The sequence below is a fragment of the Eurosta solidaginis genome, chromosome 2 (genome assembly GCF_040869045.1).
Source record: "Eurosta solidaginis isolate ZX-2024a chromosome 2, ASM4086904v1, whole genome shotgun sequence".
NCBI classification, from domain to species: domain Eukaryota; kingdom Metazoa; phylum Arthropoda; class Insecta; order Diptera; family Tephritidae; genus Eurosta; species Eurosta solidaginis.
Window position 1 is genome coordinate 197,614,246 of NC_090320.1, and position 144,179 is coordinate 197,758,424.

At 38.5% G+C, this 144,179-nt stretch overlaps 1 protein-coding gene across 2 annotated transcripts; it reads right to left on the reverse strand.

Annotated features, from left to right (window-relative positions):
• Positions 1 to 29,524: 29,524 nt before the first annotated feature.
• Positions 29,525 to 99,989, reverse strand: GABA-B-R3 (gamma-aminobutyric acid type B receptor subunit 3). 2 transcript variants are annotated; one of them, XM_067769815.1, is made up of 11 exons: positions 99,368 to 99,989; positions 89,139 to 89,282; positions 79,646 to 79,921; positions 55,520 to 55,780; positions 49,375 to 49,731; positions 48,652 to 48,953; positions 48,259 to 48,397; positions 37,614 to 37,889; positions 32,165 to 32,483; positions 31,274 to 31,509; positions 29,525 to 31,108 (listed from the first exon to the last, which is right to left on the reverse strand). In XM_067769815.1, the coding sequence occupies exons 1-11, from the start codon at positions 99,809 to 99,811 to the stop codon at positions 29,978 to 29,980; spliced, it is 3,885 nt and encodes a 1,294-aa protein (XP_067625916.1). In that variant the 5' UTR covers positions 99,812 to 99,989; the 3' UTR covers positions 29,525 to 29,977. The 2 variants fall into 2 exon arrangements, with proteins under 2 accessions (XP_067625916.1, XP_067625917.1); XM_067769816.1 differs by lacking the exon at positions 49,375 to 49,731.
• Positions 99,990 to 144,179: the final 44,190 nt, after the last annotated feature.

Sequence of the window (144,179 nt, forward strand, 5' to 3'; positions counted from 1 at the left end):
GCAGAAATACACCCGAAGCGCTTGCCAAACACTGCCGAGGGGCGACCCCGCTTAGAAAAATTTTATTCTAATTGAAAAACATTATTTGTAAAATTTTGATGTTGCTTTGTCCGGGATGTGAACCCAGGGCGTACGGTGTGGTAGGCGGAGCACGCTACCATCACACCACGGTGGCCGCTAATATGTAATATGTATGTATTACGTGTTCTAAATATGAGCCAAATCCGCCCACAAATACGATTTTATTGAATATCCCGATCCTTGCGCCACCTATCGGAGTTTTCTTGTTATTGTTGCATTGTCATTGTTGCATATATTCCAAGTTTCAAGCTTGTAGCTTATCGGGAAGTTACTTAAATTTCAATTACAAAATTCGTGCCAGCCAGCCAACCAGTCAAGCTAAATAAAACCGTTTAAAAAATACCAATAATCTGATTTCCGGCCTCCACCGGTTTGGTTCCGTGTGGACTGCGATATTGTATTTCTACGTTTAATTCATCTGAATTGAAGTTACAGACAGTCGCACCAAAGACTTACCCACCCTGTGCGGGCGCAGAGCTGAAATGTTTACTCTATCATTTGGAAGAAAAAGTCTTTATCCGCTTCTTTATCGCACTAACCCTGGAAAGACTTTGTCTATTTATAGACGAACGTTAACGATGTCCCCTCGCGACCAAGGTTCTTGTTCCCACATCAACTGTGCTTTCCCGTCACTATTGTAGATGTCCCCAGGTCAGGTTGACTTCATTCTTTTCGCTGTCCGCCGAGTTTCCCTTAGGGTGGTTTAAGCATTCGCAAGGGTACTTACCAACCAATCGCTAAATGCTTTTCTAAGGTCGCCAGCTAATAAGATTGGCATGACCAGGGGTTTTATTCTCTGGTTTCATTTGGAGTGGTAGTAATGCGGCTAGTCTCAAGTGCACAACCCTGGCTATACGAGTGCGTAGTAAAACACAATTCAAGAAAGCGATCACTTGTTTCAAGAAAGGTATCGGCAAAGTTCAGTAGTCTTTAAGCTGCTATCGCCAAAGTAGTCTAAGATTTCACTTTGTAAAATGATTCCACATTGGTTAGATAATAGCAAAGAAACTGAGACTGCTTAATGAGCGATACAACTACACCCAATCAACCAATGTATTAGCTAAAAAATTGACCTTTTTTGGACAAAGAGAAAAGAATCGCGCTTAGAGCTACGACACTGTTGATAAAGACTTTTTCCTTGCATTTACCGCAATGATTGAAGATAGCTTAATGATCACCAGAATTTGGTTCATGAAATTTAAATTTATTAAATTTGTGTTTATGTAGATAAAATAAGAACCAACATTTTTAGAGCACGTTAAAGCTCAGTCTTACATATTTAAATCACACTTGCTTGGAAATTTGGTAAGTCTGAAATCTTTTTGCTCTGCGGCAATTATGTAAATACTTTAATGAATTTGATTTCGGCGACCATGACAAATTCTCACTTATGAGGAAAACAAATTAGATTACGCCACAATAAATTTTAAAACTGTATGTGTGTGGGTTGTATGAAAGGATTCAATTTGCAAATTTTATTTAACCGAAATTTTCGTGGAGGTGTCTAAAGCACTTAAGACTATTCAAACTTTTTGTAGAATTTAAATCTATTAAAAATTATTTTCAAAGGTTTTAAAATATTATTTAAATATGTACAATGTTCATTAGAGCGTATGGTGATGCATGAAGCGAACAAAGGTGTCAGCGGATCTGGAGGCATGCGCTCGTCCGACCATATATTGTATATGGTTTGGTGCATGCTCTTTACCAGCTCTTCACCTTAGCGATCAGAGGGTAGTTCGTGGTCATCTCACCCGACTCCTTTTCATTCTTTACCAGGGATATAGCCATTCTCACTTCGTCATAGTGAAGTGGCAAAATGTGTCATCAGCAATTGGAATAACGGTTTCGTCCTCTCTCTTGCTATCTAGCAATGAGGAGAAGTGCTCTCATAACAACTTTTTAAAGCAAACTCAGTACGTCAGTTACCACGTCACCAATATCATTCTTGCCTTGAATCTTCTCGTCATAGGAATTGTTTCCTCAAATTTTCTGGCATTATTCTCATCAGGCCACACTTTCCTTTCACTAACGCCGTTCTGGTTTTAATTTTCATTTCATTTTCATCATTAATTTAATTTCATTGAAAACACCGGATTAGATAGCAAAGGGAGTGATTTGCAGCCTACGCGGTTAAGCATAACGACTTAGCGTTAAATATTTTAAGCCGTCTTAATATCTATTGAGATCACAATCCGTGTGTCTTAAAATTTAAATTTCACACTTTTTTGTATCGAAACTTAGAGTAATATTAAATACGTGAACACGTCTGTAAGTACGTACATTGTTCATACATTCTCGTACTTACCAATAGATAAATTTAGAAATTGCCTTAAAGTAATCACTTGAGCACGACAACAAAAGGCCATATGAAAGTGCTTAGCATTTGCCCAGCCTCCTTGTGATATTCGCTAGTAAGAAATGTAATAAAAATCTGCTTTATCTTTGTATATATCAAATGCCTTTGTCCAAGACATTGTCAAGGGAAATGCTTAATTAAGAATAACTTTTCTGCTGACTTTTAAACTATTTAATGAGCGTGCACATTAAGGTGGCCGTTAATTTATATGAAACATTTTCGACTCGTATCAAAAACTTTGACTTTTTTACTACAATACCGATATCGGAGAGCCTACAGTTTTCAGGATAGGAGGATCTTCATCCTCTTAAGAAGCTCACCGTTCACGGTGAACATTTATTGCGTAGATATTAAACCTTTCATTGGTCTAAACCAGGGCTGAGAAACGGTTCAAAGCGAACCGGTTCATAAACTAAACTACCCGCTGTTCGGGTCCTTTGAGCCAAATCACGAACCAAACCGAACTTATTTTGAAATTCAAAACTCAAAAAAACTCCCAAAAAATGGTTCGGTTCGGTTCAAAATAAAAATTCTAAATAATTCAAAATTAAATTAATTCTCCATTTTCCCTTAAAACTTTTTAAATTTTAACGCTCTTATAAATTCAGGTTTAATACTTTGTTAATCTTAGTTTTTCATTCGGATTAGCTGATGTTATTCCAAAATAAAATTTGAATGCCCGTTTTTTTGTGTAAGTAAAGTAAAATTCTCAAAATCTAAGTTTCTGCGATTTTTTGTGAATTTTGCATTCAAAAAAGTTCTGTGGAGAGAAATTTTTTCTAATATTAATTTGTGAAATTATATGTACATTTTCATCTAAGGCAATGTTGAATTGGCCGGTCCCTGAGAACCTGACATAGATTGAATGTGTGTAATGTGTTACTAGAAGTTTGTTTGACGACCACATTGAAAGGCTTTAGAAACTAGAAGCATTCTAGGACCTACAATACTTGCCGCTTCTAGATCTAATAGTCTGACTAGCTATCACTTATGACGCCTAATTTAAGAGCGTTTGACGCCAGAAAGCAATATCCAGTCAGCATACGCATCATGGGGATGCTACAGCCCTCCATTTTTAGTGTTGTAACTTTTTTGGTCAAAGATGCCAAACTGGCCTCGGGGCTTTGAGTCTCGCTGTATTTCTTAGCACTATGATCTTTGCCACCAGGTCTGCAGGAGGGTTGTGAAATTTTCCTACAATTTAACATGCAGCCGATGCATCTTGCCAAGGCTAGAGGTATTTCAATATTAAGACCATCCATGATAGCCCTCTAAGAGACATTTTTAAAACCCAGTAATGCCATCTTTTATCTGAAAAGAAATTAAATGCCAAGGTTCCTTACTAACAGCGGTCATCTGATTGGAACAGTTGTCATTAGCTGTCACCTTGGTAGTTCACCACTTACAGCCCTATTCTGTGCATTTGACAAATTCACCATCTTGCTTATTGGTCAAGTTTGACAATTTATCAAGTAATTGCTATTCTATGTAAAAAATAAAAAGCTTTTTCGCTGACAAATTGTCAATAAGTCAAACGCTCTTGATAATTTAATTCATACGGATAAATTTAAATAAGAATTCTGTTATTGTGCGATCGAGAGAAAATGGAAGAACATTTATTACTTTAGCTCTTATTGTGGGAGGATCCTCCTGGGGTTTTTGGGGGTAATTTCCGGATGGTGTTTGAGACTCCCCGGGGTCCTCTGGTGGTAATTTAGGGTCGTTCTAGGATCTTTTTGTGGACTCTCTGGGGGGGGGGGGGGGGCATTTCGGTATGGTTTTGGAGACTCCATCGGGTCCCTCCGGGGCCATTGGGGGGACATTCTTGGATGGTTTTGAGGACTCCCTCTGGTTAATTTGGGGGACATTCTGGGATGGTTTTGGGGACTCCCTCGCGGTCATTTGGGGGTCATTCTGGGATGGTTTTGGGTACTCCCTCGGGGTCATTTTGGGGAGATTCTAAGATGGTTTTGGGGACTCCCTCGGGTCCTCCCGGGGTCATTTGGGGGACATTCTGGAATGTTTTTGGGGACTCTCTCGGGGTAATTTGGGGAACATTCCAGAATGGTTTTGGGGACTCCATCGCGTCCTCCCGTGGTCATTTGGGGGACATTACGGGATGGTTTTGGGGACTCCCTCGGGATCATTTTGGGGACATTCTGGGTTAGTTTTGGGGACTCCATCGGGTCGTCCCGGCGTCATTTATTGCTCGTTCCGGGATGTTTTTGGGGACGCCCTCGGGGTCATTAGGGGGCATTCCGGGATGGTTTTGGAGACTACATCGCGTCCACCCGGTGTCATTTGGGGGACATTCTGGGATGGTTTTGGGGATTCCCTCAGGGTAATTTGGGCGACATTCCGGGAACTCCATTGGGTCATCCCGGCGTCATATAGCGGTCATCCCAACCATCCCCCACTGACCCCAATATGACCCCGAGGGAGTCCCCAAAACCATCCCAGAATGTCCCCCAAATGACCCCGAGTAAGGCCCCCAAAAATGCCCGAGTTACCCCCAAATGACCCCGAGAGAGTCCCCAAAAAGATCCCGGAACGACCCCTAAATGACCCCGGGAGGACCCGATGGAGTATATGTATATGTATGTATATGTTTATTAAGTCTATGATCGAAAAGAATCTTACAGACTAGATACAAATGAATAGAAAGATATAAAAACTATATAGTCAAACTTATATATATGTAATTACCGTGTAAATAATAAAAAAGAAAAAAGAGATGAATAAATAATAAAAATAAATTACAGCCACAAATCCAGAGAAGACTTGAACGTACTTCTCGACAAAGAGAAATCAAGAAGGAAACTCCCTGAGAGTCTATTAAATACGGTAAGTGCGCGGAAAATCGGGTCAAACATGCAATAGTTAGCTCTACCGACACGCAAGTAAAAGGGCAAGAAAGTACGAAGACACCTATTAGGTACATTAAAATTAACTTTAGCTAGAAGAGCTGAACAATCCAAAGAGCCAGTGATGAGATCATAAACAAACATTAGTAGATGCGCAGTTCTCCGGATTTCAAGAGACTGGAGATTGATAATTATGCATCGCGAGTAATAGGATGGGGTTGGATCGTCAAAGTTAATAGAAATTAAGCAAAATCTAATGAATTTTCTTTGAATCCTCTCTATTCTGGCAGAGTGGCCACTATAGATAGGATTCCAGACAACTGAGGCGTATTCTAATTTTGAGCGAACTAAAGAGATAAAAAGTGCCTTTCTGGTATAGGGATCCTTAAAGTATTTTGCATATCTGCGAAGGAAGGCAAGGTTTCTGTAAGCCTTCGGAAGGACATAACAGATATGACTAACGAAGGAGAAAGAGGTGTCGAAGACAACACCTAGGTCAATAACTTCTTTGACAGAAGCCAGTGGAACACCTGAAATACCGTAGGGCGTAGTATGCAAGGTAGACGACTTGGAAAAAGACATTTGAAAGCATTTTTTGACATTTAAGTAGAGACTATTGGCATTACACCAAGCAACAAGATTATTTAGATCATTTTGTAGCAGCACTGCATCTGACGGGCCATTAATTCTACGAAAAATCTTAAGATCGTCTGCATATAAAAGGAAATCAGACGAATTAAAGCAGGAACCAATGTCGTTAATAAAGAGCACAAATAAAAGAGGACCAAGAAGAAGAGTCCCCAAAACCATCCAGGAATGACCCCCAAATGACCCCGAGGCCGTCTCCAAAGCCATGCCGAAATGACCCCGAAAAAACTCCGCGGATTATTTTTTCCTATTCCCATTTCGAGGTTAGCAGAATAAAATGAGACATACCTCTCCAATTGCTCATGCGTAGCACGTTCCACTTTTGATTTCCTTGAAAAAACCATGATTTTAAAATGTTTGTCACAAAAATAATTAGCAATATTTAATTCTTACGTTTATTCCATCTCGCGATTGTTGCACTAAACAGCTGATTTCTGTTTACTTTATTTAGGTCACCACAGTATGGTGAAAAGCACAGGTCGTAGAGCTTTTTAGAGTTGTCAAGTTATGCACAGTATAGAAATATTTGTCAACTTGATAAAAATCTTGAGGGCAATTTGTCAAGTGCACAGAATAAGGCTGTTGGTATAAAAGGTTTGACTCACTTGAGCCGAAGCGGCTAGGTGGTTCAGGTATACCCAGGGACCGGTTCAGGAACCGCTTCAAGTTTCAATAAAGTTGTTCGAACCACTCAGTCGAACCGCTTCGATTTCTAAGGCAGTTTGCAACCCTGGCCTGTACATTTTCAAAATATGTTGTACTAAATGGGAAACCTGATAGGATACTCGAAGAAGCAAGAAAGCGACGCCAATATGTAAGAAAAAGTAGGAGATAGTGCACCTCATTCTAATCTTGAATTGGAGAAGGAATGGAAAGCCTTCTAAAACCCTGAATAATAAGCGGATATCACCGTGGCTATAATACCGTTTTTGTCGTTGCTGAGACTATATCGTTACACCAGGTGTTGGCATTAAATAATATTTTGGCTCTTTTCGGGAATATTTTATATTAGCATATTACTTGCATATTTATATTATATACCAATATAAAATGGCATACATATGTAGGTAATTTTTCTTACTTTAGTGATAGTGATGTTTTTGGCACACATTTTTTTCTTCTCTCTTAAAATTTTGTGATAGTGAATATCTACAGTAATAGTGAAGACTTCTAGTGAAAGTTTCAGTGTAATATGCCCCACCTTGCGATACACCTTCCCATGAAGGAAGGAAAAAAAAATACTTTGCCTGCGCAGAAGGAGGTGTAGTTGTTATGCAGTTGGATCAGGGTACTAATATCCGAGTCCAATTCAAAGTAGGAGCGGCTAACAACCGCTTGTGGTGTTGCTCAACGCCATGCTACCCAGATGGATAAGTTTTGTGAGGAAATTGAATTTAGACATAACGTCATTTAGGAAGCTTCTTTTCATGCTGTCGCCAAGTCGGCTTTAAAATCTGATGGCCCATACACAATCGAATTTTGCGTCGTTTTGGCGCTGGCGATCCTTTGAAATAACGCACGTTGAAAGTTTCCCTGCCACAATGAATGCAAAAGAAAACGTTACATTTTGATTATTGTCATAATGAAAAATGAAAACAGCAAATTTAAAAATGCTTAAACAAACATATTATTGGTTGCTAGTAGGTTTACTAGGTCAATAATTCAGTCTTTGCCGCAATGCTATTTTTGAATGCTGAATCCGCGGTAGTTAATTCTCTTTCTTGTATTTTCTTTCTTCTGGGCTGGGAAGAGAATACGCTTCTTATCCTAAAATTTTCGGGGTTAGAAAGCAATCCAATAGTGCAGCGGCTTACTCTTTAATGAAGAACATTAAATTAAATTAGACTCTTGCTTTTGCTAAATTTATTGTAAGTTAATGAGAGGGAGATAATATATATTACTATCTATTCTATTATGCGTACTTTGTCCGAAGGGCTAGCCTTAACTTTTTCAGATTCGGTTCATGATAACGCTATTTGAATCTGCTTAAATTGTCTGATAAGCGGACAGTTCTTATATGCAAATTTTATGACATTAAGGCAGTGGATTAAGTAAGAAAGCAATATTAAAACGCACGAATGAAGACATTGAAGGAGACCCGCAAAATGAGAAAACTAAAATTCAGCTAAGCATGGAAGGCTCTTTAAATTTTATATGTGAATTCTTTTGTATATATGTATGCCTTTCCTTTGGATTAAGGAACGCTGGTGTCAATGAACTTGGCCTATACTTGACGAATGCGTACATAAATGAGACGAAGTGCAAGAATACATAATTTGTTTAAAAAAAAAGCTTTGTTCGTTATATGCTCCAATTAACAAGCACAATACGCTTAAATCAGAACAGAAACTGGAAAAGAAGACTAAGCTCGGAAGAAAGAGAATTTTATATACCCAGTAGTTGGTGCTTGACATCGGGTCTATTAATTACCGTGTCTAATCCAGAAATAAGTAAATCATACAGACTGCCAAATTACAGCAGAGTCTCTAAGGAGGAATCTATAGCCTTGAAGAAAGCAGCAGATATTCTGAATAAACCGTCCTTAAGCTGCAGTCGCGTTAATATATATATTGACAGACAGGTGCCGATTAAGGCAATAATATCACAGCACTTCTTCAAGAAGTGTCCTGGAGTTCGACGAAGCACAGAAAAAACTTCGCTCAGGCCGTACGATACATCTGTACTGGGCTCCCGGTCATGAAGGGATAGAAGGTAACGAAAAGACAGATGATTTCGCAAAGAAGGTTGCAGCACTCGCTGAATCGACGGTAGACGTCCCAATCCGTTTGAGTGAAATCAAAAGGAGACAAGAGTTGCATGTGATCGTTCAAGCAGGAAAGGCGTGGACAGAAGCGCGGGGCTGCAAAAGTTCTAAGAATATGTGCAAATCCTAGACTCACAAAGTGGATCTTTTCTCTGAAGAGAGAACGCTCACGATGGGCATACTAACTGGACACTGCGTTCTTGCGTCACATGCTTATAAGTTAGGTCTCGTCAGTAACAGTAGATATAGGAAGTGCGAGCTTCCGGAAGAAATGATTGAGCACACTCTGTAGCCGTGTCCTGCGCTCGCCAGGTCAAGGATTCAGCTATTTGGGGCGGTAGCGTCGCCAGATCTCGAGGCAATAATTAAGCCTTGAAAACTTCTAGTAGTGGCCAAGAGGACGGGGTTATCCTATAACATAAGTCCTGACACCTGATTCGGGTTCTTCGTTTGGTTGTCAAACAAATTCTGGTAACACTATGGACAAATTCAGTCTATGTGAGGTTTTTATTGACCGGCCAGTTCAATCTTACCTAGCAACCACTTGAGTGATGCAACTACATACATATTTGAACAAATACATGCTTCTTACGCAAAACGCCTTTTGCAGCCAATCGAGTTCGCATTCAGTTAAGTGTATGCCATACGAAATTTAATGAGCTATGATGATTCTGCAAATTTTCGTATTGTAAAAAAGAAAAAAATTATCTATAATGCGGTCAGATAATTAGCTCTTAATGTGTCTGAATTTATTAAAATACTTCTTTGTTAATCTTTGTTTATTCATTTGCTTTGCGCTGCATTTAAGTTGAAAGATGACCCATTGCAATTGTGTGAGCAAAGTAAATGAAAAGAACGTACGATGATTGGACATGGAAAGTTAAAGATTGGTTAATGGTAATTGACCACTGTATCAGGTTAAATAATATTATTAAAATTAAAGAAATCGCACGATAAGGGCCACTTCATCTGAAATCTCGTTTATTTTCGAGCGGCTCGTAAAAAGCTCCTTCCCAACTCTGACTCAGCTAATGGTGTGGCTCAGCGTCACTTTGTACAGCCATATACGTTTGGCGGGGCAACCAAATTCGCGGCATAAAGGCAGCTCCTTTTCGTGCTGTCGAAGGCTTTCAAATCGACGAAGAGATGATTTGTTTTAATTCTCTTTTTGTGGGTTATTTCCAAGATTTGAGGTATGTATATGATTTCAAGATTGTCGGAACATTACCTTTTCGAAATTGTTTAAGAATGATCTTAAATAATACAGTAAGTCAAGCTGAGGAAGTCCAGCAGTGGTTAAGAAAATCCCATAACAGCGTCATAAATAATTCTGAAAATCTCTGGCAATCAATGGTCTCCTGTCGAGAACTTTTCTGAATGCAATCCCGAAATTAGCCATTCAATGTCGCTGAAACAAAAGATAATGGGAGCAGGTTGCTGACCACTGAAGGTGCCCTTCTCCGAGACATATTTAGTTTCTTGTCACTCAAATATGTATTCTTAAAGACTGTCTGAGTTCTTGCTATTTAATAGGTGCGTTTATATTTAGTCTTATGTGTTATAAAATGGGCAATCCAAAGTTGCGTTTAAAGACCTTACACGCCCCTGCAAAAATTGTTGGATTACGTGCTCCATTTTGTTCATGTTTGAGTACTCTAACAATACTCCGTTGCAATGCGTTTGCGGACCATCATCAGCCGATCATTGCTCGTTTTTTAACGACCGTGATCACGACACGATGACGATCGAACAGAGTTCCCAAAAGTAAAATATTGCATACAAATAACTGATAATAAAATTTTACTATGGCAACTCTGATAAAATGCGCACTGGTTTTATGTATACATACTATAGTATAGAGAAATATTAGTTTCTTTATTCACGCAAATGCTAAATAACATAAGAATATTCGTAGTAAAAAATATAAAAGTTGTATTGCCCCTCTTCATTTACTTTCATTTTAAATTAAATTCACTCCGATAATTCTTTCCGACAAAATTCCTCTTTAGTACTTTGGCATATGATCCTCTGTGGGTGCTCCATGGAGTTCCACAGTGAAAGTACTTTGGAAAGTACTCTCACGTATGTACTCTATGGAATACTCACCAACAAAGCGAGAGTGGTATCACCTACTCTTCTCCTAGGACATCGCAATGTTAATTGGATCACATTTTTTGTATGAATACAGATTAGTTTTGGAACACTCCTATACTCCCAAAGGAGTATTCCTTACATTATTTATGGAGTACTCGCGTTTTTTGAAGGGGCGTGGTCTTAGTACCAAGAAAAACGAAAGAAAAATGGGACACCTTTTTTTTTATTAGTTTCAATAAAATTTTTTTGAGAGGTCGGGGACCAAAACTCCACCGATAGTCAGTAATTACACCTTGGTTCATTGCCAGCGTATTTTTTTATCGTTCAAATCATCGGTCCCATTGAAGACTAACACCTTTCAGTTGTTCGCGTTCAAAACTAGCACCAATGTAATTTTTTGGAAAAGTAATCATGGGGTGATGCTGTAGACCGCAAAGTATACGTGGCAGTTGTAACAGGCAGATTTTGCTGATTAAATATCAAATTTATTAGATCTGGTATCACACTCTCACACTTTTAGCTTACGGACGAGAGAATAATGCATGTTGCTGATATAGTATATATGCAGATATCAAATTTTGTTGATAGTATAACCACTATCACACTTTCCTAATTTTGATTCCTTTCTATATCTATTTGATTCGCCTCTCGCTCTCACTCTATCTCCTGCCTTTGAAAAACAAATTTTTGCTGAGTGTTGAAGTTAAACAAAATTGCTTTAGTTCAATACTTTAACATTTTATACAGATACATATGTTTGTTACAATTTACATAAATTCCAAATATAGGGTCGCGGGGACTTAAACTTTTTAAATTCATGATGCTGTTTTTATTGTTCAACTTGCAGTTCTTCAAGCCGTCATTCATTTCTTCTACTTATACGCTATCAATACAAATGTATAAAGGTTAAGTATATGTTCATTAGGGTGGTACTTAAAAATAAAATAAATAAATACAAGCCGCAATAACCTCCGAAATGATTTTAGGCCGAGCTTCTCCTCCAATTTGCGTCCTGCTGCTTTTTAATTTTCCCTACAAATTGTCGAGCAGGGACCTAAATATTTTACGGCGAGTCCGAACGGCATCTGCAAAGCAGGTGAGTTTTCGCTGGGAAACTTTCCATGGCACAAATACACTCGGAGTATTTGCCAAATCACTACTGAATGGCGTTACCGCTTAGAAAACCTTCTCTTCTAATTTAAAAAACGTGTTTCCTAATATTCAATGCTGTTTTGCCAGGGGATCGCAACCGGCAACTTTTGTGTGGTAGGCGGAGTACGCTACCACCACACCACGGAGGCCGGGTGATACTTAAAAATAAAATAAATGATTTTTCCCAGCCCACCCTTTTACACGTTAATGGGTCAATAATATCCCTTTTGGAGACGGTTAAGGAGTGTCGCACAGAGGTAAAAGTTAAGATTGCTATATGGAAACCCAAAAAATGAGAATGGTATTTTTATACTCAGTTGAGCAGAGCTCACAGAGTATATTAACTTGGATTGGATAACGGTTGGTTGTACAGGTATAAAGGAATCGAGATAGATATAGACTTCCATATATCAAAACCATCAGGATCGAAAAAAAATTTTATTGAGCCATGTCCGTCCGTCCGTCCGTCTGTCCGTTAACACGATAACTTGAGCAAATTTGAAGGTATCTTGATGAAATTTTGTATGTAGGTTCCTGATCACTCATCTCAGATCGCTATTTAAAATGAACGATATCGGACCATAACCACGCCCACTTTTTCGATATCGAAAATTTCGAAAAACCTAAAAAGTGCGATAATTCATTACCAAAGACGGATAAAGCGATGAAGCTTGGCAGTAAAATTTTGGACAATGGGCGTGGTACCGCCCACTATTAAAAGAATGTAATTTAAAAGTTTTGCAAGCTATAATTTGGCAGTCGTTGAAGATATCATAATGAAATTAGGCAGGAACGTTACTCTTATTACTATATGTATGCTTAAAAAAATTAGCAAAATTGGAGAACGACCACGCCTACTTTAAAAAAAATTTTTTTTTAAAGTCAAATTTTAAAAGAAAAGTTAATATATTTACAGTATATAAGTAAATTATGTCAACATTCAACTCCAGTAATGGTATGATGCAACAAAGTACAAAAATAAAAGAAAATTTCAAAATGGGCGTGGCTCCGCCCTTTTTCATTTAATTCGTCTAGAATGTTTTTAATGCCATAAGTCGAACAAAAATTGACCAATCCCAGTGAAATTTGGTAGGGGCATAGATTCTGTGACAATAACTGTTTTCTGGGCGAAATCGGTTGAAGCCACGCCCAGTTTTAATACATAGTCGACCGCCTGTCCTTCCGCTTCGCCGTTAACATGATAACCTGAGCAAAAATCGATATATCTTTACTAAACTTAGTTCACATACTTATCTCAACTCGCTTTATCTTGGTATAAAAAATGACCGAAATCGGACTATGACCACGCCGACTTTTCTCGATATCGAAAATTACGAAAAATGAAAAAAAATGCCATAATTCTATACCAAATATGAAAAAAATGGATAAAACATGGTAATTGGATTGGTTTATTGACGCAAAATATAACATTAGTGCTGTAAATTCAGCTTGTGAACTAAACTTTGCAGTTATAGGTGAAGTGGGTTAAAGTGTTCCCAGCTCAAGAAGAGTTTGTATTAGTATGGAGTCAGCATTGCGATCCAACGAAAGAAAAGCACAATATGGATAACGAAAGGTATATTCAATCAAGGAGTTACACGGTACATGTCGCTATGAATTATGATTGTTCACTTCTTTCATATGTTGTCTTATCTCAAGCCCCTCATTGAGGAGAACATTGTACTGAACGCCTGCTATCAGAGAGACGCCCATTTTGAAAATAAAATTCAGATTTTTATTGTGCTAGTCTGGTGTTTTTATAACGGGTATGTCTTATTACTCAACATTCTCTAGCGATATCTACATATGCACATGGTAAACTCCAGGTGTATTGTACTGCAGTTGGATTGAGTGCAGTACTTTCTTGCAGAGCCTTCAAATTTGTTATTCAGGGGAAGCTACCAATAAATTTCATCAACTATATTATATTATTCCGAACCATTTTCTAGACAACAAATTCTCCATCAGAATTACATAGAAATAATACAGCGAAGAATCACTCTTCCCAATAAATGTTACTTTGGACTAGGCAGGCAATTGAAAAGTAAAGTCCTCTCTCGGCAAACGAAAATCATACTCTACAAGTCACTTATCGTACCCGTCCTGCTATATGGGGCAGAAGCATGGACCATGACAACAGCAGAGATGAAGCGGCTCTGGGAGTGTTAGAGAGAAATGTTCTTCGAAAGATTTATGTTCCTCTACGCATTGGCGATGGCGAGTACCGAAGAAGACTTAACGATGAGCTGTATGAGCTATACGCAGACATCAACATAGTCCAGCAAATTAAAACGCAGCGGCTGCGCTGGCTAGGCCATGTTATGCGAATGAGAGATGATGCTCCGGCCAAGAAAGTTTTTCTAGCGGAACCCGCCTATAGAATCAGAGGTAGAGGGCGGCCCCCACTCCGTTGGAAGGACCAGGTGGAAAACGATTTAAACTACCTTGGTGTGACCAATTGGCGCCGGTTGGCGGAGCGAAGGAGCGACTGGCGCGCCTTGTTGGACGGCCATAACCATTTAAACGGTTAAGCGCCAATTAATTAAGTAAGTAAGAATTGGATAATAACCCTACGGACAGCTTCAAACTTAATGGTGATGTCAACAAAAATATAAGAGCTAACAGCGATAAGGGAGGATGAAGCTGAAAGTTGTAATAAAGTGCAGACGGCCTTTAAACAAACTGACCTCTCGGAACTATGCTGCTAATGAACTTCTGAGGAAAGTTACTGAGAAGACTAAATTGAACCAGTTCTGCTGTGTGAAAATACTGGCACGTATCTGTGTTCAGCTAGGAAGCTAATGTTGTTGTGGTTGTTGTAGCAGTGCTTCGTCCCATCCAAAAGGTGCGACCGATCACAAATTGTTATAAATGTCCTCTAACGGGAGTCCAAGGAAACTTGCAGTTTTAACAGGGGTGGACCATAGTGAAGGGGTGTTAGAAGCGTTGGTTCCACATTAGAATTGAAGAGATGGTTGGTGTCATGTGGGACACATCGCAAACAGGACATAGATTTCGTATGTCGGGGTTAATTCTGAATAGGTAAGAGTTTAACCTGTTACAGTACCCAGATCGAAGTTGAGCTAGACAATTATGTTTTTCGTGAAAAGTCATACGATAACTGACGTTCAGATTTCGCCCCAAGTAAGTTATGTTAATGCAGTAGTAGCATCGGATGAAGATATTTCAGGCTGGAGCATTATTTCAAAAGTGATTATTAAGTTTTAAGATTCATTTTTATTGGAGGATGGGTACGAAAAAAGTGTTAGCGTATTCCGTATTATAATCTGCCGGCGGCTCCGCGATTTCGACGTTCCTTCAATATAATTGCTTCTTTCCCTTCCACGTTCCCCTTCGTGGCATCGAAAAATTGCAAGCGTGAAACAAACATCGGATTGTTTGTTCAACCGTCTTATCTGCTGCGTTAATACTGTGACGAATATTAGCATCACTAAGCTGCTACTAAATAAAAGCACACCAACAATAAAGCAGCTACTCTTATATAGAAGGCGACGAAGAGATACCTCGTCTCACATATACGAATATGTAGTCATCAGCCGAAGTAGTTACTCACATATACACACGCATATGGCTACAAACTACAAATATACATGTATATGGCTGGTAACCAAGCATGAAGTTCGCGAAATTACTAGACCTTAGGAGAAATGGGTGAAGAGGAAACCGAGAGTATAAAAGCAGCACAAGCTGAGTAATAAGTAATCAGTTTTGATTTAAACACGCTATTGATTGTGATAATTGTGAAGTACTACTCCCAAAGTAATCTAAATAAAGACCAGTTTTCAATACTTAATATTGGAGTGATTTATTCAACAGTTTAGCGATTCGGACGTTAGCAGAAGGTTGCAAATAAGTGGAATTTCCCTAATTCGTTAAAGTACTGTTCGCTTTCAGTCGGCCATCCTCCAGTACCAATGGGGAAAATATGGCAGCGTCGAACTTGTATGCGTCCCATATCAATGTTTTACGTGAACCGTTCGGTATCTTCCTCCGGCCGGGATGGTTGAGGTGGAAAATTACGTAATTGTGATAGCTGCCAGTTAGGTATTCTAAGGCTATCCATCGAAAAGAGGTTGGCAACAGGCTTTCTGTAGCCAAGGTTATATCGGGGATCGATAATCAAAATCGCGGCCTTCTGTATGATGTGTCCGTTCCAGTGTGGAGAACGGTCAAACCGAGCCTAGCTGTCATGTCAAGGGCCAACCTTCCTTCGTTGTTGACATGTTTCCGAAGCTTCTTCCATTATTACTTCTTGATGTTCGTGATAGGCGCCTTATGCTGCTTTTAAAGCTTTTTCATGCCTCTGGCATACGCCTTGCACTTGTATATACGTACATACATAGCACGACTTTAATGTCGTTAAGGCAGAAGTATTCGAAAGTATAATCTAAGTTTACATAACTAGAGGGAAAATTGTACAAATTTTTTTTTGCATAGATGATCATTTAGAGAAACAATAAAAAATACGCTTAACATGTTTTTAGGACAATTGTACTGTCACTTTCATTAAATTTAGCACGAACTTTATAGTTCTTTGAAATGAACTTAAAAAGAAAGATTTTGCTCCGGAGCGTTTTTAGTGACTGTTCAATCTGCCCATCCATGCATTTTACCTTCGTATTTGTCTCAATATGCTGCTCAGCACTTTACGGTTGCTCCTCGGCGTGATTTATACAGATTTCTCATGAGTGTAATTCCATACATATATGAATAATTTTATGTTGACGCTATTTCCTTGTACATACTGGTGTATTCAATCCCAAAATTATATTTAGTTTTCTTGGGCTTTCGGGATTCTAAGGGCGGTTTTGTGAGGAAAACCTTATAATTTGTACGTATGTTGAACATAAGCTTCGTTCACAAAAAAGTTTTTATCGGACAGATAAATCATAAGCCTTAGATGAGGAAACGGCACTAAATATTGTTGTGTCTGAAGCTTCGGGATATCTGGGATTTGGGTCATAGGACACTAATTTTTAAAGAACAGTAAGGATTCTATTTCCATCTTAAGAAATAGCGTTGAACAAATCTCATTTCGTATGTTTTACGTTTATAGTGGGACTGTTGAGAAATGCAATTTGTATATTTTTTCGGGTTTCCTCGATTGCGACCTCTTGGTATTGAACGCCCTAGTACATATACATATATTTATGTATGTGGTATTTATTTTGCTTTCACTCCCACCCACGCATTCACTTTCGCTACTTTTTGTGTTACTACAAATTTTTTGTTTACTGTTAGCTGTCGTTCAACACATTTTCTTGAGTGATATGCTGCTTGCATTTGGCAGCCCCCATCTTGTTTCCTGCTGGTAATTGTGCAGCTTTTCATTTTGTCTATGAATTTGTTCCTTAAATTCAACAGAGACAAGTTGCTTGTCAGTTTGTGCATTTTCAATGTACTTTTTTTTTGTTGTATTTTCATATTATTGTTATGTCGTTGCTCATTACACTTATTTTCATGAAGACTAAATTTCTTAACAATTTACGTTTCCTTTTATTTCCTGTTCCTCTTTTTATACTCAGTTGAGCAGAGCTCACAGAGTATATTAACTTTGATTGGATAACGGTTGGTTGTACGGGGATAAAGGAATCGAGATAGATATAGATTTCCATATATCAAAATCATCAGTATCGAAAAAAAATTTGATTGAGCCATGTCCGTCCGTCCGTCTGTCCGTTAACACGATAACTTGAGTAATGGTAAATGGTATGTAGGTTCCTCGGTACTCATCTCAGATCGCTTTTTAAAATGAACGATATCGGACTATAACCACACCCACTTTTTCGACATCGAAAATTTCGAAAAACCGAAAACGTGCGATAATTCATTACCAAAGACGGATAAAGCGATGAAACTTGGTATATGAGTTGAACTTATGACGCAGAATAGAAAATTAGTAAAATTTTGTACAATGGGCGTGGCAACGCCCACTTTTAAAAGAAGGTAATTTAAAAGTTGTGCAAGCTGTGTTTTGGCAGTCGTTGAAGATATCATGATGAAATTTGGCAGGAACGTTATCCTATGTATGCTTAAAAGAATTAGCAAAATCGGAGAACGACCACGCCCACTTTAAAAAAAATTTTTTTTAAGTCAAATTTTAACAAAAAATTTAATTTCTTTACAATATATAAGTAAATTATGTCAACATTCGACTCCAATAATGATATAGTGCAATAAAATACAAAATAAACAAAAATTTCAAAATTGGCGTGGCTCCGCCCTTTTTCATTTAATTTGTGTAGAATACTTTTAATGCCATAAGTCGAACAAAAATTTACAAATCCTTGTGAAATTTGGTTGGGGCTTAGATTATAGGACGATAACTGTTTTCTGTGAAAAAGGACGAAATCGGTTGAAGCCACGCCCAGTTTTTATATACAGTCGACCGTCTGTCCTTCCGCCCGGCCGTTAACACGATAACTTGAGCAAAAATCGATATATCTTTACTAAATTCTGTTCACGTACTTATCTGAACTCACTTTTCGATATCGAAAGTTACGAAATATGAAAAAAATGCCATAATTCTATACCAAATAGGAAAAAAGGGATGAAACATGGTAATTGGATTGGTTTATTGACGCAAAATATAACTTTAGAAAAAAACTTTGTAAAATGGGTGTGACACCTACAATATTAGGTAGAAGAAAATGAAAAATTTCTGCAGGGTGAAATCAAAAGCCCTTGGAATCTTGGCAGGAATACTGTTCGTGGTATGACATATATAAATAAATAAGCGGTACCCGACAGAAGAAGTTCTGGGTCACCCTGGTCCACATTTTGGTCAATATCTCGAAAACGCCTTCACATATACAACTACCACCACTCCCTTTTAAAATACTCATTAACACCTTTCATTTGATACCCATATCGTACAAACAAATTCTAGAGTCAGCCCTGGTCCACCTTTATGGCGATATCCCGAAATTGCGTCCACCTACAGAACTATGGCCCACTCCCTTTCAAAATATTCTTTAATACCTTCCATTTGATACCCATGTCACACAAACACATTCCAGGGTTACCCTAGGTTCATTTTCCTAAATGGTGATTTTCCCTTATTTTGTCTCAATAGCTCTCAGCTGAGTATGTAATGTTCGGTTTCACCCGAACTTAGCCTTCCTTACTTGTTAAGCTGTAATTTTATGATTTTAAAAGATTTCAGAGGATGACCACATATAAGGAATACATTGTTGTCTGAACAAATTTTCAAGATCGGTCGTAAGATGGGATATATCCCACATAATTGATTGTTCAGATTTTATGAATTTTGAAATTTCAACATATTAGTATTTAGCTCCATTCATGAAAGGTATGAGGTGTTCGGCACAGCCGAAGATAGTCTCGTCCTTACTTGTTCAGCTAAACATATGAACATACTTAGATTGAATAAAGGATTTTTATTGTAAAGTAGTTGTACTTTGCTTATAGATTGATGTTTGATCCCTATGGCATATCAGCGGAAAATTCCACGATTTTTTTTGGATCGACATTGAACTTAAACACTCTTTTTTAGTTCTTCTCTATATTCTTATAGAATTGCTTGTAATCTAAAAAGAGAAAGGTAAAGTTCTGTTTAGTGGAATGCTATATAGTATTTGCTTAAATAAAGTATAAATGGTTGCTTATTAGAGCGTATCGTGAGACCAAGTTGAAAATGTTCTAGCCCCGAGATTAAAAATTTACCTTGCGGATATTTTAAAAATTAAAAAATTATATATTTTTAACCATAAAGATAGGTAGTTTCACTTTTTCTTCTTGGTCCCCATTGACTCTATTTGACATAAAATATATATTTCGTATTCCACTTTGAAACAGCGCTACCATATCCTTAGAAATAAACGCCCCAAAACGATATTTTTGCTTGCAACTCTTCTTGCCTGGATCTATGTATATTAATACGAAGCAGATGATATTTGAAATATTCATTAATGGTGTGAAGCACAGCATAGTTTTTTACTTAAGGCCTTTTTACACGAATCGAAATTTTGATAAACGTATTTTTGACGTTAAACAAGCTGCGTCGGGTAGATTTTTAACCCAGCGCCGGTCGAAAAACCTACACCAAAAGCATTTTACGGAAAATATCGGATCGTACATATTAGTTTTGATATTGCGGTTGGTCCGGATTTGACCCCATCACATCAGACATCATTTTCCCGATTTATCAAGGCTAGAGCAGGCATTTTGTCACTGGTGTAAGGAGTTAGCCGAATTTCACAGTGCTCTCTATGTACATATCTGTGGGTCCTAGGCGCAACATTGCATTGTATTTGAACAGAGTTTCCCTCTCTGGGCTGCCTCGAAATACAACGGTGGCCTTACCGTGGTAACCGATGCTACTGTGACGAAGCGACAAGCTAAAAGGAGTTATAAAAGTGCATCCAATTTAATCATAGATTTTAAAAGGAAAAATCGCTTAGATCTCAAGAAGTTTTATGGGCAGATGTTTTTTTAAAACTTGGAGATCTTTCACAGTCAGAATGAGGTTGTACGAACCAAAAAACCACTATCACTCTGCGATTCTGCAGGTTTACCGGTGTTAACTTGATAAGGCTGCACAGTATTAATACATTAAAAGAGTTAAAGGGAGTTTTACCAAATATCAATTGTTAATGATAATTTCGATAGCTCTTGCTTACCGAGTTTTTGTGCGAGTTTAAACTCCAGTGGAAGTTGACTAGAGCTAAACCCTTAGGTCGTTTAAAGACAGTTGAAAGAACGTAAAAGAGATTGAATGCGAACTAGTATTGGCTCCGAATGTTCTATGTAGAAGGGCACCCGTTCAGAACTGAACATTTTCCCTACAGGGTTGTTGTTTTTGTTGTAGTGCTTCGCCCCATCCAACATATGCAACCACTAACAAAATGTTACAACCAGGGCGTTTGTTCCACATTGAATTGAAAATATGGTTGGTGTCATGTGGAGATACGTTACACGCAGGAGTTACATTATGTACTTCGGGGTTGACCTGTTACAGTATCCAGTCTTCCAAGGGAGGTTGTTTTCTTATCGCAAGTTTAGGGTATTTGACTTCAAGAACGGGATTCGCTGGACAATTCCTTGCATAGGGAACCAAACCGCTTTGGTGGGTTTCTCTGAGGACCTTTTAATGCTCTTTTTTTCTGACGGCTGAGTTCTCAGGTGCCTTGTTTACTCATACTGCTTGCGGGGATGACTTCTTAAGTGCCTGGATCTCTTCATTCAGATTCCTGTTAGGATGCTCGCGTTTCTGAATATTTGGCACAAACGGTGCTCCCAGCGGGTTAAGGGGCTTAGAATATACCCGCGACAGGTATGCCTGTCGTAAGAGGTGACTAAAATACGAAATTGATTCAAGGGGTTGTGTAGCGCAACAATTTCCAGGTGCTGCCAGCGCAAAATATAACTTCTCCAACCCGATTTTCAACCTCACCTACCCGTGGCGAATCCTTTTACTTTAACGGCTTAGATTTTGTCGACCTGAAGTTCCTCATGGTTTTAGGGGGTGCGAGGGCGTTATGGCCTTGAAGGTTTCATGTGGCCATACTAAATCGTTCTCAACAAGGTCGTTCTGGTGCGTTAATGATACTTGTTACCGGAATATACTGGATCTGCATCCGGCAATGGATCATCAACACCGCTAACACTCCCCAAGGCCTGCGGGGAGTGTTCTTATCGCTACGACAACAACAGGCAGCAACGCTTTGTTCAGCATTTTATTTTTCTCCCTTATGGGGAATACTCTCGCCTCATTGTGGAAATGGTGTTCTGGGGACATGAGAAGACAGACCGTGGCAGTTCTGAGATCAATGTTTTGATAGGCCTGTAGTTTCTCTACAAGTGAGTAATCCTTAGGCCCTATTTGGTAAGCGTATCATGCAAGCGGCCGGTCAATTGCTTTGTAAGTGGTAATGAGTGTCTCTTCTCCTTTACACTAAGTGCTGCCGGCAAGATGTTTAAGACATTTTATAAGGCTCTGGGTTTTTGGTACAGCGGCTCGTCAAAATGAAGATCTTGATCGAACGTCACACCCAGTATTCGGTAGAGAGTCCCTACAAGGTAATTAGTTTGACTGCAGGTTTATGCATACATACAATATTATAATATACTTACCAGCAAACAACAATTTTTTTTGTACTTGAATTAGTCTTTGAATTTTTTTTTGCAATTTTTTTAGTACATACTATTATTCTAAATATATTGCTTTTTAGAGGAGGTGGTGTAAACATACATTAGTTCGGTGTATATAGATATTATATTTTGAACATTGAGACTATAAAATATTCAATTCAGTTTTGCAGGTTTATGATTGCATATGCAATAATAACTAATTCTTACACTAAAGTTTTCATAACTTATTGCATAAATATGCGACTTTCAATTTACAAGCGCTTACAGTTTTCAGCGCATTAGCCTTAAGTCACCCACAATTTAAATAAATATTGCTTCCTCATACCGTAGTTGGCTCATTAGTAGCCTTATATAGTTCATGTAAAATATTGCATTTTTATATGTAGATATGTAGGTCTTAAATTTACTGTTCTGCAAATAAAAAATATATACATGCACATAAAAAAAATCCGCCAAGTAGCAAACGTGTTGTGAAATTCGGAAAATTTTGATTGTAAAAAGATCCGTAAAAAATCATTGCTAGGTGGAGGTAGCGTCGCAGGTATTTATGAACAGAATTTAGGAAATTATTAAATAAATTAAAAATTGCTCGAAATTAACGTTTTCATACATTTAAAGCAATAAGGTTAATCCCCGCTTAAAATTCATTTATTAAAAGATTTGATTCATGTTCATATGTATTAGTTAAGGTATGATCTGAAAATAATTCCAAAATATTTCCGAAATAGTCATGCTAAAAATCCACCATTTGATTATATTCGGATACATCTGAACTGTTTTCAATTTAGGTACTATCTTATATAATTCCGAAGAAATTCCAACATTGTCCGTAAATACTAAAATACCTTGCGTAATAAACCCTACTAAATGATCGCAGGGAGCGGAGAAAAAATATGTGCAAAATATACGTCACAGCTGAAAATCAAAAATCACCAAGAAAACATATCGCACTGAGAAAGCCACTTTCTGTGTTGTAGTTTGTTACTCGCGAGAACCCGAATTGAGTTTTGAATTTAACCGCTGCAAAATATAAACCCTTGTAAAGCTCTGCCGATTTTTGCCATCAATTTCTTATCATTTGTGTTCTTTTTTTGTTTTGTGATTCCTTCGGCTGGCATGTATCTTGAAATATTGGGTAACTATACAATTTAAATATTAGGTAAATTACTTTTTACTGGTACTTGGTAATGAATACATCTTTTTTAATTCCTGATCAATTATTTCAAATATTTTCAATTACTTTCAATTCTTTGCAGTTATTCGCTAATATTGCGGGTTCGAACAACAAAAATTGTTATTCGCTAATATTTAAGAAATAGAGGAATTATGGTAAATGAGTTCTGATGATTTTAAGATGTAGAAATCAGAAAATTTATTATTTAAGAATTCACTAGCTCAACACTGGCTTATAATAATTTAATATTCAATTATTATGTTTGTCTAAACTCAAAACTCAAAAGAAAGAAAGAAACATTTACTGGCATATTGCGATGGGACCATTTCGAAAACCGTCACGAATTTATCATCAGGCAATTTCGTAATGTTATAAAAGGTTTCACCGAGATTCGAACCGCAAATCACACGGTGAAACTGCAGTTGCCTCAACAACTAGGCTATCCTGTTAAAGTTAAGGCAACTGCAGTTTCACCGTGTGATTCGTGGTTCGAATTTCGGCGAAACATTTGATAACATTACGAAATTGCCTGATGATAAATTCGTGGCGGTTTTCGAAATGGTCCCATCGCAATATGCCAGTAAATGTTTATTTCTTCCTTTTCAGTTTCTCTTAGAAAAACATAATAATTGAATATTCAATTATTATAAGCCAGTGTTGAGCTCATGAATTCTTAAATAATAAGAATAAATTGAACACACCATTAAACAAACAAATATAAATTAATCAGAAACTAATACTTTTGTTTAATACAATAATTACTTTAACCTCTAAAATTGTTTTCAAAATGGGATCTTTCACCTTACATTCACAGATACACACTAATGCCCTATAGTAAAAGTTGACTAGAGTTTAACCTTGCCACTTTGTTCGATAACATAAAATTTTTCTGGTTATCTCAGCTTAAGCGGCCGACGTGACACTAGTTTAACGCGCACTGAAAAACCGGGCATTAAAATTCTATTTGGTATGCGTTGTACATTTTAACTTATTATACTCAGATGAGCAGAGCTCACAGAGTATATTCACTTTGTTCGCATAACGGTAATCCGTAACGGCATAAACTAATCGAGATAGATATAGACTTCTATAAATCAAAATGATCTGGGTGAAAAAAGAAATTCATTTAGCCATGTCCGTCCGTCCGTCCGTCTGTCCGTCCGTCTGTAAACACGATAACTTGAGTAAATTTTGGGCGCTCATTTCAGATCGCTATTTAAAATGAACGAAATCGGACTACAACCACGCCCACTTTTTCGATATGGAAAAAGTGTGATAATTCATTACGAAAGACGGATAAATCGATGAAACTTGGTAGGTGCGTTGACCTTATGATGCAAAATAGAAAATTAGAAAATTTTGGACAATGGGCGTAGCACCGCCCACTTTTAAAAGAAGGTAATTTAAAAGTTTTGCAAGCTGTAATTTGGCAGTAGTTGAAGATATCATGATGAAATTTGGTAGGCACGTTACTCCTATTATTATATGTGTGCTAAATAAAAATTAGCGAAAGCGGATGACGAACACGCCCACTATTAAAAAAAAATTTTTTTCAAAGTAAAATTTTAGCAAAAAATTTAATATCTTTACAGTATAAAAGTAAATTATGTCAACATTCGACTCCAGTAATGATATGGTGCAACGAAATACAAAGATAATTCGTCTAGAATACTTTTAATGCCATAAGTCGAACAAAAATTTACCAATCCTTGTGAAATTTGTTTGGGACATGGATTTTATGACGATAACTGTTTTCTGTGAAAATGGGCGAAATCGGTTGAAGCCACGCCCAGTTTTTATACACAGTCGATCGTCTGTCTTTCCGCTCTTCCGTTAACACGATAACTTGAGCAAAAACCGATATATCTTTACTAAACTTAGTTCATGTACTTATCTGAAGTCGCTTTATCTTGGTATAAAATATGGCCGAAATCCGACTATGACCACGCCCACTTTTCCGATATCGAAAATTACGAAAAATGAAAAAAAATGCCATAATTCTGTACCAAATATGAAAAAAGAGATGAAACATGGTAATTGGATTGGTTTATTGACGCAAAATATAACTTTAGAAAAAACTTTGTAAAATGGGTGTGACACCTACCATATTAAGTAGAAGAAAATGAAAAAGTTCTGCAGGGCGAAATCAAAAGCCCTTGGAATCTTGGCAGGAATACTGTTCGTGGTATGACATATATAAATAAATTAGCGGTACCCGACAGAAGAAGTTCTGGGTCACCCTGGTCCACATTTTGGTCGATATCTCGAAAACGCCTTCACATATACAACTAAGGGCTACTCCCTTTTAAAACCCTCATTAATACCTTTAATTTGATACCCATATCGTAGAATCACATTCTAGAGTCACCCCTGGTCCACCCTTATTGCGATATCTCGAAAAGGCGTCCGTCCACCTATAGAACTAAGGCCCACTACGTTTTAAATAATCAATAACACCTTTCATTTGATACACATGTCATACAAACACATTCCAGGGTTACCCTAGGTTCATTTTTCTAAATGGTGATTTTCTCTTATTTTGTCTCCAAAGCTCTCAGCTGAGTATGTAATGTTCGGTTACACTCGAACTTAGCCTTCCTTACTTGTTTTTTATTTAACTCTATTTGACCACACACTACTGCTATGAGTAATTGCCTATTGATGTTTTTTTTGTCGCAAATGCAAATGTATATTGATTGTAAATTGAGATGTCATATAAAAATGTAATAGACGCTCGACTTAAACTGCCGCAGTACCGAGGGATGCCAAACTTAGCTTTTTTTTTAGTAAAATGCAACCTCAAGTGGATGAAAGGCCCTTTAAAAAATTTATCTCATAATGTTTGTGCGACTCTTGGACTTTAAAGAGGTGATGATGGCAACTTTCGCACTATTTCACAGTGATCATTGAATTCTTGCTTGATATTACTCTTTCTAGGACTGTGCCCAAGAAAATAAATTTCACGAAACCTCTTTATTTGGTAACTTGGCAATCATCTCAACGTGATCTATCGTGGTACCATGAGTCCCTAAGTCATTGGATCACCAAAAATTAATACTGATTGCCCTCTCCCATACGCAAAGAGAGCAAATTTTTGTTATGGAATGCAGACCCCAGCTCTAAGCACATTTCATTTTACAGAAATCATACCTAATGTGAAAAAAGAGCTTTTAGACGACCTTTCTCAAATTTATCATATGGCGCTTTGACTTAGAAAGAAGCGATGGCTCTGACAATGCAATTCTTGGTTTTTATTATATTTCCTCGGCCTGTGGTAATGTTCAGCATTTACGAAACAGATTTATTTTCCGTTTTATGTTGTAATGTTCTTGCTGTTTACCGATGAATAAATTTTTTTCTTACACAAATTTGAAAAACAATTGTTTTTGTTTTATCGGCCTATTGATAAATGATTCAAGGTTCGATTCGAGCTCAAGGCCAGAACAATAAGTTTTTTTATCATTAGAAAAAAAAATTATTGGTCTGGCCTTGAGCTCGATTCGAACCTTGAATAAAATTTGAAAAATATGAAATAATTGGTGTAATGGAAAAAGAATTGAAAATGAGTGTATTGAATATCAAATACCTATAAAATGCACTTCTACTTGACAGTTGGTGTTTGAAATTACCGAGTTTTTATGGGAATGGTAATTGTACTTGATTTCACCAGCTCTGGAGATAATATATGGTAAAAGAGAATTTTGTTCCTTATGCGATTATACCTCGCCCAAACACTGCCTGAACAAAATTTAAATTTTTCATGTGGAAAATTGTTTGTCATTGAGAACTCACAGTGACTATCCTAACTATTTTCAGTTAACTTGAGCTGTTTACTTCTCAACGTATTTAACGTACTTCTACTTACATAGGCATAGTGTAATCTCTTTTATCATGATTCGTAATTTTTCCATATGCATACTACATATGTATATACATATCCTACGTTTTATCTACTATTTACATACTTTTTTAGCTAAGTATTTATCTACTAAAGGATTGTCAGTGTACAAGTATCAGGTATTGAACATTGAAGAAGATCAGAGTTGTTAAGGAATGCATTCCATTTAGAATAATTATTTCTTTGATTGCAGCCCCAGGCGATTGCAATACCTTTTTGTTAGTCCGGAATAACGAATAAAAAATTTTAGTCATTATACCTTATTGCATTTCGGACTAATTACTCCTTTTTTCATCTTGTTTTTATTTCATGGGTTGCCTTCATTGGGCTGCAATACTCGGAGGAATGCATTCCGCAATCCTTTGCATTCTTTTTGCTTGCCAATATTATTATTCACTTGCGAAATGCTTTTGTTCAGGGTTCGTATTAGCACACTCATATGCAGCACATTTGTGTATTTTTCACTCAGGCACATGAGCTGTGTGGAATCAGAATACATTTTTAGCACGCAGCTCATGTGCGTGCTGACTAAAGTATATTCACATGTGTGTGCTTTGTATATAAAATATTTATGCGCATACTCTTGCGCTGTGTACATAAAAAAAAATGTGAGTCGTGTCAGCAAAGTTTTAAGAATCATGCCCACACAATTTTACCTGTCATTCGGACTCAATAACAAATATCAAATTTTCTTTCAATATTCGTATAAAAATAATCCATTTGTAAAATGCCATTGATTATAGGTACATATGAATTTTTGCAATTTGTTTGGATGTACATATGTATGTAGGACTTCAGATAGAAGAAGGGGAAACGCGTGAAATTTTCGAGTGGTCCGCTTAATCAAATATTGTTAGGACTTCCATTGTGAGTTCAGCTTCGTTTCACATTGGAACATTTGCAGTGGTGGTATTATTGTTGGACGCAGGAGCAAAAATCTCAAATCTCTGCCCTTTTCTTTGACTGGACTTAGACTCCCTCCTATATGGCTTTGATATTCTTAAATAAACGAATTTACTACTTTTCCTAGGAATGCCCTTCTATAGGTAATTTGGTCAATTAGAAAGGAGTAAGAGTGTTTCTTTATAATGAATACGGATGAAACGTGGGAGACACGATTTTCATTCTTTGCAATCCTGAAGGAATAGTGTACTCGCTGAACAGGTTTAGCGTTTAAAAGATCAAATTAATAATTAAAGGCGAAATCGGTTTAAAAACAGAATAGTTACGAACGGTTTATTCTGCTGTAGTTTGTCCGGCTGACGACCAATGAATAATTCCAAATTAAATTCGTCCAAAATATCTGCAGTAGAAAAAATATGACAGTACATTGACACGAAATTCAAATAAAGGGAGTAAGTTCTTACGATCTATAAAATATTTCAAAGTATAAATACATTTGACAAAGTATCTCATCAGCAACAAATAGAATTTGCGGTTATGCAACTAATCGGTTTAAGCAACTCCCAAATACGTCCAAGCCACGTTTTCATAATATTTGGAGGCTCTGAGGATGTTAATTGTTCTAAACGCATGCCCCTTTGATTTCAGAGCTTGCCCATGTGCACGTCTATAATAGGAATCTGCACTTTTTTCTAATAATCTGCACACACGCGAGCATGCGCATAAATATTTTGAATCAAAGACCACACTCATGCGCATGCGCCTTATTTCATATGGCACAGCTCGTGTGTATGAGTATTGCATTCAGTGATCATTTGTTTCCACACGCCTGTGTGCTGTGCATGTGTGTGCAAATCAGGCATGCTTAACCAACGAAACAATATCATTTCGTTACGATAATCAACGTTATTAAACGAAACGAAGTCATTTCGTTTCGTTTATTAACGTTAAGATCGTCAAATTAACGAAATGATTTCGTTTCGTTTTCTGCCATATCAAAACGAAATCAAATCGTTTATGTTGATTATTAATTTCAAACTATGCTGGCAAAGCTGATTGATGGCGGAGTCATTAAAGGTGAAAGCATTATCCAAGCTGATTGCAACTTTTCTCATGAATTTTGACAGTACGAACATTTCTCAGAGTATTTTTGACATTACCACCAACGAATTACACAAACAAATTACATAGAGTTTGTGTGTGTATGTGCGCTCGTTGTTGCCACCTTACGGCTTCACCATGGCTATAGCATTGCCAGCATAATTCAAACATAAAGTATCACGTTTTCGTTAACGTTTTTAACGTTAACGAAAGCTTTTCGTTTCGGTTAAAAACGAGATACAATTTATCTTGATAATTTCTTTATCGATAATATTTCGAAGTGTTTCAACGGAAACGGTGGAAATTTTTTGATAAACGATTAGCTTAACGTTAAGGTGCATCCCTGGTGCAAATACGAACCCTGATTTTGTTATTTCATAAGAGGAATGCTTTACAACTTAATTAATCCACATGAGGAATACAAAAGGAATAATTAGTCTGGACTAACAAAAAGGGATAATCTAAAGAAACGTAGCCTTTATTTCAAAAAAAACGAATAACGGATGCAATCCAAAAGTGTTAGTCCAGGATTGGGAATGCATAGATTGCATTCCGGGGTGATTGCATTCCTTAACAACTCTGAATAGGATTCAATGATATTTGGGATTTATTCACTAAAATTTAAAACTTAACACTATTCGTACTAAATACAAAGTATTTTAGGTATTTTTACCCTCGATGGGCAATTGACTACTTTTTGGAGTTTAGTTAATGATTTTAGAATGCTTATACTAATTAAAAGAATTTTTTGTTCTTCAGTACAGTGTATAATATGTAAGGTTCTGTTAATATCTAGTTCGAATTTTTATGCCTCATCATTATCATTTTCATCATCGTTCAGTTCTTCGATGGGTTTCGTAATTTCAATTTCGATAATATCTTCAACTTCTCCCGATGTCGGTGGGCTATTGTTATCGCTTGGGGTAGCACTTAGCGACAGCTTTGTTTCGGTAGTCACCTCCATTGATTTCCAATTTCCTGTACCACTCGCTCGACCTATTGGCATACGTTCCTTCAAAGAAATGCCATACTGACACTCACCTTTTTCGATAGCACTTAAACTACTTGCAGGTGCGATGCGATGAGGAAAACGGGGCGATCCGCGCACACGCTCGCGCAGTGTGGGTTGAGTTTGCAAGAATGATGGTCGCCTATTAGACGGCAGTTGAAAGTTAACTTTAGTCTCGTGAACTTTAGTATAACGAGGCACACCAATGCGCTCCAGCTCAGTATCATCTAGTGGCAGTATCAAACCCATATGTGTAGGTTCCTCAGCGGTTTCAGCAGATATTGTTGGAATTTGTAAAAAAATTGGATCTGGCGTTGCAACATCCAAATGTGTGCCACTTTTTGCGAATGATAAACGTTTTAAGGGCTTCCAAGTTCCATTCGTTTCGTTAGCGCATTCATCATTACTTATGGTCTGATTAAAGAGAACATTGCACGAGGCAGCCTGTGTGGTGGGAACATGACGTGTAAATAGTCCCATATGTGATTTGAATGCAGCACGCAAACTTTTCTGCTCGCCCAAACTATAGCTAGAGCCCTTATTACTAGAGGTGGTCCTTGAAAATATGCCACGTATACGATTGATTAGACCCATTTTATTTTCGGTCGCTTGCCGATGTGCGATGCGTAGGTTATAAAGATCTTGTTCGGCTAAACAGGGTGCGGCACTTTTTCGCTCTTCCAGCTGAGGCTGTGATGCAAAAGCAATAGAGCGACGCATTGAAAGTTGCATATATTCAGCGGAAGGCCAACTAGCACGTGGTATAACTGGTGGCAATACGGATAATAAGAGATTTGGAAGTATTCCTGATATACTGGGTGCGCGTGATTTGTTGTTACTTGGTGGTAATGCGGGAAATATTGGAGAGAATATCGACTGAGATTGTTGCATAAAGATAGATGTATCACTTGTAGCAGTTAGCTCGGGCTATTCAAAGGAAAAAAACGAAAACATTTTGAGGGGAAAATGATGAAAGAATAAAATTTATACATAGAAGAGGTGTGGGCAGTTATCAAATTTTATTAACTATATTTGGAAAATCCATTTTTGTTTTGTGAGTTACGTTAGGCATAAAATATTCATTAAACTCACCCGCTGTAGCCCGCCTATTAACGACGACAAAGATGTAGTCGCTGAAGTTGTACCCGTTTCTAGCATGCGCTCCAGTTTTCGTATCTCTTGATCTAGTTTTGCTATCTCTCTTTTGTAAACGCGATTTTGCACTTCCACGCGATATTGTAGCTCCCGTTTATCGTCGATAACAAAGCGGCGTGTATTGTATTCCATCCTTAAGCCCATGCTATGAATAACAGGATCGACAATAACATCTAAGCGCGTGTAAGGGAGAGTGAGATCCAGAGAGATAGAGTTAAAATGGCGATAATAGAAGGTGGGAGATCATGAACCAACTATACAGACAATGTATTAAAAATGAGATAGCGCATACTTTTTCTAGCCGTGACGTCATGCTTTTGACGAAATATTTCATATCTTATACAGTGTTCAGCCTTTATTTCGGTCAAAGAAACTTTTCGCGGCAGAAATATATCGCAGCGCTTGCCAAAATTCTGCGAGAGGTTACTGCGTTTTAGAAAGGTTTTCCAAAGTATCCCGGCAATTGAGCGGGTGACCTTTGGTAAGTTATGCCAGCACACTAACTCTTCACCAAGGGGAACGAATGCTTTTCAAAGAGGAATTAAAAGTATGCTCCCAGTCTGATTCGTTTAACAACGAAAAACGAGAACAGCATAAAAATCTAAAAATTTCAAAAGCTCAATGTCGGTGAACTTTTTTTCAAATTTAGTTACAAATACACCAACTCCGGAAAGCTGCACGCTCTGTACTCGTTTGCTTATGGTGGGAGATATTGTTAGCGCTTTTGCTTGCAATTTCGAAATCGCTAAACAATTTTACGATATTTAAGCACACATATGTACATACATAAATACATCTATAAGTAAATCTTTTCTATTCAATACTTACTTCGTCCCCAAATATCGTTTAGTTTTGGTATAAACGATAAACACAATGTTGCCGTCGTTGATGCCAATATAAGTGATGTTATTGTTATGAACGCTAGTGTAACTCTTTCTGAAATCAAATTAGCCAAAACTACAACAATAGCACTTGTTATAACAACAAGATAAACAGACACTCCAATATATTGTGAATCATTAAGTGCTGGTATGGTGACGTGACGTGTTTCCCATGCCATATAAACACCAACAACAAGTAAGAGTCCTTTGTACGCATACAAAACACCCAGCCAACTTTGTGTGTGTTGCGAGCGACATACTTCCACCTGTTGGAGATTTTGGATTGTAAACGAATTAGAAAGAATGAATAGAAATTGTATTTACATATTTGTTGATATTGGCTTAGCCTCTTTGTTGGTTACTCTTGACATAAATGAATTAATTAAAATAGCTTTGTATAATGCTGGTTCTTTGTAAGAGATACAAGATTGGATATACAAGATCCCTGCATTCAGTTGTTGTTGGGTTCTTTCAGATAAGGTTAAGTATCAGGGGATTGTATTGAACAGAAAACTGTCCTGGAAAACAAATGTTGAGGATCAGGCTAGGAAGGCCTCGGTTACCTGGCACTGCTGCATGGAGTATCGCATTTAACAATGCGAGTATTGCTAAAATGTTAGTGTCAGTATAGCGAACAACGACTTCCTTGACCCTGAATGCCATGCTGAACATACCTCCGGTGGACCGGACCGGCCTGGTCACCGATCAGGCTTCGTGACATGTACTACATGCTTTCTCATCTAGGGTATTGCAGCATTCTTAACACCCTTAACTTCATCCCAGACAAGAAGGACTTTTTGATGCCAACAACTGCTTACACAGCTTTAGAACAGCAACCCCTTTGAGAGAGGTCGGGTTAGTATGATCTGATCGGTCACTATAGACCTCATACAGACCGAATGTGTGCATAGAGTTACAAGTATTTGTTTGATGACCAAACGCAGGAACCCCAGTCTGGTGCCAGGACTAATGTTATAGAATAACTCCACTCTCTTGGAAAATACTAGAAGTTTTTTTAGGACCTAGCTTGATTGATGCCCTAAGATATGGCAACTCTGCCGCCCCTAAAAGCTGAAGTCTTGACCAGGTGAGCGCAGTACACGAACACAGAACGTGCTCAACCGTTTCATCCAGCAGCCGTGAGCCTGAAATATTGTATCTTCAAAGATATGAGCCACTTTGTGAGTCTAATGTCGCTTGATAGATAATACGCAACTCCTATCTCCTTCTGATTTCTCCCAAGCGGATTGGGACGTCTACTGTCGATTCAGCAAGTGCTGTTCTCTCCTTTGCCAACTCGTCGTCCTTTTCGGTACTTTCTATCCCTTTATGACCGGGAGCCCACTATAGGGTGTATGGCCCGGCCTGAGCGAAATTTTTCTAAATCTGCTTTGCGTTTCAGGACATTTCTTGATGAAGTACTGTGTGAGTTTATTGTCTTAATTACCGTTTGACTATCAATATATAATTTGACGGGAGTGCAGCTTAAGCACGCTTCAAAAAGAATTTCTGCTGCCTTCTTCACGGCTACAATTTTCGCCTGAAAGGTACTTTAGTGATCTGACAGCCGTAGGATCTACTTATTTCTGGATAGTCACAGACCAGACCCCTTTCGTTAATTTGGAACCCGCGGTACATACGTGTATACTATGTTCTGCCATTTCTGCACCTTAGCGCCAACCCTCCGGCTCAACTGAGGCTTAAGATCTCTTTCGAAGCTCAGGCATGGGCTCATATGCCGTTTGCCTGATATTAGATGGCGCTATACTGCTATGGCCATACGGCCTGCACTCAAACTGCCTCGAGGCCTTAAGCCTTGTTGCAGTGGCTAATGCGATTTTTTTGGCCATAATACATCATTCGTGCTTGACTTAATGTACACATCTATTCATCTCTCTACGGTTTTGAGCAGAAAAGATATTCAACTAATAGGCCTGTAACCACTTAGGTGCAGAACTAGTTCTTCCCGCTTTCCGTATGAAGACTACTCGAACCGTTCTCCAAGATTGCTAAACGAGGTTGAGTTTTATGGAACCCTGAAAAATTATTCTAAGCAATTCTATAATCGCTCCACCTGCCAACTGCAGCATAGCAGAGAATATTCCACCTGGTATCGGCGATTTGAACTTGGCAAAACTTTGTACTGCCCATTCAGTTTTGGTATTTGTCAACAACCCTGATACCTCTCGATCCGTATAAGGAGTGCAGACGTTGTTGCATAATTCTCCCGCGCTATTTACTGATGGGAAGTGTGTGTTAAATAGTGCCTCAAGGGACTCCTCACTACTGTGTGACCATTTCCCGTCCTCCTTTTCTATCAGTCCCTGGAGGACTTACCTCAGCCTCGCCGCTTCGCCGGAGGCTTCTATGTCTGCACTAAGCGGTAGTTTTTTCAACTTTTCTTGCAATGTTTCGGAGACCTGAATATTGCGTAGGGTTTGCAGTTTCTTAAGACTTTTTAATATCTCGATCCCGGCCCTACAGAAGAACTTTTAATACCAAATACTTTACTTTAAGCTATTTTAAAGTTTAGGGTCTTCAGCTTATCGGAAAGTTAATCAAAACTCAATAACGAAATTTCAAAATTCGGACGAGTATTTAAATATCATGTTGCATTGTCATCAAGTTCTAAAGTATGCTCTAAGTTTCAAGACGCTAGCTCCATGGGAATTTAAACAAACATTTACAGTAAAAATTCCCAATTTTTTACTTTGAGGACAAACATGAAAGTGACTTAATATAAACAAAGTAACAACATAAACATTATCTATTAAGCAGGGTTGCTTTATGTGAACCAAACTTTCATATGTATGAAAACCAATATCCGACCAAAGAGGATAAATTATAATAAGAGACGTCACTCGTTAATCGCAGCCATTTGCTCGATGTGAGGTAGTCCCGGTTTTTTTTTTTGGTGAGATGTGAATAAAATGTCTTCTATGCATTTTCATGGGGTATATGTGTTTATTTTTTCGACTGTATTTAATAAATTAATTGATTCTCTTTCCAAAAATCACAGTTACACAAGGAGTGTACATCGCATGGATAAATGCGAAACAATTCAAAAATGTCGCACTTAGAAAATATTCGGCATACATTTTTTGATTTCCAGCGATTTACTCTGCATGCATTGTAAACTATGTACTTATTTGTTGATATTTGCTTAGCCTCTGGGACTTTTTTGGAACTGTATCTTGATTTTACTACAAGGTATATACAATTAAAAAAAAATTTTGCTTTACGCTTCCTTATGAAATAGACATTATATGTTCGTAAATAAATAATTCATGAAGCATAATGTCAATTAATAATTATAAAAATATCGTCATACATATTTATGTATCATATATATGACATATAGGCATAATCAACATGCATGCCTTGAATAATCCAGTCCATTCAGTTGGGATCGAAATACAGTTGATAAAATTCGCTCAAATGTAAACGTTAATTCAGCGTAAAATATTTAATTTGCCATAAATTCGAATATTATACATATAATTGGCTTACGAGTTTGAACCATTAACGAGTAATTGACAACAGCGAGATTAAAGCTGAATAAAACATTTATGTTAATCTCTTTACTCGCAGAGCGTCAATCCCGATACCGAAAAAAAACACGTGAGTACCAAATACTCGTGAAGTTTGATGTGTAAACATACAGGCGTTAATTAGAGCTCACCCAGTAATTGAAGTTAAACCACATCAAAGGCAACTTTGATAGAAACAAATAACAACCGGTACCTACAAATTATTTTTTGACAATCGACTTATCATCGGCAGCGTATTATAATCGACGAATTAACTATCGGCTTGTCATCGCCGAGTTATGGGCTTCTTATTGGCTTGTTATAGCTGGGTTACAGATGTATCATAGAATTTATAGTGAAGTTGCATCTGTATTTAATTAGCGAGACGGGCTCTTATTGCTTTATATATTATTTTGTAATTTTTTTGTTATTGATGTTAGAGAAAAGTTACAAAATTTATACACGGTGATTGTTACTATGAATATATCTGATCAACTAACTTCTCGGGAGGTGAGTTTTGAAATCTCCTAGTTTCATACTTCGTACTAGTGTGAAGGCAGACGCCTCTATCCACTCAGTAATAAGAAGGCCCACAGCACGCTTTGTAATTCCTCTTTAGGCATTGCCTTTTTTGTTATTACAGTTATTTAGTTACATATCGTAAATGAAATTCACGAAGGCCTTTACCAACAAATTTTTGAAAACTGAATTTTTCATAGATTTTGAAAGGATGTGTTAAAATACACCCCCAGTAAAAATTTGAAATCGTTAGTGCCAATAAATACGGAGTTTTGCTACTTTGAAATTCCTATATCTGCTAGTGATGAATGTTATACTAAAATGTATTTTGCTTCTGCTGTAAAATATTAGATTTGTTGGTTAGGGCCCTTGTGAATTAAACTAACGATAAAATATGCGGTTTATTCAAATCGTGTGGAATATTTTCAGGCGCGTTCAACAGAACTTAGTAACATCTGTATATTAGCAGTGCGTTATTAGCAATGCTGATGCTGTTGACTATTACTTACATATATCAGTATTATTTATATATGTGTATGTATTTAACTATAAAGAAGTGTCGTGAAATTTTGTCGGTATCTGCTTCATAGCAAACCCATGAGTCGTCGGTAAAAAAAATCGATAACACACCGATTACGAATTGGTAGTACTCCGATAAAAAGTGATAACCTTTTGATAACAAATCCATAGTTTTTGATAACTTTTAGCTAACAACACGTGGATAAAAATTGGGCAATACCTCAATACCTCGATAGCTCTTTGATAACTTTTCGATACACAGTCTGCGTTTTCTCGATAATAAGCCCATAACTCCTCTACAAAATGTCTGTAACTCATTGGTAGCCTTAGTTATCGATAGCAAATGCATAACACTTCGAAAATGAATCGATTGTCTATACCTCGTCGATAACACACCAATAGCAAAACGATAACTCATGAATAAAAAACTGATATGATTGCCTTAGATATAAAATTGTTCAATGATATTCGTCAGTTCTTAGATTTTCTGCCTATTTCATAGTTTTCGTAAAAAGCTATTTGAAAAATGTACTTCCAAATTTGTATTAAGAGGGTATACATAGCAAGTTATAGATGTTGTCAAGGTATCTTATTTTTCTATGTATGCATGTTAGACACAGGCAAATGCTTTCCGGGACTCAAAAGGGGGTTGTATGAAAAAAAATCTGAGATGCCAAAGTAGTTTGTACATCACCAGAACTATCGATGAACATTTATGTTTATAAAAAAGTAATATATGTATAAATAATAAAGCCCTCACATACATATATATTGAATCTACATATGTATGTAGTATATGTATATCTACACATAAGCTTCATATCTTACTTGAGGCTGATAAACAACGCTTCGATCAATGCTGCTGATTTCCAATGTCAAATTGTGCAAATGCCGTTCCATTGGGTCAAAGACAACCCATATCGTAACAAGTAGAGCATCCATTATCAAGAGTGTACAAACTAACATAATAAGTTGAGCGTCCTGTAACATTTTATCCTTGAACACACTACCGGCACGTGTGAATATGCGATGTACGCGATATGTCTTAGCAAACATTGAACCAAAAGCCAAAGAAAAGCCAGCGCAAAGCAAATAGACACGTGCCTGAAAAATCAGATAAAGAAATTAAAGCAAATATGGTAAATTGTTATGTAAGCTTAAACACGAAAATAGATTATACACAAATATGTCGCAGACATGCTTGAAATTATGGAAATTAATGTTTTACATTTTGTGTAACAGCTTGATGTGCTTTGAATATTGTGTGGGCCTAAACATCTCACAAAGTTGTGATATTTAATTAAGGAAATCGTTTAAAGATTATTTGCATATCAGCATTTTGTTCACCTGGCACAACTTTATTCTTAGAAATTTTTTATACTCAGCGTGCTTTGCACACAGAGTATATTAACTTTGATTGGATAACGGTTGGTTGTACAAGTATAAAGGAATCGAGATAGATATATACTTCCTTATATCAAAATCATCAGTATCGAAAAAAAATTTGATTGAGCCATGTCCGTCCGTCCGTTCGTCTGCCCGTTAACACGATAACTTGAGTAAATATTGAGATATCTTCACCAAATTTGGTACGCGAGCTTATCTCAACCCAGAATAGATTGGTATTGAAAATGAGCGAAATCGGATGACAACCACGCCCACTTTTTGTATTTAGTAAATAATACATCTAGAACGTTGAAATTTGACGTATGGACTGACATTGAGACTCTTAATAAAAATTTGAGAAAATTTTTTAAAATGGGCGTAGCATCGCCCACTTGTGATAAAATCAATTTTACTAATATTATTAATCATAAATCGTTAAACCTATCGTAAAAAACTTCGGCAGAGTGGTTGCCTTTGCTATAGGGAATGCTGTGAAGGAAAATTAACGAAATCGGTTAAGGACCACGCCCCTTTTATATAAAAGATCTTTAAAAGGGTCGGGGACGAATAAAATAAGCTATATCTTTGCAAAAAAGAGCTTTATATCAATGGTATTTCATTTCCCTAGTGGATTTATAACAATAAATAGGAAAAACTTCAAATTTAAAAAAACGGGCGTCGCACCGCCCCTTTTATGACTAAGCAAGTTTCAATGTTTCGGGAGCCATAACTCGAAGAAAAATTAACGGATCGTAACAAAATTGGGTACACAAGTTTTCCCTATAGCAGAAAATATTTCTATTAAAAATGGACGGGATCGGTTAAAGACCACGGCAACTTAGATATAAAACAAATTTAAAAGGGTTGTAGACTAGAATAATAAGCTATAACTTAGCAAAAAATAGTTTTGAATCAATGATATTTCACTTATCAAGTTTTATTGTACGAGGAAATGGGGACTTTTTTTTTAAACGGGAGGTGCCACGTGTTATGTTGAAAAGTAATTTATCTGAAAAATTGAAGCTCACGCTGAGCTTGTTGGTTTTGATTTTTAACTTTCTTGCTAATTTAATTTTAATACACATAAGTATAGCGTTTTCTCTATCTAACGCTACAAGAAACCAAGTTTAGTACCAGACCTGTAAAGAAAAAGTACCAGTACAAGTACAAGTATCTGTACCTCAGTACTTCGAAAAATGAGTACAAGTATAAGTACCAAAGTACTTGTACTTGAATTGTTGAAGTACAAGTAAAGTACTTGTACTTTCGAAGTGCTTTGATAAGTACTTTCGAAGTGCTTTGATAAGTACTGAATGGTTTTGAGGCGGATCAACCAGCACCTGACTTTGACAAAATGGTTGAGGAAGAGTTTTACAGGTATTTTAATGATACATAAATTGATTTCAATATGCTTCAGAGTTATCCTCTTTATTAAGGACCTATCACTCAAAATGAATTCGCCCTTAGCTTCCTCCGACCCCGTAGAGCGTTTTTTTTCCTTAGAAGGCATTGTTTATGATCCTCGAAGGCAATCAATGACGGAATTTTCTTTTAAAAAGCTAGTACTAATGAAGGCAAACACAAAACTACTTTAATATTGTTAGCTATTGTACAATTTATACTTATTTAATATATTGTTGTACTTCTTGTCACTTTCTAATAAGAATTTTACTCAAATTTTGATTTTCCATCTATGAATTAAACTGACATATTTTATCAGAAAAAGTACTTTGGTGTACTTCCAAGTATTTCTTAAGTATATCTACTTGTACTTTTGGATTCGAAGTACAAGTACTGTAGTACTCATACTTTGTACTTAGATTTGAAGTACTTGAGTACTTGTACTTATTTGGTACTAGTACAAGTATGTACTTAGTACTTTACAGGTCTATTTAGTACTTAGAGCACGGTTAAGAGAAATTCAACAAAATTTCAAGGAGTTCTCATACATATTTTAAGGCCCCATTCAAGTTTACTTTAGCAAAATGAAAGTTATAACGCAAGCCGCTGACTTTTTAGAAATTTGTTGGCGGGGGCTTTGCAAAAGCTGTAAAGCAAGGAAGCGTAAAAAAATGGGCACTGCCCCACAAAGTGACCTATATTTTTTTATCAGGTGAATAGTTGGTCTCTGTTTTGAGCAACACGAAAAAAATCGAGATCGAAAAATCAAAAATTTGCAAAATTTGAAAAATTGACGATATCTTTAGAGGCTATTGATATATGGGTTGCGAAAAAATTTCAATATCTCGACCCAGACTTAACCGATATATCAAATTTCATCACTTTATCTGATTTTGGTATTGAATTATAGCATCTTTTAAATTTTTTATGCTCAGCGTGCGTTGCACACATAGTATATTAACTTTGGTAACATAACGGTTGATCATAACGGCATAAACGAATCCAGATAAGTATAGACCAAGTCTCTGTACACATGATAACTTGAATAAATATTGAGATATCTTATTGAAATTTGGTATATGGGTTCCCTGGCACCCATCTTCCATTGTTATTTAAAATGAGCGAAAGTGGATGATAAACACACCCACATTTTACATATATGTATGTATAACATTTTGAAAACACAAAAAACCTGATTATTTAGTAAATAACACGTGTGGACTGATATTGAGAATCTTGATAAAAATTATTTTGAAAATGGTCGTGGCAGCGCCTACTAGTGATAAAATGCACTTTACAAATATTGTTAATCATAAATCAAAAACCGTTAACCCTATCGTAACAAAATTCGACAGAGAGGAAAACTAACGGATCATAGTGAGGGTTATTATCAATGGCGTTTTACTTTCTTAACTGATATAACAAATAGTAAGAAGCTATTTTTTGACTAAGCATAAGTGGGAGCAATAACTCGAAGAAAAATTAACCCTCTAACCGGCAACTTGGAAATACTAATCCGAAATTGTTGGGAATTTTTTTCTAGCATAACTAGGTCACCAGAAACTTAAAATTGTCATCCGTTTGTCATTTAGTCGATTCGTTTGCCTTCCACATGTGATTAAAGAAACAGTGCCTCCAGGCACTCTTACCGGTTGGTGTCAAGGATAAAAACAGATAGAAATTTTATTAAGTATAGTTTTATTGCAAACAGTTTAAGTTAACAATGAAATCAAGACAGATGAATTACTTCGTATGATATTCCGAAAATCAATTTTTTGTGGCCGAGCAACATAAATGTAAATTGCATACTTCGCAAGTACATTGAGTTTTCGACTTTTTACAGTGCTTGCACCATTTTTACCACCTTTGTTTTGAAGCCATTTTGGAAGATGTCTGTTGCCGTGGAATCGAACGTCATCAACGGGATGGACAGCTTTTCTTCCTACGCTAAGAGCAGCGGGTTGACTTTCTGAAGATGTTGAAGGTAGCGATTTAGATGGGCGACCTACCGAACGAATCTGATTGTAGTTCACAAGACCAGCAGCCATCTACAGTTACAGTTTGAGACAAACGAACGACAGCGTTTGCGAGCTACCTAGATCTGGACAATTCGGTAGAATTATATTATCGCCAGTACCGTTGTAAATTTCAAACCTATATGCATAACCAAATGAATCGCATAATACAAACAATTTCATCCCCCATTTGTGCGGTTTGTTCGGCATATATTGTCCTAGATGATGTTTGATTTTTGTTGAGGACATTTGCTCATCAACACTGCCAATGAAAAGGAAAAAAATTCGTTCAATGATAAGTGTGCAATTTTCAAAAGCTTACCAAAGTCGGGCATGTTTCGGAATGGAATCAAATCGTTCGTTGAGAAGGTTGGAGAAATGGCGCATACGAAATAGGGGGTCATAGTAGGGCTCGCGTTTTTTAACTCTTTCGTCTTCATCTCGAAAGGACAGGAATCTTTTTATTGCTTCAAACCGTTTTAATGGCATTGTTTTGCGAATAGGTTCAAAAGCATTCTTACCCCAATAGCTATCTAAATTCGGGTAGCGCTAAATTGACATGAATTGATGAACTCCAATATATTGGCAGATATCATCGACATTCACATTGAATTTGGTGTTTATATCCTGATTTAGAGCACATCGATTCGTCTCTTGAACAATCGTTTCAAGTATTTTTCTGGAGAAAAAATACAAAAATAATTGCGATGGTGTTGAGAACGATTTTATATTCTCAGGTAGCTGTAGAGTTGCGGAATGCGACCTCGTTTACATGAAGCTTGAGGTTTGCTTTCCTCCAAATCACTTTGCTGAACTCAGTAGAATCTTTGTTTATAGATTCTACGCCTGCAAAAAAATTATTACCGTCACCGGTGGCTTCCACAATTGGTAAAGGCGAACGGGCTCTTTTTCTTGGAAGTGGAGTCGAAGTCAACGGAATCGCTTCTGTCGGGAACGTGACTAGTTCATCGAAAGTGACAGTATATATAGCTGCAGAAATATTCAGTGAAAACTTGGCTGCTTCGCTTATAAATATGTCACTCGATTCCATATCCCTAAGACAATAGGATATAAAATGCTCGTTCTCTGGTCTAATTTCCTCTGGGTCGTAGTTTTTGTCACTAGAGCCATTTTCGCTACTCAAACCTTCTTCTTTACAGGACTCCACAAACTCCATGAATTCACGGATTTCTTCCTCCGATAACTTGCACAATTTCACACGCGACATTATGCGACGTTTTTTGAGTATTGCGTTTAAGAAAATATTTGAAAATCGAGCTAACAATTTAAAAGAACAAATTTTCGAAACCGGGAAATAAGTACTACAAATAAATCGTTATTCAAAAATTCAAAATGGAAAAAGTTCGCGCGGACCGACAAGAGTGCCCTGAGGCACGTTAAGTTTTTCAGTACCAAACACAAAATCCAACTATTTTATTCCACTCTTGATATAAAAACACGAAGTTTATGAACTTAACTCAACGAAAAAAAATTATGAAAGCACTTATTTTTAATAAAACTTTTAGATGCTGAAAAACGGAAATTTTTGACTGCATAAAAACGACCGTTTCTTCCACCTGTTCGCATAAAACTGATTACAAAAGTTAAGCGGTACATTGAATTTGATTCTATTCTGAGAAAGAAATATCACCAAATATTTGGCAAAGAGCGTGGAATTAACTTTTGCAAAAAAAAAATACAGTTTCATTTTCAACGCCCCTTTTCAGGTTAAGCATTACACAATATTTTTAGAGCTTAAAAAAAATAAATCCCTCGTAACAAAATTCGAAAAAGTAATATATCTGAAACGTACTGTATAATTGAAACTCACGCTGAGTATATAATGTTCGGTTACACCCGAACTTAGACACACAAACTTGTTCGAATTCGTTTTTTCAACAAGTGCAAGGAGAACCCTTATGTCAAATTTCAATATAATATCTCCAACGGCTCTCAATTTAAGGGTTGAAAACTTTTAAATTTTTTTCTTCCAAATGTAGGCAGTGTCACGGAAATTTTATAAAATTTAAATTTTTCGTAATAGTGTCAAACTCCATATCAAATTTCATCACTTTATCGGTTTTTGATAATGCATTATCGCCTTTTTTTCGATTTTTCGACAATTTGATAACGGTTTTTGTTATTTTTATAAAACGTATGTATAGTGTCAAGAACAACCTCTATGCCAAATTTCAATACCATATCTTAAAACGTTTTTAATTTATGTCTTCAAAAACATTTCGAATTTCTTGTTCTTCTAAATGTGGGCAGTGTCACGCCTACGTTTTCTGATTTTTGCCACTTTTCGAAATTTTCGCTCGTTTTCGCCCATTTTCAGTGCCAATCTGTTCGGTGCCTAGATATGTCAGCACATCAAACTTGACTTGAATTGAGATATCTTTATCTCAATTTGTACTCAAGTTATCCTGTAAAAGTACAGACAACCATGGCTAAATCTAAATATTTTGAGGTACTGATAATTGTGATATAACGATATTATATATGGATTCCTTTAAGCCATTATGTACAGCCAAGTTATAATACACTTGTGTACAAGTACAAGCCGGGTATCAAAAGACCTACTCGATTGGGCAGCAAACAAGAAAATACAGAAATATTTAGAAAATTAATACGGAGTTCAGGTTACAGTAACAACGTAATGAAAATTAAAAATTTCACCAGGTGGCGCACGAGTCGAGATATTTAAAAAAATCGTACTGATGGGATGGAATCTTACGATAAGTTTTTGGGTGCCCGTAGTTGGGTACCTGATGACAATAAATTAAATGAGGGGGGAAATTCTGATACGTGGCTTCAGGGTCGAAATATTAACAAATTTCGTACCATACAGCGGAGTCATGTGATCAAGTTTTAAGAAACTTTCCCTTGAGCTAAAAACTTGAAATCTTATATATACTTCAGAGAACCAGACAATGCAACCAAAAAAAACAATTTCCACTGGGTGGCGCCCAGGTCGTAACAATTATAAATTGAGGCGCAGATTTGCATGATAATGCCCTAGCAAACTATCGGATAGCCTCAATAGTACTTTCTCAAATGAGTGGAAAATTCATTGCCTTATCGCAAATGAAAAGAATCGACGTTGTTGTTGTTGTTGTTGTAGGTTACTCCCCGAAAGCTTTGGGGAGTGTTATCGATGTGATGGTCCTTTGCCAGATACAGATCCGGTACGCCCCGGTAACACAGCACCATTAAGGTGCTAGCCCGACCATCTCGGGAACGATTTCTATGGCCACATTAAACCTTCAGGCCATCCCTTCCTAACCACCCCCAAGTTCCATGAGGAGCTTGGGGTCGACAGAGCCTCGTCTGTTAGTGCAACAGGGTTCGCCGCAGATGGTGAGGTTGGCAATTGGGTTTGGAGAAGCTATATGGGGAAATCCGCCAAACTTTGGTTTTTTTGGAGAAAACAATTTTTTTTGAAACATGGTAACACGCAAATATCCTTTTGTTAGGAACATTGAGGGTTAAATTGGGGATATAGTGAATCGCCGTTACTCGTCTTACTTAATGCCTCATAAAGATATAGTCAAAAGATCGAGCAAAAAATATATAAATTGAGGTCTCAATGTTAAATATACATTTATTTCAACACTTCTGTACGGATTATATCGAAATTTGTGACGGACTTTTCCTTTGACTTTGCCGGGGTTAGCCTCAGTCCGTCCAGGGTTCCTGAAAGTAGAAATTCCTACCGGTCCTTCTAAAAGAATAACCCTGTTTGTTCTTATAAAACGTTACAAAAGTATTTATTTAGTAAAAATTCTATTTCTACTCCTAGCTGATTCCCTTACTTTGTAAGAGGTGACTGAGGTGATAAAGCCCTCGGCCAACCTCTGCGGTCCAATGGAGAAATAAAGCCTCCAGACGAGTATACTTTTAGTACAAATGAAGTGAAAAAGCCTTCAGGTGTACTCCTGGTCGGTAGTGATAAAACCTACCGACTCGTATGCCTGTCTCCTAATCTCTGAATTTCAATGCGAACTCGTGGCCCTTATATACTAATTTTTGCACGCAGGCAAACGGTTATTTTATAATAACAACTTTCAACTAATAGTATTAACAATATAAAACAACTGTTATTCCGGTAAATATTTCCTTCCCATGAATTTCCATGACCATAATGCTCCTTATTGAATACAATGCCTTTGTACTTTCTCATACCGTGTTTTCCAGGCTTTGGTTTATATATTGTGTGTTTGTATATTTGTTTGTGGTCACCTGATTCTAATGTTGTGTTTTGCTTTGCCCAATGCTTCTGCCTTCTGTTGTATGGCGTGCGTTGGTGTGTTGTATACTAGTGCGTAAATATGTATAGCAAAATTTCAATTAGTAGCGGCGCTTATTTTTACGACTTGCTGCTGATCTCCGTTCACTTAAGTTATTATGTATGTTGTATTTGTAGCTGGGTACATTGGATTTTGAGTGTGCAAAGGATTGATCGACCGCTGCATTTTTATGTTTTGTGCGTATCTACCTTCCAAATATTGAATGCATGTTAGGGTGATCCTATATTCAAAGTTTATGTTTGCGAAAATGTAAATATTTTGCTTGTGTGCAAAAGTGCGCAAATCTAATTTGTTCTTCATTTTAATAATTATCAATTCAATGTACAACAGAATATATGTATTTAGGGCATAATTCATAAAGGTATACATATGCATATTTCATATAAAATGTATAAGTGATAAATTCAAATATTATTATAAGTTTCCAGTTATTTCAAAACGTATGTTCTTTAGAAAAATGTATGGATATGTGTATGTTGTGAGGATACAAAGTCCTCGACTTTGGGGTCCTCACAAATTTTAACAAAATATGGAGATATATGCAGCTGTTAGCTATATAAAATTTTTTTGATACACGCGACCCGGTTTGTAGATATCTGTAAAAATATAAAACCGAATAACCGCCTAATATTTTTTACTGCAAAGTTTGCAACACATTTATTTTAACACCTTTCCACCGATTTTTTTGAAACGTTAAAAACATATAGATATGTGAACGAAGTATGTTTAGGTAAAAAGTTTTAATACTCGAGATCCGGTTTTGGAGATATTGATAAAAATATAAACCCGGAAACCCTAAATTGTTTTACTTATTTAAATACTTCTTAACCGATTGTGTTGAAATTTTGTCAGGATGTACATATCTATGTGGGGTATATTTAGGTGAAATTTTGTTGATACCCGAAACCCGGTTTTAGAGATATCGGCAAAAATATGAAACCGGGTAACCGTTAAATATTTCATACCCGTTTGTTAATTTTTACTCTACACCGCAGTAGTATACCATCAATTGTTTCTACACTTTTTGAAGATTGCCAATTTTTGGCGAAAATTTCGTATATTTGCCCCATGTACAAAAATCAATAACTTTCCTTGCGTGAATATTCCAAGATGAGGCAATTGATGATATACTACTGTGGTGTTGAGAAAAAATTAACAAACGGGTATGAAGTGATAAAAGTAAAATTGTAGCTGTGCCCACAAAAAAACATGCTCCTGAAAAAAATTTACGCAACCAAGTGCATCCACTTTTCTGCCTCTACCTTCAAAACTGAAAAGAGCACATCGAATTTGAAGCCCTAGGTATCTTAAGGCCCTGATAGGCTATTATCGTGCATAATTAAAATTTCAATGCTCAGTTGCCTCAAAAAGCTATAAGCAAAAAACTGTCAATATTGAAAATGACAAAAAAAAAAGTATCGCTACTTTGATTGATGATGGTTTTGAGTATAGGAGGAGCACATTAATTTTGCTCATACTTTTAGAATCTCCGTCTCAAAGACAACATTTTGGTTTAAATTCCATAGCGTTTCAGCGATGCCTCAAAATTTTATCGAACAAATTCAAAAAAAAAAAAAAAAATCAAGGGTACCGCTTGAAAAAGTGTAAAAATCGACGTTTTTTACGTTTCGAAGCTCTGCAAACACTTACTATCAACTTTCTTGATTTCTAAGATCATCAGATCGGATAGTCAAAATGTCAAACTTAATGTCCTTGTACTTTTTTCTGGCCTTAAGTTTTTTGCTTGTGTGTAAAACCCGAGTATCCAAAAAAGTAAAAGTTTTTGGGATTTGCCCATATATTGCGCAGGCAACCTGAAGGGTTGCGCTACACAGCCCCTTGAATCCGGTATTTTAGTCGCATCTTACGACAGGCATACCACCGCGGGTATATTCTGACCCCCTAACCCGCTGGGATAAAATAATCATCATCAGATGAGTCAGTTAGATTTTAAATATGAAATCGCTAAAAAAGCACTGGAAATATTACATGACGAATTTAATTTGAAAAAGGTGGAAATATCCCCAAAACTTGCACGAACTAATGTGCGAGACCATATAGTTTTGAAGAAAAATCCACAATTTTTGGGTCTTGGCTAATATAAGAAAAACCTACGCAAGAAGAGGCTCCTAACTCGATTTCCAAATTGTAATAAATTGTAAAAAAAAAACTGATGCTTTTCGAGTTAGGTCTTTTTTATCGTGAAGCGTCACATATTTTGGTTGACTATCGACTAACAAATTAAGAAGTCACCACTGAAATCGCGATTACTTTTGAAATATTGAAGTGGTCAAAGAGTTACAATGTTACAATGCATGAAAAATGCTGATAGCTTAATTCATTTCATTGTGCAATACTTACTGTGCAAACGTTTGAATATGATGTTTCCGGCGTGGGCAGCGTTGAATAATCCAGTCCCAGCAAAATTACAGCTATATACACACAAACGCATCCAACAGCAGAAATATTACTCAATTTTGGACTTGAAAGTTTAATTGCTCTGTGTGTCAAAATGATTGCGTTGGTAAGTGAAAAAATTTAAAATGTTGCATTAACCAAAAAAAATATATGAAGAAAGCAAAAAGGAGACACATAAGCGTAAAAACTTCTCGAAATGTTTAAGTGTGTAAGAAAAATAAAACAACTGCAAAAATTAATTTAATGGTCACTTTGCGTTTGAGTTTTCTTATTTCTCATTCGTTTTCTCAAATACTTAAAACATTTTCATTAACGACTTGCCACTTATCTACTCACTTCATTTTCCGAAAGTGTAAAGTGAATGCGAGAAAGGCAATAGCCAGTATGATGCCAATAATGGATAATGTTGTTATTGTATAGAAGGCACTCGCAGCAATTGTAGCAACGCGCATTTTGAAAATCCGTCTAGCGATTGGCACTTGGCCGGTGTGCCAACGCACTGAACGACAATGAGGACAATGAAAATCCAAGCGTCGAACTGCTGGATGATAGAGTGCTATGAGCGCCAGAGCGCCATTCTGTATTTGATAAAAGGCGGTTGTTCCAATACGATCGGGACCACTAAACGAAACTGGGCCCTATTTAAGAGGGTGAGCAATAAGAAATAGCATTGAAATAATAACGTGTTAACTTTTTAGTAAATAAAAGAAAATATAATTTTGTTATTATATAAGAGCTGTGTTTTATAGACTGCGAGGTGCAAAAACTTATCCACTCGTAAGAAATAGGTGTTTATAAAATCAGTACTTTCAAGTTTTATGTTTCTTTAATCAACTTTTTTTACAGAGAAAATGTATGTATTGTTGTTATATTGTTTTGACATTTGCAGTGCTGCCAAATGTTTTATTGGGCAGATATACATACATACTTATATGCATGTAAAAAAGCACGGCTAATTTAATTTCAATATTATTTATGTGATGGTTGGATCTGTCTGTCTAAAAATATTTTCTATAGATATGATCGCCAGTATATAGGTATTTATGTGCTCCTACTTACCGACACCCCCAAAAAATCCAATTTTGCCATTTGTTGTAGGAATTCTTTTGCCATGTCCGTACGCACATAGTCGAATTGATTGAGTTTTGATTGCATACCCAAGTTATGCCAATGGTTTTCGGCGGCACGTAATGCTAAAGCGATTGCCCACACGGCATCATACGTTTGGGGTGCATAATTTGATACCGCGATGCCATTCAATGTGGCTATGTTATTGTTATTGAGAGATTCGTCTCGCGTGATATGTGATTTGTCTTTTGTGTGAATGCTTATCGTTTTTCGTTTATTGCTCACTTTGTGTTTTTCATATTGGCTAGTAGATCGTTGACGTAATTCCGACATGAACATTTTATTGCTCTTTAGCAGGAATAGAGTTTTAATAAATACTTAGAACTTTTTTAAAGACTTTGAGGTAAAACTTATGGTACAAACGTTAACTTCTTATAACATACATCTGCCTAAAAAAGTTATAGCCACATGACTTTTTATAGATTTTTCTCTTTTACTCTACTTTCTCTCTCTCCTGCACCTCACCCCGTTCTACGCTCTTCCGTTTCACCAGAACCAAACAGCAATCAATGCAATAATCTCGCATATCACAATATTTTAAAGAGTGTCAGGTTGTAAGCAAGCCCTAGAAAAAAATCGGGATAGGGAGAAAAGTATACATCTAATTTGGGTCCCTGGGTATATGGGAATAAGTAGATTAAAAAGAAAAGGCGTATAAACTAGCTAAAAAGCATGCCTCGAATCCTCTACCGCAGACGCCACAATCAGATTAAGTGAGAGCGTAAATCGTATAACCAAGCGCGGAGTTATTGTTATCATTATAAAAAAGAGGCAAATATGCATCATTATGGGTATTATGACTGGACGCTATCTTCTGACGCCGTATGCTCTTAAATTAGGCCTTGTTAATATGTGAGGTCCTCGGGGACTAGACTAACCTAACCTTCTGGGTTATAAGATATCCAACCTAACCTTACCTCTATTCGGAAAAATGGTGTCCAAAGTACCTGACAATCAAGGAAATAATCTACTAATGTCTGCATCTTCGATATGATTTTTTAGAATTGATCGTTCCTTGGTCCACTTCCTGAAAGAATTTAACAGGAACACTATTTGTGTATCTATGCTGCCATCTTTATGTCGTGTGTCAAAAGATGTATGCGAATTTAATCGGTTTTGTTACATAAATATGTGACTTCGAAATCAAACAAGTAAGGAAGGTTAAGTTCGGGTGTAACCGAACATTACATACTCAGTTGAGAAATATGGTGACAACATAAGGGAACCATGTAGGAAAATGAACCGAGGGAAACCCTGGAATGTGTTTGTATGACATGTCTATCAAATGAAAAGCACTAAAGAGTATTTTATGAGGTAGTGGCCCATAGTTCTATAGGTGGACACCATTTAGGGATATCGCCATAAAGGTGGATCAGGGTTGACTCTAGAATTTTTTTGCACGATATGGGTATCAAATTAAAGGTATTGAGGGTTTTAAAAGGGAGTGGTGGTAGTTGTATAGGTGGTCGCCTTTTCAGAGATATCGCCATAAAGGTGGACCAGGGGTGACTCTAGAATACGTTTGTACAATATGTGTATCAAAAGAAAGGTGTTAATGAGTATTTTAAAAGGGGTGGGCCTTAGTTCTATAGGTGGACGCCTTTTCGAGGTATCGCAACTTAGACTTTGTTTGTACGATATGGGTATCAAATGAAAGGTGTTAATGAGTATTTTAAAAGGGCGTGGGGCTTAGTTCTATAGGTGGATGCCTTTTCGAGATATCGCCATAAAGGTGGACCAGGGGTGAATCTAGAGTGTGTTTGTACAATATGGGTATCAAAAGAAAGGTGTTACTGAGTATTTTAAAAGGAGTAGGCCTTAGTTCTATAGGTGGAAGCCGTTGCGAAATATCGCCATAAAGGTGGACCAGGGGTGACTCTAAAATGTGTTTGTACGATATGGGTATAAAATTAAAGGTATTAATGAGGGCTTTAAAAGGGAGTGGTGGTAGTTGTATAGGATGGTCGCCTTTTCGAGATATTTCCATAAAGGTGGACCAGGGGTGACTCTAGAATATGTTTATGAGATATGGGTATCAAATGAAAGGTGTTAATGAGTATTTTAAAAGGGCGTGGGTCTTAGTTCTATAGGTGGACGCCTTTTCGATATATCGCCATAAAGGTGGACCAGGGGTGACTCTAGAATGTGTTTGAACGATATGGGTATCTAATTAAAGATATTAATGAGAGTTTTAAAAGGGAGTGGTGGTAGTTGTATATGTGAAGGCGTTTTTCAGATATCGACCAAAATGTGGACTAGGGTGACCCAGAACATCATCTGTTGGATACCGCTAATTTATTTATATATATAATACCTGTCAAGATTTTAAGGGTTTTTTATTTCGTCCTGCAGAACTTTTTCATTTTCTTCTACTTAATATGGTAGGCGTCACAACCATTTTATAAAGTTTTTTCTAAAGTTATATTTCGCGTCAATAAACCAATCCAATTACCTCACCATGTTTCATCCCTTTTTTCGTATTTGGTATAGAATTATGGCATTTTTTTCATTTTTCGTTATTTTGGATATCGAAAAAGTGGGCGTGGTCATTGTCGGATTTAGTTCATTTTTCATACCAAGATAAAGTGAGTTCAAGTAGCACGTGAACTAAGTTCATTAAAGATATGTCGATTTTTGCTCAAGTTATCGTGTTAACGGCCATGCGGAAGGACAGACGAACGACTGTGTATAAAAACTGGGCATGGCATAAACCGATTTCGCCCGTTTTCACAGAAAATAGTTAGCATCATAAAATCTATGCCCCTACCAAATTTCAAAATGATTGGTTAATTTTTGTTCGACTAATGGCGTTAAAAGTATCCTAGACAAATTAAATGAAAAAGGGCGGAGCCACGCCCATTTTGACATTTTCTTTTATTTTTGTATTTTGTTGCACCATATCATTACTGGAGTTAAATGTTGACATAATTTACTTATATACTGTAAAGATATTAAATTTTTTGTTAAAATTTTACTTTAAAAAAATTTTTTTTTAAAAGTGGGCGTGGTCCTTCTCCGATTTTGCTAGTTTTTATTAGGCGTACATATAGTAATAGGAGTAACGTCCCTGCCAAATTTCATCATGATATCTTCAACGACTGACAAATTACAGCTTGCAAAATTTTTAAATTACCTTCTTTTAAAAGTGGGCGGTGCCACGCCCATTGTCCAAAATTTTACTAGTTTTCTATTCTGCGTCATAAATTTAACTCATTTACCAAGTTTCGTCGCTTTATCTGTATTTGGTAATGAATTATCGCACTTTTTCGGTTTTTCGAAATTTTCGATATCGAAAAAGTGGGCGTGGTTATGGTCCAATATCGTTCATTTTAAATAGCGATCTGAGATGAGTGCTCAGGAACCTACATACCAAATTTCATCAAGATACCTCAAAATTTACTCAAGTTATCGTGTTAACGGACGGAAGGACGGACGGACGGACGGACGGACGGACATGGCTCAATCAATTTTTTGTTCGATCCTGATTATTTTGATATATGGAAGTCTATATCTATCTCGATTCCTTTATATATGTACAACCAACCGTTATCCAATCAAACTTAATATACTCTGTGAGCTCTGCTCAACTGAGTATAAAAATGAGGGAAAATACATACATACAGAGGTACATATGGTAGAGAATTAAGGCCTTTTTAAACGGTTTTATTTGGGTTGACTTGACAGGCTGCACAGCCGGCCGGCCAGCGCGAATGTATTTAAAATTTAAGTAACTTCCCGATAAGCTACAAGCTTGAAACTTGGAATATAGTTCAGAACCCGATGACAATGCAATAATAAGAAAAAAATCGCCGCTAGGTGGAGCAAGGATCGAGATATTCACAAAAATCGTATTTGCGGTCCGATTTCGCTCATATTTGGAACACATAATACATACAAGAATAGAAAGCGACCTATGAAAAAAAAATCGCTGCTAGGTGGCGCATGGATCGAGATATTCACAAAAATCGTATTTGTGCTCCGATTTGGCTCATATTTGGAATACATAATACATCCGTGAATAGAAAGCGACATATGAAAAGAAATGGTCGCTGGGTGGCGCAAGGATCGAAATATTCACAACAATCGTATTTGTGTTGTATGTCTTAATATATTCGAAAACTCTTCCTGTTGCAGTAGCAGATTATGAGGTTGAATCATCGAGTCGCTTCGTCGGCCATTGAACGATCGTTTCAGGTCGCTCTGTTTTTCAGTTGGGTAATTACCATTCTCATTTAGGTGTAGTCGAGTCGGGCATTTTCTTCGCAACACAGAGGAGTGTACGTATCATTGTTGCCAGACCATAATGGTCGGAGTCGATTCGTAAGCTCCATAGAGGCACACAACAAAGTTCTTTGATCTAGAGATAGTCTTAGTACTTTAATTAATATTTAGGACATGTACATGCGCGACGTCGGTAGCGTCCTTTTAAACTTACCGTACATTCACAAATAATTTAAAACTCGTCTGCTGTGTACCATGCATTGTACTCCTCCTTAATCCAAACATGCCAATATATATCGCTTCTGCTTTTGCTTTGCAAAATACCTTTTCTTGTAACCAAATATAATTCAGTGTCAAATAAATAAATTTGCAATTCAAAATTTTCTTTCATTGCAGTTTATCCCTGACCAACAATTTATCCAATCAAATAAATCCGCTCATGCTGGCAAAATCTTTCAATAATCTGCCACAAATTAAGCAATCAAACAATAAAGTAATAAACAAATTGGCATGTCTTCGAAACGAAATTACAAACGTACAGTAAAACAAATGTACGAGTACGCTCATAAAAACAAACAATCTTCCTTCCAAGTTGTGGTGTAAACATTGAGTGTGAGACAGGAGCATTTCAATTTGTCATTACGTTTTAAACCAACATACACAATCTCTTCAGCAAATATCTAACTGTCCTCCAGCTACTCCTACGCTTTGAATTGCTCTTCAGCTTTTTCTTCAAAGCTAATCTAAAGCCACAATTTATTATTATTTGCTTTCACTTTTCATTAGCCAACAACAAATGCGATAAATAAGGGATGTGCAGGAGTTATGCTCTTCAGCATAAGGTGACCAACAAAATTTGGCAAAGGCAAGAACAACGAGAATTGCAACAAGATTTATATCGGGACTACGAAGCGAAATTTAAGCACCAGACTAGGAGAGAACGAGGCTGATATAAGAAAACAAAAACACAGCACAGCACTATCACAGCATGCAATAACAAACAACCACACAGCTGATTTTGCCAACACAAGAATACTAGATAAGGAACGAAGAGAAAAGACGAGATATACTTTAGAGAGCCTACGTATAATGCAGAAAAGGGAATATACGATTAACAAGAAAGAAGATACCGATGAAATATCCGCGACTTATTTGTTATGTTTATAGTTTAGTTTAGTATGACAAGAGTACCACGAATGATGGTATCAACATTGTATATTTATGTTTTTGTAAAATTTAATGCAACAATATCATTGTTTAGTTTTTTTAACGTAAATATTTAATGTGACAAAAATCTAGCATTTTCAGTGTAAGTTAGATATAAATAAAATAGACATAAAGAAAATCTTAGCGAAACGTTGAGCTGTAAGGTGGAAAAAGCTTTGTCTTATTCGCACCCCACATAAATAGATCAGACCAGCTTATTATTTATAAAATTAGGTAAAATTTGATTTCTTTAATAAGGGGACACTTTTATCTTTTGCTTGATCATGTCAACCGCCGAATGGAATATAACCCTATCTAGGTTGCGTTTACGAAAACGCCCTATACCAAAATTTAATCAAAACGCTCTATCCCAGCACAAGGTACACATTTTGTATGCTGAGGTTAGACGTTTTTGAAACAATTGGAGCTCAGCTTAAATCAAATTTTTATATGCGGAGTTTTCAAATTTTTCATAATTTCGGACTTATGCTTCACTTTATTAAAAAATAGATGTTTTAGTTTACTTTCCACAGACTAGTCGCACAAATTTGTGCAGGGTATGCACAGACATTACGTATGTAAGTACATATACAACATGCCTAGGTGATTTTATTTGTGTTTTTTTCTTTCTTCTTTTTCTTCGACTTACCAATCCACTAAGGCTAGTCTTATTTCCGACAATTCTATTATGACTTGCGATTATAATCAAATTCTCTACGGCTCCTTGTAATTCTCTGGCAGTGCAATTGGTTCCTTTGGCCGAGATGTAATTCCACCATGGTGCACCCATACTCTCATGCAATATCCACGCATAGTCAGCACCAAACATACGTAAACGAAATGCTTCACATAACACTTGTGGCGCCAAATCCTGTGAAAAGCTGCCGATAATAATGCGCGTATCCGTTTCCTGTGGAAATTGCAGGTTGTTGTTAATATGGTCGTTAACCGGCAATTGTCAGTGTAATGAAAAAAGAAGAATAGACAAAATTTTACTGCAAAATGATGAAAATACAAAGAGCATAGGAAATGAGTTTTTTTGCAACAGGTTTTTTTTAATTGTTTGCTCAACACATAGATATATCAAATTGTAAGAACGTAACAACAAAGGGAGAAATAAGAGTACCGCTTCCCAATGCAGCCGGTTCTATGTACCGGAGCGACTCGGGATTTTTCCCGACCAAGGTCTGTTATTTCAGTATAACCCCATTTAATTTGTTTCGTTCCTCCCACAAATTGTCATTCCCCCAGCAGATCCTTGCAGCGGGACTGCGCCACATTCTCCTGCTCCAGGAAGGTATGGAACCTAATACGGGACCTGTACCTGATCCCGGTCCGGAGAAATCTTCTTAGGACGGTTACACTCTTGTCAGTGTGTCACGTGCAAGGGATGGTTGCATCGGACGGGAGTTCTGGAATAGAACCCAAAACCCGACGCCCTCATAACTTTAATAAATCTTTTATGGCTCCTTTCTGTTCACGTGTAAGGGTGTATCTTAGTCTGCGCCTTAGCGCCCCCAACTACCTTCTAGCAGCCCCCCTATTCAGCAAGCCCCAACAAGTAGCCACAACAAGTACTCCGACGGGTTTCATCATGTTATGCTGCCGGGTCGCACACCAAACTACACCGGATAACCCAATGCTTACCCAGGGACGTCTAGTCCCAGAGCGTAGTAACCCGTCCCCCGCTGCACTTCAGAATACTGCAGTTAAAATGTAATGGGTTAACTGGGAAAATCGCGGAGATAGTTGATTTCATGAAGAATTGCAGCGATCCAAAAGAACAAACTCACAGCAAGATATGCTTTGCAGACCTGCTATGGTTATATGGTTGGGGACGAAATAGCGTTTAGCGAAATTGCTAAACGAGCGGCTCCACCACCCTCGGGGTCCTGGATAGGAGTAGGAAGGATGGAGCCATATCCCGAGAGGAGTGGCCGTGGGTCGCCAGCGCCATATCAGCGGCCTATATGACCGCTGTTATGGAGAGTCCAGGTCCGCGACCATGCTTCGAATACTCGGGGTGGTATCACGGATTTAGACTGATTACTTGTGCTGACGAGCGGTCGACCTGTATATTTAAGAGAATAATTTATTTGGTTGGGGAGGTCTGGAAGAGAGCCAGGCTCGAGGCCGTGGAACGGAGGGATCTCCCCCTTCGACCAAGTGCTCGAGTGTGGTTGCCTGCCGGACCCTCTCAGCCGGAGAAAATATTGGAGCTGATGCGTTACTTCAACCCGAACCTTCCGACGCATAACTGGAGGGTCCTCAGAGTAGAGGAGGCTGTTGGGCCACGTCGGCAAGTGCTGATTCTGCTAAAAGCAGAGTCCACCGGTCCTCTCTGTGACACGAGGGGGGTTATCTCCTATGGTCTCGAGCGTGTGGTTCACAAAATCTATCTTTATTTACTTTTATTGTAGATGGGGGAATTTGTATATGTAATAGGGGAATGACCCGACTTTTATTACTGCGGTAAGGGAGGAGGTCCTGGACCTCACCTAGGTTAGCAGAGAACTGGAAGATCGGATATCTGGCTGGAGGGTTCTCAAAGAGCACTCCTTTTCTGATCACCGATATATTCAGTTCTCGGTGAACGAAGAACGTCCCGGTAAAATATCTTTTAGGAACTCTAAAAGTACCAACTGGGACTTGTATTGTAGGAAGCTGGGAGAGCTATTGCCTGAGTCGCCTATCGTTGGTTCGGACCTGCCCGAATCTGAGATAGACGGTCTGGTGGAAAACTTCACGTCGACAAGCAATAGCGCCTTTCAACTGTCCTGTTCATTGAAAACTTACAGGGGGAAGGGCAAGCCGCCCTGGTGGTCTGATTCTCTCGACGACCTAAGAGCGTCCAGTAGGCGGCTCTTTAACAGAGTCAGGAGGAGTAAATTACCCTCGGACTGGGAGCTCTATAAGGTGAGTGTGGGGATTTATAATTATGAAATAAGGATAGCCAAGCGAGATTCGTGGCGAAGCTTCTGCGAAAACGTAGAAGGCTGCAATGAATCCGCGAGGCTTAGAAAGATACTCTCTAGAAATCCCGCCCCTCGGGGGTATCTGAGAGATGATGGTGGGAACTGGTCGGTGAGTAGCGAGGAATCCCTAAAGCTTTTACTGGACAATCATTTTCCCGATGTCCCATTTGCGCAGGGATCTTCGCCTTGCAGAAATGCCTGCCATTCCACTACGGGAAAGTCAGATATCCTGGGCTATAAGTTCCTTCAAGCCCTATAAGTCTCCCGGCCCGGATGGCATCATTTCTGCGCAGCTTCAAAAGTCTTTGGGGATTTCCTGCCGCTGGTTGGCCATCATTACACTAACTGCCTTAGGCTTAACTATATCCCTAAGTCGTGGCACACGGTTAGGGTCATCTTCATCCCGAAGGCCGGCAGGAGCTCTCATGTATCACCTAAGGATTTCAGGACTATCAGCCTCTCGTCGTTTCTTCTAAAGACGTTTGAGCGGTTGATTGACCTGTACCTAAGGGAGAGGATTCCTCGGGGGTTACTGTCGGCATCACAGCATGCCTACTGTAAGGGCAGATCGACGGAAACGGCTATCCAATCGATTGCACAGCAAATAGAGGGGTCCCTAGAGCACAAAAAGTTTGCTCTGGGTGCCTTTCTAAACATCGAGAGGCTTTTAACAATGTATTACGGGGGCAATCGAAAGAGCTCTGGTGGGCATAGGAGTCGAGGCGACTCTGGTTGAATTTATTGGCAGAATTGTCGCAGCTGAGTGGGGAGGGCCATAACTGAGAGGAAGGTGTGCACGAGCCCGCCACAGGGGGATGTCCTATCTCCTCTGCTCTGGGTTGTGGTAGTCAACGAGCTTCTTGTGGAGCTGGAAGCCAATAGCTGTAGGGTGGTTGCTTATGGAGATGACCTAGCTATCCTAGTCAGAGGAAAATTTGTGGACACCCTGCGCGATGTTCTGCAGGGCTACCTGGATACTGTGGCTAGGTGGGCTGAGTCATGTGGATTGGCGGTCAACTCGGGAAAAACAGAATTGGTTCTTTTTACCAGGAGATATAAGATACCCGAATTCAGAACTCCCTCGATTGGAGGGGTACCGTTGGTACTTTCTGACAGGGTTAAATATTTGGGGATTGTTCTGGACAAGAAGCTGTCCTGGAGAACAAATGTGGAAAATAGGGCCAGGAAGGCCGCGGTTGCCTTGTATTGCTACAGGGGGGCTATCGGAAAGAGATGGGGGCTCTCGCCAGGAGTAGTCCACTGGCTTTATGAGATGGTGGTCAAACCGATTCTGATCTATGGGGTGCTGGTCTGGTTGAAAGCACTGGGCACGGCGAGTACTTCAAAAATGTTAGTGTCAGTGCAACGGACGGCGCTGATTGGTATCAGTGGCGCTCTGAGAACAAACCTACCTTGGCACTAAATGTCATGCTGGACAAATATCCAGTAGATATTGCGGGAAAGGCAGCCGCGGCCCGGTCGTTGGTTAGCCTTCCTGATATGGGTTATGGGCTTTCTGACTTCGGACACTCTAGCCTTCTTACTAGTTTCGACTTTATCCCGCACAGGACCGACTATTGTATGCCGATGACCGCTTCCTATGCAACCTTTACCCCAGTCATTCCTCAGAGGGAGGAGTGGGGAAGAGGAATTATCTGGGGCATGGGACCAGTTAACTTGTTCACGTATGGGTCGAAGTTGGACGGAAAGGTTGGCGGGGGGGTCTTTTGTCAAGAGCTAAATGTAAGCCGCAAGTTTAAGCTGGCTGATCACTGCAGTGTATTCCAAGCGGAAGTTGCTGCGATTAAGGATGCGGTGGATGAAATGCTCTCCAGCGTTTTTTTTTAAACCAGGGTTTATTTAAAAGTAAATGAAAAGAAACCCAAATTTGGTACAAATTAAAAAAAAAAAAAATTTTTTTTCTACAGTTTTTGACGATTGCCAATTTTTGGCGAAATTTCGTATATTTGCCTCATGTACATCAATAACTTTCCTTGCGTGAATATTCCAAGATGAGGCAATTAATCGTATACTACTGTGGTGTAGAGAAAAAATTAACAAACGGGTATGAAATATTTGACGGTTACCCGGTTTCATATTTTTCCCGATATCTCTAAAACCGGGCTTCGGGTATCAACAAAATTTTACCTAAATATACCCCACATAGATATTTACATCCTGACAAAATTTCAACACAATCGGTTAAGAAGTATTTAAATAAGTAAAAAAAATTTAAGGTTTTCCGGGTTTACATTTTTATCAATATCTCCAAAACCGGATATCGGGTATTAAAACTTGTTTACCTAAACATACTTCGTTCACATATTTATATGTTTTTAAAGTTTCAAAAGAATCGGTGGAAAGGTGTTAAAATAAATGTGTTGAAAACTTTGCAGTAAAAAATATTTGGCGGTTATTCGGTTTTATATTTTTACCGATATCCACAAAACCGGGTCTCGTGTATCAAAAAAATGTTATACAGCTAATAGCTGCATATATCTCCATATTTTGTTAAAATGTCGATATAATCGGTAGTGAAGTGTTGAAATAAATGTATATTTAACATTGCGACCTCAATTTATATATATTTTGCTCGATCTTTTGACTATATATTTTTGAGGCATTATGTAAGACGAGTAACGGCGATGCACTATAGCCCCAATTTACCCCTCAATGTTCCTAACAAAAGGATATTTGCGTGTTACCATGCTTTACAAAAAAAATTGTTTTCTCCAAAAAAACCTAAGTTTGGCGGATTTCCCATATACATGTATATATCTAATATCTAATCTAATATCTAATCTAATATATATTATAAATGGGAAAGTTTGGATGTTAAGATGTTTGGATGTTTGGATGTTTGGATGTTTAGATGTTTGGATGTTTGGATGTTTGGATGTTTGGATGTTTGGATGTTTGGATGTTTGTCCAGACGTTTGTCTTTGTGACTCAATAACGCAAGAACGGCTGGACCGATTTGGATGAAATTTTGCACACATATAGACAATAGTCTAGAAGGATCTACTAGCTATATATTTTTCAAAAGGGGCGTGGTCCCCGCCCCCTAGGAACAGTTATAATTTAATTATTATATTTTTTCGTCTTTGCGACTGAATCACGCCAGAATGGCTACACGGATTTTGATGAAATTTGGGACACAGACAGTAGTCTACTAGCGAAATTTTTTTCGAACATGGAAAGAGGGGTGGGGGTCCCACGACCCTTCGAGAAATTATTTTTCATAATTTTTACACATTATAACTTTACGTATACTGGCCTTCACCAATATCACAGACTCAAGGGGTCAAATAAGTCGAGGGCTTACAAAGTAAGCAGTGACACCCTCCGCCCGCCCCCCTTTATCTCCCCCTCTGGTGTAAAATCCATAAATTGTTATAACTCAATCTAAATTTTCTCCTAAATCAATAGTTTTTGGTATCTGGTACATACAGGACGAGATCTAGACAATTTTGGAGGAACGATCAGTGGTCCTCTCCTCTACTCCCGCCATCCGCCCTCCATCAATTGTTTTTATTAGCACGCTTTTATTAGCTTTACCTGTATGTTTTTATCTAACTTTTTATTCGCTCCAATGCGCCTGCTGCCTTATTAACATGGTTTTATAATTAGCTTCACCTTATTTGTAATCCCGTAAGGGTCATATCGAGACCCTTCCGGGATCATTTCTGGATGGTTTTCGGGATCGGTCCGGGATTACGCCGGGGTAATTTCGGGACTTTTTCGGGACTATTTCGGGATCATTTTGGGACCCTTCCGGGATCATTTCTGTATAGTTTACGGGATCCGTCCGGGATCCCGTCGGGGTTATTTTGGAACATTTTCGGGACTATTCCGGAATCATTTCGGGACTATTTCGCGATCATTTGGGGACCCTTCCGGCATCATTTCTGGATGGTTTTCGGGATCCGTGCGGGATCTCGTCGGGGTCATATGGGGACTTTTTCGGGATCATTTGAGGGCTCTTCCGGCATCATTTCTGGATGGTTTTCGGGATCCGTCCGGGATATCGTCGGGGTCATTTGGGGCTTTTTCGGGATCATTTGGGGGCTCCTCCAGCATCATTTCTGGATGGTTTTCGGGATCCGTTCGGGATTTCGTCGGGGTCATTTGGGGACTTTTTCGGGATCATTTTGGGGCTCATCCGGCATCATTTCTGGATGGTTTTCGGGATCCGTCCGGGATCCCGTCGGGGTCATTTCGGGACTTTTTCGCGACTAATACGGGATCATTTGGGAACCCTTTCGGCATCATTTCTGGATGGTTTTTGGGATTCGTCCGGGATCCCGTCGTGGTCCTTTCGGGACTTTTTTTCGACTAATACGGGATCATTTGCGGACCCTTTCGGCATCATTTCTGGATAGTTGTCGGGATCCCGTCACGGTCATTTCGGGACTATTAGGGGATCATTTGAGGACCTTTCCGGCATCATTTCTGTATTATTTTCGGAATCCTTTCGGGATTCCGTCAGGGTCATTTTGGGACTTTTTTGGGGCTAATACGGGATCATTTGGGGATCCTCTAGGGGTCGTTTCGTGACTTTTTCTGTTTTATTTCGGGATCATTTGGGGACCCTTCCGGCATAATTTCTTGATGGTTTGCCGGATCCATCAGGGTCATTTCGGGACCATTTTGGGATCATTTGGGGACCCTTCCGAGATCATTTCTGGATCCGTCCGGGATGCCGTAGGAGCCATTTCGGGATTTTTTGTTACTTTTCCGGGATAGTTTTTGGACCCTTCCGGGATCATTTCTGGATCTGTGCGGGATCCCATCTGGGTCATTTCCGAACTATTTCGGGATCATTTTGGGATCCTTCCGGAATCATTTCTGTATGGTTTTCGCGATCCGTCGTTGATTCCCTCGGAGCCATTTCGGAACCTTTTCTGGAGTATGTCGGGGTAATTTGGGGACTTTTTCGGGATCATTTGGGGCTCTTCCGGCATCATCTCTGGATGGTTTTCGGGATCCGTGCGGGATCTCGTCGGGGTCATTTGGGGACTTTTTCGGGATCATTTGGGGGCTCTTCCGGCATCATTTCTGGATGGTTTTCGGGATCCGTCCGGGATATCGTCGGGGTTATTTGGGGACTTTTTCGGGATCATTTGGGGGATCTTCCGGCATCATTTCTGGATGGTTTTCGGGATCCGTCCGGGATCCCATCAGGGTAATTTCGGGACTATTAGGGGATCATTTGTGGACCTTTCCGGCATCATTTCTGGATAATTTTCGGTATCCGTCCGGGATGCCGACGAGGTCATTTCGGGATTATTTCGGGATCATTTGGGATACCTACCGGCATCATTTCTGGATGGTTTTTGGGATTCGTCCGGGATCCCGTCGGGGTAATTTCGGGACTTTTTCTCGACTAATACGGGATCATTTGCGGACCCTTTCGGCATAATTTCTGGATAGTTGTCGGGATCCGTTCGGGATCCCGTCACGGTCATTTCGGAACTATTAGGGGATCATTTGAGGACCTTTCCGGCATCATTTCTGGATAGTTTTTGGAATCCTTTCGGGATCCCGTCAGGGTCATTTCGGGGCTTTTTCGGGATCATTTAAGGATGGCTTTCAGGATTCGTCCGGGAACCCGTCAGGGTAATTTCTGGACATTTCCGAGACTATTTCGGGATCATTTTGGGACCTTCCCAAGATCATTTCTGGATGGATTTCGGGATTTGTCCGGGATGCCCTCAGGGTCATTTTGGGACTATTAGGACCGTTCCGGCATCACTTCTGGATGGTTTTCGGTATCCGTTCAGATTCCCGTCGGAATAATTGCGGGACTTTTTCGGGATCATTGGGGTCCCTTCCAAAATCATTTCTGGCTGGTTTTTGGGATTCGTCCGGCATCCCGTCGGGGTCATTTCGGGACTTTTTCTCGACTAATACGGGATCATTTGCGGGCCCTTTCGGTATCATTTCTGGATAGTTGTCGGGATCCGTTCGGGATCCCGTCACGGTCATTTCGGAACTATTAGGGGATCACTTGAGGACCTTTCCGGCATCATTTCTGGATAGTTTTTGGAATCCTTTCGGGATCCCGTCAGGGTCATTTCGGGACTTTTTCGGCATCATTTAAGATTGGTTTTCAGGATTCGTCCGGTATCCGTCAGGGTAATTTCTGGACTTTTCCCAGACTATTTCGGGATAATTTTGGGACCCTCCCAAAATCATTTCTGGATGGATTTCGGGATCTGTCCGGGATGCCGTCAGGGTCATTTTGGGACTATTAGGTGATCATTTGAGGACCTTTTCGGCATCACTTCTGGATGGTTTTCGGTATCCGCTCAGGATCCCGTCGGAATTATTGCGGGACATTTTCGGGATCATTTGGTGTCCCTTCCGGCATCATTTCTGGCTGGTTTTTGGGATTCGTCCGGCATCCCGTCGGGTTCATTTCGGGACTTTTTCTCGACTAATACGGGATCATTTGCGGGCCCTTTCGGCATCATTTCTAGATAGTTGTCGGGATCCGTTCGGGATCCCGTCAGGGTCTTTTCGGAACTATTAGGTGTTCATTTGAGGACATTTCCGGCATCATTTCTGGATAGTTTTCGGGATCCTTTCGGGGTCCAGTCAGGGTCATTTCGGGACTTTTTCGGGATCATTTAGAGATGGCTTTCAGGATTCGTCCGGGAACCCGTCAGGGTAATTTCTGAACTTTTCCGAGACTATTTCGGGATAATTTTGGATGGATTTTGGGATCAGTCTGGGATGCCGTCAGGGTCATTTTGGTATTAGGTGATCATTTGAGGACCTTTCCGGCATCACTTCTGGATGGTTATCGGTATCCGATCAGGATCCCCTCGGAATCATTGCGGGACTTTTTCGGGATCATTTGGGGTCCCTCCCAAGATCATTTCTGGATGGATTTCGGGATCTGTCCGGGATCCCTTCAGGGTCATTCAGGGGTGCGTTCGAGATCCCGTCAGGGTCATTTCGGGACTTCTTCGGGAATATATCGGGATCATTTCTGGATGGTTTATGGGATCCGTCCATGACCCCTTAAGGGTCATTTCGGGACTATTAGGTGATCATTTGAGGACCTTTCCGGCATCACTTCTGGATGATTTTCGGTATCCGTTCGGGATTCCGTCGGAATCAATGCGGGACTTTTACGGAATCATTTGGGATTCCTTCCGGCATCATTTCTGGATGGTTTTCGGGATTTGTCCGGGATCCCGTCGGGGTTATTTCGGGACCTTTTCGGGGCTAATACGGGATCATTTGGGGATCCTCTAGGGGTCGTTTCGTGACTTTTTCTGTATTATTTCGGGATCATTTTGGGACCCTTTCGGCATAATTTCTTGATGGTTTGCCGGATCCATCAGGGTCATTTCGGGACCATTTTGGGATCATTTGGGGACCCTTCCGAGATCATTTCTGGATTCGTCCGGGATGCCGTAGGAGCCATTTCGGGATTTTTTGTTACTTTTCCGGGATAGTTTTTGCACCCTTCCGGGATCATTTCTGGATCTGTGCGGGATCCCATCTGGGTCAATTCCGGACTATTTCGGAATTATTTAGGAATCCTTCCGGAATCATTTCTGTATGGTTTTCGCAATCCATCGTGGATCCCCTCGGAGCCATTTCGGAACTTTTTCTGGAGTTAGTCGGGATAATTTCGGGACCCTTCTTGGATATTTTCTGGATGGTTTCTGAGATCCGTCGGGGAGCCCGTCAGGGTAATTTCGGAACTTTTTCGGGACTATTTCGGGATCAATTTGGTACCCTTCAGGCATCATTTCTGTGTGGTTATCTGGATAAGTCTAGAATCGTGTCGTTGTCATTTCGGGTTTTTTTGGGACTACTTCGGGAACTTTTGGAAACACTTCCGGGGCGTTTCTGGATGGTTTTCGGGATCCGTCCGCGATAGCGTCGGGGTCATTTCGTGGCTTTTTCTGGATAATTTCGTTATCATTTTGGGATCCTATCAGGTTATCAGCTCATAAAGTTCTTTTTTTACTCAATTACAAAAATAAAATGCATTAGACAGAAAAACAATTTTAAACAGATAACTTTATAAGCAGGCTAACGTGAATAGCCCACATATTTCATTTTCTCCTTGCGGACGGGGCCGCGGGTAATGGCTAGTATATATTATAAATGGGAAAGTTTGGATGTTAAGATGTTTGGATGTTTGGATGTTTAGATGTTTGGATGTTTGGATGTTTGGATGTTTGGATGTTTGTCCAGACGTTTGTCTTTGTGACTCAATAACGCAAGAACGGCTGGACCGATTTGGATGAAATTTTGCACACATATAGCCAATAGTCTAGAAGGATCTACTAGCTATATATTTTTCAAAAGGGGCGTGGTCCCCGCCCCCTAGGAACAGTTATAATTTAATTATTATATTTTTTCGTCTTTGCGACTGAATCACGCCAGAATGGCTACACGGATTTTGATGAAATTTGGGACACAGACAGTAGTCTACTAGCGAAATTTTTTTCGAACATGGAAAGAGGGGTGGGGGTCCCACGACCCTTCGAGAAATTATTTTTCATAATTTTTACACATTATAACTTTACGTGTACTGGCCTTCACCAATATCACAGACTCAAGGGGTCAAATAAGTCGAGGGCTTACAAAGTAAGCAGTGACACCCTCCGACCGCCCCCCTTTATCTCCCCCTCTGGTGTAAAATCCATAAATTTTTATAACTCAATCTAAATTTTCTCCTAAATCAATAGTTTTTGGTATCTGGTACATACAGAACGAGATCTAGACAATTTTGGAGGAACGATCAGTGGTCCTCTCCTCTACTCCCGCCATCCGCCCTCCATCAATTGTTTTTATTAGCACGCTTTTATTAGCTTTACCTGTATGTTTCTATCTAACTTTTTATTCGCTCCAATGCGCCTGCTGCCTTATTAACATGGTTTTATAATTAGCTTCACCTTATTTGTAATCCCGTAAGGGTCATATCGAGACCCTTCCGGGATCATTTCTGGATGGTTTTCGGGATCGGTCCGGGATTACGCCGGGGTAATTTCGGGACTTTTTCGGGACTATTTCGGAATCATTTTGGGACCCTTCCGGGATCATTTCTGTATAGTTTACGGGATCCGTCCGGGATCCCGTCGGGGTTATTTTGGAACATTTTCGGGACTATTCCGGAATCATTTCGGGACTATTTCGCGATCATTTGGGGATCCTTCCGGCATCATTTCTGGATGGTTCTCGGGATCCGTCCGGGATCCCGTCGGGGTACTTTCGGGATCATTTGCGTACCTTCGAGAGATAAATTCTTGATGGTTGCCGGGATCATTACGGGACTTTTTCAGGGTTATTTTGGGTCCCTTTAGGCATCATTTCTGGATGGTCTTCGGGATTTGTCCGGCATCCCGTCGGGGTCATTTCGGGACTTTTTCGCGACTAATACGGGATCATTTGTGGACCCTTTCGGCATCATTTCTGGATGGTTTTCGGGATCCGTGCGGGATCTCGTCGGGGTCATATGGGGACTTTTTCGGGATCATTTGAGGGCTCTTCCGGCATCATTTCTGGATGGTTTTCGGGATCCGTCCGGGATATTGACGGGGTCATTTGGGGACTTTTTCGGGATCATTTGGGGGCTCTCCCGGCATCATTTCTGGATGGTTTTCGGGATCCGTCCGGGATCTCGTCGGGGTCATTTGGGGACTTTTTCGGGATCATTTTGGGGCTCATCCGGCATCATTTCTGGATGGTTTTCGGGATCCGTCCGGGATCCCGTCGGGGTCATTTCGGGACTTTTTCGCGACTAATACGGGATCATTTGGGAACCCTTTCGGCATCATTTCTGGATGGTTTTGGGATCCGTCCGGGATCCCGTCGGGGTCATTTCGGGACTTTTTCGCGACTAATACGGGATCATTTGGGAACCCTTTCGGCATCATTTCTGGATGGTTTTCTGGATCCGTCCGGGATCCCATTAGGGTAATTTCGGGACTATTAGGGGATCATTTGGGAACCTTTCCGGCATCATTTCTGGATAATTTTCGGGATCCGTCCGGGATGCCGACGAGGTCATTTCGGGACTATTTCGGGATCATTTGGGATACCTACCGGCATCATTTCTGGATGGTTTTTGGGATTCGTCCGGGATCCCGTCGTGGTCCTTTCGGGACTTTTTTTCGACTAATACGGGATCATTTGCGGACCCTTTCGGCATCATTTCTGGATGGTTTTCGGGATCCGTGCGGGATCTCGTCGGGGTCATTTGGGGACTTTTTCGGGATCATTTGGGGGCTCTTCCGGCATCATTTCTGGATGGTTTTCGGGATCCGTCCGGGATATCGTCGGGGTCATTTGGGGACTTTTTCGGGATCATTTGGGGGCTCTTCCGGCATCATTTCTGGATGGTTTTCGGGATCCGTCCGGGATCACATCAGGGTAATTTCGGGACTGTTAGGGGATCATTTGTGGACCTTTCCGGCATCATTTCTGGATAATTTTCGGTATCCGTCCGGGATGCCGACGAGGTCATTTCGGGATTATTTCGGGATCATTTGGGATACCTACCGGCATCATTTCTGGATGGTTTGGGATTCGTCCGGGATCCCGTCGGGGCCATTTCGGGACTTTTTCTCGACTAATACGGGATCATTTGCGGACCCTTTCGGCATAATTTCTGGATAGTTGTCGGGATCCGTTCGGGATCCCGTCACGGTCATTTCGGAACTATTAGGGGATCATTTGAGGACCTTTCCGGCATCATTTCTGGATAGTTTTTGGAATCCTTTCGGGATCCCGTCAGGGTCATTTCGGGGCTTTTTCGGGATCATTTAAGGATGGCTTTCAGGATTCGTCCGGGAACCCGTCAGGGTAATTTCTGGACTTTTCCGAGACTATTTCGGGATCATTTTGGGACCTTCCCAAGATCATTTCTGGATGGATTTCGGGATTTGTCCGGGATGCCCTCAGGGTCATTTTGGGACTATTAGGTGAGCATTTGAGGACCGTTCCGGCATCACTTCTGGATGGTTTTCGGTATCCGTTCAGATTCCCGTCGGAATAATTGCGGGACTTTTTCGGGATCATTGGGGTCCCTTCCAAAATCATTTCTGGATGGTTTTTGGGATTCGTCCGGCATCCCGTCGGGGTCATTTCGGGACTTTTTCTCGACTAATACGGGATCATTTGCGGGCCCTTTCGATATCATTTCTGGATAGTTTTCGGTATCCGTTCGGGATCCCGTCAGGGTCTTTTCGGAACTATTGGGATATCATTTGAGGACCTTTCCGGCATCATTTCTGGTTAGTTTTCGGGATCTTTTCCGGGTCCCATCAGGGTCATTTCGGGACTTTTTCGGCATCATTTAAGATTGGTTTTCAGGATTCGTCCGGTATCCGTCAGGGTAATTTCTGGACTTTTCCCAGACTATTTCGGGATAATTTTGGGACCCTCCCAAGATCATTTCTGGATGGATTTCGGGATCTGTCCGGGATGCCGTCAGGGTCATTTTGGGACTATTAGGTGATCATTTGAGGACCTTTTCGGCATCACTTCTGGATGGTTTTCGGTATCCGCTCAGGATCCCGTCGGAATTATTGCGGGACTTTTTCGGGATCATTTGGTGTCCCTTCCGGCATCATTTCTGGCTGATTTTTGGGATTCGTCCGGCATCCCGTCGGGGTCATTTCGGGACTTTTTCTCGACTAATACGGGATCATTTGCGGGCCCTTTCGGCATCATTTCTAGATAGTTGTCGGGATCCGTTCGGGATCCCGTCAGGGTCTTTTCGGAACTATTAGGTGATCATTTGAGGACATTTCCGGCATCATTTCTGGATAGTTTTCGGGATCCTTTCGGGGTCCAGTCAGGGTCTTTTCGGGACTTTTTCGGGATCATTTAGAGATGGCTTTCAGGATTCGTCCGGGAACCCGTCAGGGTAATTTCTGAACTTTTCCGAGACTATTTCGGGATAATTTTGGAACCTTCCCAAGATCATTTCTGGATGGATTTTGGGATCAGTCCGGGATGCCGTCAGGGTCATTTTGGTATTAGGTGATCATTTGAGGACCTTTCCGGCATCACTTCTGGATGGTTATCGGTATCCGATCAGGATCCCCTCGGAATCATTGCGGGACTTTTTCGGGATCATTTGGGGTCTCTCCCAAGATCATTTCTGGATGGATTTCGGGATCTGTCCGGGATCCCGTCAGGGTCATTTAGGGGTGCGTTCGAGATCCCGTCAGGGTCATTTCGGGACTTCTTCGGGAATATATCGGGATCATTTCTGGATGGTTTATGGGATCCGTCCATGACCCCTTAAGGGTCATTTCGGGACTATTAGGTGATCATTTGAGGACCTTTCCGGCGTCACTTCTGGATCATTTGGGATTCCTTCCGGCATCATTTCTGGATGGTTTTCGGGATTTGTTCGGGATCCCGTCGGGGTTATTTCGGGACCTTTTCGGGGCTAATACGGGATCATTTGGGGATCCTCTAGGGGTCGTTTCGTGACTTTTTCTGTATTATTTCGGGATCATTTTGGGACCCTTTCGGCATAATTTCTTGATGGTTTGCCGGATCCATCAGGGTCATTTCGGGACCATTTTGGGATCATTTGGGGTCCCTTCCGAGATCATTTCTGGATCCGTCCGGGATGCCGTAGGAGCCATTTCGGGATTTTTTGTTACTTTTCCGGGATAGTTTTTGCACCCTTCCGGGATCATTTCTGGATCTGTGCGGGATCCCATCTGGGTCAATTCCGGACTATTTCGGGATCATTTTGGAATCCTTCCGGAATCTTTTCTGTATGGTTTTCGCGATCCATCGTGGATCCCCTCGGAGCCATTTCGGAACTTTTTCTGGAGTTAGTCGGGATAATTTAGGGACCCTTCCTGGATATTTTCTGGATGGTTTCTGAGATCCGTCCGGGAGCCCGTCAGGGTAATTTCGGAACTTTTTCGGGACTATTTCGGGATCAATTTGGTACCCTTCAGGCATCATTTCTGTGTGGTTATCTGGATAAGTCTAGAATCGTGTCGTTGTCATTTCGGGTTTTTTTGGGACTACTTCGGGAACTTTTGGAAACAATCCGGGGCGTTTCTGGATGGTTTTCGGGATCCGTCCGCGATAGCGTCGGGGTCATTTCGTGGCTTTTTCTGGATAATTTCGTTATCATTTTGGGATCCTATCAGGTTATCAGCTCATAAAGTTCTTTTTTTTACTCAATTACAAAAATAAAATGCATTAGACAGAAAAAAAATTTTAAACAGATAACTTTATAAGCAGGCTAACGTGAATAGCCCACATATTTCATTTTCTCCTTGCGGACGGGGCCGCGGGTAAAGGCAAGTATATTATATATGTGAAGATGTTTGGATGTTTGTCCAGACGTTTGTCTTTGTGACTCAATAACGCAAGAACGGCTGGACCGATTTGGATGAAATTTTGCACACATATAGCCAATAGTCTAGAAGGATCTACTAGCTATATATTTTCCAAAAGGGGCGTGGTCCCCGCCCCCTAGGAACAGTTATAATTTAATTATTATATTTTTTCGTCTTTGCGACTGAATCACGCCAGAATGGCTACACGGATTTTGATGAAATTTGGGACACAGACAGTAGTTTACTAGCGAAATTTTTTTCGAACATGGAAAGAGGGGCGGAGGTCCCACGACCCCTTCGAGAAATTATTTTTCAATAATTTTTACACATTATAACTTTACGTATACCAATATCACAGACTCAAGGCGTCAAATAAGTCGAGGGCTTACAAAGTAAGCAGTGACACCCTCCGCCAGCCCCCCTTTATCTACCCCTCTGGTGTAAAATCTATAAATTGTTATAACTTAATATAAATTGTCTCCTAAATCAATAGTTTTTGGTATCTGGTACATACAGAACGAGATCTAGACAATTTTGGAGGAACGATCAGTGGTCCTCTCCTCTACTCCCGCCATCCGCCCTCCGTCAATTGTTTTTATTAGCACGCTTTTATTAGCTTTACCTGTATGTTTCTATGTAACTTTTTATTCGCTCCAATGCGTCTGCTGCCTTATTAACATGGTTTTATAATTAGCTTCACCGTATTTGTAATCCCGTAAGGGTCATATCGAGACCCTTCCGGGATCATTTCTGGATGGTTTTCGGGATCGGTCCGGGATTACGCCGGGGTAATTTCAGGACTTTTTCGGGACTATTTCGGGATCATTTTGGGACCCTTCCGTGATCATTTCTGTATAGTTTTCGGGATCCGTCCGGGATCCCGTCGGGGTTATTTCGGGACTTTTTCGCGACTAATACGGGATCATTCGGCATCATTTCTGGATGGTTTTCGGGATCAGTTCGGGATCTCGTCGGGGTCATTTGGAGACTTTTTCGGGATCATTTCTGGATGGTTTTCGGGATCCGTCCGGGATCTCGTCGGGGTCATTTGGGGACTTTTTCGGGATCATTTGGGGGCTCTTCCGGCATCATTTCTCGATGGTTTTCGGGATCCGTCCGGGATCTCGTCGGGGTCATTTGGGGACTTTTTCGGGATCATTTGGGGGCTCTTCCGGCACCATTTCTGGATGGTTTTCGGGAACCGTCCAGGATCTCCTCGGGGTAATTTGGGGACTTTTTCGGGATCATTTTGGGGCTCTTCCGGCATCATTTCTGGATGGTTTTCGGGATCCGTCCGGGATCCCGTCGGGGTCATTTCGGGACTTTTTCGCGACTAATACGGGATCATTTGGGAACCCTTTCGGCATCATTTCTGGATGGTTTTCGGGACTTTTTCGCGACTAATACGGGATCATTTGTGAACCCTTTCGGCATTATTTCTGTATGGTTTTCGGGATCCCATCAGGGTGATTTCGGGACTATTAGGGGATCATTTGGGAACCTTTCCGTTATCATTTCTGGTTAATTTTCGGGATCCGTCCGGGATGCCGACGAGGTCATTTCGGGACTATTTCGGGATCATTTGAGATACCTACCGGCATCATTTCTGGATGGTTTTTGGGATTCGTCCGGGATCCCGTCGTGATCATTTCGGGACTTTTTCTCGACTAATACGGGATCATTTGCGGACCCTTTCGGCATCATTTCAGGGTAGTTGTCGGGATCCCGTCACGGTCATTTCGGGACTATTAGGGGATCTTTTGAGGACCTTTGCGGCATAATTTCTGGATTGTTTTCGGAATCCTTTCGGGATCCCGTCAGGGTCATTTTGGGACTTTTTCGGGGCTAATACGGGATCATTTGGGGATCCTCTAGGGGTCGTTTCGTGACTTTTTCTGTTTTATTTCGGGATCATTTGGTGACCCTTCCGGCATAATTTCTTGATGGTTTGCCGGATCCATCAGGGTCATTTCGGGACCATTTTGGGATCATTTGGGGCCCTTCCGAGATAATTTCTGGATCCGTCCGGGATGCCGTAGGAGCCATTTCGGGATTTTTTGTTACTTTTCCGGAATAGTTTTTGGACCCTTCCGGGATCATTTCTGGATCTGTGGGGGATCCCATCTGGGTCATTTCCGGACTATTTCGGGATAATTTTGGGATCCTTCCGGAATCATTTCTGTATGGTTTTCGCGATCCGTCGTTGATTCCCTCGGAGCCATTTCGGATCTTTTTCTGGAGTATGTCGGGGTCATTTCGGGACTTTTTCTCGATTAATACGGGATCATTTGGGGACCCTTTCGACATCATTTCTGAATAGTTTTCGGGATCCGTCCGGGATCCGGACGGGTCATTTCGGGACTATTTCGGGATCATTTGGGGTACCTACCGGCATCATTTCTGGATGGTTTTCGGTATCCGTCCGGGATCTCGTCGGGGTCATTTGGGGACCTTTTCGGGATCATTTGGGGCTCTTCCGGCATCATTTCTGGATGGTTTTCGGGATCCGTCCGGGATGCCGTCGGGGACATTTCGGGACTTTTTCGCGACTAATACGGGATCATTTGGAACCCTTTCGGCATCATTTCTGGATGGTCTTCGGGATCCGTCCGGGATCCCGTCAGGGTAATTAGGGAATCATTTGTGGACCTTTCCGGCATCATTTCTGGATAATTTTCGGTATCCGTCCGGGATGCCGACGAGGTCATTTCGGGATTATTTCGGGATCATTTGGGATACCTACCGGCATCATTTCTGGATGGTTTTTGGGATTCGTCCGGGATCCCGTCGTGGTTATTTCGGGACTTTTTCTCTACTAATACGGGATCATTTGCGGACCCTTTCGGCATTATTTCTGGACAGTTGTCGGGATCCGTTCGGGATCCCGTCACGGTCATTTCGGGACTATTAGGGGATAATTTGAGCACCTTTCCGGCATCATTTCTGGATAGTTTTCGGAATCCTTTCGGGATCCCGTCAGGGTCATTTCGGGGCTTTTTCGGGATCATTTAAGGATGGCTTTCGGGATTCGTCCGGGAATCCGTCAGGGTAATTTCGGGACTTTTCCGAGACTATTTCGGGATCATTTTGGACCTTCCCAAGATCATTTCTGGATGGATTTCGGGATTTGTCCGGGATGCCGTCAGGGTCATTTTGGGACTATTAGGTGAGCATTTGAGGACCTTTCCGGCATCACTTCTGGATGGTTTTCTGGTATCCGTTCAGGATCCCGTCGGAATAATTGCGGGACTTTTTCGGGATCATTGGGGTCCCTTCCGACATCATTTCTGGATGGTTTTTGGGATTCGTCCGGCATCCCGTCGGGGTCATTTCGGGACTTTTTCTCGACTAATACGGGATCATTTGCGGGCCCTTTCGGTATCATTTCTGGATAGTTGTCGGGATCCGTTCGGGATCCCGTCAGGGTCTTTTCGGAACTATTGGGAGATCATTTGAGGACCTTTCCGGCATCATTTCTGGTTAGTTTTCGGGATCCTTTCCGGGTCCCATCAGGGTCATTTCGGGACTTTTTCGGCATCATTTAAGATTGGTTTTCAGGATTCGTCCGGGATCCCGTCAGGGTAATTTCTGGACTTTTCCGAGACTATTTCGGGATAATTTTGGGACAATCCCAAGATCATTTCTGGATGGATTTCGGGATCTGTCCGGGATGCCGTCAGGGTCATTTTGGGACTATTAGGTGATCATTTGAGGACCTTTCCGGCATCATTTCTGGATGGTTTTCGGGATCCGTCCGGGTCCCGTGGGGGTCATTTCTGGACTTTTTCTCGACTGATACGGGATCATTTGAGGACCCTTTCGGCATCATTTCTGGATGGTTTTCGGTTTCCGTCCGGATCCCGTCAGGGTCATTTCGGGGCCCTTTCTCGACTAATACGGGATCATTTGGGGACCCTTTCGGCATCATTTCTAAATGGTTTTCGGGATCCGTCCGGTATCCCGTCGGGGTCATTTCGGGACTTTTTCTCGACTAATACGGGATCATTTGGGGACCTTTTCGGCATCATTTCTGTGTGGTTTTCGGGATCCGTTCGGGATCCCTTCAGGGTCATTTTGGGACTTTTTCTCGACTAATACGGGTTCCTTTGAGGTACCTTGCGGCATCATTTCTAGATGGTTTTCGGGATCCATCAGGGATCCCGTCGGGGTCATTTCCGGACTTTTTCTCGACTAATACGGGATCATTTGCGGACGCTTTCGGCATCATTTATGGTTTTCGGGATCCGTTCGGGATCCCTTCAGGGTAATTTTGGGACTTTTTCTCGACTAATGCGGGTTCATTTGAGGTACCTTCCGGCATCATTGCTAAATGGTTTTCGGGATCCGTCCAGGATCCAATCAGGGTCATTTCGGGACTATTTTGGGATCATTTGGGTTACCTTCCGGCACCATTTCTATATGATTTTGAGGATCCGTCCGGGATCCCGTCGGGGTTATTTCGGGACTTTTTCTCGACTAATACGGGATCATTTGGCGACCCTTTCGGCATCATATCTGGATGCTTTTCGGGATCCGTCCGGGAACCCGTTGGGGTCATTTCGGGGCTTTTTCTCGACTAATACGGGATCATTTGGGGACGCTTTGGGCATCATTTCTGGATGGTTTTCGGGATCCGTCCGGGATCCCGTCGGGGTCATTTCGGGACTATTTCGGGATCATTTGGGGTACCTTCCGGCATCATTTCTAAATGGTTTTCGGGATCCGTCCGGGATCCCGTCGGGGTCATTTCGGGACTTTTTCTCGACTAATACGGGATCATTTGCGGACGCTTTCGGCATCATTTCTCGATGGTTTTCGGGATCCGTCCGGAACCCGTCGGGGTCATTTCGGGACTTTTTCTCGACTAATACGGGATCATTTGGGGACGCTTTGGGCATCATTTCTGGATGGTTTTCGGGATCAGTCCGGGATCCCGTCGGGGTTATTTCGGGACTTTTTCTCGACTAATACGGGATCATTTGGCGACCCTTTCGGCATCATGTCTGGATGCTTTTCGGGGTCCGTCCGGGAACCCGTTGGGGTCATTTCGGGGCTTTTTCTCGACTAATACGGGATCATTTGGGGAAGCTTTGGGCATCATTTCTGGATGGTTTTCGGGATCCGTCCGGGATCCCGTCGGGGTCATTTCGGGACTATTTCGGGATCATTTGGGGTACCTTCCGGCATCATTTCTAGATGGTTTTCGGGATCCGTCCGGGATCCCGTCTTGGTCATTTCGGGACTTTTTCTCGACTTATACGGGATCATTTGGGGACCCTTTCGGCATCATTTCTCGATGGTTTTCGGGATCCGTCCGGAACCCGTCGGGGTCATTTCGGGACTTTTTCTCGACTAATACGGGATCATTTGGGGACGCTTTGGGCATCATTTCTGGATGGTTTTCGGGATTCGTCCGGGATCCCGTCGGGGTCATTTCGGGACTATTCCGGGATCATTTGGGTACCTTCTGGCATCATTTCTAGATGGTTTTCGGGATCCGTCCGGGATCCCGTCGGGGTCATTTCGGGACTTTTTCTCGACTAATACGGGATCATTTGGGTACCTTTCGGCATCATTTCTCGATGGTTTTCGGGATCCGTCCGGAACCCGTCGGGGTCATTTCGGGACTTTTTCTCGACTAATACGGGATCATTTGGGGACGCTTTCGGCATCATTTCTGGATGGTTTTCGGGATCCGTCCGGGATCCCGTCTTGGTCATTTCGGGACTTTTTCTCGACTTATACGGGATCATTTGGGGACCTTTTCGGCATCATTTCTGTATGGTTTTCGGGATCCGTTCGGGATCTCTTCAGGGTAATTTTGGGACTTTTTCTGGACTAATGCGGGTTCATTTGAGGTACCTTCCGGCATCATTGGTAGATGGTTTTCGGGATCCGTCCAGGATCCAATCAGGGTCATTTCGGGACTATTTTGGGATCATTTGGGTTACCTTCCGGAACCATTTCTATATGATTTTGAGGATCCGTCCGGGATCCCGTCGGGGTTATTTCGGGACTTTTTCTCGACTAATACGGGATCATTTGGCGACCCTTTCGGCATCATATCTGGATGCTTTTCGGGATCCGTCCGGGAACCCATTGGGGTCATTTCGGGGCTTTTTCTCGACTAATACGGGATCATTTGGTGACGCTTTCGGCATCATTTCTGGATGGTTTTCGGGATCCGTCCGGGATCACGTCTTGGTCATTTCGGGACTTTTTATCGACTTATACGGGATCATTTGGGGACCCTTTCGGCATCATATCTGGATGCTTTTCGGGATCCGTCCGGGAACCAGTCGGGTTCATTTCGGGACTTTTTCTCGACTAATACGGGATCATTTGTGGACGCACCATTTCTGTATGGTTTTCGGGATCCGTCCGGGATCCCGTCGGGGTCATTTCGGGACTATTTCGGGATCATTTGGGGTACCTTCCGGCATCATTTCTAGATGGTTTTCGGGATCCGTCCGGGATCCCGTCAGGTTCATTACGGAACTATTTCGGATCATTTGGGGTACCTTCCGGCATCATTTCTAGATGGTTTTCGGGATCCGTCCGGGAACCCGTTGGGGTCATTTCGGGGCTTTTCCTCGACTAATACGGGATCATTTGGGGACGCTTTCGGCATCATTTCTGGATGGTTTTCGGGATCCGTCCGGGATCCCGTCTTGGTCATTTCGGGATTTTTCGGGACTAATACGGGATAATTAGGGGAGCCTTTCGGCATCATTTCTGGATGGTTTTCGGGATCCGTACGGGATCCTGCCAGGGTCATTTCGGGACTATTTCGGGATCATTTGGGGTACCTTCCGGCATCATTTCTGGATGGTTTTCGGGATCCGTCCGGGATCCCTTCCGGGTCATTTCGGAACTTTTTCGGGACTATTTGGGGATCATTTGGGGTATTTTCCGGCATCATTTCTGTATGGTATTCGGGATCATTTGGGGTCCCTTCCGGCATAATTTCTGGATGGTTTTCGGTCATTTCGGGACTATTAGGGGATCTTTTGAGGACATTCCGGCATCATTTCTGGATAGTTTTTGGGATCCGTGAGGGATCCCGTCGGGGTAATTTCTGGACTTTTCAGATATTGTTTCGGGATTATTTTGGGTTTCCAAGATCATTTCTGGATGGATTTCGAGATCTGTCCGGGATCCCGTCAGGGTCATTTCGGGACTATTAGGGGATCATTTGAGGACCTTTCCGGCATCATTTCTGGATAGTTTTCGGAATCCGTCTGGGATCCCGTCGGGGTCATTTCAGGACTTTTTCGGGACTCATACGGGATCATTTTGGGACCCTTCCGGAATCATTTCTGTATGGTTTTCGCGATCCGTCGTGGATCCCCTAAGGACCCTTCCTGGATATTTTCTGGATGGTTTTTGAGAACCGTCCGGGAGCCCGTCAGGGTCATTTCGGAACTTTTTCGGGACTATTTCGGGATAATTTTGGTATCCTTCAGGCATCATTTCTTTGTGGTTCTCTGGATAAGTCTAGAATCGTATCGTTGTCATTTCGGGTTTTTGGGACTATTCCGGGAACTTTTGGAGACCCTTCCGTGGCATTTCTAAATGGTTTTCGGGATCTGTCCGCGATAGCGTCGGGGTCATTTCGTGGATTTTTCTGGATAATTTCGGGATCATTTGGGGATCCTGTCAGGTTATCAGCTCATTTAGTTCTTTTTTTACTCAATTACAAAAATAAAATGTATTGGACAGAAACATCTTTTTAAACAGATAACTTGATAAGCAGGCTAACGTGAATATCCCATATATTTAATTTTCTCCTTGCGGACGGGGCCGCGGGTAAAGGCTAGTATGGATATATATCTTTAGTTTGATACGTTCTGATAGCCTTTTATATGCTCTTTTATTCCCGAAATAAAACTTGGAAATAATTTCACGTTAAATTACGTATCTAACAATGACATACTTGAAGGGATGCAAAATTTACAGAATTTCTGAGTTCAGCAGTATCGATTTGTGTTTCCTTGAAATAGATTTTGTGTTTATTCAATTTAAAACTCTAAAAATTAGTTATAACTTTCCGACTTTAAAGACTAATTATCGCGACAATACATCGATTACTTCAACCTATAGCATATTAAACTCCAAGAATTAGAATGCAATACCGTAACTACAACCAAGGCAACAACTGCAAACAAACTCGCTCCACCACAGACATACACTTAATTATATTTTTATGAAATTTACGGAATATTTCCAAAGTATCAGCCAAAATACAAGCAATAAAATGTGTACTTATGTTTTTGAAAGGAGCTTAATGAACTAACAGACTGTAAAATCTTATCTTGCTTTTCTTTCATATTTCACTTGAGTGTGAAAATTTCTGAACTCAACTATATACATACTTATATAAGGAGCATACGTTTCTCTGTAGCGTTGGCAATTTACACGCGTGCCATTTTCGCTTTACATAACTTTACTTACCCTTAAGAGTAATAATTGCTCCTTGAAATCTGTCGCCGCAAATGTTATTGTTGCTTCACAAGAAATATTTGCAGCCTCCAGTTCAGTTACTAAATCATTTACAGCCAAAGAATAAACTTCTTCGTTTTGGGAAAATGCTGTCACAGTATCCCAACCAAAGAAACGAATAAACGCAATACGGGCGGGATTGTGCGAGGAGTCGGGCGCGACCGTACGGTAGAAGTTTGGAAACTCTTTGCGGTCACTGAGCGCCGGTGAAGTGGAACCGAATGAAACCTGCGGGAATAAAGCGAAACCAAGGTATAGTTAGTTATACATATATAAACAAAAATGCATACTACATATGTATGTACATAATGTGCCTGCTACATTAAACAGTCGATACAAAATCATAATAAAAACCGTCGTGGGAAAACTTTTTTGAGTATTTCCTTCAATCGTTTTTCTTCGTTATAAGTTTTGGGTAAATCGATCGAAAAAAGGTGGGTATATAAAATGCAAACACAAACTTTATGCTTGCTTACAAAAAAACATTAATAAATTGCATTATGATTTGATATAAAAAGTAGTAGACAGAGTGGAGTAGCGGATTTGGAAGGATGTTTTATATTATAAATCTATGCGCCCCTTTAATTAGTTATGTGCCACTGTGCCACATTGCATTGAATATCTTGTTGATTGAAGCTTATTATCCTGAATAAAAGAGTTGATAAAGAAACGTTGGGGAAATCCTAAAAAATGTAATTGCCGGGTCAGGTTAGGTTAAGTTGAACTGGCCGGTCCATGAGGACCTCACTAGACTGAATGAGTCCGTAGTGTTATCAGAAGTTTGTTTTAACGACCAAACTGAAAAACCCTATCAAAAAGCACGATCTATGTTATAAATTAACTCTGTCCTCTTGGCAAATGCTAAAAGCTTCCTAGGACTTAAGCCACTTGCTGCTTCTAGATTTGACAGCTGTATCACTCTTAACAGCTGGAGCCTTAGCCTGGCAAGCGCAGGGCACGAGCACAGAACGTGCTCGATCGGTTCCTCCTCCAACCCGCACTTCCTACATCTGCTATCACTGGCCAAGCCTAATTTAAAGGGATGTGATGCCAGAAGGCATTGTCCAGGCAGAAAACCCAGAAAACACGTCATGAGTCTACAGTTCTCTCTTTCTAATGATACAAGCAAGCAAGCAAGTCCTCTCTTTTCAATGATACACATAATCTTCGACACTTTACAGCCCCGCGCTTGAACACACGCCTTCCCGCTTGGTTGATTATGTGAACCTCGCGCCTTCGCTTAATCTCGCTCAGTCTAAAACGCTACAGTAGTCCGGCAGCCTATAGACTCTGTTCATTTCTGGATCAGCACAGTATACCGCAGACCCTGAGGTACTTAGTTTACAAAAAAAAAAAAAAAAACAAGTAAGGAAGGTTAAGTTCGGGTGTAACCGAACATTACATACTCAGTTGAGAGCTATGGTGACAACATAAGGGAAAATAACCATGTAGGAAAATGAACCGAGGGAAACCCTGGAATGTGTTTATATGACATGTGTATCAAATGAAAGGCATTAAAAAGTATTTTATGACGCCATTTAGGACGCCATTTAGGGATATAGCCATAAAGGTGGATCAGGGTTGACTCTAGAATGCGTTTGTACGATATGGGTATCAAATGAAAGGTGTTAATGAGTATTCTAAAAGGGAGAAATCAGTAGTTCCATAGGTGGACGCCGTTTCGAGATATCGCCATAAAGGTGGACCAGGGGTGACCCTAGAATTTGTTTGTACAATATGGGTATCAAACGAAAGGTGTTAATGAGTATTTTAAAAGGGCGTGCGGGTTAGTTCTATAGGTGGACACCTTTTCGAGATATCGCCATAAAGGTGGACCAGAGGTGACTCTAGAATGAGTTTGTACGATATGGGTATAAAATTAAAGGTATTAATGAGAGTTTTAAAAGGGAGTGGTGGTAGTTGTATATGTGAAGGCGTTTTCCAGACCAGGGTGATCCAGAACATCATCTGTTGGATACCGCTAATTTATTTATATATGTAATATCTGCCAAGATTTTAAGGGTTTTTTATTTCGCCCTGCAGAACATTTTCATTTTCTTCTACTTAATATGGTAGGTGTTACAACCATTTTACAAAGTTTTTTTCTAAAGTTATATTTCGCGTCAATACAACAATCCAATTACCTTACCATGTTTCATCCTTTTTTCGTATTTCGTATAGAATTATGGCATTTTTTTCATTTTTCGTAATTTTCGATATCGAAAAAGTGGGCGTGGTCATAGTCGGATTTCGTTCATTTTTCATACCAAGATCAAGTGAGTTCAAGTAAGCACGTGAACTAAGTTCATTAAAGATATGTCGATTTTTGCTTAAGTTATCGTGTTAATGGCCATGCGGAAGGACAGACGGACGACTGTGTATAAAAACTGGGCGTGACATCAACCGATTTCGCCCATTTTCACAGAAAACAGTTAACGTCAAAAAATCTATGCCCCCACCAAATTTCAAAAGGATTGGTTAATTTTTGTTCGACTTATGGCGTTAAAAGTATCCTAGACAAATTAAATGAAAAAGGGCGGAGCCACGCCAATTTTGAAATTTTATTTTATTTTTGTATTTTGTTGCACCATATCATTACTGGAGTTGAATGTTGACATAATTTACTTATATACTGTAAAGTTATTAAATTTTTTGTTAAAATTTTACTTAAAAAAATTTTTTTTTTTAAAGTGGGCGTGGTCCTTCTCCGATTTTGCTAATTTTTATTACGCGCACATACAGTAATAGGAGTAACGTTCCTGCCAAATTTCATCATGATATCTTCAACGGTTGCCAAATTACAGCTTGCAAAAGTTTTAAATTACCTTCTTTTAAAAGTGGGCGGTGCCACGCCCATTGTCCAAAATTTTACTAATTTTCTATTCTGCGTCATAAGTTCAACCCATCTACCAAGCTTCGTCGCTTTATCTGTCTTTTGTAATGAATTATCGCACTTTTTCGGTTTTTCGAAATTTTCGATATCGAAAAAGTGGGCGTGGTTATAGTCCGATATCGTTCATTTTAAATAGCGATCTGAGATGAGTGCTCAGGAACCTACATACCAAATTTCATCAAGATACCTCAAAATTTACTCAAGTTATCGTGTTAACGGACGGACGGAAGACGGACGGACATGGCTCAATCAAATTTTTTTTCGATCCTGATTATTTTGATATATGGAAGTCTATATCTATTTCGATTCCTTTATATATGTACAACCAACCGTTATCCAATCAAACTTAATATACTCTGTGAGCTCTGCTCAACTGAGTATAAAAATAAAAATGTTTTCCATAAATTGAACTAAATCTTGAATTTAAAATGTCTATATTGTTTTTTTTTTTGATTTTAACTTTACTTTCCCCCTTCAATGTTCGTCGCCTTGTCGTGGAGAAGGGGCTTAAGTATCATGTTGGAATCTGCTCTGTGGAGGGGTCCCAACATGAGACGAACTAAGAGGAAAGCCCCATATATCCTACAGGGTCGATAGCGTGTTCAGAAGAAAGCATTACTTGTCGCTGCAGGAGATGTGAGGATTGCCGCACCAACAACACCCAAGCCAAGGTGTTGAGGTACCCGTGCCGATGGCTGTGTGGTCAGCGGGTGTATACTGAAAGGCTGATCGCGAACGGTCCCCTCCGATGCGCGGTCGGTTGTATAAGTGCCTTATCTTGGTATGCTGCCTCTGTCGGGGGCTGGCTAACCATTCCATGCAAACTCGTGGAAACTGTTTGCCCAAAGCAAATAAAGATAATGAAAAGGAGGGGGAACGCTCTCTGAAGACGATCTTCTGGCGACGCAAACAAACTCCTGGGGGAGCTCAACCTGGCGGAGCTGGGCGAGGATGGGTTGTCAATCCTCGGAAGGCGAGCAGGCGAGTCTTAACCCAATGATCAGGGTGGCTCAAAATAATATGCAGCACTCAAAAGTCGCCTCGGATAACCTGCTGGTCCTCCTCAGGGAGGAGGACATTGATGTATGCCTAGTGCAGGAACCATGGGTCTGGCGGTCACAGGTTATGGGCCTAAATACCCGAAACTATAACCTCTTTTACACACATGGAGAAGGTAAACCTAGGGCTTGTATCCTCATTAGGAATACTATTAATGCTTTCTCTTTCAGTAGTTACGACGTTGCTTTGGTCAAGGTCGAATCAAGAAGCGGCAGAAGCATGACGATCGCTTCGGCTTTTATGGCCAGAGGAGGTCACGCAAATGATAGCACAGATAACCTAGAAGGAGACGGTCGTGATGGGTTGCGACGCCAATGCAAGGCACGCGGTTTGGGCGAGCAGCGAGATAAAGGAACGGGGTGAGTCTCTGTTTGAATTTATATTAGCTCACAACCTTTACGTATGTAACAAGGGCAGCTCTCCCACCTTTACTTTTTCGAGTACGGCGAACTACCCAGGGTGGGAGGAAGTCCTTGATATAACACTAACATCTGACTCCCAGGAGCTTACGGTAAGAAACTGGGAGGTGTCGAAAAAAATTTCCCTCTCGGATCACCAGTTGATCCTTTTCAACATAGACTGGGAAAAAGAAATAAGTCAGCCGCACTGAAACCCTAAACGGACGTCCTGGAGCCTATTTTACAAGATAATCAGCGATAGGATCCATAGAAGTAGAACGCCTATACAATCTACAGACAGTCTTGACGACCGAGTTCGGTCCCTGGAGAAAAGTTTTCAGGTGGCCTTTAAAGTAGCCTGTCCAAATTCGAGGAGCAAAAAGACCTTCCCACTGTGATGAGACAAAAATTTCAGCGACCTGAGGCCAAAGCTGAGGAGGGTCTTCAACGACTGTCACTTCAGGAACGATTTCCAGGAGTGCAGGACGGCTCTGAGGGAGTATAAGAAAGCCATATGGACAGAAAAATCAAGCTCCTGGCGAGAACACTGCGAGTCGATTGAGTCCACGAAGGACTCAGCCAGGATGGCAAAGATTCTTGCCAAGAGTCATTCAAACAATACATTTGTCAAGCGCCGATGGAACATGGGTAGGATCGGCGGCTGAGAATCTAAACATCCTTGTAGATGCTCACTTCCCGAATGGATCGGGGGAGGGAGTACGCGATACAAAGACGGCACATCAGGAAGTAGCTGTTGGCCTCATAAACAACCTTCTAGCGGAGAAAAAAATGCCTGGGCAATAGATAGCTTCTCTCCATATAAATCACCGGGCGTGGATGGTATTCTACCTATTATGCTGCAGAAGACTCAGAAATCTTTGGTTAAGGAACTAAAGGAGATCTTCGAGGCATGCATTCGTCTCAACCACATTCCGGTCTCGTGGACGAAAACAAGGGTGGTTTTCATCCCTAAGGCCGGCAGAAGGGGGCATGAAGTAGACAAAAACTTTCGGCCAATAAGTCTCGCGTCCTTTGTTCTGAAACGTTCGAAATGCTACTAGATATACATATACGGGAGCTTTTGGTGAGGCTCCATTTACCACGGCACAGCACGCGTACCTGAGAGGGAAATCCCCAGAAACCGCGCTACATTAGGTAGTTCGAACGGTGGAAAAGTCCCTTCATCACAAGCAGTTCACTCTGACTGCGTTTGTTGATGTGGAAGGCGCGTTTAACAATATAAGAGCTGAAGCGATTGAGGCTGCCCTCGGTAGGGCAGGGGTTGAAGAACCACTACGGCTATGGATTTGAACTCTGCTTCGCAACCGCGAAATAACAGCAGAGCTAGGCGGAGCTAGTGTTGGCAAGCAGGTATGCAGAGGCACACCACAGGGTGGGGTGCTTTCACCTCTGCTTTGGTTGATCACCATAAATGAAATCTTAGGAAAACTTAACGCAGGGGGGGGTTGAGATCGTGGTTTATGCCGACGACGTGGCGATCTTAGTCTCTGGTCCTTTCCCCTCCGTAATGAGCGAAATCATGGAAAGGGCCTAGGCTAAACACAGCAGGTGGGCACAGGGATGTGGCCTTAGGTTAAATCCCGACAAGACGGACCTGCTTCTCTTCACGAGGAAGTACAAGCCACCTGCCTTCAGACTACCATTCTTAAACGGCTAGCAACTAACCCTGTCATCGAGTACCAAGTATCTGGGACTAACAATTGACTGCAAGTTGAATTGGAAAGTATGCATCGAAGAGCGGGTACGGAAGGCCTGCATCGCTTCTATGCCTGCATCGCCTTCATGTGGATAGACTAGAATCAATTCAAAAAGAGTTTTTACTTTTCGCATTGAGAAATCTTCAATGGGACTCTCCGTATAATCTTCCCCCTTACACTAATCGATTAAAACTAGTAAACCTTCCTACCCTTGCAAGTCGTAGAGAAATGCTAGGTGTACTATTTATTGCTAGACTTTTAAATGGATCGATTTCAAGCCCATTTCTTTTGAACGAAGTAAACTTGAATGTTCCATGCCGAGTTTCAAGGCATTATAAACCTATAATTCTTAAACAATGCAGAAGCAATTTCCAACTACACGAACCTTTTCTATGTTTGTGTGAAGATTATAAATCTCACTCGAGAATAATTGATATTTCGGACTCGCTCTTTGCCACAAAAAAGACGGTTATATGTTCTCTTAATAATTAAAAAATTATATTTATACTTTTATCTATTGTATTTTGTGAATCCATATTTCCCAGCTGATGAGTTTCTCTGTAGCTGAGCGGTTTTAGATCTCGGCGTTTAAGAAGCCACTGCCTCTCAAATACTCGGTAAGAAAAAAAATTATAAATAACACATAAATACGAATTAGGATAAAAAAAAAAAAGTATGTATGAATTAAAAAAAAAAAAACAAAAACAGGATTAGCCTGGTTTCATCGGGCCACTTGAGGGCAGTGCGCTGCCACAACTTCCGAGAAAAAAAAAAATCAATGTTTGGTAAGAAATGGGGACTCAAGCCAAGCATGGTACTTTGGATGTACGAGGCGGTGGTGCGACCGGTGCTTACCTATGGTTCCATAGTCTGGTGGGAAGCTCTAAGTAAGAGCTACAATCTCACCAGCCTGCAAAAAGTCCAGCGAACTGCGTGTGTTGGTGCCATAGGGGCCGGACGCACTTGCCCCACAGCTGCTTTAGACCCCAGTTTGCACCTGCTACCGATCGAAATGCATATACTTTGTACATCGTAACAAACCGCACTGAGACTCAGGGAGTATGGGTGTTGGAAGGATACTCAGCAAGGGTATAGTAGTATCCTAAAAAAACTTCCGGATGGTACATGTAGTACCGAGACAGATTACTACCTTCGCAAACTGAAGTTTGAGTACGGTTGTAATACCGCAATTCCAAGCAGGAACGAGTGGAAGAGAAATCCGGGCATAAGGGTCGACGACATCCAAATATTCACTTTCGGCTCCAAGATGGAATCGGGAGTGGGGGCCGGAGTCTTCTCTGAGTCCCTAGATTTGTCTGCATCATTCAGCCTCCCATCGCAGTGCAGCGTGTAGCTGGTAAAATTTGCATCCTGTCGGATAGCCAAGCAGCGATAAAACCGCATTCCTCGCCACACATTAACTCAAAATTAGTGTGGGCTTGTAAGCGACTCAAATCCCAGATATCCACCAATCTAGAACTACGCGTTATCTGGGTCCCGGGTCATAGGGGGATAGAGGGTAACGAGAAGGCCGACGAGCTAGCACGCAGGGGCTCATCGGAGATGAACGAGGAAATAACCAGTGTCGAAGTAGGCATACCCTTAGCAGTAGCCAAGGGGAATATCCAAAGCTTCTACTTGAAGAAAGCACAAACAAAGTGGAATAACATCACCACCTGTGCAATATAAAAATCCATTTGGCCAAACTATGATGGAAAGAGGACGAGAAGTCTTCTGAAAAAATCCAGGGCTAACAATTAGAGTAATCGATTCGACGCTGGCCGACCTGTAAAATACTGAGTACATACTTGACTAGTACCAAAGAAGTACAAGTACTCAAGTACTTCAAATCTAAGTACAAAGTATAAGTACTACAGTACTTGTACGTCGAATACGAAAGTACATGTAGATATATTTACGAAATACTTGCAAGTATACGAAAGTACTTTTTCTAATAAAATGTGTCAGTTTGATTCATAGATGGAAAATCAAAGTTTGAGTAAAATTCATATTAGACACAGACAAGACAAGAAGTAAAACAACATATTAAAAATTATAAATTGTACAACAGCTAACAATATTAAAGTAGTTTTGTGTTTGCCTTCATTAGTACTAGCTTTTTAAAAGAAAATTCCGTCATTTATTGCCTTCGAAGAATATAAGCAATGCCTGCTAAGGAAAATAAACGCTCTACTGGGTCGGAGGAAGCTAAGGGCGTATTCATTTTGAGGGATAGGTCCTTCACAAGAGGATAACTCTGAAGCATATTGAAATCAGTTGATGTATCATTAAAATACCTGTAAAACTCTTCTTCAACCTTTTTGTCAAAGTTAGGTGATCATAAGGGTGCTGGTTGATCCGCTTCAAAACAATTCAATACTTATCAAAGCACTTCGAAAGTACTTACAAGTACTTTACTTTTACTTCAACAATTCAAGTACAAGTACTTCGGTACTTGTACTTGTACTCATTTTTCGAAGTACTAAGGTACTGATACTTAAACTTGTACTGGTACTTTTTCTGTACAGGTTTGGACGCTGGCAAGAACAGTGGAGCAACATCATCGTAGGAAACTGGACTATGGAACTAATCCCTGAACTGAATACATGGTTGAAGCGACTACACGGAGATGTACACTTTTACCTGGCCCAGTTTCTAAACGGACACGGTTACTTCCGCAAATACCTGCAGAGAATGGGTAAGGTTGATAACACGAGCTACTTGTACTGTGGGAAAATAGACAATGTACGCCACAATTTCTTTGAATGCGGGCAATTCTCCGATCAGCGAAGGAGGGTAGATGAGGTACTTGACGACCTATCCCCGGGCAGAGCCATCAACCACATGACCTGCCGAAGAGACAGATGGGATACGGTCAGCACATATGTGAGGCATATACTTATCAGTAAATTAGAGATGCCTAGCACATTAGCGTAAGAGCAGCCATAGAGCTCACGAAGCGCGCACCCATACCCGAAGTAATGCCAAACGCGGTCCCTGGTACGGGGATTTGCGCGGGCCGTTGGAGGTTAGGTTTTAGTGGGTAGCCCTTCATGGAAGAAGGGAGTCCCAGTCTCGCAGTGAGGCTTAAATATCCCGGTCGGTGCATAAAGAATTTCCTCCTTCCACGAAACAAAAACAAAAAAAAAAAAAAATTGTTTATTAGGTTAACTCAATTCCACCTGCTTACTAGCAGCGGCTTTAACTTAAAAATAATGACTGATGTGACTTAGCGCAAATTTAAGTAATTTTAAAGTGATTTATTACATCTTAAAAGTAAAATTGTTGCACCCCTATCAATTTATCACTGAACTCTTTGCATATTTTATGTGAATAAGTTGATACGAATGATTTATTTTTATTGTTACAATTTTTACCTGTACAATACTCCAATGTGGCACCACCTTGGCTAAACTTTCCGTCACTTCCGAACAAGCAGAACCCAGCAACATAATCATCCTTGTATGGGGCTGCGTGTAGATGGCGTGAAAAAATCGATCAACTCCAACGCCGGGATCACACTGAGGAAGTGAAAAAGAAAATGTAAGATAATGCGTATGTAAGTTTTCGTTTTTGAATCGTACATTTTGAAGGACATACATATGTACATATTAAATATTTGTGTTGGTAGGCATGTGTACATATATTCATATACAAAATCACATCATCAGCACAAATCTCCAATTCTGTTTGGGTTGTACGGTGGGCGCGTCTATGTAATATTCATTAAAGGCTTGTTGAGACCCTGCAGGGAAATAAGCTTTGAAGCTACATACCGTAAGCTGGTATCTAATAAATCAAATAAACGAATGTGCATTATTGTCTGATTATAGGTTGCCTGGAATATTTTAAATTCATTTTTAAAGCTGCATTTGTATTTTGAATTTTGCATCCATTTTAGTTTACTTGATTATACGATTCATTGTGGATAAGTATTGTCTGAGACTCATGACTATTATAAATTATCGTTCAAACGCAACATTAATCGAAAAATAAAATTTTAAATTCTCTTCTTTAGGTCAGAAAAGCGTATCATCGCAGCGTACTTATTATAACAATTTCATTTTACAGTAAAAAGTTGATGCAAGGAGATAGGCAGTTTCACATAAGTATGGTAAGGTTAGGACAGAGCTGCCCCCGCACGGTCGGGTATTTGGTCAATCTAGCTGGCCAAAATTAAAACAGCAGTTATTTCTGTTCAAAAAGTGGTTGTCTCACTTCGTTGCTATGAAAGGTAATATTTGACAGTAAATTCACGGTGTTCCGCACAAAATTACTATGGATCGGACCCCCGGTTTCAGATGGACCCGGGGTCAATTTTTCGCATTACCTGAGATATGTAAATATGGGTATCAAACGAAAGGCATTTTACTCTGTAATTCCATTGACATTATTAAGTAGGATTGCCACTTAGGGTTGCCACTCCACCTTATTTTTATATTTCTTTGTATATACACTACGATTTCGGAGACGGCTTAACCGATTTGAATGAAATTTGGTACATCGATATAGTATTACATTTTAAGACTTTTCACAGAGGTGTTTCCACTGAGGATGTTTTCACAAGGTTGCCACCTTTTTAAATTAAAAAAACATACATGAGATTTGCCAATAGGGGTATCAGTCTCTTACAAAATGTATAACCCCTGAAAAAATCGCGGGTATCAGCAACCGTTTTTGTTATTAAACTTTGAAACAAACACAAGCTTATATATTGCCAAAAAAAAAAAAAAAAAAAAAAAATACTGACATGTTATGTCACGCAAAAAAGATATTTTTTTTGTTTGCAAGAATTTTCAAAAATTTAATCCCGAAAATTAATAGTATTACAAACAGAATAACTCAGTTAAAACATGCGGTATAAAAAATCTAACGTATGAATTAAAAACACATTTACCTGTCCTAAAAGAAAATGTAACTAGATTTGATTAAGGATAAAAAAGTGAACAAGTATTTAGGTTAGAAGGGTATATTGCTTTTTAATCCAAAAATTCATCGTACTGCACACAATTTTTATACAATTTTAGATGTGCGCGGTTAGCTCCGTTGACATTGCAGATGGGTTTTGGGGTATGTATACTATTCAGTGGACATCTAGGAATACCAGGGAGTATATTAAAAACAAAAAATTGGAATATTTTGAAAAATCGAAATTTGGCTAGCTAGATTGATCAAACACCCCACCGTGCACCGGTACGAGCACTCTTTGTGAAAAAAATCTCCCCTACTAAAGCCGACGGGTCGATTCAGCATATCTCAGGAATTTCTTAGTTTCCAAATTAGCCAGATCACAATGTTAATCAAAAAAGGGAGATCCCAGAAATTTCCTAACGGTTTCTAACTCCTCCTCGCCTCTACAGCTCCAGCAGTAATCATTATATTGTTGTCTTATTTTTCCTATATCTGTGCAAGTCTCCCGACCGCTAAGTGGCCAGTAATAAGTCTGACTTTCCAGGTGGAAGCAGAGGCCACTCGAGCTTAGTATGAAAGCAAGATTTAAGATTTCTCCATCTCCACTTGCTTCCCTAAGGAAAATTCCTTTTAAGATAAGCTAACAAGTAGCGAGCGGAATGCTCAATCTCTTCCAGGCCGACGAAAGCTTAACGGATTGGCTTTCTCTGGCGAGTTTTACAACCATCTCATTGCCCGGTATATCCTACGTTCAAGTATCCATACCAGTCTAGAGAAAATTCCCTCAGCAATCTCGTTAAGATATTTGAGGCACTTCTCTACTGTCCTGGACCTACAGGTGACCGGCCCAATCACCTTAAGTAAAGCCTGGCTATAAGAATAATTGCGAATTTTGTTAGAGCCATGAATAGCCTTTCTCAGGTGACCTCCACCTGAAACACGCTACAATGCTCGGGTCGGCTAAAGGATAGATTCTACTTCAGTTTAAATGCAAAGATACAGCTACCCACCTTATTATTCACTTTGGAGCCATCACTATATATCTGAAGGCCACCGCCCAGCTCCGACGGCTTTTTCAAACAATAATCCCTATCCGATATGAAAACATCGTACTCCGACGAAAGCGAATTCAAATTCTTGAGAATGGATACACGGCCATTCATATTCTCTTCCCACCCGGATAGGTCTTGGAGCTACAAAGCGGATAAGGCTGCGCATCGCTTGGCCTTTAGACCTATTGGCAAGACATTAAAAATAGTGTCCAGAGTTTCCGCTGCGGTGGTGCGCAAAAGCCCCACGCAGACTAGAGCATTTCTTTGTGCCTTCTGGAATAGCCGAAGGTTTTATTTAGTATATAAGCTCGTCTTCCAGACCAAAGCCCAGTATAAAAGACTGGCCTAGCCACAGCTGTGTGGAGACACAGGGAAATATCCGGTGATAGTCCCCACTTTCGTGTAACAGTTCCCCTAGAGTTGTACAGTGCAAACGTTCTATTTTCACGCATCACACGTTTTCCCTACAGGGGAGTTTTCCTATTTAAAATTACTCCTAGGTATTTAGCAGTGTTCGTCAACATCAGGGTAGTAATCGTTATCACCGTTATCTGAAACATGGATATCTTGTATTTCCTAGTGAACAGAACCAGTACGGTGTTTGCTGAATTGACAGACAGACTTTTACTCCTGGTCCAGTTCTTCTCCAGCCCCCTTTGTTTGCAATAAATGGCATCTGCGCGCGCCATATGTGCTTAACCATCATTGAGCCTGCCAAATCGGCATGAACCGTTCTTCGCTACAGCAGATGCTAAACGAGTTTCACTAGTCCTGAATCGGCCTAAACCGATAGGGCATCAGTTATCGCAGAGGGCGTAACGTTGTTAATCTCCCTCAATGTTCAGTAACGCTATTACCGTAAATTACTTGTACGCCAAGGATTTCTCTATTTTGGGAGACAACTTTAATATACACATGCTGGGATGTCGATAATTTTCCTCCCAAGGACTCACTTAGTTTAGAACCTCTCCGATGGAAGGACGTCAGAAAAATTAGTCTCAAGTCTATTGGGTTCACGTGCAAAGTCCTTCCACTGTTCGAACGCCGTGGAATATAGTTAAGAGCACAAACTTCTTTGAAAATAGAATGTCGCCATAGACCTGATTATTTGCTGGAGTTGTACCCGAGCCAACCCATCCGGACCTGGTGTTTTGACGCGCTTGAATAACCTATTTAATTTTAGCCATAGTTATGAACTTCCCTCATACTGTGCCACTTGGCTTATATACAGCCGTCAACATTCTTTCGATCGTAAAATGTTCACTTCCTCATATAATATAAACCTACTTGGGTACTATAAGGTTCTATGTTAACGTAATATACTAAGGCTCTTGTGTATATGATTGGGCACCTACATAGCATCACACCCGTCTGGTAGACATATGTATATCATAATGGTGCATGCTTTTATTGCGTTGAAGGCACTTAACCCTTTCGACCCGACATTCGCACAGCTATGATGGAATACAAATTTTCATTTGAGTTGGTTATTTAGGTGATATGTATAATACCGATCAAAGAAAATCTGAAGTACAATAAGAGGATGACAGCGGAATGTTATGTGGTACAAGTACAACTACCTACCGGACCAACCGTCCGGTAAAACACCTTTTTTAAATTAATAATAACTTACACAAAAATGTAGATATGATATATAATGAACAATAGTTTATTGAATATATATTTTATTGAAGAACATTTTGGTGAAAATTTTTATTATGCATAAAAATCACCTATGAAATGGAGTAAAACACATTTTACAAAGTGGCACTTGACACTCCTGACATATTGTTTTAGTGCGAGTCAGAATATTTTGAGAACTGCAGTTAGTACAACGCAATCGTGTAGGACCTTCAACAGGACATTGCCTTACGTGAGGAGGTTTGTGACATTCGCCCAGGCTTTAGTGATCGGCGAACGGAAGTGGTTTCTGAGACTTCGTTGATCAACTTCTCAGCTAAGTTAACTAAAAATGTTTTGAATGGCATCTTGTTCCGGTTGATATCATTACAAATAACCCAAGCATTTATGGCTGCCATCATTATCAAACGATAAAATACCTTCTTCCAGCATTTTCCGATTTCCTATCGTATTCGTAAAGCCCAGACATTTGATCAGCGAATTCGACCCCTCCCATGATCTTCCGATAAAATTTTATTTGATTTGGACATGGTACTTTAATTTTTTTCGCCTGTTTTCAAGGTTTTTGTCACAGTCGCTACAGTAGCTACGTGACAATTGCTCAGTACCAATACTTCTTTAGTGTCTTGCCATTTTGCGCACAACAGTCCAGTTCATGTGTATTTGAGCTCCGTTTCACCTCTCTTCTGTTTTTTTCCAGAGAACTTAGGCATATCTTTTGTGGTGTGTTATCTGCTATTTTGCAATCGCGAGGTTTATAATTACATTTTTTCGGTACGAAATTCTCATCAGCAGTATTTCATATAATATTAGTGTTTGATGCGACGGGTTTTGAAGCAATTTTATCTCTTTATTCTTCGTTATTACTGTTAGAGTACGATACACCAATTGATGCGACTCCTCCCACAGCAGCCTCATTTTCCTCGTTTGCGGACTCTTCGTTACCACTGGAACTAGTGCAATCACTTGGTATGAAATTGTTGGAGATCCCTCATGAAAAGTCTTCATAGTCACTAGCATTATCAGTTTCATCTTCTAGAATTTTTCGGATATCTTCAGGGTCCATTTTCTGTGGGAATAATAAATTTTAGTACTTAAAGCACTATTGGTACCCATATGTACCACCATACCGGACGACTGGTACATATAGGTACCATATGATAAAATAAGCGTAAAAATATATGAGAATTGTTTTTGTTTTTTATCGGCCTATTGATAAATGATTCAAAGTTCGATTCGAGTTCAAGGCCAGAACAATAATTTTTTTCTAATGATAATTATTGTTATTTTTTTAATTTTTCTAAATTTGAAAAATTGTATTTATTTTGGTTAAAAAATAACAATAATTATCATTAGAAAAAAATTATTGTTCTGGCCTTGAGCTCGAATCGAACCTTGAATCATTTATCAATAGGCCGATAAAAAACAAAAATAATTGTTAATAAACCATGAGCACTTGGGAAAATTGACAATAAACAAATCCAGCATTATCACTGATTTGCAACAGATGGCGCAACACTGAATAAATATAGTTTGTAAGAATGAATAGAAGAAGCGATCTGTCAGTCACATGTCCCGTTTATCGGCGGCGTATATCTCTAATACGTACCGCCCGGGTCGAAAGGGTTAACTGAGATTTGCCTATTTATACACATATACATATACGCACATACCTACATACTTACACACAAATGCCCATCAAAACGTATCTACGTTACAACTTTGGATCAATAATTTACTTTGTTGAGCATTTAAGCTTTATAATTATGATTTTATTAACACATTAAAAGTGAGTTTGTGAGTTATATTTTGTACACATGTCCTTATAAGGGCAAAGACGTCCAAATAATTGTAAGCAGGAACGTAAAACCGAATAAAAATGTGAACGGTTCGGTTCAGCGTTCGAACCCGTTTACAGCTCTGAATAAAAAATTAACAAACCCAAAACTATGCGTGTCAAAACATGTATATATGTACATACATGCATACATACGTTTACTATAACAAACAAATTCTTTGAACTTCTTTGATTTTCAATAACCATTTGAGATTATTGACTTGCAGGCACGAAATAATAGATTTTAGATTGTGAATCGCTATCTGAACTGAATTCTGGGTTTAAGAAACACCCAAGATAATCTGGACTGCTTAATATAACTCTTTGTCGCAATATTATTCGAAAGCCAAATAATTTAAGCAAATTATACCTCTGCGGGATAGGAGGCTTAGAATATACACGTGGCAGGTATGCCTGTCTTAAAAGGCGACTTAAATTCCAAATGATTCAAGGGACTATGTAGCGCAACACTTTCAAATTGTTACCATCGCAATCTACAGCTTCTTCAACCTGATTGACAACCTCACTACCCGTGGCGAATCCTCTTTCTTTAGCAAGCGAGGCTATGGCGACCCTAAGTTCCATGGAATTAGGAGAGTGGGGTGGGATTGCCTAGAAGATTCAATGTGGTCATATTAAATCGTTCCCGAAATGGTCGGGCTTGTACCTTAATGGTGCTTGTTAGCGGAGCGTACCGGATCCATATCCAGCAAAGGGCCATATATTGATCCGGTACGCTCCGGTAAAAAAGCACAATTAAGGTACTGGCTAGACCATCTCGGGGAAACGATTTAACATGACCATATTAAAACTTCTAAACCTTACCGTCCCCACCTCCTAGCTCCTTGATTAACTTTCGGTCGCAAGAGCTTCGACGGCGAAATATGTGTATGATACATTCATATTTGTTACAGTTCTCCCCTCGCGTAGGTGAGGTTGACAATTGAGTTGCGGAAGCTCTGAAGCTATTAAACTTTGTATTGCGCTTATCAACCCTTTGAATCACATAAAAAAGTGGTCGGGGTTACAACCGAATTTTCCTCACCTCTTAAAATATTACCAAGAACTATAATTCCGCAAAGTTGCAAAGTGCAATTTACAATTTCTGATTTACGGCTTACACAACTTTTAAATTTTCTTTGCCGGTATTTCGTAATGCGTTTGCTCATTTTTTCCAGTTTTAGAAATTTTCGATATCGAAAAAGTATGCATGGTTTTTGTCTGATTTTCACCATTTTCAACACAAATATATTTTGAGCTCATATAAGCCCGTGTACTAAATTTGGAGAAGATATCTTAATTTTTCCTCATTGTGTTAATGGGTATACGTAAGGAAAATCGTGCGTCTGGGTATAAAAAGCAGTCGTTGCTTCCAACCGATGTCGCTTATTTTCATCAAACCGATTTTGTAAATTTTCAGAGTGTATATTATTACGGCGGCCGCCGTGGTGTGATGGTAGCGTGCTCCGCCTATCACACCGTATGCCCTGGGTTCAACTCGCGGGCAAAGCAACATCAAAATTTTAGAAATAAGATTTTTCAATTAGAAGAAAATTTTTCTAAGCGGGGTCGCCCCTCGGCAGTGTCTGGCAAGCGCTCCGATTGTATTTCTGCCATGAAAAGCTCTCAGTGAAAACTCATCTGCCTTGCAGATGCCGTTCGGAGTCGGCATAAAACATGTAGGTCCCGTCCGGCCAATTTGTAGGGAAAAATCAAGAGGAGCACGACGCAAATTGGAAGAGAAGCTCGGCCTTAGATCTCTTCGGAGGTTATCGCGCCTTACATTTATTTTTATTTTTTTTATATTAGGGTGATCCTTATTGTTCGACTTTTCATAAATTAACGTGGAGCCACGTAAAATCATTATATTTTTAAAGTTTTTAGAGGTCGCTACCAAAAGTCAAACTTTTAGGAAAATCATTGTAATAATATTATGATAAAATAGGAAAAAACGAAAACAAAATTTTTAATATAGGTTTTCCAAAGGATCTGCTTATAACCTCTAAGCTTATCTAAATTATTTGGGAAAAATCGTTGAAAGTTAATAGAAAAGGTGATATAGTAAATAGAACCGTAAAAGGAAGTGACCCCGAAATATTCTTCAAAAAAATTGAGAAAAAACTGAAATAATTTCTCTGGATAGAGAACCAATTTAGATGGTGCCCTGCCAAACAAAAAAAGTTGCACTCGTATAAGGTCTACCTTGGTTTATATATAGTATAAAGGACATCCACGATATGATGGGCTTGCAAAACTATTAAATTTTCTTCTTTCAAGACCTTATGAAATTTTTTCTTTTCGTAATAAAGTATATCACTTCATCGGGTTTTTGTAATAAATTATCGCATTATTTCCAATTTTAGAAAGTTTTTGATATCGAAGAAGTGATCATTCCATTTCGCCAATTTACAGTATCACGCTATATGAGGTCCAGGTAGGGCAGGTTAGACCAAAATATTAAATCTAGAAAGTTAAATATATAATATATATAAAAATTAAAATAATTATAAATAAAATTTTGAAACTCGTCACCATTCGAGTGTATGAAAAAATTGCATTGGAGGTCAAAGGTTCAAGATTTGAGTTTTTCGCGATCTTCAGCAAAACTGCATGTTTTATCATGAAAAGATATGCACAAAAATTGTAGATCATAAAATTATCTACAAAAAACATCTCAATTATTTTTTCCTTCGAGCTACCTGTTTTTCCGATACTGTGTTAACCTCATTCCTTCGCCTATAATTCCTCACAGTCATATCAGGTAATATCAATCTTTATAATTTGTTCCATAGTAGCTCATATAAATAAAATAATAAAAAAAATGTTTAAGTTAAACGCTTTTATTGCAAACAATACTTACATGAAGTAATAATAATACTAAAAGCTAGAAAATAATTAGGTAGGTCCTAGGTACTAGTCATCACACTCCTCATCAATCTAGGGCGTTGATCAGACAATTAAATAAAAGCGTTGGGCGCGTGTAGTTTCTAAAAATGCGAGCCGTAGCATAACCTGATTAAGGTTCAGTTGGTCTCATATATATGACTATCAATAGAAATTGTATGCGTCCAAGGCTTTTATTTAATTGTCGGATCAACGCTCTAGATTGATGAGGAGTGTGATGACTGGTACCTAGGACCTACCTAATTATTTTCTAGCTTTTAGTATTATTATTACTTCATGTAAGTATTATTTTCAATAAAACCGTTTAACTTAAAATTTTTTTTTTTTAATTATTTTATTTTCAAGTTTTTAGTCTTTATTTAATTGCCTATTATTTCTTATTCGGTTAAATTCATTTAGTCACTCATTACACTGGTTTACAGCGAAAACGCTCCAGGGACGCCATTATAAAATTCCTATATAAAATCACCCCCTGATTTCTCCAGGTTATTTTTAATTCATGGTATCGTTTATGAGATATTACGAATAACGGTTTTTTCACAAAAAACACATAATACATACAAGAATAACACTGGATCACAAATTCCAATTTTTTTTTCTGCACCAGAGACGCCATTATGAAATTCCTATGTAAAATCACCCCCCCCCCCCCCCCCCACGATTTCGAAAATCAAGGTTGATTTTTAATTCTATGCTAACGTTTTTGGATATTTACGAATAACGGTTTTTTCAAAAAAAAAAAAAAAAAAAAAAAAAATTGGGTCCACTCAATCATATATATCTCAAGAACGAATTGGGCAATTCCTTGCACCACCTAGTGGCAATTTTTTTCATAGGTCGCTTTCTATTCTTGTATGTATTATGTGTTCCCAATATGAGCTAGATCGGATCACAAATACGATTTTTGTGAATACTCCTCCTTGCTCCTTGCGCCACCTAGCGGCGATTTTTTTTCATAGGTCGCTTTCTATTCTTGTATGTATTATGTGTTCCAAGAATGAGCCAGATCGGACCACAAATATGATTTTTGTGAATATCTCGATCCTTGCACCACCTAGCGGCGATTTTTTTCTTATTATTGCATTGTCTTCGGGTTCTGAACTATATTCCAAGTTTCAACCTTGTAGCTTAGCGGAAAATGACTTAAATTTCAATTACAAAATTCGTGCCAGCCAGCCAACCAGCCTGTCAAGTCAAGCTAAATATAACCGTTTAAAAAAGGACTTTTTTCCTTAAAATTTCTTTTAAATGAAAGACTCACCTGTGTATCGTTTGTCAACAACTCCAATATATAACCAGGTAAAATTTGTTTCCGATTGATATGTTCTACAGCCATTTGTGCAGCATTCAACTCACTCCAACCATCGAAACGTTGACCCTGTTTGTCGGTGAGCTCGAATAGTCCAAGTAACACAATTCGCCTGCTGTTGCGCTCAATTTCTGCCGCTGTCATGCGTCGTTGACTTTCAAACACTTGATTAACTTTTAAAGTGCTCTGAGGCCAATTGGCTGAAATTCTTGTTGAGCTGCGACTAAAGTTTAACTTTTCCTCTGTTTGTACATCACTGGAAGCATTGACGTTATACTTTTGGGTATCATTGCTATTCCGCAAGTGTTTTGCTTGTTGTTGTGATTGTTTTTGGGAAAATGCTAAATACGTTGTGTTTTCTTTGGCCATTGTTGGTGCATTACTTGTATAAACCATGACGTTGGCTGTGTGACTTGCAAGCAATGCACTTGGCGCGTTTTCATGGTAGTTATTGTTTGTACGGGTTTCTTCGCTTTGTCCTCTTTGGATTACCACTCCCTGCTGATCGCCTGCTTTGGTACTGTTTGTATGGGTGGGTGGTGTGTGTATTTTGCTAGTGTTGTTGTTGTTATTTCGAATGCTATAATGTGTCTCAGTAGTTAAGTGCTTTGTCGAACTTGCCGCATCGATGGGTAAAGGTAAAAATAATATTGTCACAATCAGTATAAGACAGCATAATTGGCGCGTTTGTAGCCAATGCCATTGACGTGCTTGTCGTGGCATTACTCGGGCGATATGGTGGTGATGTATCCGGGAGGTGTTTCTCGCAAATGCATGTCATTTATATTCTTACACTTTTGAGCTTGGGCTAATATTTATAGAGATTACTCTTCAATTACAAGGAACAAAAATTTTGTTTGGTACCTACAAGTGGCCATACACAGTAACCTGAAATGAAAGAATGGATACAATTTTAAACAACATGCAGAAAAAAATATCAATTGCTAAAAAACGCAAATTAAAAAAAAATAAAAATAAAAGGCAAATTAAAAGTAGATTATTTTACCGGATTCCGCAAAGAAACTCACTTCTGGTTAACTATAAGGAGTCAGGTATTAACTGCTAAGAACGTAATGAGACTTTGTCTGACACCCGCTGCGAAAACAATATTGTCTAGTGGGAGAAAATTGCTGCGATGTTCTGTTTGCTATTTTTGGACTTGGAAATTTGGAAAAACAAACATAACATTTGCCCACACCTGATTTCATGCTTCGCGAATTAAACTCAACAAATATCGGGGATGTGTTTTAGTATTACAGTAACATATAATCATTGGCAGTGGCCTAACTTATATTTCGACCAAAATTAAATGACAAGTACTGCAGAAATAACCATCATTAATTGCCGTTTAACTGCTTAAGCCTTTTTGGCAGTTTTGTAACAAATCACGACAGCTACCCTTGTTTCGCGATATCTGACAACGATTAAGAGAACCAAGAGAGGTCAAGTCTTCCTCCACCTTCCTTCGTCTGAGTCTAAACTACGGTGTCGACAGAAATTCTGTCCCGGCAGTCCCGTCTTCGTCCATTCGCATAATATGGCCTAGCCAGCGAAGCCCTTGAGTTGTATTCGCTGCACTATCGTCATATCTACGTAAAGCTCATACATCTCATCACTTTACCGCCTTCGATACTTGCCGTCGACATCACAAACAGGACCATGCGCCACCATCTCATATTCTCTCGACATCTCCAGCATTCCGAGCCATACATCAAGACAAGTGTGATGAGCGACTTGTAGAGCGTGATTTTTGTTTGTCGAGAGAGAAATATACTTCCAATTGCCTACCTAGCCTAAAGTAGCAAGAATTATCGAGCGCTTGATTTCTGAGCTTAAATTTTTTTATACTCAGCTGAGCAGAGCTCACAGAGTATATTAATTTTGTTCGCATAACGGTAATTTGTACTGGCATAAACTAATCGAGATAGATATGGACTTCTATATATCAAAATGATCTGGGCGAAAAAAGAAATTCAATTAGCCATGTCCGTCCATCCGTTCGTCCCTCCGCCCGCCCGTAACCACGATAACTAGAGTAAATTTTGAGGTATCTTAATGACATTTGGTGTGTATGTTCCTGGGCACTCATCTCAGATCTCTATTTAAAAACGAAAAAGTGCGATAATTCATTACCAAAGACGGATAAAGCAGAATAGAAAATTAGCAAAATTTTGGACAATGGGTGTGGCAACGTCCACTTTTAAAAGAAAGTAATTTAAAAGTTTTGCAAGCTGTAATTTGGCAGGAACGTTACTACTATTACTATATGTGTTCTAAATAAGAATTAGCAAAATCGGATGACGAACGCGCCCACTCTTTAAAATTTTTTTTTTAATGTCAAATTTTAACAAAAATTTAATATTTTTACAGTATATAAGTAAATTATGTCAGCATTCAACTCCAGTAATGATATGTTGCAACAAAATTCAAAAATAAAATACAATTTCAAAATAGGCGTGGCTCCGCCCTTTTTCATTTAATTTGTCTAGAATACTTTTAATGCCGTAAGTCGAACAAAAATTCACCAATCAATTGTGAAATTTGGTAAGGGAATAGCTTCTATGCCGGTAACTATTTTCTGTGAAAATGGGCGAAATCGGTTGAAGCTACGCCCAGTTTTTACACGCAGTCGACCGGGATGAAACATGGTGATTGGATTTGTTTTTTGACTCAAAATATAACTTTAGAAAAAACTTTGTATAATGTGTGTTACACTTACCATATTAAATAGAAGAATATGGAAAAGTTCTGCAGGGCGAAATCAAAAGCCGTTGGAATCATGGCAGGAATACTCTTCGTGGTATTACATATATAAATAAATTAGCGGTACCCGGCAGATGATGTTCTGGGTCAACCTGGTCCCCATTTTGGTCGTTATCTCGAAAACGCCTTCACATATAAAACTAAGGGCCACTCCCTTTTAAAACCCTCATTAATACCTTTAATTTGATACCCATATCATACAAACACATTACAGAGTGACCCCTGGTCCACCTTTATGGCGATATCTCGAAAAGGCGTCCACCTATAAAACTAAGGCCCACTCCCTTTTAAAATACTCATTAACACCTTTCATTTGATACCAATATCGTACAAACAAATTCTAGAGTCACCCCTGGTCCACCTTTATGGCGATATTTCGAAAAGGCGTCCACCTATAAAACTAAGGACCACTCCCTTTTACAATACTCTTTAATACTTTTCATTTGATACCCATGTCATAGAAACACATTCCAGGGTTACCCTAGGTTCATTTGCACACCTGGTGATTTTCTTTGTTTTTTGACAAAAGATGAAGGAAAATCGTTCTAAAAAACGTCACCCTTGGTCTACAGTTTGGTCAATATTTCCCAAACGTATTTGATATGGAATTAAAAACCATTTATAAACCATCTACGAAACCCTACGAAACCAATGCGGCTAAGCTCTCAGCTGAGTATGTAATGTTCGGTTACACCCGAACTTAGCCTTCCTTACTTGTTTTTGTAGCATCTTCTTTCTGCCTCAGATTTTTTCGTTCTAAATAAGCGTCTCTCTTTCTTCCACATTAATGCTACAATATACTGCGCGTCGTCGCGTGACATCATCGTACCAGTTGTTTTTGCGAGCTCGCTGGAAACTTATGGTGTCAGCAGGGGCTGTACGTAATAAGAAAGAAATATGTTCAGATCGCCCACATCGTTAGGTCGAAGATTGCTCTGATAGAGCAGGTGTCAAAGCCGGGTGGAATTAACATCAGCTGTCTATTTCGTAAGCAGCTTTTCGACGGCAAACTTTCCTTGTGTCACTGCGCACTGATGCGTGTATGTATCTTGTCTGCCACAAGGTAGTGTCTTAGTCGATATTTGTCTTCGTAGAGTGCGCACGTCCATGACACTGGAACTTTGTCTGCAGCCGATTACTATGTGATCGATTTGGTTTCATGTTTTTCGATCAGGAGACAGCCAAATAGTTTGTTGTTAATTTTCATACTGGAACCTGGTACTGCAGGTAATTTCGAGCCACGTCGAAGTCAACCTTGAGATATGTTATATCATGAGACTAAATTTTCTGACTGTAGGCCATGGATCCCTTCCTTGCCAGTGGTGTAGTGAGGTTTTCTTGCGCCCGGGCGCAATATTTAAAAATTTTTTTCTTTTTCCAGACTTAATAACGTTAGGTCACTTTGGCGACCTTGCCCCCTCGTTAATCGTAAATATGTCAAAATCAGTTTTATTTCGCTGAATGAACGCTCGCAGCTAGCAATTGATACTGAGATAGTCAAGAGTATTTGAAGTGCTAATCGCAAGTTTGGAAGATCATGTTCTCGATACGAATTTATAAAAGTAGGTAATTCTAAAGGAGTTTTATGTTCAATTTCTTTTCTACTGCGAAGTCATATTTTGCAGTCAATATTTCGATAAAAAGTTTAGTTCCATCGAAATCTGTGTTATAAAATTCACCCAAGTTCTTAAAATTTCTTTCTAAGTCGTTATTATCCTTGTTTAAAAAATTTCCAACATCTAAGAGAAATCCAAATTTAAAATTAATCTCTTTTAGTAATGTAAATCTTGTACGTACTTCTCTTCCAATTTGCGCCGTGCTCCTCTTGATTTTCCCTACAAATTGGCCGGACCTACATATTTTATGGCAACTTCGAACGGCATCTGCAAGGCAGATGAGTTTTCACTGAGAGCTTTTCATGGCAGAAATACACACGGAGCGCTTCCCAAACACTGCCGAGGGGCGACCCCGCTTAAACAAAATTTCTTCTAATTGAAAAACCTTATTTCTAAAATTTTTTGTTGCTTTCCCCGGGGTGTGAACCCAGGGCATAAGGTGTGGTAGACGGAGCACACTACCATCATACCACGGGGGCCGCCAATGATACGCTTCTCTAAAATTCATCCCCGGATTTTGTAATCTGAGCTGCACAAGATCAATCTTCCTTAAGATTTCATACCAGAAAAGAACTAATGTTATGAAAATTTAGTAATTTGGAACAGAATTGTAGCTTCGCTTCTGGTGTCACTTGTGGTGTTAGTATCCTCTGCTATTGCTCTTAGAGTTATACTATATTCTCTAGCCCATCGACGATAAAGCTAACCGCTTGTATCCTGCCGCTCCATCCTGCTTCAGATTCACGTGTGACAGTTTTTATTAAAGCATTTTTTAATAATTCCCATCGTAGCGTTGAACGTGAGAAAAAAGATATATGCTTTCAATTATTCCACAAGCGGTAGCAAATGTTCCGGATAATGCATGCATTTTTTAGTATAGAAGTTTTTTCCAGAAATTAGTTATAATAATAAAATAAAACACAAATCATTTGGCGTCCCCCTGTGAGTAGCTCCCGAATTCTGATAGAGATGATGGGTTGAGTGAAAGTAGTTCGGACTTTGAAAGTTTTGAGGGGAACTCGAGTCAGTTTGATGTTGTGATTCCAGTGAAGCCTGACAAGAATAAAGTGAACAGACAGGAACAAGCTAGACAACAACAACAAACCCAACAGCCGCAGCAACAACAACAAGAACAAAAACAACAGCAAGGCCATAAACAGCAACAACAACAAAATCATAGTACTAACAAGGAACAATAACTACGTAAAAATTAACGGCAACAACAACAAAAGAATGAGCAAACACAAGACTATAAGGCACTTAAACAGCTTAAACAAAGCAAAAAACAGCAACAACTAATACTGCAACATCTACGCCAACAGTAACAAGAGCGTCAACAACACAACTCTTTACGCGAACGCACACACACCCCCCTCCTTTGGCGTCCTCCAGCATGATTTTAATATCATGGCGGTAAAAGAGTAGAGTAAAAAGCGTATGTATTGCCACCTGCAGCTTTTGAGCAAATGTTTTTAAGGTTAGTAATTAAATTGACTTTATAATACGATACTACAGCCAGTTTTCTCGAAACAATTAATTTTTAGTGCAATTTGGCATATTAATTAATAAGTTGTTAGATTCCTGTTACTTAAGAAGCTTTTTCTATATGGTGCTCAACACCCATTTTCACTTCTGGGATCCGAAATATAATATATCGCAATTCAAATAAGCTTAATGTGATGGTCCTTGACATTGATAAGTTTTCTTCTCAAAGACGTTTTACGACAGATAAACATATGTGACATATGAAAAGGTGGCTTATGACTCAAAAAAAAAAAAAAAAAAACAGCTGTTAGCAGCTGTTTCTTGCAATTTCCTATATACATAGGCATACAACACACCACTTACAAAGCTTATCTTACACTTACACCTTTTTCCACATACCGTTAGCAAAGATCATCAAAAATGTAGTCAAAACCATGTGAATTCTTTCCTTTGCCGAACACTGGCTGCACTCGTGAACTGCTATATTAAAATCCAGGACATTAAACTTGTTTTGTTTTGAGTTGGCTCAGGGTTAAAAAATTTTAGTCTTAAAAAAAATTGGTTAAATATTTAACTTTTCAATTCTAAGCTACCTGCTTATTCTTCGGCGTGCAAGACAAATTATTTTTTTAACTTCCTATGTCCGGTAGCTCTGAGCTATAAAAACGGCCGGTGCTCTACAAGTGGGCCTTAATGTCCAATTGCTGAATTGTCAAATTATGTGACAGTATGACTTTCATATACAACTTTTTATGTTTCAAAAATTGTTTGGGGCGTGGAGACTTACTGAATATCTCGTTACAAAGTGTCGTGGCGTCGAAATAACTAAATTTTTAGGCCTAAACTGCAACTAATTCTGAAAATTTTAGCCTAGAAAAATAAAACCTTTTTTGCAGGGATTCCACACTATACTTGCTTTGCCAGCAAATCATTCAGAGCAAATGATGAGAATTCCTATTGGTACTTTATATACGCATATAAATCATCATTAATTATATTGTTCACTTTTATTGTTTATGCTATGATGGCAAAATTGGTTTATGATCATTTGAGTTTGTGGTAAAATATGTATGAACATTAAAATGTCTTGCTTTAAAACAACGGTATTAATATATCGTTTGCATACTAGGCATGCGGCAGCATAATTTCCGCTTTTCCATATTTTGATGGATGAGTGACGTGCGGTTAACAAAAGCGGAATGAAGCTTTTTAATAAAGAAGTCAGCTTAACGAAAACAATGCAAAGTATTGAAAAGTTTATAGAAAATCGCTGATCATAACGAAAGTTTTGATTATACGCTTAATTTAAATTTTGAGAATGTTTGTATGTCCGTGTGTACCCTTGTTTCCTGCAGGAATAAAATCTAACTAACTTCAAACTGGCGTACAAACGGACTACTATTCAATAGATTATTGTCTAAAAAAATTTACCTGGCTAAAAACAAAATACTTGGCCGGATTAGCCTCAGAAGAGATTTAGGCCGAGCTTCTCTTCCGATTTTCGTCGTGCTCCTTATTAAATTTCCCTACAAATTGGTGGAACGGCGACTCCGAACAGCATCGGCAAAGCACACCAATTAACACTGAGAAGCTTTTCATGGCAGACACATACTCATAGTGTTTCCCAAATCACTGCCAATGGGTGACCCCCATAGGAAAAACTTTATTTTATTTGAAAAAAAAAAAAAAACGTGTTTCGAAATTTCTGATGTTACTTTAGCCGGGATCTTAAAAATGTTGCAACCAAACACTTTCATCCGCGCCTCTCTTGCTTGATTGGGACGTCTTTCTTCGGCTCGGCGAGTTTTGCACCCTCCTTTGCCAACTTATCGGCCTTTTCGTTACCTTCTATCCCTTTATGAACGGGAATCCAGTAAAGATGATTGTTCCGTTTAAGAAAAGTTTTCTCTTATCGGGAAGTTACTTAAATTTCATTTAAAAAATTCGTAAACAACACTACTTAGAGTCAAGCTAAATCAAACCGTTTGTAAGGTCATCCCAAGTATACGAGCAATGTAATATAAGGGTAACCTAATTAATGGTCAATATAATACAACGACTAGGCTGACCCTACCTTGATAATTAATCCTACGAAATACATAATTTCTACACATGAACAGAATAATAATCAATTGGCAACCCTTACTCATGGTCAGCGACAAAAGAGCAGTATAGATTTGAATGCGCGCCGTGAACAAAGTCGGTTCGGCAACGGGCAGAGAAATCATTCTAATACTCATTTTACTTTTCATTAAATTAATCCATTTGATCAATTTCATTTAAACACATATATTTTCATATATTTAACTTTAAACTTTAATAAACATGAATCGTTAGTTATAATGTACTAATGTGCATAAATCAGCAGGGTTTTTATTTAATCAGAATCCTGAAAATCCCGACAACCCGAAAGAGCTTCAATAAAGACTATCTCACGTTTAAAAATGTTTCCAGGCAACACACAGTATGGAAATCAAATTTATCTCTCCACAACATTAAATATGAATATTAAGTTCTTTTATCTGAAAGTATTTTAATATTCTTCAAAAAAACAAAAAAAAAAAGAAGGATGGGACTGTCTACGACTTCATACCTTTGAGGAATGGAGCTGAGCAATAATCTTATCCCATTCGTTATATGGAATAATCGGCTTTATAACATATTAGTATATGGAGAACAGACGTACATTTTCGATAAATATAATATAAACAAGTAAGGGTGTCTAAGTTGGGGTGTTACCGAACTCAGTGTGAGATTCAATTGTATAGTTCATTTCAGATAAATTACTTTTTTACATAACACGTGGCACCGCCCATTATAAAAAATGCCTCCCGATTTCCTCTTACAATAAAACTTAGTAAGTGAAATATCATTAAAAAAAAAACTATTTGTCGCTAAGATATAGTCTGGGACCCTTTTAGATTTCTTTAATATAAAAGTGGCCGTGGTCTCTAACCGATCCCTGATAAAAGGAAAACATGTTTACCCAATTTTATTATGATATGTTAATTTTTCTTTGAGTTATGGCTCCCGAAATATAGAAAATTGTTCAGTCATAAAGGGGTGGTGCCATGCCCATTTTCCAGAATTTGAATTTTTCCTATTCCTGTTATAATTTCACTTAGGAAATATCATTGATATAAAGCTCTTTTTGCAAAGATAAATAAAAAAAAATAAATGTAAGGCGCGATAACCTCCGAAGAGATCTAAGGCCGAGCTTCTCTTCCAATTTGCGTCGTGCTCCTCTTGCTTTTCCCTACAAATTGGCCGGACGGGACCTACATGTTTTATGCCGACTCGGAACGGCATCTGCAAGGCAGATGAGTTTTCACTGAGAGCTTTTCATGGCAGAAATACAATCGGAGCGCTTACCAGACACTGCCGAGGGGCGACGCCGCTTAGAAAAATTTTCTTCTAATTGAAAAATCTTATTTCTAAAATTTTGATGTTGCTTTGCCCGGGAGTTGAACCCAGGGCATACGGTGTGATAGGCGGAGCACGCTACCATCACACCACGGCGACCGCCTGATATATGCAAAGATATAGCTTATTTTATTCGTCTACGACCCCTTAAAAAATGTTTAATATAAAAGTGGGCGTGGTCCTCGACAAATTTCGTTAATTTTTCGTCAAGGCATTCCTTATAGTAAGGCCAGCTCTCTGCCGAACTAAGTTATGATAGGTTTAACGTTTTTATACTCAGTTGAGCAGAGCTCACAGAGTATATTAACTTTGATTGGATAACGGTTGGTTGTACAGGTATAAAGGAATCGCGATAGATATAGACTTCCATATATCAAAACCATCAGAACCGAAAAAAAATTTGATTGAGCCATGTCCATCCGTCCGTCAGTCCGTCTGATCGTTAACACGATAACTTGAGTAAATTTTGAGGTATTTTGATGAAATTTGGTATGTAGGTTCCTCAGATCGCTATTTAAAATGAACGATATCGGACTATAACCATGCCCACTTTTTCGATATCGAAAATTTCAAAAAACAGAAAAAATGCGTTAATTCATTGCCAAAGACGGATAAAGCGATGAAACTAGGGAGGCGGGTTGACCTTATGACGCAAAATAGAAAATTAGTAAAAATTTGAACAAAGGTTGCACCGCCGACTTTTAAAATAAGGCAATTTAAAAGCTTTGCAAGCTGTAATTTGGCAGTCATTGAAGATATCATGATGAAATTTGGCAGGAACGTTACTCCTATTACTATATGTGTGCTAAATAAAAATTAGCAAAATAGGAGAACTACCACGCCCACTTTAAAAAAATTTTTTTTTAAAGTAAAATTTTAACAAAAAATTTAACATCTTTACAGTATTTCAGTTATGTCAAAATTCAACTCCAGTAATGATATGGTGCAACAAAATACAAAAATAAAAGAAAATTTCAAAATAGGCGTGGCTCCGCCCTTTTTCATTTAATTCGTCTAGAATACTTTTAATGCCATAAGTCGAACAAAAATTTACCAATCCCTCTGCAATTTGGTAGGGCATATATTCTATGACGGTAACTGTTTTCTGTGAAAATGGGCGAAATCGGTTGAAGCCACGCCCAGTTTTTATACACAGTCGACCGTCTGTCCTTCCGCTCGGCCTTTAACACGATAACTTGAGCAAAAATCGATATATCTTTACTAAACTTAGTCCACGTACTTATCTGAACTCACTTTATCTTGGCACAAAAAAAGGTCGAAATCCGACTATAACCGCGACCACTTTTTCGAAATCGAAAATTACGAAAAAATAAAAAAAATGGCATAATTCTATAGCAAATACGAAAAAAGGGATGAAACATCGTAATTGGTTTATTGACGCAAAATATAACTTTAGAAAAAACTTTGTAAAATGAGTGTGAAAACTACCATATTAAGTAGAAGAAAATGAAAAAGTTCTGCAGGGCGAAATCAAAAGCCCTTGGAATCTTGGCAAGAATACTGTTCGTGGTATTACATATATAAATAAATTAGCGGTTCCCGACAGATGATTTTCTGTGTCACCCTGGTCCACATTTCGGTCGATATCTCGAAAACGCCTTCACATATATAACTGAGGGCCACTGCCTTTTAAAATACTCATTAACACCTTTAATTTGATACACATATCGTACAAACACATTATGGAGTCAGCCCTGGCCCACCTTTATGGCGAAATCTCGAAAAGGCTTCCACCTATAGAACTAAGGCCTTCTTTCTTTTAACACCTTTCATTTCATACCTATATCGTACACACGCGTTCTAGAGTCACCCCTGGTCCACCTTTATGGCGATGTCTCGAAACGGCGTCCACCTATGGAACTAAGGATCACTCCCTTTTAAAATACTCATTAGCACCTTTCATATTATACCCATATCGTACAAATACATTCTAGAGTCACCCCTGGTCCACATTTCGATGGCGATATCTCGAAAGGGCGTTCACCTATAGAACTAAGGCCCCTCCCTTTTAAAATACTCATTAACACCTTTCATTTGATACCCGTATTGTATAAACACATTCTAGAGCAGGGATCGCCACGAGCTTCTTATGGAAGCGTGACCACGCCTACTTTGAAATCCAAAAATAAAAAAATGGCGACGGAGCTAGTAAAAACTTCGAAAATTCATAAAATAAGATTTTTGTTTAATATCTCGATCCTTGCGCCACCTATGCCGCTTTATATTGATGTATGTAATATGTGTTCCAAATATGAGCCTAATCTGAGCACAAATACGAGTTTTTGAAATATTTCGATCCATGCGCCACCTATTGGAATTTTATTTTTTTTTATTGTGTTGTCATCGGGTTCTCAACTATTTTCCAAGTTTCAAGCTTGTAGCTTATTGGGAAGTTACTTAAATTTCGATCACAAAATGCTAAACAGAGTCAAGTTAAATCAAACCGTTAAAAAAAAAAACGGCTGTAATTTATTATATTCTATTAGATGAATGAGTGATAATCTCAAATTATCTTCTTATTTCAAACTTTTCACTTATATGTATATTCCATATGCAATTTTGAAGTTCAAGTGAGACGAAATAAATTTTCGTCAGTGCACGTTTATTCATCACTTTGTTTTCTAAAAAAATAGCTACAACCATTCAGCGAGCAGAAATGGTGCTGGCACGTACACAAACCCAGTTGGACTTGGTAGGTAGGTAGGTTGAACTGGCCGGTCCATGAGGACCTCACATAGACTGATTGAGTCCGTAGTGTTACCAGAAGTTTGTTTTAACGACCAAACTGAAAACCCTATCAAAAACCAGGACCTTTGTTATAAAATAACTCCGTCCTCTTGGCAAATACTAGAAGCTTCCTAGGACTTAAGCCACTTGCTGCTTCTGAATCTGACAGCTGTATCACTCCTAATAGCTAGAGTCTTAGCCTGGCAAGTGCATGGCACGAGCACAGAACGTGCTAGATCATTTCCTCCTCCAACCCGTACTTCCTACATCTGCTATCACTGATCAAGCCTAATTTAAAGGATGTGACGCCAGAAGGCAGTGTCCAGTCAGAATACCCGTCATGAGTCTACAGTCCTCTCTTTTTAATGATAGGAGTAACTGTGTTAGTCTAAGGTTGTAAGACCTACACATAATCTTCAATACTTTACAGCCCCGCGCTTGATTGATCATGTGCACCTCTCGCCTTCGCTTAATCTCGCCCAATCTAATTGGGACATCTAAACAACAAGCTTCAAGGGATGCGCCCTTTTTAGCTAGTTCGTCCGCTTTTTCATTCCCATCTATTCCCATATGCCCTGGGACCCAATATAGATGCATGATTCTCCCTGTCCCCATTGGACTTGGTAGCTGGTAGTTGGTTCAAATTAAAGTATCGCATTGTTTTCTTAAATGCATTTAAAAATATTTCTGCATGCGTTCAATTCAAATTTAATTTAATTTTAATTGTTATTATTAAATAAATTAAACAAAGCTTCTTTGTTTTCGTACAGGTGAAACAAAAATATACCCAAAATATTACTTCAAATGTCGATTTACACGAAATTATAGCAGTATAGTTTCTAATGGGTACAGCAGAATACATTCGGTTAAGGCGAGAGGATAGAATGCGTGCGCGCTTGCCTATGCGGTGCGCTTGCCTGAGCGTTTTACAAAAACAAATGCGTGAAAGCGCTTATTGGGTGGCGATCTCTGTTCTAGAGTCACCCCTGACCCACCTTTATGGCGATATCTCGAAAAGGCGTACACCTATAGACCCAAGGCCCACTCCCTTTTAAAAATACTCATTAACACCTTTCATTTGATACCCATATCGTACAAACACATTCTAGAGTCAGCCCTGGTCCACCTTTAGAATTATGGCCCACTTCCTTTTAAAATACTCTGTAATACCTCCCATTTGATACCCATGTCATACAAACACATTCCAGGGTTACCCTAGCTTCATTTTCCTACATGGTAATTTTCCCTTATTTTGTCTCCAAAGCTCTCAGCTGAGCATGTAATGTTCGGTTACACTCGAACTTAGCTTTCCTTAGTGTTAATAAGTGTTTTAAAAGTGAGTGGGCCGTAGTTCTATGGGTGGACGCCTTTTCGGGATATCGCCATAAACGTGGACCAGGGGTGACTCTAGAATTTATTTTGTACGATATGGGTATCAAATGAAAGGTGTTAATGAGTATTTTAATAGGGCGTGGGCCTACGTTCTATAGATGGACGCCTTTTCGAGATATCGCCATAAAGATGGACCAGGGGTGACTCTAGAATTGGTTTGTACGATATGAGTATCAAGTGAAAGGTGTTAATGAGTATTTTAAGAGGGTGTGGGCCTTAGTTCTATATGTGGACGCCTTTTCGAGATATCGCCATAAAGGTGGACCAGAGGTGACTCTAGAATTTGTTTGTACTATATGGGTATCAAATGAAAGGTGTTAATGAGTATTTTAAAAGGAAGTGGGCATTAGTTCTATAGGTGGACGCCTTTTCGGAATATCGTTATAAAAGTGGACCAGGGTTGACTCTAAAATGCGCTTGTACAATAAGGGTATCAAACGAAAGGTGTTAATAAGTGTTTTAAAAAGGGAGTGGGCCTTAGTTCTATGGGTGGACGCCTTTTCGGAATATCGCCATAAACTTGGACCAGGGGCGACCCTAGAATGCGTTTGTACAATATGGGTATCAAATGAAAGGTGTTAATGAGTATTTTAAAAGTGCGTGGGCCTTAGTTCTATAGGTGGACACCCTTTCGAGATATCGCCATAAAGGTGGACCAGGGGTAACTCTAGAATTTGTTTGTACGATACGGGTATCAAGTGAAAGGTGTTAATGAGTATTTTAAAAGGCCGTGGGCCTTAGTTCTATAGGTGGCTGCCTTTTGAGATATCGCCATAAAGGTGGACCAGGGGTTACTCTAGAATTTGTTTGTACGATATGGGTATCAAATGAAAGGTGTTAATGAGTATTTTAAAAGGGAGTGGGCCTTAGTTCTATATGTGGACGCCTTTTCGAGATATCGCCATAAACGTGGACCAGGGGTGACTCTAGAATGTGTTTGTACGATATGGGTATCAAATTAAAGGTATTAATGAAGGTGTTAAAAGGGAGTGGCCCTTAGTTGTATATGTGAAGGCGTTTTCGAGATATCGACCAAAATGTGGACCAGGGTGATCCAGACCGTCATCGGTCGGGTACCGCTAATTTATTTATATATATAATACCACGAACCGTATTCCTTCCAAGATTCCGAGGGCTTTTGATTTCGCCCTGCAAAACTTTTTCATTTTCTTCTACTTAATATGGTAGGTGTCACACTCATTTTCCAAAGTTTTATCTAAAGTTATATTTTGCGTCAATAGACCAATACAATTACCATGTTTCATCCCTTTTTTCGTAGTTGGTATATAATTATGGCATTTTTTTCATTTTTCGTAATTTTCGATATCGAAAGAGTGGGCGTGGTCATAGTCGGATTTCGGCCATTTTTTACACCAATACAAAGTGAGTTCAGATAAGTACGTGAACTGAGTTTAGTAAAGATATATCGATTTTTGCTCAAGTTATCGTGTTAACGGCCGAGCGGAAGGACAGACGGTCGACTGTGTATAAAAACTGGGCGTGGCTTCAACCGAATTCGCCCTTTTTCACAGAAAACAGTTATCGTCCTAGAATCTAAGCCTCTACCAAATTTCACAAGGATTGGTAAATTTTTGTTCGACTTATGGCATTAAAAGTATCCTAGACAAATTAAATGAAAAATGGCGGAGCCACGCCCATTTTGAAATTTTCTTTTATTTCTGTATTTTGTTGAAACATATCATTACTGGAGTTGAATGTTGACATAATTTACTTATATTCTGTAAAGATATTAACTTTTCTTTTAAAATTAGACTTTAAAAAAATTTTTTTTAAAAAGTGGGCGTGGTCGTTCTCCGATTTTGGTAATTTTTATTAAGCAGACATATAGTAATAAGAGTAACGTTCCTGCCAAACTTCATCATGATATCTTCAACGACTGCCAAATTACAGCTTGCAAAACTTTTAAATTACCTTCTTTTAAAAGTGGGCGGTGCCACGCCCATTGTCCAAAATTTTACTAGTTTTCTATTCTGCGTTATAAGTTCAACTCTCCTACCAAGTTTCATCGCTTAATCCGTATTTGGTTATGAATTATCGCACTTTTTCAATTTTTCGAAATTTTCGATATCGAAAAAGTGGGCGTGGTTATTGTCCGATATCGTTCATTTTAAATAGCGATCTGAGATGAGTGCCCAGGTACCTACATACCAAATTTCATCAATATACCTCGAAATTTACTCAAGTTATCGTGTTAACGGACAGACGGACGGACATGGCTCAATCGAATTTTTTTTCGATACTGATGATTTTGATATACGGAAGTCTATATCTACCTCGATTCCTTTATACCTGTACAACCAACCGTTATCCAATCAAAGTTAATATACTCTGTGAGCTCTGCTCAGCTGAGTATAAAAATAGGCTTAGATAATTAAAAGTCGATTTTTAAAGAATTTGAGCGAAGATTAAATTCTGTTAATGTCCGAGAAATGTGAAGCATAGAGGGTCCGAATAAACCCCGTATAAAACATGTTGCTATTTCTAAGCGGCCTGTTTGGTACATGGAATCGAATACTCTCGAGGAGAGCTGGCGCATCGATTGAATCATTGATAATGTCGAAAACAAAAGTCATCGACAGCAAGGTTCTTCTAGATTCTAGAGACTGAAGGTTGATGAGGGCACATCTTGCTTCGTAGGAAGGAATCGGGTCGAAAAAATTCAAAGAACGCAGTGCAAAACGAACAAAGCTTTTTTACACACTTTCGAGCCTCTTGATATGACACTCGTGATAAGGTCGCCAAATGAAACAGGCATATTCCAACTTGGAGCGAACAAGTGAGGTGAACAGTATCTTAAGGGAATAAGGATTCGTAAAATTTGAGCTAAAACGCCGGATAAAAGCAAGAAGAGAATAGGCCTTAGCAATTGTAGAATTTAAATGTATCGAGAACGAAAACTTAGAGTCGAAAACTACCCCAAGATCTTTCCGTTATGTAAGAGTTGAGAGGCGGGAACCGCAAATGGTATAAGATGTGAATATGGGATAACGAGATTTAGAAAATGTTACGTGAAAACATTTACTTACGTTTAGCGGTAGATTGTTTGAATTATACCAGGCAGCGACATTGTCCAAATCGGATCGTAACTTATCTTAATCTGACAAGTTTGAAATGGTAGAGAAAACCTTTAAATCATCAGCATATAGCAGAAAGTTTGATTGTTTAAAACGGACCGAAATGTCATTTATAAAAATTATAAATAGTAATTGTCCAAGAATGCTACCTTTAGGTACGCCTGAGGTGGCAACAAAAGAGTTCGAACGCGCATTTTCTAACACAACGACACAGTTCCGCTGGACAAGATACGATTTTAGCCAAAAAAGAAAAATTGAGTGGAAGCCTACATCGGCCAGTTTTGAGATCAATATTGAATGGCTGATTTTATCAAACGCTTTAGAAAAATCAGTATATACTGCATCGACTGGAAGGCGATTGTTAAAGGCTGATAGGCAGAATTCAGAGAAAATCGACAGGTTCGTCACAGTCGATCCGGCAGACAAAAAACCGTGCTGATTCTCTATGATTAGATGCCTAACGGCAAAATACATTTTCTGTTTGACAATATACTCAAAGAGTTTAGAAATCGTAGACAATTTGGCAATGGACCTATAGTTAGCAACATTGTTTTTGTAATACCAATAAACCTCATGTCTGATATCACGAGTACAGCAAAGGAAAATAATGTGTAGTACAAGGAATGTTGCATACAACACAAAAATAAGAAACAAATTATTTTGTTAGGAATTCATATATATGTGTTTGTAAACTCACACACTAACGTTTATAAAACAGTTCCCATCACAATGGCGTGCGCTTGGGTGATTTGATTGCTTTGCTGCTTTTACTTTGACCAAGTGAATATGTCATTGTGTGCGTGGGTTCTGTGTGATTGTATGTGTGTTTGTCATTCACTTTTATACCATTGCCATTTCTGCAATAATTGCAACACTCCTGATTTTTGTCAAGCACGTTGTTGACACTCTTATTGTTATATTTTATTTTACTTTTTCATTCTATTTTGTTGCTGTTCTGCCATCGCTTGCTACCCGGTGAGTTGTAATATATTTTGTGGACACCTTTGCGGTTGCCAGTTTAGTCATTGTTGTTCATTGTTTGTGTTATTTTGCTTCTGGTGTTGTGCTACTTTAAACGATGCTCCAAAAATTTTACCGTTGCAAAGTTTGCGGTTAAACGTGGTCGACTTGCATTTTATTCTGGCAAAATGTCTAGCATTCAGCGTCAAAATTCTATTAAATACTTTTGCCTTGAATACAAATCACAGATACACATACGTGAACAAATACAAATGCACATGCTTATATTGCATTCACAGCTCTACTTAACTACTAATTCTATTTTTGTGTTTTTGTCGTTATAATGATTGTCAAATAAGAAGATATTTGTTGGCAATAATCGATTCGATGAATTTGTGTTTTACGATGAACGAACACGAGATGAAGTAATTACTTGCTACAATCGAAGACACAATTCACAAACTTTCTTCTGGACAGACAAGCCACTCTTGATAGTAATAAATTCGAAACATTGACCTTTGAAAAATTTTATCAACCTAGAAATCCAATAGGGGAATCATTCCCGTCAACAAACAAACAGTTTTTTTGTTTTTGAAAGGTAACAGCCTTTCTCTATTTTCAAAAATCACGCTCCACAAGTCTGTCATCATGCCTGAAGTTTTAACAACCCATACAGCGGAACAAATTAGGCGATAACTGCTTCGATGATATGAGCTCTCATGCAAGACTTCGTGACCACCTCATTAAGTATGTACAGAAGCGGATAGGGAATTTCCTAAAATTACAGATACCCTTGTTTTATATGGTATATTGAGACAGAGTGCCAGGGCGTATGAGTAACATTTTTTCATGAATTGCAAAACAAATCGGCGGCTGAGAGTGCAAGTCTGCCAAGTACCATTTATTTCAAAAATTACTTTTGCATGCAGTTTGTTACAGAAGGAGACAATGCATCAACCTGGAATAGCAGTAACATCAAATATTGGCTTCACACAAATTAAATCAGCTTAATGATGAGTTCACATTCAATACTTTTAATGAAAAATTCAAAAATTTATTTGTCTACCATGTAAAGGCTTAGCCATGTGATTCAAGTATGTACGATTAAGCGCAAGCTAGACTTTCAGTTTTTGAGATATCTCCACGAAATTTAGTATGTGTGAATTTTTCTTTTCTATTATTTACTTTTCTGAACCTATAAGACCGGATCACTATATTCTAGCATTTCACACTAATAGGAGGAATGCGCGAAAGTTCAGCGAATGCTAAGTATGAATTTATTGTGTGGCGAATATTAGTAACTCCGATAAATAACATCAAAATGCCGCTAATAAATAAATGCTCTAAAATAATAACAGCAATGAGGCGCATCGTGTAGGTACACAGTAACAAAGAGCGCAGACGACTTTAATCGCACATATGTACAGAAGACCTAAGCGAGTGTGAGATGCAGCAGATAGGGGAAGTAATGAGCAACTAATCGATAACGGTGTTCGCAAAAATGCTAGATCCGGGAGAAATAGGCGAGAGAGGCAACTGCGTGTATAAAAGCTGTGCAATCCAAATGATGATCAATCAGTTGGAGTTTAACGCGTTATAAGTAAAGAGCGCGAATACATTAAATTGTGAAGTACTACTACCAAAGTAGTGCTGTTAATAAAGAGTATTTTATATTCAGAACATTTGAGTTTTTTATTTGACAGTTCAGTGGTTCGAACGATAACAGAAAGCGTAGAATTATTGAAAATTTCTTAAGATTCGTAACAATATATATTCTCACAGGACATTCCATAAAATTGATTGTGCAGATCAGGCCTGCGTTTGTTGAAAATTATAGAAGATCTCCATTAGGTAGGATCAGGAGTATAAAAGAACCTAATTATACCGGTTCGACGATGTATAGTCTCTAAATAACTAAATAATAAAAAATCAATTCAGATTTTAGTTAAGTTGCGTTTATGAAAGTTATTCATAGTCGAGGGAAGTCCTGACATTACTTTCTTTTGTTTTTTATGTTTGCTCTTCTTTGTTATTATGCGATGAATATTTTGGCGAATATTAGCACCACTATGCTGTTAGTAAGTAATCAAAACAACAAATACAGCAAGCAGCTAAACTTATGTACATGCACATACATAACCAGCAGCTCGAATTGAAGAGAAATCTCACATACATACATATAGTCATCAGCTAAGAGCAGAAGTTTTTACTCGCACATTTACACGCATATAGCTAAATAACCAAGTATGCGATGAAACTGTTCCATCTTCGTAAAAAGTCTAGACTTTAGGAGAAATATGCGAACGACGCAACACAGAGTATAAAAGCAGCGGAAGCTGAGGAATAACTAATCAGTTTGATTTAAACACGCTATTATTGCGAAATATAATTGTGAGGTACTACTCCCAAAGTAGTCTAAATAAACACCATTTTGCAATACTGAATATCGGAGTTATTTAATCGACAGTTTAGCGATTCGAACATTAGCAGAAGGTGTATAACTATCAGAAATCCCCAGAATTCGTTACAATATTAAGTTCGCAAATATGCATGGCATATTCTGCATATGAACATACCATTATATTAAATAAGAGTTATGCTAAACAGCAGCTCATAAAAATGCATAATAAGCAGTAAATCGTGTTTCTGATGCAATGTCCATCCTCAATTATTGAGTAAATTATTCATTTGCCAAGTATTCAATTATCCCCTATAGTCTCATGCTAACTATTTTCGTTATTGTCATAGTTTGTACAGCTGGCAGCATTCTCCCATTTGAAATTTAATTGATGATTCTGCTTTTATCTTATATAAATATTTAAGTTTGCAAATAACCAATTTGTTTACAAATTTCGCAATGCCACTTGTATTAAATATGTATTTAAATATCTAAAATTGTCAACATCAATGCTGAAATGGCAACAATTGTGATTTCTTTCAAATCAATATGGAAGCTCGTTAAGAGGAAAAAAATATTTGATGCTGATTCGTCATTGGTCACAGGGGGAAAAATTTGTTAATATTGACACAACATATCGTTACGAATATTAGCAAAACTAAGGGGTGCTGCTATCTCTAAGCCGATGCTAAGCAGTGACGCGAATTCACATCAATAATTCAGTCATTATGTATCTACATAAACGAAACAATAATTGCGTCTACACATATGTACCATGTACGTATACGAGCAGCGGAGAGTCAATGCAGAAACACATGCATATATCTGAGATACTCCTGAAAGTATGAAATGAGAAAAACTATAAAATCATGCAATTGTAGTTACAGCTGAGAAGTTTGAGAGCTGCTGGACTAGTAGATTCTGGAAGCGCCTAGAAGATGCGAACGTTGAAATCCGAGAGTATAAAAGGCGGCAATTGTAGAGGCGCTGGAATTCAGTTTGATTTGAGCTGTCAAGCAGTTTCGATTAAGACGATATCTAGCGAGCAATAGCAGTATTATTTTGAAATTCAGTTTCATTTAAGCTCTCAATTTGGTTATTAAGCCAGCTAGTTGCAAAGTATAAGTGTTATTGTAAAGTACTTCAATAAAGGCCATTTTTCCATTATTCAATATTGGAGTTATTTATTCAACAGTTTAGTTATACGAACTTAGCAAAAAGGCAAATAAGAAGATTTGCAAGCAAATTCGTTACAATATGTATTAAGCCTACATATATGGGATTACTAAGTATTTCTCATTTGGGGAAGGATCAATAATCGAAATCTATTTTTAATGTTGTTGGGGAAATAAAATAAATAAGAAATTGTCAACTCACATGAATCAAAACATTGAAAAGCCACTTGTGAATAACTCTTAATAACTTTTCTAGGAAAGGGACCTCGCACGTTTTATTGTAACCAGATGTTAATAAAAAATTAATATTTCGAGATTTTGTGATATCCCAAAATAGCCGTCTCTAGAGATAGTGGTCACATGTACAGAATACTTAAAGGGCCAAAACTGATCGCCTAGCTGTGTTTGAATCTCATTTTTATAACTTACGAAAATCACGTTTCCGGCTTCACTAAATACGTAATTTTGCTATGAAAACTACATTTCATTAAAAATCTGCATATACGCTTCGAAAGGCCAATCATTTCCCACACATACTAAGTATAATTTTTTTTGAAATTAAAAAAAAATAATAAATACAAGCTGCGATATACTCCGTACAGATTTAGGACGAGCTTCTCTTCCAATTTGCGTCGCGTTCCTTTTAATTGTTCCCACGAATTGGCGGGACGGGACCTTCATGTTTGAGCCGAATCTGAACGGCACCTGCAAGGCAGAAGAATTTACACTGAGAAAATTTTCGGAAATACACTCGAAGCGTTTGCCAAATCACTGCCAAGGGTCGACTCCGCTTAGAAAAATCTGATTGAAAAAACTAGATTATAAATTTTGTATGTATCTTTGCCCGTGACTTTAAACCAGAATCCTTGGTGTGGTAGGCAGAGCGCACCACCACGGCGGCCGCTGATATTTAATTGTGATATATTTTAAGAATGCGTTTTTTATACCCAGCTGCACTTGTATAAAGGGTATTATAACTTTGATTGGATAACGGTTGGTTTTACAGGTATAAAGGAATCGAGATAGATGTAGACTTCGATATATCAAAATCATCAGTATCGAAAAAAAAAAATTGATTGAGCCATGTCCGTCTGTCCGTTAACACGATAACTTGAGTAAATATTGAGATATCTTCAAATTTGGTACACGAGCTTATCTGGACCCAGAATATATTGGTATTGAAAATGAGCGAAATCGGATGATAACCACGCCCACTTTTTATATTTATAACATTTTGGAAAACACAAAAAACGTGATTATTTAGTAAATAATACACCTATAATGTTGAAATTTGACATGTGGCCTGATATTGCAACTCTTGATAAAAGTTTGAGAAATTGTTTTAAAATGGGCGTGGCACCGCCCACTTGTCATAAAAGCAATTTTACAAATATTATTAATCATAAGTCAAAAATCGTTAAACCTATCGTAACAAAATTCGGCAGAGTTTGCCTTTACTATAAGGAATACTTTGACGAAAAATGGACGAAATCGGTTAAGGACCACGCCCAATTTTAAATAAAATATTTCTAAAATGTCGTGAACGAATAAATTAACCTAAATCTTTGCAAAAAAGAGCTTCATATCAATGATATTTCATTTCCCAAGTGGATTTATAACAATGAATAGGAAAAATTTCAAATTTTGAGAATTGGGCGTGGCACCGCCCGTTTTATGACTAAGCAATTTTTTATGTTTCGGGAGCCATAACTCGAAGAAAAATTGCGCAGCCTATTAAGCACACAAAGCAAACAACAACAGTATTTCAAGTGTACAGCTTGGTATGTAATGTTCGGTTTCACCCGAACTTAGACTTATTTACTTGATAAATATACGTCCTTGAGGGGGATGCCGTCAGTCCACCATATACGGTGGGTTATTGCAGCCGTTTTCCACAGTACTAACGAATTTAATATCCACCTCAGCTGTAGAAATTGGTCTTTAGTCCAAAGGGTGCATGTGTCATTTGCATCCCTTTCATATCCAATTCCGCTAGTAAATAAATGTTGCACAAATGCAGGAGAAATCCAAGCTGATGAGACAAGAAATACAAACAAACAGAGCCAAAGCCAATATGAGATACAGAAACGGAAAATAAATAAGGAGGCTGTACGCGAAAAGTCTAGACCCTGGTAAAAAATATTGGCGAGCCAACTAAATGTGTAAAAGCAGCGCAGTCAAAGGAATATTCACTCAGTTTGATTTTAAAATTAAGCTAATAAAGTACGCGAATAATTTCAATTGTGGGGTACTACTACCATCGGATTTTTTTTTCTTGTTAAGAGAAACCTGTCACAGATCCCTCAATATTATTTTTTCATAACCCTGGCTCTAAATGGCTACTAAAAAATATAGGAAAATACAATGATGAAATGCTGGTAGCTTTTTAATTATAACTCAATGTACTACTATTATATTTAATCGAGATAGGTTGTTTTTTAAATTGCCAAAAGTATTCATATTAAAAGAGCTTTGAACTTGAATGCTTTTTCGCATTCAACCACCCAGTAGTTCCCCTCATTTGATAAATTATTTTTTTTTAAATGATAGCTCATCAAGGCAATTTGTAAGCTACCAAGTAAACAAACTAACCACTGTACAACTTATATGAGTTAAACGGAGATTGCCCGTATCGTTTCGAATATACCTTGTAAATCTCTTCAAAGCCTTTTCTCACGGGAGAGGCAGTCGAACCCGCACTCCTATGATAGTTGAAATGGTTATAAACGCATTCAGCTACGTCATGCCTTAGTTGTTTTAAAGTTTTTCCCAATTGCCTTCTTTCGCATATATTATCTTCCACACATCACATAATTCGTAGGTAGTTATGTTTTGAAGTTATGCCTGTTTGTAAGGCGGTTTTCAGAGAAACTTGGTATTTGTTGTTGTTTTTGTTCTATTTATAGAACTACAACGGATTAACCAAATGTTGTCTACTTATATGAGTTAGCCGGAGATTGCCCGTATATAGACCGCCGACGTTATCTTCCTGCAAGTTACTTCATATTTCAGAGAGGCATTAATGTAGTTTTTTTTTCAAGATACTGAAAAATCAATGAAGCCGAGTATTGTCAAATGTGACTCCATTTTGTAATATTGATACCACCTGTCTGGTTTTATTGCATCATGTATGACACTGTAAATGAAATACATGAATAAAATAAGTATACCTGACAAGTATACAAAAAAATTTTAAACAACAAAAAAATAAATATACATTACTCATAGGACAAAAGAACTTTTTCGAGGGAAAATCTGGCTACCATATATTTTGAATTTAAAGTTTAAATTGAAGAAAATGGTCGTTGTGTTAAATTCCCATACTGGAATTATGGAATTTGCGACCGACGCTGATTTCGACAATCGGAGTAGATCGTTATGTATAAGATTTTATAAATGGGTAAGCCACATATTTGTTTACGCAGCATAGCCAAATTTTTTTGCAACAAAGTAACCATGGCATTTCTCGGGAAATAGACTTTGTAAATCTCATCATAGCTGAACATATGTATTCATAGTCCAGAAAGTCTGTGTTACATTTTATTTCCTCTTGAAAGATCAAAGATTAAGGAGTCATAAGATACTTCTGCTTAAGTTGGAACAAATCTGGGTGCGTTACAACTTTGTTGTCTCTGAAAGTATTAATCCATGGACATAATTTTTAATTTCATACCAGCACACTCCGACATTTTTCCTTCCATGTACCCGAGTTAAGCAAAGCTTAAACTCTTCAAGGCTCAGCATACATGGCCGAAGGATACCATGTAACCAGTTGAATCTTTAAGAGTCAATGGAAAACGCACTAGACGACAACCTTTCAGAAAAATACCATAGTTTTATTGTTGCAAATTGCTAGTTATTCAAAATCATTTAAAAATGCGCATTACAGCAGCACTGTACAAAAGATCACAACTTAGTATACATTTCGCGTTTTCCCACAAACGAGTTATTATTTATTTAAGTGTTACTAGATTTGTGGCTCTAATAACATAATTGTAGTCGAAAAAGCTTCCCTCACATTCTTATGTGTTCCACTTTCCTGTACAATTATTTTAGAAGCTGTCAATGGGCGTAATTATACCTTTCATGAAAATGAAATGGTATATTAATTTCGTCACGAAACCGAAAATTGTAAGTCCTTAAAGGAAAATAGATAGACCCACCATTAAGTATACCGAAATAATCAGGTTGAAGAGCTGAGTTGTTTTAGCCATGTCCGTCTGTCCGTCTGTCCGTCTGTCTGTTTGTATGCAAACTAGTCCCTCAATTTTTGAGATATCTTGATACAATTTGGTGAGCAGGTGTATTTGGGTGTCCGATTAGACATTTGTCGGAACCGACCGGATCGGACCACTATAGCATATATCCTCCATACAACCGATTTTTCAGAAAAAGAGGATTTTTGTAATATCTTACCCAATTTAACAGATTGAAGCTTCAAACTTCACCATATACTTTCGTATATTGAACATATTGTTGCCTGAAAAAATTTATGAGATCGGTCGTATATATAGTATATATCCCCCACAACCGATTGTTCAGATAAGGAACTTTTCGTAATTACTGCCCTATTTTAAGAGCTAGAGGCTTCAAATTTCAGCGAATGCTTACGTATATAGCATATATTGTTGTCTGAAAAAATCATAAAGATCGGTGGTATATATAGTATATATATGGTGGTATATATAGTATATATATATAGTATATATATATATATTTTAGCAAATTTTAGCCCCATTTTAACAGCTAGAAGCTTCAAATTTCACCGAATATTTACTTATATAGCATATATTGTTGTCTGAAAAAATCATAGAGATCGGTTGTATATATAGTATATATCTCATACAACCGATTGTTCAGATAAGAAACTTTTCGCAATTTCTACCCCATTTTAACAGCTATAAGCTTCAAATTCCACCGATTGCTTACGTATATAGCATATATTGTTGTCTGAAAAAATCATAGAGATCGGTTGTATATATAGTATATATCTCATACAACCGGTTGTTCAGATAAGAAACTTTTCGCAATTTCTACCCCATTTTAACAGCTATAAGCTTCAAATTTCACTGATTGCTTACGTATATAGCATATATTGTTGTCTGAAAAAATCATAGAGATCGGTTCTATATATAGTATATATCTCATACAACCGATTGTTCAGATAAGAAACTTTTCGCAATTTCTACCCCATTTTAACAGCTAGAAGCTTCAAATTTCACCAACTGCTTACGTGTATAGCATATATTGATGTCTGAAAAAATCATTGAGATCGGTGATATACATAGTATATATCTCATACAACCGATTGTTCAGATAAGAAACTTTGCGCAATTTCTGCCCCGTTTTAACAGTTAGAAGCTTCAAATTTCACAAAATGCTTTCGTATATAGCATATATTATTGTCTGAAAAAATCATAGAGATCGGCGGTATATATATTAAATACTTCATATAAACTGTCATATTGACCCCTTTTTTACGGCTAGAAGCTTCAAGATTCATCAAATTTCATCAAATAGTTACGTTTACGTCATATATTTTTGAAATACGTGATTCGTAGCCATAGTTTTTACATGCAGACCACAAAAAACGTGAAGCTTTGCATCCTCACACAGATTACCTACCTATTTTTTATTTTATATTTATCTTAAAAATCGTTTAGATATGTTCAAATTTCACCAAATGCTTACGTGTATAGCATATATTGTTGTCTGAGAAAATCATAGATACCGGTGGTATATATAGTATATATCCCATACAACCGATTGTTCAGATAAGAAACTTTGCGCAATTTCTTCCCCATTTTAACAGCTATAAGCTTCAAATTTCACCGATTGCTTACGTATATAGTATGTATTGTTGTGTCAAAAAATCATAGAGATCGGTGATATATATAATATATATATGATGGTATATATAGTATATATATATAGTATATATATATTTTTTTTACGATTTCGGCCCCATTTTAACAGCTAGAAGCTTCAAATTTCACCAACTGCTTACGTGTATAGCATATATTGATGTCTGAAAAAATCATTGAGATCGGTGGTACACATAGTATATATCTCATACAACCGATTGTTCAGATAAGAAACTTTGCGCAATTTCTGCCCCGTTTTAACAGTTGGAAGCTTCAAATTTCACAAAATGCTTACGTATATAGCATATATTGTTGTCTGAAAAAATCATAGAGATCGGTCGTATATATATTATATACTTCATATAAACTGTCATTTTGACCCCTTTTTTACGGCTAGAATCTTCAAAATTCATCAAATTTCATCAAATAGTTACGTTTTCGTCATATATTTTTGAAATACGTGATTCGTAGTCATAGTTTTTACACGCAGACCACAAAAAACCTGAAACTTTGCATCCTCACACAAAGTACCTACCCGTTTTTTATTTTATATTTATCTTAAAAATCGTTAAGGTATGTAGATCTGTTCACTATATATTTCTTATCTTATACATCCGATTATTCGGAGATTACGAACGGGATAAGATTATTGTTCAGCCCCATTCATGAAAGGTATGAAGTCTTCGGCACAGCCGAAGACAGTCCCGTTCTTACTTGTTTTTCTTTTCATTTTGTAAACCACTAAAAATGCGCTTCAGTTGTTCCAAATCCAAAAGAACTTTTTTTTTCACTTTTGTGTTGCTGAGTTCATAGAAAAGTTTACTTGCTATTTATTTTGTGCAAATCAGTGAATTTAATTCCATTACTTAAGTTACAATAATTGACGAAACAAATGGAAAGTTATCTTATTCAAGGTTCTTATTGCCGGCCAAATGCTAAAAGTATAATTTGAACTTTGAATTTAGCTGACATAACACGTAATCATTTACAAATATCGTGTTTTTGTAAAGATAGACTGCATTCATACTATAAAGATAAACATTGTGATTCAGTTAGTAGACATTGGTCGGAAATCCCTTTCAAAACCGCTGCACTTGTGTAAATATTAATACTTTTGGTTGAACCTTAAAATAAATTCACTTTCAAAACAGTTCTTTGTCCTTGGCAGCCAATCCAAGATTGTCTGAACTGCTTCATTTCCTAGTTACAAATAGTTTTCCTCATGAGTGCTTTGGGGAATCCATATACACGCTATGGACAGAAAAATGCTGCTTTAAAATCTTGTTAGACAAGGACATGCAGATGTTCTGTCATGTCCCTTATGGTACAAATTTATCCTAACAAAACTTTGATCTTCACATCCAGATCATTGAGGGCTCTAATACTACTAGTAACTTAAGGGTGTAAAATTTCAAGCCACGCTAAATTTGCCAGATTGTTTGACATAATGTAAATACGCCTTGTGACTTTGCATGAATTTCTGCGTAAAATATCGAATTCTTGATGTGTGACCCATAGATATAAACTCACTTTTTACCATAATCAGGCTTTGATTCGTCAGTGATCCGAGACAGTACGACAGAGTCAAAAAATGGATTACCTGTTTCTCAGAACATTTTTTCTACAAGAAAATATCATAGTTCCATGAGGAGCACTCGTGCCACTGCTTCACGTGGTTGCATTATAGGATTGGATATGAAGTCTTATTTTATCAGAAGTATAAAGGGAAGTATTCTCATTAAGGAAATAAGTAAGTCAGCAGAGGTATTCTCACCGTACATAGATTTTGGAAAAAAATCAGTCAATGCAGTTTGCTTAGAAATTTATTTTCTTTGTTCGGCCTTCGACCATTAGACTAAGTTATTCCGTCCAGAACTGGATCCAGCATGGATAGTTTTCTTTCTTTAATAAGTATTAGAATTGAGATTGAAAGCTACTTCAATGCTATTAGAGCAGTAACACGATGACACCAACTGATCTTGTCTAATCTAGTCAAATTTTTTCTGATATAATCTGGTATAATCCAATCTAATTAAATTTAATCCAATCTAATCTAATCTAATATAATCTAATCTAATCTAATGTAATCTATTCAAATCTAATCTAATCTAATCTAATCTAATGTAATGTAATCTAATCTAATCTAATCTGATCTAATATAATCCTATCTGATCTAATCTAATCTAATCTAATCTAATCTGATCTAATCTAATCTAATCTAATCTAAACTAATCCTATCTGATCTAATCTGTTTTTGTTTTATCGCCTATTGATAAAGGATTCAAGGTTCGAAACGAGCTCAAGGCCAGAACTATAATTTTTGTAATGATTATTGTTTTTTTATTTTTTCTATAATTGAAAAATTGTATTATGTTTTTGGAATAGTAAGTAGAAAATTTTTTCAAGCAACCTGTAATAACTGCGCATATATACTAAATATATTCGTACCCTCATATATATTATCCGGAAAATTATTTTTGGAGAAATGTTCTTGCCAATAATTGCTTGTTTAATAACCTGATATAACGTGGTATCGAATGCTATACATTTACACTACAAGAACATTCAGTTTTTTATCGTAAAGAAACTAATATAAGTCCCCGTTAAATTTTGCGAATATAATGCAAAAAGATTCCGCTTTAAAACTTATTTCCCTTATATGCTGTTCTCAAATTTTTCCCGTAAGAGAAATATGGCAGAATCTATTTACCGAATCTATTTACCCTACATTTCTAGAAATTTCTCTAAAGTTGGAGGATAATTGAAATAATTTGGAGGATCAACTTCAGAACTCTAAGTTTCTTAAATTTTGTCAAAGATGGGGGAACAAAAGGAGAATGATGTTGGTTATAACCTGAGAATTAAAAGGATGGATATAAGAGAATCATATTGGACATCCACTAGAGAGCTATAATTTTCTCAATGGCTGATTAAATGTTGTTATACTCAGTTGAGCAGAGCTCACAGAGTATATTAACTTTGATTGGATAACGGTTGGTTGTACAGGTATAAAGGAATCGAGATAGATATAGACTTCCATATATCAAAATAATCAGGATCGAAAAAAAATTCTATTGAGCCATGTCCGTCCGTCCGTCCGGCCGTTAACACGATAACTTGAGTAAATTTTGAGGTATCTTGATGAAATTGTGTATGTAGGTTCCTGGGCATTCATCTCAAATCGATATTTAAAATGAACGATATCGGACTATAACCACACCCACTTTTTCGATATCGAAAATTTCGAAAAATTGAAAAAGTGCGATAATTCATTACCAAATAAGTATAAAGCGTTGAAGCTTGGTAGGTGAGTTGAACTTAAGACGCAGAATAGAAAACTAGTACAATTTTGGACAATGAGCGTGGCACCGCCCACTTTTAAAATAAGGTAATTTAGAAGTTTTGCAAGTTGTAATTTGGCAGTCGTTGAAGATATCATGATGAAATTTGGCAGGAACGTTACTCTTATTACTACATGTATGCTTAATAAAAATTAGCAAAATCAGAGAACGACCACGCCTACTTTAAAAAAAAAATTTTTTTAAAGGCAAATTTTAAAAGAAAAGTTAATGTATTTACAGTATATAAGTAAATTATGTCAACATTCAACTCCAGTAATGGTATGATGCAACAAAGTACAAAAATAAAAGAAATTTTCAAAATGGGTGTGGCTCCGCCCTTTTTCATTTAATTTGTCTAGGATACTTTTAATGCCATAAGTCGAACAAAACATTACCAATCCTTGTGAATTTTGGTAGAGGCTTAGATTCTAGGACGATAACTGTTTTCTGTGAAAAAGGGCGAAATCGGTTGAAGCCACGCCCAGTTTTTATACACAGTCGACCGTCTGTCCTTCCGCTCGATATATCTTTACTAAACTCTGTTCACGTACTTATCTGAACTCACTTTATATTGGTGTGAAAAATGGCAGAAATCCGACTATGACCACGCCCACATTTTCGATATCTAAAATTACTAGAAATGAAAAAAATGCCATAATAATATACCAAATACGAAAAAAGGGATGAAACATGGTAATTGGATTGGTCTATTGACGCAAAATATAACTTTAGAAAAAAACTTTGTAAAATGGTTGTGACCCTTACCATATTAAGTAGAAGAAATTGAAAAAGTTTTGCAGGGCGAAATCAAAAGCCCTTGGAAGCTTGGAAGGATAACTGTTCGTGGTATTACATATATAAATAAATTAGCGGTACCCGACAGATGATGTTCTGAGTCACCCTGGTTCACCTTTATGGCGATATCTCGAAAAGACGTCCACCTATAGAACTAAGGCCCACTCCCTTTTAAAATACTCATTAACACCTTTCATTTGATACCCATATCGTACAAAAAAATTCTAGAGTCACCCCTGGTACACCTTTATGGCGATATCTCGAAAAGGCGTCCACCTATAGATCTAAGGCCCACTCCATTTTAAAATACTCATTAACACTTTTCATTTGATATCCATATTGTACAAACACATTATAGAGTCACCCCTGGTCCACGTTTATGTTGATATCCCGAAAAGGCGTCCACGAATGGAACTAAGGCCCATTCGCTTTTAAAATACTAATTAACACCTTTCATTTGATACCCATATCGCACAAACAAATTCTAGAGTCACCCCTGGTCCACGTTTATGTTGATATCCCGAAAAGGCGTCCACGAATGGAACTAAGGCCCATTCCCTTTTAAAATACTAATTAACACCTTTCATTTTATACCCATATCGCACAAACAAATTCTAGAGTCACCCCTGGTCCACGTTTATGTGGATATCCCGAAAAGGCGTCCACGAATGGAACTAAGGCCCATTCCCTTTTAAAATACTAATTAACACCTTTCATTTGATACCCATATCGCACAAACAAATTCTAGAGTCACCCCTGGTCCACCTCTATGGCGATATCTCGAAAAGGCGTCCACCTATAGAACTTAGGCCCACTCCCTTTTAAAATACTCAATAACACTTTCATTTGATACACATGTCGTACAAACATATTCTAGAGTCACCCCTGGTCCACGTTTATGCTGATATCCCGAAAAGGCGTCCACGAATGGAACTAAGGCCCATTCCCTTTTAAAATACTAATTAACACTTTTCATTTGATACCCATATCGCACAAACAAATTCTAGAGTCACCCCTGGTCCACGTTTATGTTGATATCCCGAAAAGGCGTCCACGAATGGAACTAAGGCCCATTCCCTTTTAAAATACTAATTAACACCTTTCATTTTATACCCATATCGCACAAACAAATTCTAGAGTCACCCCTGGTCCACCGTTATGGCGATATCCCTAAATGGCATCCATCTATAGAACTATGGCCCACTCCCTCTTAAAATACTCTTTAATACCTTCCATTTGATACACATGTCATACAAACACATTCCAGGGTTACCCTAGGTTCATTTTACTAAAAGGTGATTTTCCCTTATTTGGTCTCCATAGCTCTCAACTGAGTATGTAATGTTCGGTTACACCCGAACTTAGCCTTCCTTACTTGTTTTGATTTTAAATGGAACAAAACAAAATGACAACTTAAAAATCCTCCATTTTGAAGCCAGATAGATTTCGAAAACTGCTTGTACCCATGGTTCAATTATATGGTTGGCTCACTTCTATAGCAACAACATATTTTTGTTCAGATTGTCAAAATTAATGGAATTGAGGGAAAACATAAAACTTTGCAATTCTTGTGTGTTGTGGGAAAATAATTAGCTAAATTAGATGCATTAAAAAAAAAAAAAAAAAAAAACAAAATAATTTAAAGTGAAACTATTTTTTAATAAAAAATTGACCACCATCGCAGTATATCAATGTCAATATGTTGGTTGCATTTTGCGTTTGCTATCTCCTTTTGACAGTCCCGATGCTAGTTAAATCAAAAAAAAATAAAAATAAAATAAAATCAGTTGATGAGATGATCCAACCATATAATTGAGCCATGCTCCTACCTTACCTGAAATATTGTAATGATAGAACAAAATATTGAAGATTTATTGAAGGTTTAAATTCCATCTCCTGCGTTTTGAGATTTAATTTTATATAATAAAACCAGCAAGATCTAACGTTAAATCTTTTCAGAAGCTCTTAGAGGAAAATACAGTTTAAGTTTGTATACCATGCAGCCGGGATAAGTTGATATTCAACTCAGTCTTCGATACGCAGTACATTACTCATACGCCGTGTAGCACTCACAATTACTGGCAGTTCACAAGATTGTAGTCTTCGTTGTTGCCATTCTTTTCAGTAAAAAATTGTATTAAACATGGCACATCCGACGAGTGTGAGCTGCCTATATATGAGAAGTTTCTGATTTATATGGAATGCAAAAGTGCATTCGGATTGTTTTTCAAACCACTACCATGAAAGAACCCGTTTGGAAAACTGTTTGTCTCTTTTTATATGCTTCCATTATAAAATAATCGTTTATTGCTTTTCGTTTCGAAACTCCTCCTCAATTTCAAATCCATGGTAAAGCAATATGCAAAATATGGAAAAGAGTTTTTTCAATTAGAAAAAAAAATTGTCTAGGGGAGTCGCTCCTTGCTACTGGTTTGGCAAGTATTCCGAGTGTATTTCTGCCAAGAAAAGTTTATTTGTAAAAATTTTATCTGCCTTGCAGATGCCGTTGGTAGGAAAAATTAAAAAGGTATACGACGCAAATTGCGAGCGAAGCCCGGCCTAAATCTGCTTAGAGGTAAATCGCGAAAAGTATGTTAATTTTTTTTATCTATATGCAGATTACATCATTTACAAATTTGTATCTTCCATATTCAATATATAAGTGCAATCACTTTAATACTGTGGAAATAAATTTCAAATTTCAGTTAAATTGCAGAAAGTATTGCCTTAAGCGTTTTGCGATTGCAAACTCAAATAATGCTCACACACAAAGATAAAATCTACATTTTATATTGTTGTTAATGATTTTTGTCATGTAGCCTTGGCTATATATTTTTACCGTTAATGCTGCTGTAAAATTTTTCACTGCCGTTGTAAATCCATTGTTGCTGTTGCTGATTGTAACGTATACGTTGTCTTGAATTGTGGCTGGGTTCTTAGTAAATTGAATATTTATATGCAATTTACACTAAGCAAAGGTGTTTGCACAGAAACAACCACACACACACACACTATTACATACACAATTGATATGCTATGGGAATTTTTAATTTTATAGCGCTTAACTAATTTTTCAGCGCTTAGAATGAAGAAAAATATATTTTTTTATTCATGTATATATTTTGTATAGATGTTAAACACAAAATCACTTAATTTTGGCTCTTTATTTTCATTAATTTTTCATCGATTAATATTTTAAAATATTTCTCAATTTAGCTCACTTAGAATTTTTTTACTAAGCGCGTGTCTCTCGTATTTTTTTAGCCGAACTTTACTTGTCGAATTCTCCGCTGTAACTGATGTTCAATATTTGTTACTTCATCTTTATATGCGATGAAAAGTGAACAGTGGCCTGTAAATAAGAAATGTTATCTTCGTTGCATCCTTACCGAGATGCTGAATTATTGTATTCGTTTATCATCACAAGCGGTGCATGCGTTGTAGTTCAATAAGAATTTCATTCATGAATTTGTGAATCAAGTTTTTTTTTGCATTTTGGACTATTGTTATTGTAGACAATTTGTTACTTTTGCAATAGGTTATGTTTTCGATTAGCACTTAGCTGACGATTTGCAAGCATTTAAGCATATTTTTTGTCTTCAACATTTTTGTCTGCATAGAAACAACAAATATACATTCAAATCTACGTATATACATACATATATTCTTAATGCGGCAGTTACCCACGAACGTACGTAGAAAAAACGTGTCAGCTGACACGACCTATCTTATGAATGTGCAATGTAAACGAAAACTCACCGACGTGCAACGCCCGTACGTACGTAGCCCGGAACGTAGAAATCAAAACAATTTTGATTTTTTCCGTAAGAACGTGTCAGCTGATCGCTCTCTCACTAGACAGAGTTGCCTAGTAAACTTTTGTGCGCTAATTTTTGACCGTTTGCAATTTTATGCAAAAACGCCTAATTAAAGTTTGAAAAATTGTGGAAATAATTCGAAATAATTATGTAAAAGTGCTGATTATAAATATTTAATCTATTTATACTTATTTAATATGTATTCCGGCCTTTTACAATATCAAAAATTAAATTGGAAAAAGTTGATGTTTCCATAAGCATACATGCAAAATGGTCAATGGCAACAGTGCTTATCTGTAAACAATACACACACAAATATGTTATGTACATGTACACAGACGTACACATTGATCCCTACGGGCTTGAGAGTTCGGTCAAACGTGCTTCGTACGACAAACGTCTTTACGTACGGCACACGTCGGTGGGTAACTGCCGCATAAGCCGTGGTTACTCACGAACGTACGTACGAAGAACGTGTCAGCTGACACGACCTATCTTATCAGTGTGCAATGTAAACGAAAACTCACTAGACAGAGTTGCCTAGTAAACTTTTGTGCGCTAATTTTTGACCGTTTGCACTTTTATGCAAAAACACCTAATTAAAGTTTGAAAAATTGTGAAAATAATTCGAAATAATTATGTAAAAGTGCAGATTATAAATATGTAATCTATTTATACTTATTTAATATTTATTCCGGCCTTTTACAATATCAAAAATTAAATTGGAAAAAGTTGATGTTTCCATAAGCATGAATGCAAAATGGTCAATGGCAACAGTGCTTATCTGTAAACAATACACACACAAATATGTTATGTACATGTACACAGACGCACACATTGATTCCTACGGGCTTGAGAGTTCGGTCAAACGTGCTTCGTACGACAAAAGTCCTTACGTACGGCACACGTCGGTCGGTAACTGCCGCATTACCCTGAGGTGCTTGTGATTTACTGAAAACCCCTTTCTCGTTATATATGTATATGCAAGTGTGTGTTCATATAGTTGTATGTGTTTAAGATAAATTGGGTTGTTGAAATCGATGAGTTTCTTATGACATCATTAGGCATTGATTTATTGAAGGTTCATATGAACACTTGCATGCAACTTGTGTAGATTTATCAACCTTTAACATTGATTTAACATTGAAATTGATTACTATTGCAATGTCCCTAATACGAAGATGTGTGAAATCGTTCTTTTTAAACTGTTTTATTTAGCTTGACGGCCGGCACGAATTTTGTAATTGAAATTTAAATAACTTCCCGATAAGCTACAAGCTTGAAATTTGGAACATAGTTCAGAACCCGATGTCAATATAATATTAAGAAATAACTCCGATAGGTGGCGCATGAATCGCAATATTTGAAAAAATCGTATTTGTGGTCCGATTTGGTTCATATTTATACATGAATAGAAGACGGCCTGTGAAAAAAATCGCCGCTAGGTGGCGCAAGGATCGAGATATTAAAAAAACCGTATTTGTGATCCGATTTGGTCTATATTTGGAACACATAATACATACAAGAACCGAAAGCGACCTATGATGTCCGATTTGGCTCATATTTGGAACAAATATTACATACAGTTCGGTAGAAGTGACATCAAAATATTTTGGAGTTGGAGGAGGAACATGCATACGTGGCGTAGGATCGAGTAAAGTCTTTGGAAGGATTATTTATTGAGGATTTAGATTGCAACAAATTGTCAGGAATGATTCCTTGCAATAATGAGTCACTAAATGAACTAAATAGAATGAGAAATAATAGGCAATTAAATAAAGACTAAAAACTTGAAAATAAAATAATTAAAAAAATTTCTTTAGTTAAACGGTTTTATTGAAAACAATACTTACATTAAGTAATAATAATACTAAAAGCTAGAAAATAATTAGGTAGGTCCTAGGTACTAGCCATCGCACTCCTCATCAATCTAGAGCGTTGATCAGACAATTAGTAAAAGCGTTGGATGCGTCAAGTTTCTATTAATAGTCATATATGAGACCAACTGAACCTCAATAAGGTTATGCTACGCCTCACAGTTTTAGAAATTTCTCGCGTCCAATGCTTTTATTTAATTGTCTGATCAACGGCCTAGATTGATGAGGAGTGTGATGACTAGTACCTAAGACCTACCTAATTATTTTTTAGCTTTTAATATTATTGTAACTTCATGTAAGTATTCTTTTCAATAAAACTGTTTAACTTAAATTTTTTTTAAATTTATTTTATTATTTGAATTGCGCGAATGATTTTGCAAGGCTCCACACGATGAGTCTGAGTCAAATTCAATTGAATTTTTATTAAATACAATATTAAATAGAAGCGATGCGCCTATCGGGTTTGGTGGAGATTGGTAACGTAGCTACTAAGAAAAAATTGCCAGTGTCACGCCCCTTCTTTTAAAATCATTAGTTAATCTAGGTGTATGCTGTGTCTGTGACTCTCCCTTAGTAAAATCCTACCGATCATAAAGTTCGATAGAACTGACAAATTAAAAATGGGAGAATGTGCCCCCTTCTACCCTCTGTAGAAACAAAAATTTATTATTGGCACAATTAAATTATTTTTATATTTGTGTGACAAAAAATGTGTTCCGTTTCACGAACTCCTATGCTCATCTTTTGTATCTGTTTAATGTTAATGACTTAATTTACTTCCATAAGAAATGCTCGTTTCAACGCCAATATTAAAATTCACAACAAAAATTGGCACGCTAGTTTTATAGGTCAGCGAGCGACAACATTCATAGAAGAAAAAGATTTTGAGATTGTGAACTGAGGCAAAGTTTACCATAACTTTTTTGTTGCATTGTAAAGTTGCAGCGCTCCTGCTTATAGCAGCAACAGCAGTTCAACAAATAAAATTCATTATTATTATAGTGAGGACAATAGCAATCATACAACATTGAAATTTTCAATTAGTTTTGACTTACAAATAGTTTTGGCAATCATGTAAATGTTTGTATTCCTGCAGATGTGCATTCATGCATCCTCACTGCATAAATAAAATTCACCCAAAATCAATCGTTATTTATTTATGTAAAATGTAACGAGAAAATATCAACTAAATGTAACGACTTCATTCATTAAATATTTAAGTTTTGAATGAAAAAGTCAATTAAACCCGTTTGCTATTTGCAGCAATGAGTAAGTAAATATGGTTGTGGCGGCAGGATGGAAGCGCAGTGTAAAGCGCGGGAAAGCTCAGCGAAATACGAGTGAAGTGATTATGTACTGCGCGTACTATGTAAAAGTGAAAGTTAAATCTTAAGCAAGATGTGCCTTCTGCGATTGTGTGTAATTGACAACCGGAAGAGTAAGGGAAGTAAGTGGCATTCGTAAAATGGCAACTAGCACCTCACAGATTATGTTTACATCTGGCACAGCTGATGAAAGATAAACTTTTTACAAAATGGTGTGATTAATGTTACAACATTATCTTAGTTTGTATGCATCTCTTTATCTGGTGTAGTAATCTTTACCATCTGGAAAATTATAGCGAACTTCTGCGCTACAGTTAAGGAAGCTCTTATTCACGAACACAGTAGGTGCCTGCAATTCGCAATTGTTGAAGTGGAAATGCATAGCAATGATAATACATTTCACACTGATTAAACATATTTAATTAATCTGCAAAAGACTGAAGTTTTATCATATGTCAACCATAGTGATGCATCAATATGTCTCAATGCCCACTGCGTCGAAAACAATATGGGAAAATATTTAGGTATGTGTAGGTATGTAAGCCAGAGGTGCACAACGCCTGCTGAACATCGAAAACAAATGCACATTTTTTTTTTTGCTGTAGTATGTGTGTACAACGAAATTGGTCGAGCATAAAGTTCACGCATGAGTTGTTTACTTCTTGAAATACAAGCAAAAACTTATCGACTGTTTGCTTTGCTGGATTTCCGTTGCTGTGATCACACGACATGTAGATGAACGTCAAATATTTTTCCAAAGCATTTATTAATCATTTATTGTTTAATCTATGATTTTAATTGTAATTAAAAATTACTGGAAGCCAACTTTTGATGAGCTCACCAATTTTAAAAAAGCTTGGTCGTAAGTAGGTCCATATTGGAAACTTCCCTTAAGTTGCCTTTATTAAGCTTTCCGAGTGTAATTCTGTCTAGAAAAGTCATCAGAAACAGTTAATTTTCTTCCCAAGTTTTAAAGCCGTGGATAGAAGAGCGCTTTATCTGCGACCAAAAGATAGTATGTAATATTTACTACGTTAGCGTGACGTTTCATTTAATTAACAAGTTTAAAGGCAGATTTCACAAAAGTATAAAGTATGTATTTTTCCGCGCATTGATCATCTGTGTCGTGTGTGCTGGAATGTTCTCGAACTTGCCTTTCTTTTTGTTCTTCGTTTCAGTCATTCCATCTTTCATTTTGTATTGTCAAGTTGCCAGATTGTTTATATTATGACATAGTATATGGTATTGCACCAGGATCTTATATTGACCACCCGCCAGATATAATCAGCCAAATCGCGAAGAGAAAGGAGCAGGAATTATTTTTAGAACCATTGCTTACTACCACCATCACACCAAGGAGTTGAGGGGTTGTGTAGCGCAACCAGAGATTGCGAGCGCAGTTTATAGCTTTTACAACTCAATTGCAAAAATCACCTGCACGACGCTTTTCCTGTCACAAATATAAATGTATCCAGTTGATCTAGACTGTTTCACCTGGTCATACCAAATTATTCTCGCCATGCTGGGATTCGGGCCTTAGCGAAGATGGGTTTTCGGGATGTACCGGATCAATTGCCAATAAAGGACCATCAACATCGCTAATAGTCGCCAAATAATCAACATCGTAACGAAAAGAAGAAGATGATCTTCATGCATAAAGAAGCTCTGATACCAACTTAAGAGGCAGAACTGTCAGATCTCGAGGCAGCTTTTAATTTACATTCAAGACAATTTAAATAATTTGACACGACGACAGAGTAATTTCATGACATAAGTTCTGGCACCTAATTTGAGTTTTTCTGTTTGATTGCCAACAAATTGTGATAACATGTTCAATCTTTGTGAGGCTGATTTTGAACGGCCAGTTCCACTCAACCCAACACAATATCTATATATCAACAAGGAACAAGGTCCTCAGAGGTAGGGTCATATGCCAAACTCTTCCTATAAGGATCGCCTCCCAATTCCAAGACGCGGTCAATGGTAACCCGCACTCCTATTAACCTCGATAGCTCTTTTGTATCAATTCCACAGGTATCCAGGTTTTTCATAGTTAACAAATAGAGGTGTCTAAGTTTGGGTGTAACCGAACATTATATACTCAGCGTGAACTTTAATTGTACATTTCATTTCAGACATATTACTTTTCTACATAACACGTGGCAACGCCCGTTTAAAAAAAATATCCCTCAATTTCCTCTTACAATAAAACTTGGTAAGTGAAATATCATTGATTCAAAACTATTTTTCGCTAAGATATAGCTTATTTTATTCGTCCACGACCCTTTTAAAAATCTTTTATATAAAAGTGGGCGTGTTTCTCAACCGATTTCGTTAATTTTTCTTCAGAGCATTCCTTAAAGTAAAGGCAACCTCTGTCGAGTTTCGTTACGATAGGTTTAACGATTTTTGATTTATGATTCAAATTTTTATCAAGAGTCTCAATATCAGTCCACACATCAAATTCCAACATGCTAGGTGTATTATTTACTAAATAATCAGGTTTTTTGTGTTTTCCAAAATGTTATACATATATATAAAACGTGAGCTTCGTTATCATCAGATTTCCCTCATTTTCAATACCAATCTTTTCTGGGTCCAGATAAGCTCGTGTACCAAATTTGGTGATGATATCTCAATATTTACTCAAGTTATCGTGTTAACGGACAGACGGATGGACGGACGGAGGGACATGGCTGAACCAATTTTTTTTCGATACTGATGATTTTGATATATGGAAGTCTATATCTATCTAAATCTTTTTATACTCAGCGTGCTTTTCACACAGAGTTCTGTACAACCAACCGTTGTCCAATCGAAGTTAATAAAAAAAAAATATATATATACTCTGTGTGCCTGAAGCAATCATGCCTTATCAGTTATTTCGTTAAGAAGAAGTTCACCTTACCAGATAATCTTTTCTTTTTAAAGCTCGGTTTCGAAAATAACTTTGTACATCCAGCGGTCATTGGTGGAGGCATCCCAACTATGTTGCCATTCGAAGAGAGTATGTAAGACGAAAGATGTCTCCCAAGCAAACATATCAATCGGATATAGTCCCGCTACGATCCAGGGTATACTGAAGAGCGCATATCCTGTATACTGATTGAACGTTGTGGATGCCTAACGCTGCCTTTAAAGAGTGAGCCCAGAGCACCGCTGCATAGAGAATTACCGATTTCAGAATACTTGCCAGCAGTTTTCTGTATCGTTGCTTGCCTCTAGCATTTCTAATATTTTTTTAATGCATCGTTAGTTTTTACGGCGTTTCCGCAGGAATATCGAAAGTTGATTCTCAGATATCTTGTGACTTGTTTCGGCTAGCTCCATTTTTTTACAATCAGCTGTGATCGACACCCCACTTGGCTATGTTTAAAATGCCAAGTTTACTATATGTCCGATACCTTCCAAGCTTAACACGGTAGATATCGCTTGTAGTCGACAAGCAACAAGTAAGCCAATTTAAAGCTAAACAATTGAAAGTGTGCTACTTGGAATTTGAAAGAAAAGCTCAGTCTTCATATTATTAGACTGAATCATTTGCCATCGTGTGTTTTTTTTTACAAAATAAGTGGAATAGTTGGGATTGGGCCACCGTGGTGTGATGGTAGCGTGCTCCGCCTATCACACCGTATGCCCTGGGTTCAACTCCCGGGCAAAGCAACGTCAAAATTTTAGAAATAAGATTTTTCAATTAGAAGAAAATTTTTCTAAGCGGGGTCGCCCCTCGGCAGTGTCTGGCAAGCGCTCCGATTGTATTTCTGCCATGAAAAGCTCTCAGTGAAAACTCATCTGCCTTGCGGATGCCGTTCGGAGTCGGCATAAAACATGTAGGTCCCGTCCGGCCAATTTGTAGGGAAAAATCAAGAGGAGCACGACGCAAATTGGAAGAGAAGCTCGGCCTTAGATCTCTCCGGAGGTTATCGCGCCTTACATTTATTTTTTTTTTTTTTAGTTGGGATTGGGTTCTATTAAATTTCAGTTACTGCATTCGGTCTCGGTTAGAATTTTTGCTCAAGCAGTAATTTTTTTAGGTTTTCATTTAGTAATAAATATGCTGATGCTTGAATACTATTTGTCTATTATAATCAAATGTTAAGGGAATCTAAAAAATTTAAATATGACTCCAAAAACGTATTTCTTTATTTTATTCTAGAAAAGAGTACTCTATATCAACGTTAGAATCAGGAAAACTGTATTTGGACTCAGAATGTGTAATTATCAAATATTTGCGGCACCGGCGCGCTAATACTAGCTAGCGGAATCTGTGGTGTATGCGGAAAGTTTTATGGGTAACCGATAACAACTCATCGCATTATGGTACCGCAGAGTGTAACTATTTATTTTTGTTTTAAATTTTCCGCAGAGCCATAATGTTAGTGGCATTATTACTTAAAATTAAACGATTATACAACTATACAAAAACTGTAATAACGAAATTGCGCTGAGCTGCGCCGTGTTACACTTGCTTAATCTGTACGGCGGCCACCGTGGTGTGATGGTAGCGTGCTCCACCTACCGCACCATATGCCCTGGGTTCACACCCCGGGCAAAGCAACATCAAAATTTTAGAAATAAGGTTTTTCAATTAGAAGAAAATTTTTCTAAGCGGGGTCGCCCCTCGGCAGTGTTTGGCAAGCGCTCCGGGTGTATTTCTGCCATGAAAAGCTCTCAGTGAAAACTCATCTGCCTTGCAGATGCCGTTCGGAGTCGGCATAAAACATGTAGGTCCCGTCCGGCCATTTTGTAGGGAAAAGCAAGAGGAGCACGACGCAAATTGGAAGAGAAGCTCGGCCTTAGATCTCTTCGGAGGTTATCGCGCCTTACATTTAGTTTTTTTTTTTTTAATATGATTAATGCAATTTTTTTGCATCTATGATTACATAAACTTTTGAATTTAATGGAAATTTTAAGATCTGTTTGAAAAACTTAACAAGTTCTCTGAGTGCCTTTTACTCTTACATGAAAACTGAACTCAAGCGATGTATTTACAATCGCTTTGCTTTCGTATTGGCCATTTCTGCTCTTATTTCTATTGGCGTTGACGAGTGGGTGATGGTTTCTTTGCTGCCTAAATAGCACAGCTAAGAGTTTTAATAAAATATCAAGCAGAAACAAAATACGCACAACAGCTAAGTATCATGAATGAAAGCGATGGTAAAAGTTGCGTAAAACTTACGGGTGCGGTGGAAACTAACACTGTTTCAGTCAACTGAAGATATTTTAGGTGCTTCCGAAATTGAAAACTCAGCAATTTAATTTAAAAATGTTTAAGGTTCGATATTACTTTGATTTACTCTTTATTCTGAAGTTTTCAATATCGAAAAAGAGACGTAATTTTGATACGACTTCGACCGTTTTAAGCTGCAACCTTCGTTGACTGAATAGTCGCCTATGCAGTTACTTATTTTTAATCAAATGTCTAAGCTGTGATATAAGATTTCGTGATCACAAACGTATGCGTCGAAGGACTGATAGGGCCAAATCGATATGCTAATTTATTCCAAGAAATTTGATATATCAAACAGTCTTGATTATTTTATGCCCATATAACCAGCCCCAGTTCTATGGAAAAAATCTTATGCAGCTGGATATCGATATGGATTTTATTAATATTGAAAAGATGTTAGGAAGCTTAATCATTATATCATTACCATCTAACATATGTGCTCTCATATATATATTAGCAGTTCTATACGTAAATATGTATGCCCAACAACAATAAAGCAAGCAGCCACACTTGTGTACATGAACACATCAAATCCATTTACACACGTACATAGAAGGCGACGAAGAATATCTCACATAAAAACACATATATTCATCCGCTAAGAACAAGCGTTCCCTGCAAAAAAATCGTGCGATTAATCCGTTAAGAGATTGCCCTCCGATTGATCTCTTTTGTCTACATTTTGGCATAATTGATCCCCTTTAGTCCATTTCGCGTACAGTTGGGATTAGTCAGTTTGAAATCTATTTAGCTTATTTTAAGAAATATTAAAAAAAGCGGCAACGAAATGAGTAAAACAAAAAAGATTACAGGTGAATTATAGAAAAATGCGGAGCTCTATAACGAACTTAATTACTAGAACCTAACGGCCACGCTGGAGTTAGGGTAAAATTATCGGATACTATTTTTTATTCCTTTTTGAAAAGCGGGCGAACATCAAACAGATTTGGTGGCTTGGCAAACCCTTCGATTGTGTTTCTGCCATGATAGTTTTTCAGCAAAAAGGTCATATGCCATAACAATTGCTTATTCCAATATAAACCGGAAATGAAAATAAAACAACTTGAATTATTGTTTTATTTCAAAATGGTTTACATCGGCGAGTATCATTCTACTAAAATGCGACTGGGCTCTATTTCAGTCATTATTGAAATGAAAATGGACTGGGCCTTCATATGTTCCCATATGGGTACAACGGGGTTCGTCCTATCGATTCCTTTCGGGTATAAATGGGTACAATTAGTCTCTTCATAGGACATGCTCAAAAAAAAGGGAACATTTCAACTCATATAAAGATATCAAAACTGGCATTGGTCACATACTCATTTGCGACTCATTCCGAGTTCATCCTAGGCTAATCGCATTTTTTGCAGGATTGTACTCACATATACATATATATAGATAAATAACCAAGTATGAGATACTTTTCCAACTGTTCCAACTGTTCGCTATTAGTTGT

Coding starts and splice junctions, on each gene's coding strand:
- GABA-B-R3 (XM_067769815.1), bottom strand. CDS start 99,811: ATGGTTTATACAAGTAATGCACCAACAATGGCCAAAGAAAACACAACG. Junction 79,922..89,138: donor CACATTGGAGTATTGTACAG/GTAAAAATTGTA, acceptor TTATTCCCGCAG/GTTTCATTCGGTTCCACTTC. Junction 55,781..79,645: donor AGCAATTATTACTCTTAAGG/GTAAGTAAAGTT, acceptor CAATTTCCACAG/GAAACGGATACGCGCATTAT.